General features: G+C 37.0%; 7 protein-coding genes across 7 annotated transcripts; all 7 read right to left on the reverse strand.

The window, feature by feature from the left end:
- Positions 1-7,657: 7,657 nt before the first annotated feature.
- LOC311585476 (olfactory receptor 6C2) lies at positions 7,658-8,596 on the reverse strand (the record flags this gene model as incomplete). The annotated part of the gene is made up of 1 exon (XM_084760693.1): positions 7,658-8,596. The coding sequence occupies one exon, from the start codon at positions 8,594-8,596 to the stop codon at positions 7,658-7,660; it is 939 nt and encodes a 312-aa protein (XP_084616819.1).
- Positions 8,597-25,620: 17,024 nt separating this feature from the next.
- LOC311584221 (olfactory receptor 6C75) lies at positions 25,621-26,589 on the reverse strand (the record flags this gene model as incomplete). Its single annotated transcript, XM_084758320.1, has 1 exon — positions 25,621-26,589. One exon carries the CDS (start codon positions 26,587-26,589, stop codon positions 25,621-25,623), a length of 969 nt encoding a protein of 322 aa, XP_084614446.1.
- Positions 26,590-35,931: 9,342 nt separating this feature from the next.
- Positions 35,932-47,009, reverse strand: LOC311584222 (uncharacterized protein; the record flags this gene model as incomplete). Its single annotated transcript, XM_084758321.1, has 2 exons — positions 35,932-36,933; positions 46,083-47,009. 2 exons carry the CDS (start codon positions 47,007-47,009, stop codon positions 35,932-35,934), a joined length of 1,929 nt encoding a protein of 642 aa, XP_084614447.1.
- A 17,051-nt stretch (positions 47,010-64,060) lies between these two features.
- LOC311584223 (olfactory receptor 6C75-like) lies at positions 64,061-65,029 on the reverse strand (the record flags this gene model as incomplete). The annotated part of the gene is made up of 1 exon (XM_084758322.1): positions 64,061-65,029. The coding sequence occupies one exon, from the start codon at positions 65,027-65,029 to the stop codon at positions 64,061-64,063; it is 969 nt and encodes a 322-aa protein (XP_084614448.1).
- Positions 65,030-74,273: 9,244 nt separating this feature from the next.
- LOC311584224 (uncharacterized protein) lies at positions 74,274-85,332 on the reverse strand (the record flags this gene model as incomplete). The annotated part of the gene is made up of 2 exons (XM_084758323.1): positions 74,274-75,275; positions 84,406-85,332. The coding sequence occupies 2 exons, from the start codon at positions 85,330-85,332 to the stop codon at positions 74,274-74,276; spliced, it is 1,929 nt and encodes a 642-aa protein (XP_084614449.1).
- Positions 85,333-102,373: 17,041 nt separating this feature from the next.
- Positions 102,374-103,342, reverse strand: LOC311584226 (olfactory receptor 6C75-like; the record flags this gene model as incomplete). Its single annotated transcript, XM_084758327.1, has 1 exon — positions 102,374-103,342. The coding sequence occupies one exon, from the start codon at positions 103,340-103,342 to the stop codon at positions 102,374-102,376; it is 969 nt and encodes a 322-aa protein (XP_084614453.1).
- A 9,212-nt stretch (positions 103,343-112,554) lies between these two features.
- On the reverse strand, positions 112,555-127,434 carry LOC311584227 (uncharacterized protein; the record flags this gene model as incomplete). The annotated part of the gene is made up of 5 exons (XM_084758328.1): positions 112,555-113,555; positions 117,365-117,423; positions 117,834-117,947; positions 120,753-120,871; positions 126,511-127,434. The coding sequence occupies 5 exons, from the start codon at positions 127,432-127,434 to the stop codon at positions 112,555-112,557; spliced, it is 2,217 nt and encodes a 738-aa protein (XP_084614454.1).
- Between the last annotated feature and the right edge of the window lie 12,848 nt (positions 127,435-140,282).

A 140,282-nucleotide genomic window follows, 5' to 3' on the forward strand; every position in this document is an offset into this window, starting at 1 on the left:
GAAAAATGAAAAAAAAATCTACAAAATGGAAAATACTTACAGTTGTATAATGCCAAGTGGTCACAGCTGAAAAGCTCAAACCCAAATGTTTGATGTTTTTTTTTAACCAACTTCCACACTTCTCACTGATGTCTACATTTTGTGATATTCATACATGGAAACTTAAAGTGTGTAGCTGGGATTTGGGAAGATAATTGAACTATATACAGTAACAAGATCGTACTATGTGGATAAATAAAAAGAATCTCTGAAGTAGGAGAGGTTTGGTGGGTGTTGTGGTCTTGCTAAAAGCCAAATTCTCCACTGTAATGCAATCTGAAATTCATGGTAAGAAGTTGAGAGATCCTTCAGTCCCTGTGAGCAGCAAAAAGCTCAGTGGTCACCCCAGGCCAATGCACGTCATGTATGAGAGTCTTTATTTTAATATTTATTCATTCATTTGTTCTTATTCAGTAGATGTGTCTCTGGACACAACTTACTATTTAGCAGTAAATCCAAATGTTGTGGAAACTGAACAGGGAATCTGACAAACAGAGCAGGAATTCAGAACCAGAAGTATGGTGTCTTGGAAGTCTTTTAGCTAAGACTCTCAAGAGGATGAGGAGAGGGAGGAGAGAGGGAGCAAAGTAAAAAATGGGAAGAAAGCAGGCACATTGTCAAGATATTTGAGGCAATGCTTATAGCTACGAAGCAATAAAAATCAATGTTTTGTTTGCTATCTAGGTTTGAGGAAATACTTACAGCTATGAAGCAACAAAGCTTAACATTTTTTTGCTTTTTAGGTGAAGCTCTTGTTTGGTGAAGAAAGAAAAAACATAGTATGAGTGAGAATGAAGAACCATCATCTGTGGAAGACAGAGAGCATGCGCCATATGAGTAGAGATTGTTGACAAAGAATATCACTTGGATTCTGAGTTGTGGGACGAACAACAAGTACTTGGTTTCTTCTTTTTTTCTAAAATGCCCCCAAAGAACAAAGTTCTTATCATGGAAATTATGAAATCTGACAAATGCCCATTTGGCTTCCATAACTCTGGGGAAAAGATGATTGTGATCTTACATTTTTACACCATTGTTAGAAAACACTTTACTAAGTATTCTTTTCAGAGGACACATTTCCATTTTATGTTTTTATCTCCCCCTTAAAGCAGACACAAGGGATTCTTCCAGCAAAGCACAACTAACTGTCTCTGGAGAGTGTTGATTGGTGCGCCCTAAAGCTAAGCTGAATAATTAGGTGAATTACAGAAATTATCTTTTGAAACATCCAAGGTTGGAGAAATGTAGACTGCAAATAGTAGTGAAGAAGCTACATCAAATTTGTTGTTTTTTGTTTTCATTTAATCAAAAATTTTAATACAAAATTGCAAAGGTAATATAACTGTAACATGTAATTGTAACAAAGCACAAAATAGCAAGAGAAAATATCCACTGGGACATGAAGCGTGCTATGTAATTATTTAGTTTGATAATAAAAAACATACTGGGTAATTAGGCAAGATACAGTTAGTAGACATATTGTCAAGAACTAAAACAATATTTTTACAAATAACAAGGTTAATATTCAAAATATTTTGTACTGATTATCTAATTTCTGTTAGAGAAATCAAGTTTACTCTTTTTGTAATATAGTCCTCTGATATTTTTCTCTGTAAGACAATATGGGGTCAGCTTTATTGCTGTGAGGCATTCATTTTGTCTTAAATAATTGATTAATTCACTTTATAGTCTGGTCATATTCCCTTGATCCTCTCCTTGTTCCATCCTCCCATCCTCTCCCCTTTCTCCCTTCCCCTTCTATGAGATGGGTACCAACCCACCCTGGCGCAACAACAAGACTGAGTCATTTTCTCCGAAGGAGGCCAGACAAGGCAGCCCAGCTATGGGAAAGGGATCCAAAAGCAGGCAACAGAGTCAGGGACAGCCCTACTATAATTGTTAGGGGACCCCATGAAGAACCAGCTGCACATTGGCTACAAATGTATTGGGGGCCTAGGTCCAGCCCACACATGTTTTTCAGGTTATGATTTCATCTCTGTAAGCCACTATGGGCCCAGGTTAATCAAATCTGTAGGACTTGTTCTGGTGTCCATGACCTCTCTGGCTCCCTCTGTCCTTCCTCCACTCTTCCACAAGACTCCCTTAGTCCCGCCTATTGTTTGGCTGTAGGTCTCTGCATCTGTTTCCATCAGCTGCTGGGTGAAGCCTCCCAGAAGATGGTTATGTTAGACTCCTGTCTAGAAGCACAGCAGAGTGTCATTAATAGCGTCAATGGTTGTCTTTCTCCACTGAGGTGAGTCTCAAGTTGGGCCAGTCATTGGTTGGACATTTCCTCAATCTCTGTTCCGTTTTTATACCTACACTTCTTATAAGCAGGACACATTTGAGGTGGAAGTTTTTATGGGTAGGTTGGTGTTCCCTCCCTTCACTTGAAGTCCTACCTGGCTACAGGAGGTGGCTACTTCAGGCTCTTATACCCTGTTGGTAGAAGTCTCAGGTAAGGTCACCTTCATAGACAACCTTGAGCCTCCCTTGTCCCAGAGATGCTCACTCCCTACTGTCTTCCATTCTCTCTTCTAGTCCTGTCAGCCCCCACTAACCCCACACTTGATCCCCACTCTGGTTCCCCTCCCCATCCCTTCTCTCCGTCTACCTCAGATGCCTAGTTGAAGCATCTGATTGAGATTCAAGCATCATTTCTTGGGCCCTCCTTGTTACTTAGCTTCCTTGGGCCTGTGGATTATAGCATCGTTATCTGGTACGTTATGGATATAGCATGTGTGTCTTTCAGGGCTGGAGTAACCTCACTCAGGACAAACTATTTAGTTCCATACATTTGCCTGCAAATTTCATGATTTTCCTGTTTTTAATTGCTAAGTAGTATTCCATTGTGCAAATGTACCACATTTTCTTCATTCATTGTTTGTTTGAGGGATAGCTAGGTTAAATCTAGTTTCTGATAACTATCAATAAAGCTGCTATGAGGCTACCATGATGAGACTTGATAGCCTATGACCATATAGTGGGGGAGGAGGTCCACCTCAGTCATAGACCTAGGGGAGGGGAATAGGATGAAAGCAAGGGTGGGGAGGAATGGTAGGATACAAGGGATGGGATAACAACTGAGTTGTAATCTGAATAAATTGATAAAATAAAAAAATAAAAAAATAAAAAAATTAAGCTGCCATGAACTTAGTTGAGAAAGTGTCCTTGCAGTATGGTAGAACATCATTTGGGTATATACTCAGGGATAGTATAGTGCTGGAATGATTTCTAAAGTGTTCGTACAAGTTTACACTCCCACAAGCAATGAAGGAGTGTTCCACTTTCTCCACACACCAGCCAGCGTGTGCTGTCACTTAAAAATTTTCATCTTCACATTTCTGATGGCTGTAAGATGGAATCTCAGAGTTGTTTTCATTTGCATTTCCCTCATGACTAAGGATGTTGAGCATTTCTTTGAATGGTTTCTGGGCCGTTCAATATTCCTTTGTTTAGAATTTTCTGTTTAGCTGTGTATGCCGTTTTTTAATTGGGCTATTTGGTTTGTAAGCATTTGCTTTCTTGAGTTCTTTGTATATTTTGGATAATTGCCCTCTGTCATATGTAGAGTTGGTGCAGATCTTTTCCCAATTTGTACACAGCTGTTTCATTCTATATACAGTGTTCTTTGCCTTGCAGAAGCTTTTCAGCTTCCTAAGTTACCATTTATTTATTGTTATCTTAGTGTTTCAGATGTTGTTATTATGTTCAGAAAATTGTTTCCTGTACCACTGCATTCTAGGTGATTCCCCACTTTCTCTTCTATAGATGTAGCATATCTGGCTTCATGCTGAGGTCTTTGATCCACTAGGACTTGAGTTTTGCACAGGGTAATACATATGGATCTATCTGCATTCTTCTACATGTAGACATCCAGGTAGACCAGCACCATTTGTTGAAGATGCTTTCTTTTTTCCACTGTCTGGTTTTGGCTCTTTTGTAAAAATATCAAGCGTGTGTAGGTGTATGGGTTTATTACTAGCTCATTGATTTGATTCCATTGATCAAGCTGTCTGCTTCTGTGCCAATACCATGTAGTTTTTAATTACTATTGGTCTGTAGTACAGCTTGAAATCAGGGATCGCCATACCTGAAATACAAAAAACAAGTTCTTTTATTTTACAAGATAATCTTAGCTATCCTGGTTTTTTAAAATGTTCCATTTGAAGTAGAAGAGCCAATACCAACACTTCTCAACCTTCCACCAAATAGAAAAAGAAGGAACATCGCCAAACCATTCTATGAGGCAAAAGCCACCCTGATACCTAAATAAAGATTCAATGAAGAAAGCGAATTTCAAAACAAGCTCCCTTACCTACATTGATAAGGAAAATACTCAATAGTATACTCACAAAGTAAATCAAAGAACACATCACAAATGACCACGGTCAAGGAGATTTCATCCCAGGGGTGCAGGAATGGTTCAATGAATGAAAAATCTATTGATGTAATCTCCCATATAAAGAAACTGAAAGAAAAAACCATTTCATTAGATGACGAAAGAGCCTTTAACAATATCCAACACCCTTTCATCTTAAAAGTCTTGGAGCTAGGCGGTGGTGGCACATGCATTTAATCCCAGCACTCGGGAGGCAGAGGCAGGTGGATCGCTGTGAGTTCAAGGACTGCCACAGTTACACAGAGAAACCCTGTCTCGAAAAACAAAAACAAAAACAAAAACAAAAACAAAACAAAAACAGAAACCAGAAACAAAACAAAAGCCTTGGGGAGATGAGGGATACAAGGCCCATACCCAAACACAATGAAGGAAAGCTATAGAAAGCAAATAGCCAGCTTCAAATTAAGTGCATAGAAACTTAGAGAAATTGACTAAAATCAGGGACAAGACAAGACTGCCCTCTCTCTCTCCATATCTCTTCCACACAGTGTTTGCTAGAGCAGGTGTGGTGAGGATAGCTATGTCTTCTTGGTTAACTCTTTCTTTGACTAGAATAAAGTGTCTCTCTTATTCTAGATATACAGAGAACTAAAACATACTAAACGTCAAGGAAACTAATAATTCAACTTAAAATCTGATGTTTAATCAGGAAAGATTTTCCCATTATGTAGGTTTCTGCTTTGTTCAAATGATGATGATGTTGCTGTACAGAAGCTTTTAAAATATATTTTATTAATTTATTCATATTACATCTCAATTGTTATCCCATCCCTTGTATCCTCTCATTCTTCCCTCCCTCCCATTTTCCCCTTACTCCCCTCCCCTATGACTGTTCCTGAGGGGGACTTCCTCCACCTGTATATGCTCATAGGGTATCAAGTCTCTTCTTGGTAGCCTGCTGTCCTTCCTCTGAGTGCCACCAGGTCTCCACATCCAGGGGATGTGGTCACATATGAGGCACCAGAGTACGTGTGAAAGTCAGTCCCCACTCTCCACTCAGCTGTGGAGAATGTCCTGTCCATTGGCTAGATCTGGGTAGGGGTTTGAAGTTTACTGAACGTATTGTCCTTGCCTGGTCCCATAGTTTGAGCAAGGAACCCTAGGCCCAGATCTGCCCATCATAATGTTCTTCTTGTAGGTTTCTAGGACCCTCTGGATCCTTCTCTTTCCCCATGCTCCCATGCTTTGTAGAGAAGTTTTTATTACTTCTGTGAGGTCCCATTTCTTAATGGTTGGTTTTAATACCTATGTTATCAGTATCCCGTTCAATGTGATTTTCTTTTCTATAGGATTTCATCTATTTAGCTTTATATTGGTGTCCTTTTCTCATTTGGAACTGAGTTTTGTGAAAGGAGGTAGATATTGATCTATTCAATTCTCCTATATCCAATTTGACAAGCACCATATGTTGAAGATGTTGTGTTTTTCCAGTGTGTATTTTTGGCTTCTTTGTCAAAACTACTTGTCCTGAGGTGTGTGAAATTATGTCTGGACTTTTAATTTGCTTCTATTAATGTGTGTTTCATTGAGTTTTTAGATTGTTTTTGGCAAGATGTCCATTTTCACAATGTTAATTCTACATATCTATGATCATGGAACATACTTCCATCATCTGGTATGGTTTCCTTCTTTGTCTTATAGTTTTTATTATAGAAGTTTTTCATTTGTTTAATTAGGGTTACCCGAAGGCATTTCTTTTTTGGGAGGCTATTGTTAAAGGTGTTGTTTCACTGATTTCTTTTAATCTATTTTTCCTTTGTATATAGGTTAAGTAGTATTTTTATGTCTTAATTTGAATCCTGCTACACTAATGGAAATGTTTATCAGCTGCTTGGCTTCCCTGACTTAGCCTTTCCTTGGGATAATTTATTTTAAAAATGATAATCTTCTACAAAGACCAAGTACTTAGTCTAGCTAAGACTAAGTACTACATTGAATAGGTATGGAGAGAGTGGACAACTTTGTCCTGTTCCCGACTTTAGTAGAAAACCTTGTCTTATTCCTGATTTTGGTGAAAAATAATTTGAGTTTCTATTTTTGTAGATGTTGTTGGCTGTGAGATGACCTATATTACCTATATGACTGTTGCATTCTTCATCATTCCAGGACTGTTATCATGAAGAAATGTTGAAGCTGTCAATGGCTTTTTACGCCTTTAATGAAATAGTCATTTAAATTAGGTTTAAACTCTGCTTATGTGGTAGATTACCTTATTGATTTATGTATGTTGAACTATCCCTGGATTTCTGGCATGAAGTCAACTTGATTATGGTGGATAATCTTTTGAAATTAAAAAAAATTTTAATTAGCAAGTATTTTGTTGAGAATGTTTATAGTTACATGTGTTTTTAAGGAATATAGGTCTAGCATTTGTTTTGTATCTATCTTTGTGTGGTCTTAGTATCAGGGTAAAGAAACTTAATAAAAAGTTTTAGAAAGTATGCTCTCATCTTCTGTTCTGCACAATAATTTTAATAGTATAGTTATTCATTATTCTTCTAAAGTCTTGAAGAATTCTACCCCCAAATGATACATACCTGGGCTTCATTCGGTGGGAATATTTTTAATTCCTACTTCTATTTTTCTTGGGCTTTTGTGTCTGTCAAATTCACTAGAGTTGGAGTTTCAGGTGGTTGTGAAGGACCCAACAGAGGTGCTAGGAAGTGGAATCCATTCCTCTGGAAAAGCCGTGAATTCTTTTGACCAAGGAGCCATCTCTCCAGCCTCAGAAACACTTTTATTTAATATAAAGTTGAAATAAGCACATCTTATTGGTGATATGTCTTTTTTTAAATTGTCAAATCATAGGGGTTATCTTTTCCCACCTATTTTAATAGACCCGAGATGACTTGTTTTCTGTTAACAAATCTCTGCTGATGCTATTTTCTGTTTCTGTTGCTCTGACTTTTGGTTTTGTGATGTTAATTTTCATAACATAACTAGAGGAAGAAAAGTGACTCTATTATGAATGTACTTTTAAATATCATTACTATTATTTTTTCCTAGAGCTATGGAAAAAAAGACCAGACTAGAGTGGAAAATTTCCTAGTTTCTTGCATGTACATTTTATAATGTCAGCATGATTGATGATAATATTACATATAAGTTTAATTTAACATATGAGTTTCATTAGGGTAAGAACTGAGTGAAATGTTAGATGTCATTACAAAGAATAAGTCTGAAAGGAGAAATGGATAACATGTTATATCACAACCTCTATCTCTTTGATATGAGTGCAATCCTCTTTACAGAGTCACCGAGAGCTTGTTTAACTTGCTTGTTCCTTAAGGTATAAATGAAAGGGTTCAACAGAGGTGCAACAGAGGTAGTAAGAACTGAAACTCCTTTATTTATGGCCACTTCATCTTTAGCTGATGGCTTGATGTAGATGAAGATGCAACTTCCATAGGTGATGGAAACCACAATCATGTGGGATGAGCAGGTGGAAAAGGCCTTTTTCCTTTGCTGTGCAGAAGGGAATCTCAGAATTGTTCTGATGATGTACGAGTAGGATAGAATCACACAGATTAGGGTAATAATGAGTGCAAAGACAGCCACAAGTATGACCATCTGTTCTATGACCCATGTGTCTGAGCATGAGATCTTTAGAAGGGGACCTGCATCACAGCTGAAGTGATCAATGGCATTGGAGTCACAGAAGTCAAGTTGGAGGCCCATGCTAAGGGGTGGGACAATAATCATTAAGCCAGACACCCAACATGAGACGACTAGTAAGGTACACACCTTGGTGTTCATGATGGTCATATAATGAAGGGGTTTACAGATGGCCACATAGCGATCGTAGGACATAGCTGCCAAAAGAAAAAATTCAGTTGCTCCAAAGAGAATAACAAAGAATATTTGACTTGCGCAGGCATTATAGGTAATGGTATTGTCTCCACTTGATAAACTGTATAGGAATTTCGGAATACAGACTGTAGTAAAGGAAACCTCCAGGAAAGAAAAATTTCTGAGGAAAAAGTACATGGGTGTTTTAAGATGGGGATCCACCAAGGTGAGGATGATGATAATCAGGTTTCCTGTTACACTGAGCATGTATGTGATGAACAGGAAGATAAAAAGCAGAACTTGAAGTTGTGGGTCATCTGTTAGTCCCAGAAGGATGAAGGTTGTTATCGCTGAGTGGTTCCTCATGGCTGACCTTTGCCAATCAAGATTTCATAAAGTCACAGTTAGTGAAAATCTAGCAAAGGACTGTGGGTATGATTGCAAACAAACCAATTTGATACATCTAGGCTATCCCTATGTTCAAGGCCTTCTCAAACTTTCTTTGAAAATACAAGTGATCTGTTGAGGGAAAAAGAAAACAGGGAGCTCCTTAGAAAGGTGGTGGCAACAAATACAGGAGAAGAAGGTAGGTAGATAAAAAAATAATATGGGTGGTTGAAAATATACAGGGGGAGGTAATCCTCTTCAGGAACAGTCATAGGGGAGGGGAATAAGGGGAAAATGGGAGGGAGAGAAGAATGGGAGGATACAAGGGATGGGATAACCATTGAGATGTAACAAGAATAAATTAATAAAGGAGAAAAAAAAAGAAAAAAAAAGAAAAAAAAGAAAAAAAAAAAAGAAAAATCAACACCAGGATCAAAGTACTATATATTTACCTAAAAAACCTAGAATGGATATAATTCAGTTTATACCTATACATATATAGTTTTATTAAATTTTCTCATGTGGGCTGATAGTGTTCTCCAAGAGTCAAAGACCACATATCAAAAAATTTCAATCCAGACATGCGAAGTCTTCTTTTGAGTTGTTGGCTAGGGCTGTGTAAGGGACTCCCAAAACATAGCTTCTCACTGTTGCCTTTACTACTTCTGGCCCCAGAGATGGAAGATAAGCCCCTATTACTGAATACATTATGAATTTCAGAAACAGGGCTAGACATCCTAAGCTGGAACTGACATAAATTCACCATCTCTGAGGTCTAGCAAGCTTCTAAAGTAAGAGAGCGGCTAATAATCCACCTCATGTATTATGCCTACAAACCACATCAATGATCTGCATGCAACAATAATTCTGGGTGCAGTAGTGGTACACATATCTTGGCAGAGACTAACTACTTTCTAATTGAACTTAAGATCTACTGAACAAGAGGGAGAGTAAAAATGGTGCTGAGATCATAGCTGGCTATTTGGTGTTAGTGAAATCGTGGCATTGGAGGGGAATTTCAACCACTATTTTACTAAGCCAGCATAATTTCAACAACAATCTATAAACACTTGTCTGTGTACTTACAGAGGATGCAGTCTTCACCTCTCCTCAAGGAAACATCTCTTTGGGACAGATGGACACCACTATGGAATACTATAAGCAATCAATATGTAGAGTTGTGGAGCCCAGTTCCAATGAATATATCTACAAAGCACCCCCACACCCAAGGCTCAGGGAGCCTTTAGGAAGAGGGAGTGGAAAGAGTGTAAGAATCAGAGGACCAGGCACTTTTCTGTGAGAATATGTCTACTATTAACACCAGGAGCAACGCAGAATATCTCACCAACATGACTTCCTAGACATGAGCTGAGTAAGGATGAGACCAATGAATAGCCTAAGCTACATGGGAGGAGGCTCATGAGCCTTCATCCCTACACAAAGAACTAAAGACGCCTAGTAAAGCTGTGAGCAGCAGAGGTGATGTTCCTCAAGGAAGAGCACACCAATTGGTTGTCCTGTGTCAGATTCTCAGCTCTAAAAACACACATACAAGTAACATATGGACTCAACAGGTTATATTCAGGAATAGGCATGTACATACAAATGCATATGCATGTTCAATAACACTTGATGAAAGAAGTAGACAGTGATTTGAAGGAGAGTGGAGAGGTGTGAATGGGAGGAATTGGCGGGAGGAAAGGGAAGGGCGAAGATATGGTGTGATTAAAAATATACCTTAAGAAGAAACAACCAATCGCCAAAGGTATTAGTGTCCTGCTATCTCACTCCTATTTAGTTTAGGATTTAACTATCTGTGTTGTGATTTTAATTCTACATCTGTAGTGTTTTTAAGACCCACACAATCTTCATTTTTGCCTAAGTCCAATGCCTGACACAGCCAGTGCTTTAAAGCATAAGTTTCTATAGTTCTTTAAGTTGGTCTCACCTTATTCTCCATTTTCTTGTTGCTTTAGATCTCTATTTTTTTTTTTTTACTATTTTGTTTTGTTATGTTTTTCGATATGAAAAATACTGGAGCACTCCAATATTTTATCGTCAGATCTCTTGATTTAATTTTACATCTTATTAAAGTACTATAATCTCCATGAGTTACTCACTTAGTGAAGTTTAGCATTTACATGATGAATTCCAAAAGTCAGATATCTTCATTTTATGAAGTCTTGCTCACCACGTAATCCACACTCGTTTCTTTGTAAGCTGTTTCCAGGCCTGTCTTGCAGATAGTATTCTGTTCTGTAGAAACTGGATGTTCCACAGACACTCAGTTATCCTGTGTTTAAAGTGAAGGCATCTCTATTTCAGTTGTGAACTTGCCCTGACATTAACTATTTTTTTAAACATAGAGCAATCTCTTTGGCTTAATGTGGATGGTTGTTTATAGAAAGCTCTTTTCTGTCACTTAACTATTTCTTCACAAGACTTTAATTTTGCTAGCATTGACTACAAATTTTTATGTTTCTACATGTTCTTGTTTCTATACTGGATTATGTGGTATTATATATATGCATATGTATTATTTATTATTTTTGACAGACTAATTACTATTAGTTCTTAATGGCTCCCCTGGCATATTAGTTCCTCAACATACACTTTATGTATCCATCTAGAGAATGTAAACACCTTTGTTGGGAATGGTCAAGGCTCACTACTTTGTATTAAACAACCGATAAAGCTGCTTATCTTTGGCAGAGATAATACTCCTCCCAGAGTTCACTAGAGGCCCCACTTTACAGTAAGTGGAAACCATCACAGAAAACCACACCTGTACACAATGTAGATAGTTGCTCATTGCGAAGTCTCACTCCAATAGATACATCTACACTACAGTCCTACATTTTGGCTGAGGGAACCTCATGGAGGAGGGAGTGTGAATATTATGGGAGGAAAATACCAGGAACTCTTCCAAGATTCTTCCTTCTGGGAGCATCTGCATAAATGATACTGGACAATGGTGATATCTTTGGTCATGTTAACATGGAAGAGGGAAACTTTCCGGAGCTCATGCTTACACAGAGGACATCATGCTGCATATTTTGATGATCTTGAAACTGTCAGATACAGAGAACCCAGTTAATTGCATGGGTGGCTAAAACTTAAATTTTATTTTAAACCTTTAACAGTATGTTCAAATATGCCTCATATGTTCCTACTGCAGTGTTAGGAAGATTTGAACTAAGGTTAAATTGAAGGTATTTTTTTAACCTTTTGATAATTTACTTTCCTATCTAAAACCTAGTGCTCTCTGTCATACTGATGCACTAACTACCTTTATTGCTACCATCAGAAAGTAATATTGTTAAATGGACTTCCAATAGAGCATTGTTTTTATTACTTATGCCAGTATTGGAATTTTCACTTATCTGTCCATTTGTTTTCACTATTCACTATCCTTTTCAGTGAGTAATGTTTCTAGAAATAAAAATACTTTAAATAGAGATGAGTAAAGAAACCTAGGGTAGTGACAGAGCAACATTACCCCATCCATGTAGTTCAAAAATAATAGGTTTTGGAAAGTTATTATTATTCAACTCTTTTGCTTATCATCTTATTTTCTCTCATCACTATAAACTACTCATACACCAAAATATTATTACAATCTAAATAATTTATTATCTACCAATTTGTATGGTTAAATTCAAAATCCTAATACAGTAGTGAATCTCTGTCTTCTGCAATGACTGGGAATCAGTTACAGCATTCACTATGGGATAATTGAGAAAGAAAAGCTTAGGTTTTTAGGAAGGTTATTTATTTATTTATTTATTTTTTCTTTCTTGATGAACCTGCAACCACTTAAGAAATTCTGCCTAAAAAAGGCCAAGCCTGGATGCAGGCAGAGTGGACAGCCAGTCTCTGCCAAGACAAGGTAAGCAAGTCCCTAATTATTCCTGCCTCACAAATATTTTGTCAGATATATTGGGCCAGAAGGTGAAGATGATGCTCCAATGTTATAGAGATTTGGGTGACTGCTCAGGCAGCAAACTGCCTCTGTCATCATCTCATTTGGCAAGCAGCTACCCTGCACCTCCTGTCTACTCAGGTAATTAATTTTACTTCTTTTCAAGTCTCTGATGGTGTTGAAGACCAGATAATTTAGTTGTACAGTGAAGCTTAGTTGTTTAGGGGTTAAGAAGTTTTTAGGTCTAGATAGATGTTTTAAGTTGATAATGATGAGATGTGATAGATACTGATTTATATTCACAATTTTAGACCCGTCAAGATAGGAGAGATGTTTTCTTCAAGGCTGTCAAATATAGATAGCCAAAATGTAACATTTAAATAAGTCCTGATTATTTCATGGTTCTTCTTGCTGTAGGCAGTTTTTGTATATATGTGTAATAATACAAATGTATATGTAAAAACAAAAAATTTATTAAAAGGAAGTGTGATAATACTTAAATATGCAGCTATACAGGATAGCTTAGATATTTGAAAATCATAAATATATCCCGACACTTAGATTCCTATCAACTAATGTTATTATAAGTGCAGAGTCTGATTCTTTGTTATCTAACATAGAGAAGTTCACTAAGAATAATAATTCTCAGAATTGTGTTTGAGGATGCAACCCATGAAATGGAAGAAATATTTGCTGAACATATTGAAATGTTGAACATATTGGAAAGAACTAATCTCCAAAATATATTGTGGTCTCACGCAATACACTACTCAAAGACTAAGGAATTCATTTAACCAATAGGAAAAAACCCATGAAAAGATATTTGTCCAAGGAGACATAGAATAGGCCCAACACAGTGTGAGGAGTCCACCATCAGTAATCATGAGAAAAACACACATGTAAGAACCATGATGGGATGTTATTTCATACCTACTAGGACACTATTAATAATCCAAACATCTACTACCTTGTGGATATGCAGAACTTGAGACCTTATACAAAGTTAATGGAAATCAACTACAGGAAATACAAATCTCCTGAAAACTCAAAGTGTAATACAATGTAGCAATACGCTTTCTTGCCAAATAAGCAAGAGTTGTTACAATTATAAAGAAGATACCTGACTTTTGTGTGTATTTGATGTTGACCATCAGCCTCCAGACATGTCTGTTAATAAGTGTGTGTAATTCTGTAATTAGTATTACCAACATATATCACACAGGCATCAATTCCAGAGAATCAGTCAGCACCCCCACATTTTCACTAGGAAATAGAAGGATAATTTTGGGCAGTAATGCAGAAATTAGAACCTAGAATATTTGAAGGATGATGCTCAGGTATCATAAAATATCAATGTATGGGAATCATTTAGGTAAGAGAATGTTTGCTGTTCAACCTTGACATTATCATTATGTCCTCCATCGCTGCATTCTTATACCATAAGGAATTATCTAATTCATACATATGCCTTATAATGGAGACACAAATGAGGGACTAGTATGTTCCTTTTACCTGTATTAAAATCTTCATTTTGTTGATGTCATTTTACTCGTATGGACCTTTTTCAGCAAAAGGAAAGGCTGGACTTCTGATCATGGAATGATATCTACCCCTATTCCTCACCCAGCATTAATTACTTATAGCGGTGGCTATAAATAACATGAATATTTACATACCTGTAAGCACAGTCTCCAGGGCTCTTACTATTTCTTCATTATTGAATCAAGCGATCATGTCCCTGAGGTGATAACAATTAGTTCATTCTACAAATGACGTTTTACTTACTGTAGTCTCAAAAATATTTCTGCAAATAATGTGAGCCTTCTGGGTGTGGAAAAACAAAATTTTCCTTCTTAGGGACACAAGTCTTATAAATCCCATAGGGAATATATGGCACAGCTCAGTTCCTTTTCAAAATATTATCACAAGACTTGAACATTTATGCAGACAGCTTAGGGGATTGTTGCTGACCTGGTAGAAAACTTGTACTGAAATGCTGGCAAAGCAGGCTGACCAATGTCACACATCTATAGCCTGCTGCATGTGTTGACTTAATGGTACATTTCCCAAGGATTTTCAGGAAGTTCAGAAAAAGGAAGTTATTATTTTGGATGAAACTTAGTTCCTGTATGTTTGGTTATATTGATACTCTCTGGCAAACCAATATTTATCATTTTTGAAAATTGCATTTTGCAATTATTAGTTACACTTTATAATTTCATTGTGTGTTTTTTGAAGGCAATTTTTATTTTTATTTATTTTTAATATATATTTTATTGATTTATTCATATTATATCTCAATTGTTATCCCATCCCTTGTATCCTCCCATTCCTCCCTCCCTCCCTCCCATTTCCATTTACTCCCTTTCCCTATAACTGTGCCTGAGGGGGACCTCCTCCCCCTGTATATGCTCATAGGGTATCAAGTCTCTTCTTGGTAGCCTGCTATCCTTCCTCTGAGTGCCACCAGGCCTCCGAAACCAGGGGACGTGGTCAAATATGGGGCACTAGAGTATGTGTGAAAGTCAGACAACACTCTCCACTCAACTGTGGAAAATGTCCTGTCCATTGGCTAGATTTGGGTAGGGGTTTGAAGTTTACTGCATGTATTGTCCTTGGCTAGTGCCATAGTTTGAGCAGGACCACTGGGCCCAGATCTGCCCATCATAATGTTCTTCTTGTAGGTTTCTAGGACCCTCTGGATCCTTCTATTTCCCTATTCTCCCATGCTTCTCTCACCTAGAGTCCCCATAGGATGTCCTCCCCTCTGCCCCACTTTCCTGGTAAGTGAAGACTTTCATGAGACATATCCCTTGGGCTAGTGTCCAGATATAAGTGAGTATATACCAACTGTGCTTGCTGAAAGTACATTTGATTATCTTTTCCTTACCAAGAGCTGGTAGCCACTGAAAAGTTTATATTCTATATAGTTTTGCTTTTTCCAAAGTATTTATTTAACTTGAATAATATGTTGTCTTTCAAGTATGCCATTTTAAAAAATCCATTCACCTATTAATGAGCATTCTTATTGTTTCCAGTTAAGTTAGGTATAAATAAAGCTGTTATAAACCTGGCATTGAGAAGTGGTGCTTTCTCAGGAAATTATGAGTAACTCTACCTCAAGATTCAGATGTGCCACTCCTGAGTAAATATACCAAAAGATGCTGCACCATACAACAAGGACACTTGCTTAACTATGTTCATAGCATCTTTATTCATAATAGCCAGAATGTGGAAACAAACTAGATGTCCCACAACTGAAGAATGGATAAAGAAACCATGGTACATTTACACAGTGGAATACTGAATAGCTATTAAAAACAAGGAAATCATGAAAATTTCAGGCAAATGGATGGAACTAGAAAAGACAATCCAGAAACAGAAAGATACACATGGTATGTACTCACTTATAAGTGGATTTTAGCTGTATAGTACAGGATAAGCAGACCCAATTAAGATTAGTAACAATGAAGTGCCAAAGGAGGATGTTTAAATATCACTCAGAAGGGGAAATTGAATATTCATCAGAGGTGGTTAAAGAGAAGGAACAAGATTGGAGAGGGAACACAGAAAGAAATGAGGATGGAGGTCCGACCTGGGTTGAACAGGCCAGGGCATGGGGCAAGACAGAAGACCTACAGGACAGGGCATGGGGGAAGACAGAAGACCTGCAGAGAGAAGAGAAACTGTGGGTGGAGGCATGTCTGTGACAAACTAGAGGCTTAAGATAAGGCAGACTTCTGGGAAGATATGGGGTGACTAGCTAAGCGTCCTAGTAGCAGGGAACATGGAGATTGAAGAGGACATCCTCTCACTAAACAGGGCTCCTAGTGGAGAGAGGGGAGCTCCAACCCACCCACAAAAACTTCAATAAAAAATTTACTCTGCCTCCAAGATGTTCAGAGATAAAAGTAGAGCAGAGTTTGAGGAAACGGCAAACCAATGACTGGCCCAATGTGAGACCCACCCCATGGGGGAAAGCCAACCTCTGACACTATTAATGATACTCTGCTATGCTGACAGACAGAAGCCTAGCAATCCTGTCCTCTGAGAGGCTACACTCCAGAGCAGATCTAAACAGAGATGCCTTCACTGCCAGAGCCTAGACCAGGGAGTGAGGATTGAGAAATAAAAGAACAGAAATAAGAAACTGAGGCAAGAAATAGTGGGAAACACAGGATAGGCTCAAGAGGGCCTGCAGTCAATACCACACGACCCCTCAACTTTATTCACCAGTTAAATGTATACACATCTCAGGCATGGGAAAAGAAAGCAAAAGGGCGCTCTCAGATAATGCAGACATTCTCACGGGAATAGTGGTGTAATCTCAATAGACTCTCAGCCTTGAGGCCACAGTGTAGTTTTCTGAAAGTCTGAAGACCTTGAGTGTGCACTTGGCAGAACATCTTGCTTAATCACGGTCTCGGCAATCTGTGTGATTCTTATGCTGGAGCAGAGAGCACGGGAGCAACACTTATGGACATAGAACATTTACAAATGGCTCCCAACACTCCACCCACACTTTTCCTCTTTCTGCAGACCCTCTGTTTTCCCCAACTCTCCTCATGTCTGAGCTTCATTAATTATTCAGAATTTTCTGTCTAGAACATCTTATCACATGCAAATAAACTGCTTTTGGAGTGATGAGCATTATCAAAATATGTAGTATAAAAATTTCCCCCTTTTTATTACTTAATAATCAAAATTAAATCATTGCCATATTCAAAATGGGCTTAAACCTGACACACCCATACACAAATATTGTATTTTGATCATATACATATCTCCACCACCCTTCTTTCCACTTGTTTCCACTTTCCGTGGTCTCTTCCTCCTTTTAAACACTCCTGCTTTCATGTCATATATGTGCATGCATATGTATCATATAGTTATGTGAAAATGTATGTATAGTATGTATGCACATTATATATTATATAGTTAAATCTACACACACTAATAATATGTAGTTAAATCTAGATCTGTGGAAAGATCCAGTGTCTTTCTTAGTTCTTAATAACTTTTCTTTCTCCATTTGCTTTATGCTCTTTTCTTTCTCAGCTAATATTATTTTTACATTCCTAAGACATGCACATGCACACACACACACACACACACACACACACACACACACAGTCTAGATACTGTATATAAGACAAAATATATAGTATTTGTCTTTCTGAATCTGACAAATTTTTTTAACAAGATGAGTACTATAATCTTTCACTAATTTTTCTGAAAATTACAGAATTTTGTTTTAAGTTGTGGATGAATAAAATTCCATAGAGTTTTTAAAAATAGTTTCTTCTTCTTATATAATATTTATTTTTCTCATGGAAAATTTTAGTTTTTTTTAAAGTACATTTTCTTAAAAAAAGATGTATTTATTTATTATGTATAGAGTATTTTGCTTGCATGTATGACTGTATGCCAGAAGAAGGCACCAGATCTCATTGTAGATGGTTGTGAGCCACCCTGTGGTTGTTGGGAACTGAAATCAGGACATTTGGAAGATCAGCCAGAGCTCTTACCCTCTGAGCCATCTCTGCAACCCAATTTTAGTGTTTTAAATGAGCATGTATTAATTATGCTTAATAATGTGCTTTATTATGACATTTTTACATTTGACAGTGTATTTCAACCATGCTCATCTACCTGTTAGCACTTATTCCCTTTCATGCCCACCCATCCCTTTCCTCTTCCCACCTAACTCTCCCACTCTCATATCTTTTTAGTTCTGAGATTATAATTATACCACTTCTCCCCTTTCTTCCACCCTTTAAATCTTCCCATATAGCCCCTCTTGCTCTCTTTCAAATTTATGGGCTCATTTGTATTGATTTTTGCTACATATATGTATGTATACTTATATATTCCTACCTATTACCTGATCAATCTGTGTAATGTTACTCAAATGCACTTGTTTTTCCAGGGCTGAAAAAACTAAACAAGAAAAGGAAAAATAAAAATAAATCTTCTAGATCCAATATGGTGGTATCTGATCTGCAAGACAGAGAATAGGGAATGGGCTGGGAGCTACAGAAAGCAAGACCTGGAAGGCCCTAGGTGACAGAGGTCCACACAGCGCAGAGCACAGGTGGGTCTGGCCTCAGACCATGCAACTGGCCCATGGAGAACAGGTGCCCAATCCCAGAGTCTAGACCCGTACCCGCCTGCAAGCTGCATCTGTGCTCTATATCATAGACGTGATATCTGAGACTGAACTGTGGGTGGTGAAGCACCAGAGTCTGGATCTGCTGGCCTGGAGAGAAACCAGGAAATGGGTGGGTCTGACCTCAGAGTTGCCATGCCCTTCCACAGAATGCCCCAGGGGCCGGCGACTAGGCCACTAGGTGGGCACAGGATCCAAAGCTCAGCACAGCCTATCTGGCCTTACCTGCACTCTTTCTCTCTCTATGACTGATTGGTGGGCTACAGAGAAACAACATCAGTGTCTGCTGGGCCAGGACGAGTTGAGAGGATGGAGCTTGGATAGATCTGACATCAGATCAGTTAGCAGAGAGACCCAGGACTCACGTGGGCGCCTGGGTGGCTGTGGACACAATTCTACAGCTACAACTCTGCAGCCATGCTCTTGGGTTGACTGATCTAAGGTAGCGCAGTCTGAACGGGATCAAGCAGAAACCTAGCCAGCCACCATTACCGAGCAGGGACTCCCTTGCTTTCAAGAGGGACTGAACCAGCCTGAGGGGATCAGGCAGAAATCTAGCCAGCTGCCTCAACCCAGGGAGCCAGTCCCACACTCTCTGGAGGAACTGAACTGACTGTCCTGAATGGATTGGACAGAAGCCTAGTCACCAGTTGCCACAATGTGTGTGTGTGTGGGTTCTCATGCCCTAGGGCTTGTCTGAACAGGCCTTAATGGATTGGGAAGAATCCTAGCCAACCACCACAAGTGAGAGGGTGGTATCTATTCTTTTAAGCAGGACCGAACCTAGGCCCAGAAAGCCCCAGTGCCCAAGGGTAAGGTTTATAAAGCTCAGCCAAAGGCAGGATAACCAGTTATACCTACACTACTTTGAACTGACCCTTGGGCTGCAGAGTGCCAGCACCAGCTTCTGCTGACCTAGTGGAGAGTCCAGGGTGCAGAGCAGAGTAACCTGGATCTGAAACCAGATCACCTGCCTGATCAAGGGAAGGGTTCCTTGACCCCCACAGGTGAGGGTTCTCAACCTATAGACACTCACCAATGAACTAATCTCAATGACTAGTGAAGGACACCAGAAACTACCTCCCAACATCAGAAACAGCAAGATGACTAAAGGCCAGCATAAAAACACAAACAACAAAACCCAAAGCAATATGGCATCTCCAGAACCCAGCTATCCCAAAGAATTCAACTCTGGGAACTCAAATACAATTGAAGCACAAGAAAATGACCTCAAATCCTTAGTCATGAAGATAATAATGGAAGAAACAAAATCCATAAACAAATGCACAAAGATGCAGCCAACCACACTGAGGACATTAAAGAGGCTTATAGAGAGGAAATGTAGAAATCGCTGGAAGAAATTCAAGAAAATTCAAACAATCAAATGAAGGAAATCAATAAAACAGTTCAAGGTCTGAAGATGAAATAGAAACAATGACAAAATCACAGACAGAAGAAAGCTAGGAATGAGAGACCTTGGAGAAGAAAGCAGGATATGCAGAGGTAAGCCTCTCTAACAGAATTCAAGAGATGGAGGAAAGATTCTTCGGAGTAGAAGATACAACTGAAGAACTTGAAGCAACTATCAAAGAAAATGTTAAATCTGAAGAATTCCTGACACAAAACATCCAAGAAATCAAGGACATCATGAAAAGATGAAACATGTGGATAATAAGCATTGGGGAAAGAGAAGACACCCAGCTCCAAGGCCCAGAAAATATTTACAACAAAATTGTAGAAGAAAATTTCCCCAGTTTAAAGAAGGATGTGCACACAGATGTTCAAGAGGCCTACACAACACTAAATAGAACAGAATAGAAAAGAAAATTCTTCTGCCACATAATAATCAAAACACAAAATGTACAGAACAAAGGAAAAATATTAAAACAGCAAAGGAAAAAGGCCAAGTAACATATAATGGCAAATGTATAATAATTATGCCTGACTTCTTAGCAGAAACCATAAAAGCCAGAAGGGCCTGGGCAGAGGGCCTGAAAAACCTCTGAGACCACAGATGCCAGGCCAGACTACTATACCCAGCAAGACTTTCAATAACTATTGATGGAGAAAACAAGATATTCCATGACAAAAATAAAATCAAACAGTACCTATGTACAAATCTGGCCCTACAGAAGTTACTAGAAGGGAAACTCCAACCCAAAGTGATAAAAACTACCAAAATAACACAGGAAATAGATAACTTCACTGTAGTAAAATATCACTACACAAATACTCTACTGAAACCAACATCAAAATCAAGGAACTTACCAGTCACTGCTCATTAATATCTCTCAACATCAATGGTCTCAATTCTCCAATAAAAAGAAACAGACTAACTGAATTGATGCGTAAATAAAACCCAACATTCTTCTGCATTCAAGAAACACATCTCAGCCTCAAGGATAGACATTACCTCAGGGTAAAAGGCTGGTAAATGTTATTCCAAGTATATGGGAACAAGAAGCAAGCTGGTGTAGCCATTTTAATATATAATATAATAGACTTTCGACCAAAATAAACAGAAGAGATGAGGAAGGACAGGTCATACTCATCAAATGTAAAGTCAACCAAAATGACATCATAATTCTGAGCATCTATGCCCCCAATACTAGGGCACCTACATCTGTAAAAGAAATATTAACAAAACTTAAACCATACATCGATTCCCACACATTAATGGTGGGAGACTTGAACACCCCATTTTCACCAAAAGATAGGTCAACAAAAGAGAAACTAAACCGAGAAATAATGACACTAACCGATATCATGAGTCAAATGGATCTAACAGATATCTATAGAACTTTTCACCGAAACACAAAAACTTATACCTTCTCAGCACCTCATGCAAACTTCTCCAAAACTGATCATATAGTAGGTCACGAAACGTGCCTCAACAGACAACAAGAATATTGAAATAATACCTTGTATCCTGTAAGATCACCATGGACTAAAGCTGGACTTCAACAACAACAGAAATAACAAAAAGCCCACACACACATGGAAACTATGTGTGTGTGTGTACCCCCTACACACAAGCAATAACGCACCACACAAACACACATTACAGATATTTGTTTTATCAGTAACATTTTCACACAGCAGCAAATTATTAATAGTTAATCTTTGGATACTCAACTGTTATGCATAAGTTCTTGACTTGATGGTTGCACAATAATATGCTCATGAAAGTCACAGCCTGGAGACGCAAACCTAGAAGACAGGTTTAATCAGGAAGAATGCAAAGCACTGTCATCAGCCACCACACCAACAGGACTACAAGCATTACAAACATTACAAAAGATAATAGCACCAGAACCAGATGTAACAAGAATTGGAGCTCTTTGACCAGGAATTTAAAAGTATGATTACCAATTTAATCTATTAAGTGATTGGTATGGCAGTGGCTTTAATAGGAAGAGTGGAGAGCAAGCAAGTATCTGATAACTAGTATAACTAGAGAAATAAAAACTAAAAGAAAGAATCAAATGGAGATCCCAGAAATCAAAAGCAACTAGAAATGAATCATGTCTTTGATGGGCACACTGCTTGATTGGATATGGGAAAAATGAGTCAATAATTCCTAAAGACAGCACAGCGGAAATGAACCAAACGGTATTTTTTTAAACAAAAAGTAATGTTGAATTAACAAAGCAGAGCTTCCAAAATTAATATCCCAAATATTAAAGATTTCAAATTCTTGCATGCCAGAGATGAAAAGAAAAAAAAACTTTTGCAGAAATAATTGCAATTTAAAAAATTTAGTTTATAAGAAAAATTGAAACATGGATTCAAGAAAATTAGAGTATAGCACACACCTAACTAGCTATATTTTAATTACAACTATGAATGTCATATTCAAAAATCAGAAAAACAAAAACAGATGAAATACTGGAAAGTGAAAAGTTAGGCACAAGAATGACAGGTAAACTCAAAGCACACTTTGAAGAGGAAATACATGGGAAAAAATATAAAGTCGAAAAAGGAAGGTCGGGAGAGGATCCAAAATGACACAAAATATGCAGAATATCTGATCTGCAGGAGAGAGACTAGGGACCAGGCTAGGAGCCACAGACCACGAGTCCTGAAGGGCCCTAGGTGAGAGGGGTCCGCAAAGAGCAGAGCACAGGTGGGTCATGCCTCAGGCCACCTAACTGGCCCACGGAGGAGGGGTGCATAGTCCCCAGAGTCTGGACCATTAACTGCCAGTGAGCTGCTGACATGTGTTATATCAGGGACTCTGGAATTTCCTCCTAGCACTGCTTTCAATGTGTCCCATAAATTTGGGTATGTGTGTGTGTGTGTGTGTGTGTGTGTGTGTGTGTGTATGTGTGCAGGCCAAAGGCCAATGTCTGGTGTTCTCCTCTATTGCTTTCTACCTTATGGTTTCTCACTAAACCTGGAAATCACCCATTTCAGGGCTGGTCCTCCCATCCCCACCTCCCTCTGTGAGGCTTCCTGGTGCATACCATCATACCTTGCTTTTAACATAGATATTGTGTGTCCAAACCCAGGTCTTCATGCTTGAATGACAAACACTTTACAAAATGGATCACTTTCCCAGCTTCTAAACACCTTGTCGATATATAATTTTGTTTGTTGTACATATTATATATATGGTGAAAAATGAGATGAAATAAAAAGTAAAATATCACTTTTACTGATGTAATTAATTATTTCAGTCAAAAAATTATTACTTGGGTAGAGAAAATTAGACATTTTTAGGGATACTTGTTAATGCTTGTGCATACTGAAGTGGCAACAGGAATGAAATTATTATACAACCACAAAATCGACTATAGTCACCTTCATGCATATTTGTGTTTTATATATTTCTGTTCTCTGTGAGTGGAGTCACAATGTGCCTTCTAAGTGCATGTGTGCATACATTCTGATAATCTGTAACTTTAAATAATAATTTTTGCATTTAATGTGGAAAATGATAAAAATAGGCTAGTGTCTAAATGTAATTTATAATTTGTAGATGCACAGCACTGTATTCCTTGATTTCATAACAGGGTATTTGGCTGGAAAAATTAAAATCATTAAGCTCTTACTGATAATGGAATATAAATAAAAATCACACACACAAAATTAATCAAAATTTTATCAGTACCCCCAAGCTATGCAGATTATCTGTAAGATTTCTTTTATTCAAAATCACCACAAATATTTAAACAGAACAATAATAGAAAAAAGGAAATACTTCTGTATAAATGGACCCAGGCAGTTTGAACTCATAAAGAACAGCAGTTTGTTGGCAAGTGTTCACCCCTGCCCCAGTTTTCATAAATTGGAGTTGGCGTCTTCAGATTAGCTTTGTTAAGCAATAGGATAAAATTTCCCTTACTCTCTCATTTTCCATTAACCTTCTCTAATCTCAATTTCTCTCCGCCTAGAGTTTATATTCCCTTTCCTTTTCCATATTAAAATAAATGTAATTAAAGTTAAATGTGACTTATTTCATAAGGACTTTTAACACTGCAGTGTAAAATTCAAATATATTGGGCGAGGCATGGGGAGTCTTGTGAAAAAGTTGTGGGAAAGACAGAAAGACCTGGGGATGACAAGAGCTCCATAAGAAGACCAACAAAGCCAAAAAATCTGGGCATATGGGGGCCAGTGGAGACTGATGCGTCAACCAAGGACCATACATGGAAGGATCCAGGCCCCATGTTCAGGTGCAGCAGACAGGCAGCCCAGTCTCCTCATGGGTCCCCTAGAAAGTGGAGCAGGAGCTGTCCTGGACATGAACTCTATGGCCCACTGTTCAATCCCCTTCCCCTAGCGATTGGATCTTGCAAGGCCACAGAGGAACAGGACCCAGGCAGTACCGACAGACATTCATTTTCTAAATCTTTGCAGTATTTTTACACTTCAGAATTTTGTTTTGTGTGTTTGCTTTACTTGCTTTATCTTACAACGTCAACTTACATGGTCTCATCTCTTTAACAACTGCCTCAATAATGGATTTATAATAAAATAAAATATCATGTAGTTTCTTTTTTTTATTTTACTAGTTTAAAATATACCCGAGTGAAGTGCACATCATCCCATGGGAGCACAATGGAAACAATCAGCACTTCAGGTTGTTCTCGTTCATGAGAATAATTATTCATTTAACTCACACAGGAAACTCATCACATTGACTTGTATTCAGATCAAGCTGAAAACCAAGGAGCTAAAAATCTAGTCACTTACCCAGTGTCTAGTCAGACTCATAGCTTCTTCCCAAGACAATTAATCTCCCTAATGAAACACAGGAGTTGAGGGACTCATTAACTACAGGACCAATCTTGGGACACTATTTTCACGTTCTTGGCTACTTTCAAAAGTCATTGTCTTAACTGTAAGTGTGAGGAAGGAAACCTCTGTAAAGGATTCCGTGGAAAGATGAAAGACAGGATTGCACCTTGAGTAGTAGCTAAAGCCTGAGACTCAGGTAACCAGCATTCAGGATTTCCAGATGATCAGAAGAACGTCAGCGTCCCACCAGTCTGCACACAATACCTCCTGCTCAGTTGGTAGCCTGTCATTAGAAATGACAATTGTGCCAGTGGAAAGAATCTTAACCTAAAGTCAGGATAGCAATAGACCCTTAGAGATCATGATTTTACATTAAAAAATATTAGTGGAAATAGAGACATTTTCAGTTGGATAATATGTTTTTAAGAAATATAGTGCCAAATAATAAAATACGTTTCTTACTTTCTATACAACTTTACTTATATTTTCTTTAGAAAAATAAAAATTTAGGGACATCAATATGTTTCATCTTATGCCTCTATTTATTTTCTGTATACATTTTGCTCCATCTTATTAGTAAAGTTTAATACGATGTGTTGGGGAAGAGCCTATGTAGAGAAGGAGAGGTTTTCATTCAGCTCTGTCTTTGGAGACCCATTTTCCTCATGATCATGTTAATTTCTTTGAAGAAGAGAGGATCCTCTGGACCATAGTTTTGAAGGCTTGCTTCACTTGCTGGTTCCTCAGGGTATAGATGAAGGGGTTCAGGAGAGGAGCCACTGAGGTATTGAGCACAGCTACCCCTTTGCTTAAAGTCACCCTCTCCCTTGCAGAAGGCTTGATGTACATGAAGATGCAGCTGCCGTAAGATAGGGAGACAACGATCATGTGGGAGGAGCAGGTGGAGAAGGCCTTTTTCCTTTGATTTGCAGAAGGTATTCTCAGAATTGTCCGGATGATATATGTGTAAGAGAGAATAATTAATGTCAAGGTGACCATGAGCGTTACCACAGCTAACAAAAATGCCATGAGCTCTAGGAAGCGAGTGTTTGAGCAAGAAAGCTGCAACATTGGAGAAGAGTCACAGATGAAGTGGTCAATTATGTTGGAGGCACAGAAGTCCAGCTGCAGAAGAAGGATAATTGGTGGGAAGATGATCAGGAACCCTGCCAACCATGAGCTGAAGACAAGGAGAACGCACACACGGTTGCTCATGATGGTCGTGTAGTGTAGAGGCTTGCAGATGGCCACGTAGCGGTCATAGGACATGGCAGCCAGAAGGTAAAATTCCGTCACTCCCAAGAAAATGAAAAAGAACAGCTGAGCCACACAGCCATTGTAAGAAATGGTTCTATCTCCTGTCACAACAGTAACAAGGAATCTAGGAATGCAGACAGATGTGAACGATATTTCTAAGAGAGAGAAATTGCGAAGGAAGAAGTACATGGGCGTCATCAGATGGGCATCTGAGAGGGTTAGGGTGATAATGATGAGGTTTCCAGTCACACTTAGCATGTAGGTGACAAGGAGAAACGTGAAAATCACAGGCTGCCACTGTGGGTCGTTTGTCAGTCCAAGAAGAATAAACTCCGTTACTGCTGTGGAATTTCTCATAATAGTCTCTGCTTCTAAATGCATTTTCTAAATAGATGAAATATGAAGTCAACTTTGGTAATAAAGAGACAAACTGGCTACCTGGGTCTGGCTTATTTTACTTATAATAATGTCCTTCAGATTCATCTGTGATGGCGTCTATGTTCAGGTGGTCATGTCTCTGTTGTAAATCTGGGTATTATAACACAATGTGCGCATGACCATAAAAAGTATTATATATTATTTATATTTGTAACATAGTCAATGTAATCCTAATATTTTCAAAGAGGGTATATTTTTTTTACTCATATAGGATAAATAAGTTTAGATAACTAATGGGTAGTGTGTATGTTTACTAAAACATACTTAACACTGTTGTTCATTAAAATTTACTAAAAATTTTAGTTTGGGAGATTTTTATGTATTCTTGAAGCAAAAGGAAAAACAGTAAGTAGAGAGTGATAGATAAAATAATTTTCTTTATTGCAGTAATCATTTTACTAACTACTACTCCTATTGCTACCACACACACATATCAACATATTTGTTTGGATCATATATCTAATGAATCAAATACCTGGCTAAACACATGTAAATAATATAAAAATTATATAAGTCTAATTATATAATTACAAAAACAATATAAAAATTATTGTTACCATTGTGGTTTAAAGCTGATTTTGTGGTAAATCAAACAAAATACTTTAAGATATATTATTCTTACTTCACTTCATAATCGAGACCTTAGTTTCTTCATCATATTCTCATATATTTTGCCATAAGTCTATGCCTACTGATTATTACCTGAAACAAGAAAATGCCCAAGTGCTTATTTTCAATATAGATTTTTGTCTACATCTTTAAAACATTTCCCTATTTTATTTTATTTATTTATTTAATCTTCAGACCTTTATACTTTTGGAGATAACTCAGTGGCTCAGAGTTGTGTGTTCCTGGCATTCACACATGGACACATCTGGTGGAGGAAAGACACTTGAGTCTAATTACAGAGTTTATGTTGCAGGTCATTTCTTGTCTGCTACAATGGTTTTCTGGAGAATTCTAATTACTCTGTTATTGGATGTATTTAATCTAGCATATTCCTATCTTGAGTCTACACTGTGACATATAAAGCAATACTTAGACAAAATGAAGTCTTATTTTGTTGGTGAGACAAGTCTTGCTATGCAGTCATTCTGGCTTTGAATTCACAAACTCCTGCCTCAGCCCCATGAACTCTGAGACTGTAGATGTGTACTACAAATCATGGCTCTAATTTTATTTTTGTAAACTGAAAGTGCTCCTCTTACCTGTTCTATTTTTAATCCTGGAAATCACTTTTGTGCAACATTGTTTATTCTCTTTTGTGAATAATAAGTGACACAGTTCAACATTCAAAGTTAGTTTTCAGGAGAGCAAGATTATTTTCTTTCTTCCGTATTTTGCATCCATCATCATTTTTGGTGTAATATAAATTTTATTTTTTACTTGTTCATTCACGGATGAAGTTATTACAAAGCTTCAGGCCACAGTCTCATCTGTTCTCTTCAGTATTTACAAGTGTTACTGTTGTTACTGTTGTGAAGTATGTGGCATTTTCTTAGCTTTAGTCAATTTATTTGCTAGATGAATGAATTTCCCTCAAATTTTTACCTACACGTCTTCTTGGAAATGAGATGGTCTCACTATCCATTTTCTGATATTTGCGGTCACATGTGGCGTAAAGCTCCTTGTCTTCTGGGTTTACATGTTGGACCTAATCTTTGCAATGTACAAAATTCATGTACAAAGCTAAAACAAAGGATACCTGCTTAGTATAGCAAGTGACTTTCCCCCAATTTTGTACAAACTGATCCCATGGCTTCCATATACTAAAATGTATTGCAAGCTGGTAAGATGATAATAACATGAAAAGTAATTTAGCCCTATGACTTAGAATATAGTTTTGCTACAATGTAAAAATTTGGTTGCAGCACTAAATTTTTATTTTATTTATATATCTAATTGAAATTGTGTTGTTTAATTATATATAAAGTACATATTGAATTTGCTTATACAGAATGGAGATACATATTTTAAAAGCAAAATTATATTCCTGAATAAATATACTTACTTTTTGCTAAATATTACTGGTATAGTCACTGTCATTTCTGATGGCTTATTAGTTTGTTTCAGTAAATTTTAGCACTTTCAAAACATTTTGTTATTAATTTTTCCTCTGATATCTTATACTTGTAATTAAATATCCAAAATATCAATAATAAAATAAAACCCTAAGACCTCTCCAATCTTTTAAAAGGCACATATTAACTCATTTATCCTCGTGAATCCAATACAACTAAGAACATATGGTTCTTGGTTATTCTGTCTTTGTACCTAAAGAAATAATACCTTGATATTTTAAAAATAAATTATCATAAAAAGACTGATATACTGTCTTTACTAGCTCGATGAGTGGGGTGATAGATCCATGGCAAGGCAATGCTGTTCAGGTTAGTCCTAATTTTATCTGTTCTATTTAGCATGAACTCCAGGGGATTGGTTAAACGGGTAAACAAAAGACACCACAGTGATTTGATCCTCAGGATACTAAGGAGTAAAATGGTCCAAATTACTTTATGCAGTTTAGAAAAGATTAGGTAAAAATGACCTGAAATCAAAGCAGAAAAATATAATGTTCTTGTGGGGAAACTCGATTTGGTTCTCAGTGTCACATAGTGTTCACACATGTGTAACTCAGTGTCACACAGTGTTCATGCCATCTGTAACTCTAGTTCCGGGGTTCTGACACCTTCTTCTGACTTCCTTTGGCAACAGGAACATATATGGTGCACACATATGCATGCATGCATGCAAAACACCTACACACATAAAATAGACAAACATAAAAAACAGAGATCCAAAGTCTCTAATTAACAACACACTAAACTATGAATGAGCAAGACTTTTCTACTTTGGGGGAAATGACAATTAGTTTTGGTATGATCTGAGGTGCTCATTATTCTGCATGATGAAAGACATCAGACATATCTCTATGGTTTTATATCTTTCAACAAGTTGTGATTATAATCAATGCCATTTGTTCCCTCAAACATTATTTTTTTAAAGCCCATCTCAGCTTGAGTTCAGCCTTTCATACTAGGCATACAGAAATTATAAAGTCAGCTCTCACTTGGAATTTTCTTTCACAAAGCAGAGTGAGAATTAGTTATAGTTTTGGAATCTGTCTTTTCGTCAAGTCAAATGCACATAACATTCTTCCTGCCCACATACCATCTTTCATTAATTTTTTTTTCGATATTGTAACATAAGTATAAAATTTCTCCCTTCTCTTTTACCCTCCCATGTACTCCTCTTTGCTTTCAAATCCTTGGCCTCTTTTTCTTACATTGTTGTTCACACGCACACAGACACACAGACACACACACAGACACACACACACACAGACATACACACACACAGACACACACACAGACACACAGACACACACATAGACAAACACACACAGACATACACACACACAGACACACACAGACACACACACAGACATACACACACACACACAGACACACACACAGACACACACACACACAGACACACACACAGACACACACACACACAGACACACACACACACACCTAAATATATAAATATAACTTTCTCAGTCTACCTAGTGTTATTTGTATGTATATGTTTTAAAGCTGACCATTTGGTTTTGCATAACCAATTGGTATGCTTAATGGATATACTGGATATATTATCTTGCTAATGTATTAATGTAGACGGTCAGTGTCTCACTGCCTAATAGAATGGATGCTTTCATATCAAACAAGTTCATTAGTTGGTCATAGATTCTTAGTATTTTAAGGGAATGTTTCTCAGGGGTACTTTTTATATCAAGTGATATCACAGAGAAAAGAACTCAGTTGTGGTTAAACATAAAATTACATCATATATATTAATGAATGACTTGCGTTGGGGATGATCCTGAAACCACTCTCCAAACTGGTTTCCCATGACAGCTACCACTTATAAATTCAGTGCTATTGCTGTAAGTTTAGGACGTCTTTTGCCCACTGCAATTTAAACCGTCACTACAGATGCCTTACTACTACCTGAGCTAGAAGTTGAAATATCTTATGAGTACACCTGACTCGAAGAATTAAGTAGCATTTACAATTGAAATAGTCTCTGAATATAGATAGACATTATCTGAAGGATTTGGTAAAGCAAACAATGAGCAAATACATAAAATATTTTAAATTTAAGGCTCCAAAGAAAAAATTCAATTTGAATAAATAAGATTTATTATCCCCAGTGCTCACGGGAGAAACCTGGGCTGCTTCCCTTGTGGCAGTACAGAGAGGAATTTGCTCTGTTATCACCGTTAGAGTGCATAAAGCTTTATTGTTCCCGAGAAAATTGAACACAAATGGTTATTTGTGATTAAATTAGAACTAGAATTAACAGTTACACCTTATTAAGCAATCAAGTATATAGATATTTTTGTGAGTGTTTTATAGTAGTGGAGAAAGTTTACTGTCCCTAATTATCAGAGAATGGAACTAACCCATTGTAAGTTTAGGCAAGTTCCCTCAGGTTACACAAAGATTTTTCTCTCTAGGATTCTACAAAGCTACTGAGGAAGTAGCTGAGATGTAGCCTAGGGTGGAAGAGCCGTACATCATAGTAGCGATGACTGAGGAGTGAGGCAGAAATGCCTTGTTAATTAAATTGTTTACTGTAATATATCTCGCCATTGTCTATATCAAAATATTCAAAATTAAGCAAACACCCAAAGTGTTCTATTTAGGGGAACTTGATCATAAGAATTAAAATGATGGCTTAGTGTGTGAAAAGAGAATTATTTGCTGGGTGCGGTGGTGCATGCCTGTATTCCCAGCACCCAGGGAGGCAGAGGCAGGCGGATCTCTGTGAGTTCGAGGCCAGCCTGGTCTACAAAGTGAGTCCAGGACAGCCAAGGCTACACAGAGAAACCTTGTCTTATAAAAAAAAGAGAATTAAAAAAAATAAAAAAGAGAATTATTCAAGTGGAAATTCTGGAATGTATTATCTCCAAAGAAGAGGGCGGTGGGGGTGGGGGGGTCAGGGAGAGAGAGAGAGAGAGAGAGAGAGAGAGAGAGAGAGAGAGAGAGAGAGAGAGAGAGAGAGATTGCAGTTTGTTGAATAAATATTTAAAAGTTCATTCAGTACTGATGAAAGGTTCTTGGAAGTTGATTCCATCAGTTTGATAAATAAAGATTCATAGCAAACAGACATAGGAATAACATTTAATAGAAAATTTAGTTGTACTACACATAGTACAGAGAACTTCTTTTTTTAATGTGTGATAGTTAAACACTTCTTTTTGTAGTGTGTGATATCCTCATAACATGTGAAACACCAGAAAATATGTGCACACTGAGTGCTCAGCCACAGACACACCCCATCTGTGTTGCAAATCCTCCTTGAAAGGCTCAGAGTTAACATGGAAGATTAAATTAAAATGATTAGAAGTGGTAAGAACCAGAGTGTGAGGAAGACTAGATCAAAACTATGTCCTGGACAAGAAAATACATTTATACTAATGCACTCACAGCTGCTGTGGTTGCCTACACAAGATCTGTGCAAGACCAGGCCAAGTAACAATTCCAGCATGGAGGGAATGGAGGGAAAATGTTTTGGAGGGCCTGGAGGAGGAGAGTGACGGGCAAGTGACTTCAAAGTACATTGTATACACATATTAAATTTGAAAGAATAAACAATGTTGTATTTAAAAGGAACTTTCACCGCTGAATTATGTGCAAGAAAGATGTATGTTTGTGTAGAAGTGTAGCAAAAATCTATCAATAATTCTTTTAGAATAGCCAAAACCATTAAGAATGTATCATTTATATAATTCCTGATTATGTCATCGTTCTTCTTGCTATAGGTAGTTTATTGTATATATGTGTAGTAATATAAATGTGTATGTAAAAGTAAAAAAAAAACATTTAATTAAAAAAATTTGACCTAAAAAAGTAAAAAAAAAAAAAAAAGAATAAGTGATTAAAAATATCCTAAAATAGGCTTTCTTATTTTAATTTAGGAACAATGATGAAAGATAAATGGACTCCCAATATATGAATATCTATTACTTTATGAATTTCAAATGAGACTTCAGATTGAAAAGAAATAGAAAATTGTACAAAATAAACTGTAATTCTGTCTTTTGTAACTACACAATGGTAAAGAAATTTAAAACATAATAAAACTACATCTACGGAGAAATGGGTGAAGAAACAGCAACAGTTTTAAGAAAAATATGATAGAAATAAATATTAATTTAAAAATTTTATTGATAATGAGAACAGGGCGAAGGTATTTTGAGACTTCTATTTGTTTGTTAATTTAACAAATACATTTATTGGATTACTTTAAGAAGTCCTTTGGGATATAATAATGAGCACACTGCTTTCTTTGCTTTAAAAATATCACAGCCATTAAATGAGGTCGCTTGAAAACTGAAATTCCAGTACCTTATGAAAATTCCTTCATATGGATGATCATAACTTCACCATCCTAGCCTATTAACTTCGTTACATGTACTTATGAGACAAACTCACTTCCCATTGCTTAGGCTCCAATGGATCAAATGCATTGATAAAAGACAGAAACATGTTTCATTATATAAACAGGGCAAAATGAAAAAAAAAACAAACCAAAAACAAACCTAAGTATCGGGCTACCTGATCTTGGGAATTTCAGCATAAGTGATCCAATGTCACAGAGCTGTAAGACTTAATGAAACAATAAAGAATAGGTAATCAGTATCTGTAAGTGAGATAATGAATCATCAAACATGTAATTTACAGAGATGGCTTATATTGCTGGTTCAGATAAATCCAAACATGATCGAGTTCTCATCACAAGAGAAAGGGAAATATAATAAAATGAAAAGTTGCTACAGTCACGCTGTTACATTTGAGATTATTAGGGAACTGTTAAGGAGAGCCAAGATTCTGTAATTACATGATTTTCTTTGTTGTATAAGATACTTATACAACTTTTTTGGCTCTTGAACATTTAGTTTTCCTGGGATATGTTAATTTGTGAAAATGCCTATGAGCCTACCCTGACATTTTGTATGTGTTCAGTTAACATTTTTATGAAAGAATAAATAATCTCAATAGCATTTAATTCTGAAATCCTAAGATTGCCATGTATAATTTTATTTTGTAAAGTGTCTCCACTCCATGGGAGTTGATCCAATGGCTTGCTTGTTGAATTATCATCCTGATAATTAGAATCACTGTTCAGATACATATTGCCCACGTGCTATAATTTGTTTCCTACTATCCTCTTTGCTTCATCTTTAAAAGCAAAAGAAAACATTTTCACTTAAAATGGATCTCTAAAATTATAGACAGGAAAAATCTTCAATATAGTTTACATAAAAGAGAGAGAGAGAGAGAGAGAGAGAGAGAGAGAGAGAGAGAGAGAGAGAGAGAGAGAGAGAGAGAGAGAGACACTGAGTCATGGTGCTGCCCTGCTCTGCTTTGATTAATAGACTGAATGAATAAAAGCAGCTGTTTCTTAAAAACAAAATCGTTGTTATTCTGGCCTCTCTATTCATTGTCTTATTATTTACCTCACACATTATCTGTTACTTTTCCAACTCTGTGTTTGCAGTTATGTTTACTATGTGTATTGGTAATCATTCATGCACCATAGGACTGACCTGGCTACATATTTTCCAGGTATTGCTTAGTTTATAATGAGTTCAGGACAATGGTTTTATCTGTATTTCATTCTAAGAAACAAAGAGAATCAAAAATTACAGCATATAATGCCATAAGGTGACAAGGTGTAAGGGATTATAACTGAACAGTTTGTGTATTTGGACATCAAGGTTTGTGTTTAACTTAGACATTTCTTTGTATCCCCATTATATTTTCGGTCCACGGAGGTTTAAAACAACTTGCCCATATTTATGGTGTATACCAGGATTCACAGTGCCATCTGGACTGATGGTTTATTTGAGGTAACAAATTTGTTTCAAGCCTGACCTCTACTGAGACATCTGGAGGTCCACAAAGGTATTTATTGCAGCCACAAATTTTCTAAAATTGCTTTAGAAGATCTAATACAATTTAACTTTTAAAGTTGTTGGAATAAAATCAGGAATTCCATAATCAGGGGGATTAATTCATCTGAACAGCCATACATCTTCAGTAAGATCCCATAGGAAGTTTGTTCAATCAGAGTGGAAAAATACTCAGAAAGTTCACACCAACGCCAGATATTAGATGCCGCAGTGCACAAATGATGGGGTTGTCAGAGGTTGGAAGCAATTCTAGGGCGCATCACCATAGAGATCTTGTAAAGTACTGTATCCCTTCCAGAGAGTTCTCATGCCTACTGAACTTCCCCAAATCAGTGGCTCTTGACGTTGTATCAGAGGCTGGAAGCAATCCTGTAGGTGCATAATGGTACAGACCTTGCAAAATACCAGCCCCTCCCAGAAAGCTCACATGCCTACTGAACTTCTGTGGCAGAATGGCTTTTGGCACTTCACATAACTTTACAAATAGAATTGGAAGAATCATGAAAGCCTCAGTCAAACTGAGTAGAAGGCCGATTGGCCAGAGAGGGTTTCCCCAAGTTTATTAACTACAACGAAAATAAATTTATAATGAGATGATGGTAAACTCTAACAATCATTGCATATTTTTATTTCATCCTTCACTCCAGTTCTCTTTATTGTAATTATTAGTATAAAGAGTACTATTCACATGATTACAATATTTTAAAATTTTTAATATTTTTACACAAATTGCCAGTGATTGTGGTCATTTTATCTCATGGAATGCTAAATAGAAACAGATTTCCTGGTAACATTCTCTCATATTACACAGTGAAATCCACATCTTGACACACTTTCTATCATGGTAAATGTACTGTGTCTACACAAAAATAGCATGCTCCTGTACAGACTCATAGCCATTAGCCTAGACTTTCTATACCACCTAAATAAATTTCAATAAAGATTTGAAATATCGGAAAATCATGGAACAGTTTCCCCAAGTTTATTAACGACAATGAGAATAAATTTATAGTGAGAAGATGGTAAACTCCTAAATAACTGAAATCAAGAAAGGTTCTGACATGAAATTCATGACAGGATAAATCTGAAAAGGCTTCATTTTTTAGAAAAAAAAAATACACTCACAGGTAAACACCTAGGTGATAAATGGAAAGGCCAATGTCTGTGAACACACACAGAAATGAGCTGAGAGCATAGTGCTTACTCTTAAATGTGCAATGTCATTCGATACCAAAATTCCAACCCTACCACAGATCACGCTTTTTCTCCCTTAGAAACCATACTTTAGCATTACAATACTTTCATTTTCCAGAGAAAAGCACCACTTTTTGGACGGTGTCCTTAAATGCTTGCTTCACTTGCTGGTTCCTCAGGGTGTAGATAAACGGATTCAGCATGGGAGCGACAGACGTGTTGAGAACAGCCACCCCTTTGGTCAGTGATGCCCTTTCTTTGGCAGAAGGGTTTGCGTACATGAATATGCAGCTACCGTATGAGATGGAGATGACAATCATGTGAGAGGAGCACGTAGAGAACGCCTTTTTCCTCTGGCTGGCAGATGGAAGTCTCAGGATTGTCCGGATGATGAACATGTAGGACAGAATGATTAGGGCCAAAGTGAAGAGCAGGATCACTATTGCAGAGTAAAACCCAATCACTTCCAGGAGCCACGTGTCTGAGCAAGACAACTGCAGGAGGGGGAAGTAGTCACAAGCAAAGTGATCAATGACGTTGGAGCCGCAGTAATCTAACTGGAGAAAAAGAATGACGGGTGGGAATATGTTGAGGAACCCTGCCAGCCAGGCGGAAAACACCAGCAATACGCAGACCTTTCTGCTCATGATGGTTGTGTAGTGCAGCGGTTTGCAGATGGCAACATAGCGATCATAGGACATAGCAGTGAGAAGGTAAAACTCAGTGATGCCCATGAAGATGAAGAAAAACAACTGAGCTGTGCAATTATTGTAGGAAATTGTTTTGTCTCTGGTAACAATTGTGCTTAGAAATCTAGGGATGCAGACAGTCGTAAAGGTTATTTCTAAAACAGAGAAGTTCCTGAGGAAGAAATACATGGGGGTCTGTAGGTGGGGGTCTACCAAAGTGAGAGTGATGATGGTCAGGTTCCCAGTGACACTTAGTATGTACATGATAATTAAAAAGAGGAAGATCACAATCTGAAGCTCAGGGTCATCCGACAGTCCTAATAGAACGAATTCTGAGGGCACTGTGTGGTTTTTCATTGTGGATCTTCTTTTTAAATATACAAAGTATCCTCCGTAACAGAAAATGCATAGAAAAAAATACTAAAAATAGGGCATTGTATTTAGAAAACATTTGTAAAGATGAATATTCTTATGAAATAAACAAAAATTGCCTTTCCTTATTTTCCATCAAAATGACAAATAATATCTGTTGTTTAACCTGCTGACTGAAAAACACATTAGAGCTATAAGTGTAGGTAAAAAATTTCGATGATATTACTTAAATCAATTCCCAATGATTTAAAGATATTTATATCTATTAATATTCAAAAATTATTAAGTTGCCTAATGAAACATGTAAAATAGTGTAACTGATCTTCCCTTTCCTCAACATTGTAAAAATGAGTCTTGAACATGCATAGTCTAAACAAACAGTTGAAAATCTTACATAGGTGATTTAGTCTTACCTTCAGATTTACATTTTGTAAGCCTAAGTACATTGAGGTTTAAGAAACATTTACAAGTTCAGCAGCAATTGACTCCGATGACCCTCTCGCTGGAGAAGCAACCTCCTAACTTGTGGACATGTTCAGGCATTCTCTTCTGGATTTCATACATCAGGGTCTTTGGATAAATTTTCTTATGTAATACAAAGACCAGAAGATAGGAAAGGAAATTAAAAAAAATAATGTCATAGTTTGAGGAGGACCCCAGGGCCCTGACCCACCTGTAGTTTTCCAGGACCCTCTGGATCCTTCTATTTCCTCATTCTCCCAGGCTTCTCACACCTAAAGTCGCAATAGGATGTTCTCCCCTCTGACCCACTTTCCTGGTAGGTAAAGTTTTTCATGGGGACATACCCCTTGGACTAGTGTCTTGATATAAGTGAGTATATACCATTTAACTCTTTTTGCTTCTGGGTGAACTCACTCATTACTATGAGCATATACAGGGGGAGGAGGTCCCCCTCAGTCACAGACATAGGGGAGGGGAGTAGGGGGGAAAGTGAGAGGGAGGGAGGAATAGGAGGATACAAGGGATGGGCTAACAACTGAGATGTAATATGAATAAATTAATTAAATAAAAAATAAAAAAATAAAAAATAATGTCATTGACTAGAAACATTTAATTCACAAAATGTGTAATTCAAATTTTAACACAGTGGTGTTATGCAAACGAACAAGTAGATGGTCTAAGTCACTTATACAGGAAGTAGATATTGTCTCAAATAATTGAAAGTACACTTTAACGACTCTATTTCCATTAGAGTATAACATTAAGCATAGGGTGTATGGGAGAACAATCCAGTGCTTACTGTTGGCTTTCAGCTCCAGACACTAATTAATAGTTACTTCAGTGGTAACATTTATTCAGTTTCAGTGTTAAAAAGGCTATGAACCCACACAAATGCATATGAAATATTTTAAGTTAGTTTTTACTTGGCGCACAATATAATGAATTTCACTATGACAGTTTCATGCTTTTACATTATTTTATACTGCAAAATAAGTAAGTGTGAGATGCTTCTTCATCATCTTTCCTTCTCTTTGGTCCACTTCCTGCACCCTCTCTGCTTTCATCACACACACACACACACACACACACACACACACACACATCTAGATTCTGCAAATGAGAGAAAACGTGATATTTAGCCTTTCCCCCATTACACTATCTCACTCCTTTCCTTTATATACTTGCATAAGAGCTCATTCAGTCTAAACAGTATGTACATCTTACATACAGAAAATATGGTAAATGTTTAAGTTAGTTGGGCTATTTTATAATGTATAAAGATAACAAACTTACTTCTGGTTCCATCTTGAAATTGAAGTCTGAAACACTACTTTCTTAAACAGTCATAATTTCAGAGCCCGCAAGTTGGCTCAGTAACTTATCTGGTTTCACTTGAACTGACGAACAAGACAATTTAACTTTGTTGTGTCTTTCCAGACTGTATTTCTTTTGCATGGAGACTAGTAGTATTTGACTCATGGAATGCTTACTTTCTGTTGCTGGAAACACCTGTCAGATTACAGTGGAGGCATTATTTCCCTTCCTTCCATAGGCAAACGTGGGAAAGTGTGTGCTGATGGAGGACCTCTGCATTTGTTTTTCTTCACAAAGCGCAAAGAACTTGCAAAACATTTCCTCTGCATTTACAGGGGTTTTCTAGATGGAGGTTCTGCAGCACTATAGCTTATACACCCCCCCCCCAAATAAATAACATTTTCTTTAGGCTTAAGAGAATGCTATTTTTTGTTGTTGCAAATGATGGTTTGAATAATCAAACAAGAAAGAGTGTTATCTGGGTATGCTGTCAAAAGGGATCCGGGCTTGGACTTACTTTATGTGTGTCTTTCTGTTAGCCCACGGGAATTGAGTAAACAAGGAGTGCCATGGAGGGACATCATTAAGACACAGATGAATCATCGAAAGGCTCCTTTTTGTTAATACTGACAGGAAGTATGCAGAAATTTCAGGGCAAATGAGGCAGATATATGAACAATGGGCAATAGAAATTTATTTTTCCTTAAAAATACTTTATTTCATTTTAAATAATGTGACTGTCTGAGTTGTATATGCGTATGTGATTGTGGGAGCTTGCAGAGGCCAGAGACATTGGGTTTCCTGGGACTGGAGTGACAGGCGGGGAGCCTTCAGTTGTGAATACTGAGAACTGAACTCAGGTCCCCTGGAAGAACAGTGTATGCTCTTAGCTACTGAGCAATCGATCCACCACAAAGTTTATATATTTGTCTTTTTGATTGCATGAGTTCATACTTTTCTTCTGGATCTGTCTTCAGGAGAGTTGTCATGCTTATAACATTTGAAGTTTGGTAGCTAGGGAAGGTCTTTTGGCTGTGCCACACTGAAATGCTATTTTGAATTCTTGTATGACTTAAATGTATTTTGAAATGGCCAGTGTAGAGAAAATACACATTTTGGCTGTCTCTTAATTCTTAACATTCAGGAAAATCCTTTCAATGTTCTTCATGATAATATCACAGGGAAATTATCTTCAAGTTGCATTTATCACCTGTCTGCTTCCATCCATTGTTTCAGTTAATTTATCAACTTTTTTTTGCATATGCTAGTGTATATATGAGTCCTCTATTTTTGAAAATAATTATGAACTGAAAAAAACACATTTTGAGAAGTTGGTATTTTTGACTTGCATTATACTTCACAATTTCTCTTTATGTTCATTTCAGGTACAAATAATAAAAATGCATAAAGCATGTGTGCATTTAATTTTTTAAGTGTTGGTCACTGAAAGGCTTTAAAACTAAGAGTCACTGACAGTGGAACAAATGGAAAGAAATACACGATAAAAAATCCCTTACTTAAAATGTAAGAGCTGATGTGATGCACTATAAGAATATTTGATTAAAGATATTCATGTAGAGATATTGAAAATTTTTGTTCATACTCATGAAAGTTTTATTTCTTTGCCTTTGTTTTAAATTCTATTTTCAGGTTATTTGTCCACTTTATTCCATAAACCTATTAATGACAATAGATTTAGCAATCATTCTGTGACTAAATTATTTCTAAAAAGAACAAAATGGTATGAGGTCCCATATATTAATATAAGTGGTAATTTACATTCATATGAAAACTTGAAGGAAGAAATGATTACCTTTCCTCCATCATATCTATAATTGTGAGCAGTATAGTTCTTATTAGTTTTCTTCTTATACAAAAAAGGCAAACATCTATAAGACAAAACAGGATTTTTTTTTGGAAAACTATACATTTATACACACACATATTTATAAAAACAAACATATTTCATAAGCAGGTGCTGCTGTGTGGCTATTTTCTTTTAGTGGTGGTGAAATAAGCAATAACATAGGATTGTTAGATATGCATTTTAAACTTTTCATTTATTCTTTGTGAATTTCACATCACATACTCCAATCCCATTCATCTTCGTGTCCCTTTATATAAGCAGGACACATTTGAGGTGGAAGTTTTTATGGGTAGGTTGGTGTTCCCTCCCTTCACTTGAAGTCCTACCTGGCTACAGGAGGTGGCTACTGCAGGCTCTTATACCCTGTTGGTAGAAGTCTCAGGTAAGGTCACCTTCATAGACAACCTTGAGCCTCCCTTGTCCCAGAGATGCTCACTCCCTACTGTCTTCCATTCTCTCTTCTAGTCCTGTCAGCCCCCACTCTCCCCACACTTGATCCCCACTCTGGTTCCCCTCCCCATCCTTTCTCTCCGTCTACCTCAGATGCCTAGTTGAAGCATCTGATTGAGATTCAAGCGTCATTACTTGGGCCCTCCTTGTTACTTAGCTTCCTTGGGCCTGTGGATTATAGCATCGTTATCTGGTACGTTATGGATATAGCATGTGTGTCTTTCAGGGCTGGAGTAACCTCACTCAGGACAAACTATTTAGTTCCATACATTTGCCCGCAAATTTCATGATTTTCCTGTTTTTAATAGCTAAGTAGTATTCCATTGTGCAAATGTACCACATTTTCTTCATTCATTGTTTGTTTGAGGGATAGCTAGGTTAAATCTAGTTTCTGACAACTATCAATAAAGCTGCTATGAGGCTACCATGATGAGACTTGATAGCCTATGACCATATAGTGGGGGAGGATGTCCCCCTCGGTCATAGACCTAGGGGAGGGGAATAGGATGAAAGCGGGGGTGGGGAGGAATGGTAGGATACAAGTGATGGGATAACAACTGAGTTGTAATCTGAATAAATTGATAAAATAAAAAAATAAAAAAATAAAAAAATTAAGCTGCCATGAACCTAGTTGAGAAAGTGTCCTTGCAGTATGGTGGAGCATCGTTTGGGTATATACTCAGGGATAGTATAGTGCTGGAATGATTTCTAAAGTGTTCGTACAAGTTTACACTCCCACAAGCAATGAAGGATTGTTCCACTTTCTCCACACACCAGCCAGCGTGTGCTGTCACTTAAAATTTTCATCTTCACATTTCTGATGTCTGTAAGATGGAATCTCAGCGTTGTTTTCATTTGCATTTCCCTCATGACTAAGGATGTTGAGCATTTCTTTGAATGGTTTCTGGGCCATTCAATATTCCTTTGTTTAGAATTTTCTGTTTAGCTGTGTATGCTGTTTTTTAATTGGGTTATTTGGTTTGTAAGCATTTGCTTTCTTGAGTTCTTTGTATATTTTGGATAATTGCCCGCTGTCATATGTAGAGTTGGTGCAGATCTTTTCCCAATTTGTACACAGCTGTTTCATTCTATTTACAGTGTTCTTTGCCTTGCAGAAGCTTTTCAGCTTCCTAAGTTACCATTTATTTATTGTTATCTTAGTGTCTCAGATGTTGTTATTATGTTCAGAAAATTGTTTCCTGTACCACTGCATTCTAGGTGATTCCCCACTTTCTCTTCTATAGATGTAGCATATCTGGCTTCATGCTGAGGTCTTTGATCCACTAGGACTTGAGTTTTGCACAGCGTAATACATATGGACCTATTTGCATTCTTCTACATGTAGACATCCAGGTAGACCAGCACCATTTGTTGAAGATGCTTTCTTTTTTCCACTGTCTGGTTTTGTCTCCTTTGTAAAAATATCAAGCGTGTGTAGGTGTATGGGTTTATTACTAGCTCATTGATTTGATTCCATTGATCAAGCTGTCTGCTTCTGTGCCAATACCATGTAGTTTTAAATTACTATTGGTCTGTAGTACAGCTTGAAATCAGGGATCGCCATACCTGAAATACAAAAAACAAGTTCTTTTATTTTACAAGATAATCTTAGCTATCCTGGTTTTTTAAAATGTTCCATTTGAAGTAGAAGAGCCAATACCAACACTTCTCAACCTTCCACCAAATAGAAAAAGAAGGAACATTGCCAAACCATTCTATGAGGCAAAAGCCACCCTGATACCTAAATAAAGATTCAATGAAGAAAGCGAACTTCAAAACAAGCTCCCTTACCTACATTGATAAGGAAAATACTCAATAGTATACTCACAAAGTAAATCAAAGAACACATCACAAATGACCACGGTCAAGGAGATTTCATCCCAGGGGTGCAGGAATGGTTCAATGAATGAAAAATCTATTGATGTAATCTCCCATATAAAGAAACTGAAAGAAAAAACCATTTCATTAGATGACGAAAGAGCCTTTAACAATATCCAACACCCTTTCATCTTAAAAGTCTTGGAGCTGGGCGGTGGTGGCACATGCATTTAATCCCAGCACTCGGGAGGCAGAGGCAGGTGGATCGCTGTGAGTTCAAGGACTGCCACAGTTACACAGAGAAACCCTGTCTCGAAAAACAAAAACAAAAACAAAAACAAAAACAAAACAAAAACAGAAACCAGAAACAAAACAAAAGCCTTGGAGAGATGAGGGATACAAGGCCCATACCCAAACACAATGAAGGAAAGCTATAGAAAGCAAATAGCCAGCTTCAAATTAAGTGCATAGAAACTTAGAGAAATTGACTAAAATCAGGGACAAGACAAGACTGCCCTCTCTCTCTCCATATCTCTTCCACACAGTGTTTGCTAGAGCAGGTGTGGTGAGGATAGCTATGTCTTCTTGGTTAACTCTTTCTTTGACTAGAATAAAGTGTCTCTCTTATTCTAGATATACAGAGAACTAAAACATACTAAACATCAAGGAAACTAATAATTCAACTTAAAATCTGATGTTTAATCAGGAAAGATTTTCCCATTATGTAGGTTTCTGCTTTGTTCAAATGATGATGTATGTTGCTGTACAGAAGCTTTTAAAATATATTTTATTAATTTATTCATATTACATCTCAATTGTTATCCCATCCCTTGTATCCTCTCATTCTTCCCTCCCTCCCATTTTCCCCTTACTCCCCTCCCCTATGACTGTGACTGAGGGGGACCTCCTCCACCTGTATATGCTCATAGGGTATCAAGTCTCTTCTTGGTAGCCTGCTGTCCTTCCTCTGAGTGCCACCAGGTCTCCACATCCAGGGGATGTGGTCACATATGAGGCACCAGAGTACGTGTGAAAGTCAGTCCCCACTCTCCACTCAGCTGTGGAGAATGTCCTGTCCATTGGCTAGATCTGGGTAGGGGTTTGAAGTTTACTGAACGTATTGTCCTTGCCTGGTCCCATAGTTTGAGCAGGACCCCTGGGCCCAGATCTGCCCATCATAATGTTCTTCTTGTAGGTTTCTAGGACCCTCTGGATCCTTCTCTTTCCCCATGCTCCCATGCTTTGTAGAGAAGTTTTTATTACTTCTGTGAGGTCCCATTTCTTAATGGTTGGTTTTAATACCTATGTTATCAGTATCCCGTTCAATGTGATTTTCTTTTCTATAGGATTTCATCTATTTAGCTTTATATTGGTTTCCTTTTCTCATTTGGAACTGAGTTTTGTGAAAGGAGGTAGATATTGATCTATTCAATTCTCCTATATCCAGTTTGACAAGCACCATATGTTGAAGATGTTGTGTTTTTCCAGTGTGTATTTTTGGCTTCTTTGTTAAAACTACTTGTCCTGAGGTGTGTGAAATTATGTCTGGACTTTTAATTTGCTTCTATTAATGTGTGTTTCATTGAGTTTTTAGATTGTTTTTGGCAAGATGTCCATTTTCACAATGTTAATTCTACATATCTATGATCATGGAACATACTTCCATCATCTGGTATGGTTTCCTTCTTTGTCTTATAGTTTTTATTATAGAAGTTTTTCATTTGTTTAATTAGGGTTACCCGAAGGCATTTCTTTTTTGGGAGGCTATTGTTAAAGGTGTTGTTTCACTGATTTCTTTTTAATCTATTTTTCCTTTGTATATAGGTTAAGTAGTATTTTTATGTCTTAATTTGAATCCTGCTACACTAATGGAAATGTTTATCAGCTGCTTGGCTTCCCTGACTTAGCCTTTCCTTGGGATAATTTATTTTAAAAATAATAATCTTCTACAAAGACCAAGTACTTAGTCTAGCTAAGACTAAGTACTACATTGAATAGGTATGGAGAGAGTGGACAACTTTGTCCTGTTCCCGACTTTAGTAGAAAACCTTGTCTTATTCCTGATTTTGGTGAAAAATAATTTGAGTTTCTATTTTTGTAGATGTTGTTGGCTGTGAGATGACCTAAATTACCTATATGACTGTTGCATTCTTCATCATTCCAGGACTGTTATCATGAAGAAATGTTGAAGTTGTCAATGGCTTTTTATGCCTTTAATGAAATAGTCATTTAAATTAGGTTTAAACTCTGCTTATGTGGTAGATTACCTTATTGATTTATGTATGTTGAACTATCCCTGGATTTCTGGTATGAAGTCAACTTGATTATGGTGGATAATCTTTTGAATTTAAAAAAAATTTTAATTAGCAAGTATTTTGTTGAGAATGTTTATAGTTACATGTGTTTTTAAGGAATATAGGTCTAGCATTTGTTTTGTATCTATCTTTGTGTGGTCTTAGTATCAGGGTAAAGAAACTTAATAAAAAGTTTTAGAAAGTATGCTCTCATCTTCTGTTCTGCACAATAATTTTAATAGTATAGTTATTCATTATTCTTCTAAAGTCTTGAAGAATTCTACCCCCAAATGATCCATACCTGGGCTTCTTTCGGTGGGAATATTTTTAATTCCTACTTCTATTTTTCTTGGGCTTTTGTGTCTGTCAAATTCACTAGAGTTGGAGTTTCAGGTGGTTGTGAAGGACCCAACAGAGGTGCTAGGAAGTGGAATCCATTCCTCTGGAAAAGCCGTGAATTCTCTTGACCATGGAGCCATCTCTCCAGCCTCAGAAACACTTTCATTTAATATAAAGTTGAAATAAGCACATCTTATTGGTGATATGTCTTTTTTTAAATTGTCAAATCATAGGGGTTATCTTTTCCCACCTATTTTAATTGACCCGAGATGACTTGTTTTCTGTTAGCAAATCTCTGCTGATGCTATTTTCTGTTTCTGTTGCTCTGACTTTTGGTTTTGTGATGTTAATTTTCATAACCTAACTAGAGGAAGAAAAGTGACTCTATTATGAATGTACTTTTAAATATCATTACTATTATTTTTTCCTAGAGCTATGGAAAAAAAGACCAGACTAGAGTGGAAAATTTCCTAGTTTCTTGCATGTACATTTTATAATTTCAGCATGAATGATGATAATATTACATATAAGTTTAATTTAACATATGAGTTTCATTAGGGTAAGAACTGAGTGAAATGTTAGATGTCATTACAAAGAATAAGTCTGAAAGGAGAAATGGATAACATGTTATATCACAACCTCTATCTCTTTGATATGAGTGCAATCCTCTTTACAGAGTCACCGAGAGCTTGTTTAACTTGCTTGTTCCTTAAGGTATAAATGAAAGGGTTCAACAGAGGTGCAACAGAGGTAGTAAGAACTGAAACTCCTTTATTTATGGCCACTTCATCTTTAGCTGATGGCTTGATGTAGATGAAGATGCAACTTCCATAGGTGATGGAAACCACAATCATGTGGGATGAGCAGGTGGAAAAGGCCTTTTTCCTTTGCTGTGCAGAAGGGAATCTCAGAATTGTTCTGATGATGTACGAGTAGGATAGAATCACACAGATTAGGGTAATAATGAGTGCAAAGACAGCCACAAGTATGACCATCTGTTCTATGACCCATGTGTCTGAGCATGAGATCTTTAGAAGGGGACCTGCATCACAGCTGAAGTGATCAATGGCATTGGAGTCACAGAAGTCAAGTTGGAGGCCCATGCTAAGGGGTGGGACAATAATCATTAAGCCAGACACCCAACATGAGACGACTAGTAAGGTACACACCTTGGTGTTCATGATGGTCATATAATGAAGGGGTTTACAGATGGCCACATAGCGATCATAGGACATAGCTGCCAAAAGAAAAAATTCAGTTGCTCCAAAGAGAATAACAAAGAATATTTGACTTGCACAGGCATTATAGGTAATGGTATTGTCTCCACTTGATAAACTGTATAGGAATTTCGGAATACAGACTGTAGTAAAGGAAACCTCCAGGAAAGAAAAATTTCTGAGGAAAAAGTACATGGGTGTTTTAAGATGGGGATCCACCAAGGTGAGGATGATGATAATCAGGTTTCCTGTTACACTGAGCATGTATGTGATGAACAGGAAGATAAAAAGCAGAACTTGAAGTTGTGGGTCATCTGTTAGTCCCAGAAGAATGAAGGTTGTTATCGCTGAGTGGTTCCTCATGGCTGTCCTTTGCCAATCAAGATTTCATAAAGTCACAGTTAGTGAAAATCTAGCAAAGGACTGTGGGTATGATTGCCAACAAACCAATTTGATACATCTAGGCTATCCCTATGTTCAAGGCCTTCTCAAACTTTCTTTGAAAATACAAGTGATCTGTTGAGGGAAAAGGAAAACAGGGAGCTCCTTAGAAAGATGGTGGCAACAAATACAGGAGAAGAATGTAGGTAGATAAAAAAATAATATGGGTGGTTGAAAATATACAGGGGGAGGTAATCCTCCTCAGGAACAATCACAGGGGAGGGGAATAAGGGGAAAATGGGAGGGAGAGAAGAATGGGAGGATACAAGGGATGGGATAACCATTGAGATGTAACAAAAATAAATTAATAAAGGAGAAAAAAAAGAAAAAAAAAGAAAAAAAAAAAGAAAAAAAAAAAAGGAAAATCAACACCAGGATCAAAGTACTATATATTTACCTAAAAAACCTAGAATGGATATAATTCAGTTTATACCTATACATATATAGTTTTATTAAATTTTTTCATGTGGGCTGATAGTGTTCTCCAAGAGTCAAAGACCACATATCAAAAAATTTCAATCCAGACATGTGAAGTCTTCTTTTGAGTTGTTGGCTAGGGCTGTGTAAGGGACTCCCAAAACATAGCTTCTCACTGTTGCCTTTACTACTTCTGGCCCCAGAGATGGAAGATAAGCCCCTATTACTGAATACATTATGAATTTCAGAAACAGGGCTAGACATCCTAAGCTGGAACTGACATAAATTCACCATCTCTGAGGTCTAGCAAGCTTCTAAAGTAAGAGAGCGGCTAATAATCCACCTCATGTATTATGCCTACAAACCACATCAATGATCTGCATGCAACAATAACTCTGGGTGCAGTAGTGGTACACATATCTTGGCAGAGACTAACTACTTTCTAATTGAACTTAAGATCTACTGAACAAGAGGGAGAGTAAAAATGGTGCTGAGATCATAGCTGGCTATTTGGTGTTAGTGAAATCGTGGCATTGGAGGGGAATTTCAACCACTATTTTACTAAGCCAGCATAATTTCAACAACAATCTATAAACCCTTGTCTGTGTACTTACAGAGGATGCAGTCTTCACCTCTCCTCAAGGAAACATCTCTTTGGGACAGATGGAGACCACTATGGAATACTATAACCAATCAATATGTAGAGTTGTGGAGCCCAGTTCCAATGAATATATCTACAAAGCACCCCCACACCAAAGGCTCAGGGAGCCTTTAGGAAGAGGGAGTGGAAAGAGTGTAAGAATCAGAGGACCAGGCACTTTTCTGTGAGATTATGTCTACTATTAACACCAGGGGCAACGCAGAATATCTCAGCAACATGACTTCCTAGACATGAGCTGAGTAAGGATGAGACCAATGAGTAGCCTGAGCTACACGGGAGGAAGCTCATGAGCCTTCATCCCTACATGAAGAACTAAAGACGCCTAGTAAAGCTGTGAGCAGCAGAGGTGATGTTCCTCAAGGAAGAGCACACCAATTGGTTGTCCTGTGTCAGATTCTCAGCTCTAAAAACACACATACAAGTAGCATATGGACTCAACAGGTTATATTCAGGAATAGGCATGTACATACAAATGCATATGCATGTTCAATAACACTTGATGAAAGAAGTAGACAGTGATTTGAAGGAGAGTGGAGAGGTGTGAATGGGAGGAATTGGAGGGAGGAAAGGGAAGGGTGAAGATATGGTGTGATTAAAAATATACCTTAAGAAGAAACAACCAATCGCCAAAGGTATTAGTGTCCTGCTATCTCACTCCTATATAGTTTAGGATTTAACTATCTGTGTTGTGATTTTAATTCTACATCTGTAGTGTTTTTAAGACCCACACAATCTTCATTTTTGCCTAAGTCCAATGCCTGACACAGCCAGTGCTTTAAAGTATAAGTTTCTATAGTTCTTTAAGTTGGTCTCACCGTATTCTCCATTTTCTTGTTGCTTTAGATCTCTATTTTTTTTTTTTTTACTATTTTGTTTTGTTATGTTTTTCGATATGAAAAATACTGGAGCACTCCAATATTTTATCGTCAGATCTCTTGATTTAATTTTACATCTTATTAAAGTACTATAATCTCCATGAGTTACTCACTTAGTGAAGTTTAGCATTTACATGATGAATTCCAAAAATCAGATATCTTCATTTTATGAAGTCTTGCTCACCACGTAATCCACACTCGTTTCTTTGTAAGCTGTTTCCAGGCCTGTCTTGCAGATAGTATTCTGTTCTGTAGAAACTGGATGTTCCACAGACACTCAGTTATCCTATGGTTAAAGTGAAGGCATCTCTATTTCAGTTGTGAACTTGCCCTGACATTAACTATTTTTTTAAACATAGAGCAATCTCTTTGGCTTAATGTGGATGGTTGTTTATAGAAAGCTCTTTTCTGTCACTTAACTATTTCTTCACAAGACTTTAATTTTGCTAGCATTGACTACAAATTTTTATGTTTCTACATGTTCTTGTTTCTATACTGGATTATGTGGTATTATATATATGCATATGTATTATTTATTATTTTTGACAGACTAATTACTATTAGTTCTTAATGGCTCCCCTGGCATATTAGTTCCTCAACATACACTTTATGTATCCATCTAGAGAATGTAAACACCTTTGTTGGGAATGGTCAAGGCTCACTACTTTGTATTAAACAACCGATAAAGCCGCTTATCTTTGGGAGAGATAATACTCCTCCCAGAGTTCACTAGAGGCCCCACTTTACAGTAAGTGGAAACCATCACAGAAAACCACACCTGTACACAATGTAGATAGTTGCTCATTGCGAAGTCTCACTCCAATAGATACATCTACACTACAGTCCTACATTTTGGCTGAGGGAACCTCATGGAGGAGGGAGTGTGAATATTATGGGAGGAAAATACCAGGAACTCTTCCAAGATTCTTCCTTCTGGGAGCATCTGCATAAATGATACTGGACAATGGTGATATCTTTGGTCATGTTAACATGGAAGAGGGAAACTTTCCGGAGCTCATGCTTACACAGAGGACATCATGCTGCATATTTTGATGATCTTGAAACTGTCAGATACAGAGAACACAGTTAATTGCATGGGTGGCTAAAACTTAAATTTTATTTTAAACCTTTAACAGTATGTTCAAATATGCCTCATATGTTCCTACTGCAGTGTTAGGAAGATTTGAACTAAGGTTAAATTGAAGGTATTTTTTTTAACATTTTGATAATTTACTTTCCTATCTAAAACCTAGTGCTCTCTGTCATACTGATGCACTAACTACCTTTATTGCTACCATCAGAAAGTAATATTGTTAAATGGACTTCCAATAGAGCATTGTTCCTATTACTTATGCCAGTATTGGAATTTTCACTTATCTGTCCATTTGTTTTCACTCTTCACTATCCTTTTCAGTGAGTAATGTTTCTAGAAATAAAAATACTTTAAATAGAGATGAGTAAAGAAACCTAGGGTAGTGACAGAGCAACATTACCCCATACATGTAGTTCAAAAATAATAGGTTTTGGAAGGTTATTATTATTCAACTCTTTTGCTTATCATCTTATTTTCTCTCATCACTATAAACTACTCATGCACCAAAATATTATTACAATCTAAATAATTTATTATCTACCAATTTGTATGGTTAAATTCAAAATCCTAATACAGTAGTGAATCTCTGTCTTCTGCAATGACTGGGAATCAGTTACAGCATTCACTATGGGATAATTGAGAAAGAAAAGCTTAGGTTTTTAGGAAGGTTATTTATTTATTTATTTATTTATTTATTTATTTTTTCTTTCTTGATGAACCTGCAACCATTTAAGAAATTCTGCCTAAAAAAGGCCAAGCCTGGATGCAGGCAGAGTGGACAGCCAGTCTCTGCCAAGACAAGGTAAGCAAGTCCCTAATTATTCCTGCCTCACAAATATTTTGTCAGATATATTGGGCCAGAAGGTGAAGATGATGTTCCATTGTTATAGAGATTTGGGTGACTGCTCAGGCAGCAAACTGCCTCTGTTATCATCTCATTTGGCAAGCAGCTACCCTGCACCTCCTGTCTACTCAGGTAATTAATTTTACTTCTTTTCAAGTCTCTGATGGTGTTGAAGACCAGATAATTTAGTTGTACAGTGAAGCTTAGTTGTTTAGGGGTTAAGAAGTTTTTAGGTCTAGATAGATGTTTTAAGTTGATAAGGATGAGATGTGATAGATACTGATTTATATTCACAATTTTAGACCCGTCAAGATAGGAGAGATGTTTTCTTCAAGGCTGTCAAATATAGATAGCCAAAATGTAACATTTAAATAAGTCCTGATTATTTCATGGTTCTTCTTGCTGTAGGCAGTTTTTGTATATATGTGTAATAATACAAATGTATATGTAAAAACAAAAAATTTATAAAAAGGAAGTGTGATAATACTTAAATATGCAGCTATACAGGATAGCTTAGATATTTGAAAATCATAAATATATCCTGACACTTAGATTCTTATCAGCTAATGTTATTATAAGTGCAGAGTCTGATTCTTTGTTATCTAACATAGAGAAGTTCACTAAGAATAATAATTCTCAGAATTGTGTTTGAGGATGCAACCCATGAAATGGAAGAAATATTTGCTGAACATATTGAAATGTCGAACATATTGGAAAGAACTAATCTCCAAAATATATTGTGGTCTCATGCAATACAGTACTCAAAGACTAAGAAATTCATTTAACCAATAGGAAAAAACCCATGAAAAGATATTTGTCCAAGGAGACATAGAATAGGCCCAACACAGTGTGAGGAGTCCACCATCAGTAATCATGAGAAAAACACACATGTAAGAACCATGATGGGATGTTATTTCATACCTACTAGGACACTATTAATAATCCAAACATCTACTACTTTGTGGATATGCAGAACTTGGGACCTTATACAAAGTTAATGGAAATCAACTACAGGAAATACAAATCTCCTGAAAACTCAAAGTGTAATACAATGTAGCAATATGCTCTCTTGCCAAATAAGCAAGAGTTGTTACAATTATAAAGAAGATACCTGACTTTTGTGTGTATTTGATGTTGACCATCAGCCTCCAGACATGTCTGTTAATAAGTGTGTGTAATTCTGTAATTAGTATTACCAACATATATCACACAGGCATCAACTCCAGAGATTCAGTCAGCACCCCCACATTTTCACTAGGAAATAGATGGATAATTTTGGGTAGTAATGCAGAAATTAGAACCTAGAATATTTGAAGTATGATGCTCTGGTATCATAAAATATCAATGTACGGGAATCATTTAGGTAAGAGAATGTTTGCTGTTCAACCTTGACATTATCATTATGTCCTCCATCGCTGCATTCTTATACCATAAGGAATTATCTAGTTCACACATATGCCTTATAATGGAGACACAAATGAAGGACTAGTATGTTCCTTTTACCTGTATTAAAATCTTCATTTTGTTGATGTCATTTTACTCGTATGGACCTTTTTCAGCAAAAGGAAAGGCTGGACTTCTGATCATGGAATGATATCTACCCCTATTCCTCACCCAGCATTAATTACTTATAGTGGTGGCTATAAATAACATGAATATTTACATACCTGTAAGCACAGTCTCCAGGGCTCTTACTATTTCTTCATTATTGAATCAAGCGATCATGTCCCTGAGGTGATAACAATTAGTTCATTCTACAAATGACGTTTTACTTACTGTAGTCTCAAAAATATTTCTGCAAATAATGTGAGCCTTCTGGGTGTGGAAAAACAAAATTTTCCTTCTTAGGGACACAAGTCTTATAAATCCCATAGGGAATATATGGCACAGCTCAGTTTCTTTTCAAAATATTATCACAAGACTTGAACATTTATGCAGACAGCTTAGGGGATTGTTGCTGACCTGGTAGAAAACTTGTACTGAAATGCTGGCAAAGCAGGCTGACCAATGTCACACATCTATAGCCTGCTGCATGTGTTAACTTAATGGTACATTTCCCAAGGGTTTTCAGGAAATTCAGAAAAAGGAAGTTATTATTTTGGATGAAGCTTAGTTCCTGTAGGTTTGGTTATATTGATACTCTCTGGCAAACCAATATTTATCATTTTTGAAAATTGCATTTTGCAATTATTAGTTACACTTTATAATTTCATTGTGTGTTTTTTGAAGGCAATTTTTATTTTTATTTATTTTTTAATATATATTTTATTGATTTATTCATATTACATCTCAATTGTTATCCCATCCCTTGTATCCTCCCATTCCTCCCTCCCTCCCATTTCCATTTACTCCCTTTCCCTATAACTGTGACTGAGGGGGACTTCCTCCCCCTGCATATGCTCATAGGGTATCAAGTCTCTTCTTGGTAGCCTGCTATCCTTCCTCTGAGTGCCACCAGGCCTCCCAAACCAGGGGATGTGGTCAAATATGGGGCACCAGAGTATGTGTGAAAGTCAGACAACACTCTCCACTCAACTGTGGAGAATGTTCTGTCCATTGGCTAGATTTGGGTAGGGGTTTGAAGTTTACTGCATGTATTGTCCTTGGCTAGTGCCATAGTTTGAGCAGGACCACTGGGCCCAGATCTGCCCATCATAATGTTCTTCTTGTAGGTTTCTAGGACCCTCTGGATCCTTCTATTTCCCTATTCTCCCATGCTTCTCTCACCTAGAGTCCCCATACGATGTCCTCCCCTCTGCCCCACTTTCCTGCTAAGTGAAGACTTTCATGAGACATATCCCTTGGGCTAGTGTCCAGATATAAGTGAGTATATACCAACTGTGCTTGCTAAAAGTACATTTGATTATCTTTTCCTTACCAAGAGCTGGTAGCCACCAAAAAGTTTATATTCTATATAGTTTTGCTTTTTCCAAAGTATTTATTTAACTTGAATAATATGTTGTCTTTCAAGTATGCCATTTTAAAAAATCCATTCACCTATTAATGAGCATTCTTATTGTTTCCAGTTAAGTTAGGTATAAATAAAGCTGTTATAAACCTGGCATTGTGAAGTGGTGCTTTCTCAGGAAATTATGACTAACTCTACCTCAAGATTCAGATGTGCCACTCCTGAGTAAATATACCAAAAGATGCTCCACCATACAACAAGGACACTTGGTTAACTATGTTCATAGCATCTTTATTCATAATAGCCAGAATGTGGAAACAAACTAGATGTCCCTCAACTGAAGAATGGATAAAGAAACCATGGTGCATTTACACAGTGGAATACTGAATAGCTATTAAAAACAAGGAAATCATGAAAATTTCAGGCAAATGGATGGAACTAGAAAAGACAATCCAGAAACAGAAAGATACACATGGTATGTACTCACTTATAAGTGGATTTTAGCTGTATAGTACAGGAGAAGCAGACCCAATTAAGATTAGTAACAATGAAGTGCCAAAGGAGGATGTTTAAATATCACTCAGAAGGGGAAATTGAATATTCATCGGAAGTGGTTAAAGAGAAGGAACAAGATTGGAGAGGGAACACAGAAAGAAATGAGGATGGAGGTCCGACCTGGGTTGAACAGGCCAGGGCATGGGGGGAAGACAGAAGACCTACAGGACAGGGCATGGGGGAAGACATAAGACCTGCAGAGAGAAGAGAAACTGTGGGTGGAGGCAAGTCTGTGACAAACTAGAGGCTTAAGATAAGGCAGACTTCTGGGAGGATATGGGTTGACTAGCTAAGCGTCCTAGTAGCAGGGAACATGGAGATTGAAGAGGACATCCTCTCACTAAACAGGGCTCCTAGTGGAGAGAGGGGAGCTCCAACCCACCCACAAAAACTTCAATAAAAAATTTACTCTGCCTCCAAGATGTTCAGAGATAAAAGTAGAGCAGAGTTTGAGGAAACGGCAAACCAATGACTGGCCCAATGTGAGACCCACCCCATGGGGGAAAGCCAACCTCTGACACTATTAATGATACTCTGCTATGCTGACAGACAGAAGCCTAGCAATCCTGTCTTCTGAGAGGCTACACTCCAGAGCAGATCTAAACATAGATGCCTTCACTGCCAGAGCCTAGACCAGGGAATGAGGATTGAGAAATAAAAGAACAGAAATAAGAAACTGAGGCAAGAAATAGTGGGAAACACAGGATAGGCTCAAGAGGGCCTGCAGTCAATACCACACGACCCCTCAACTTTATTCACCAGTTAAATGTATACACATCTCAGGCATGGGAAAAGAAAGCAAAAGGGCGCTCTCAGATAATGCAGACATTCTCACGGGAATAGTGGTGTAATCTCAATCGACTCTCAGCCTTGAGGCCACAGGGTAGTTTTCTGAAAGTCTGAAGACCTTGAGTGTGCACTTGGCAGAACATCTTGCTTAATCACGGTCTCGGCAATCTGTGTGATTCTTATGCTGGAGCAGAGAGCACGGGAGCAACGCTTATGGACATAGAACATTTACAAATGGCTCCCAACACTCCACCCACACTTTTCCTCTTTCTGCAGACCCTCTGTTTTCCCCCAACTCTCCTCATGTCTGAGCTTCATTAATTATTCAGAATTTTCTGTCTAAAACATCTTATCACATGCAAATAAACTGCTTTTGGAGTGATGAACATTATCAAAATATGTAGTATGAAAATTTCATTTTTTTATTACTTAATAATCAAAATTAAATCATTGTCATATTCAAAATGGGCTTAAACCTGACACACCCATACACAAATATTGTATTTTGAGCATATCCATATCTCCACCACCCTTCTTTCCACTTGTTTCCACTTTCCGTGGTCTCTTCCTCCTTTTAAATACTCCTGATTTCATGTCATATATGTGCATGCATATGTATCATATAGTTATGCGAAAATGTATATATAGTATGTATGCACATTATATATTATATAGTTAAAATATACACACACTAATAATATGTAGTTAAATCTAGATCTGAGGAAAGATCCAGTGTCTTTCTTAGTTCTTAATAACTTTTCTTTCTCCATTTGCTTTATGCTCTTTTCTTTCTCAGCTAATATTATTTTTACATTCCTAAGACATGCACATGTACACACACACACACACACACACACACACACACACACACAGTCTAGATACTGTATATAAGACAAAATATATAGTATTTGTCTTTCTGAATCTGACAAATTTTTTTTAACAAGATGAGTACTATAATCTTTCACTATTTTTTCTGAAAATTACAGAATTTTATTTTAAGTTGTGGATGAATAAAATTCCATAGAGTTTTTAAAAATAGTTTCTTCTTCTTATATAATATTTATTTTTCTCATGGAAAATTTTAGTGTTTTTTAAAGTACATTTTCTTAAAAAAAGATGTATTTATTTATTATGTATAGAGTATTTTGCTTGCATGTATGACTGTATGCCAGAAGAAGGCACCAGATCTCATTGTAGATGGTTGTGAGCCACCCTGTGGTTGTTGGGAACTGAAATCAGGACATTTGGAAGATCAGCCAGAGCTCTTACCCTCTGAGCCATCTCTGCAACCCAATTTTAGTGTTTTAAATGAGCATGTATTAATTATGCTTAATAATGTGCTTTATTATGACATTTTTACATTTGACAGTGTATTTCAACCATGCTCATCTACCTGTTAGCACTTATTCCCTTTCATGCCCACCCATCCCTTTCCTCTTCCCACCTAACTCTCCCACTCTCATATCTTTTTAGTTCTGAGATTATAATTATACCACTTCTCCCCTTTCTTCCACCCTTTAAATCTTCCCATATAGCCCCTCTTGCTCTCTTTCAAATTTATGGGCTCATTTGTATTGATTTTTGCTACATATATGTATGTATACTTATATATTCCTACCTATTACCTGATCAATCTGTGTAATGTTACTCAAATGCACTTGTTTTTCCAGGGCTGAAAAAACTAAACAAGAAAAGGAAAAATAAAAACAAATCTTCTAGATCCAATATGGTGGTATCTGATCTGCAAGACAGAGACTAGGGAATGGGCTGGGAGCTACAGAAAGCAAGACCTGGAAGGCCCTAGGTGACAGAGGTCCACACAGCGCAGAGCACAGGTGGGTCTGGCCTCAGACCATGCAACTGGCCCATGGAGAACAGGTGCCCAGTCCTAGAGTCTGGACCCGTATCTACCTGCAAGCTGCATCTGTGCTCTATATCATAGACGTGGTATCTGAGACTGAAATGTGGGTGGTGAAGCACCAGATTCTGAATCTGCTGGCCTGAGGAGGAACCAGGAAATGGGTGGGTCTGACCTCAGAGTTGCCATGCCCTTCCACAGAATGCCCCAGGGGCCGGCGACTAGGCCACTAGGTGGGCACAGGATCCAAAGCTCAGCACAGCCTATCTGGCCTTACCTGCACTCTTTCTCTCTCTATGACTGATTGGTGGGCTACAGAGAAACAGCATCAGTGTCTGCTGGGCCAGGACGAGTTGAGAGGATGGAGCTTGGATAGATCTGACATCAGATCAGTACACAGAGAGACCCAGGACTCACGTGGGCGCCTGGGTGGCTGTGGACACAATTCTACAGCTACAACTCTGCAGCCATGCTCTTGGGTTGATTGATCTAAGGTAGCGCAGTCTGAACGGGATCAAGCAGAAACCTAGCCAGCCACCATTATCGAGCAGGGACTCCCTTGCTTTCAAGAGGGACTGAACCAGCCTGAGGGGATCAGGCAGAAATCTAGCCAGCTGCCTCAACCCAGGGAGCCAGTCCCACACTCTCTGGAGGAACTGAACTGACTGTCCTGAATGGATTGGACAGAAGCCTAGTTACCAGTTGCCACAATGTGTGTGTGTGTGGGTTCTCATGCCCTAGGGCTTGTCTGAACAGGCCTTAATGGATTGGGAAGAATCCTAGCCAACCACCACAAGTGAGAGGGTGGTATCTATTCTTTTAAGCAGGACCGAACCTAGGCCCAGAAAGACCCAGTGCCCAAGGGTAAGGTTTATAAAGCTCAGCCAAAGGCAGGATAACCAGTTATACCTACACTACTTTGAACTGACCCTTGGGCTGCAGAGTGCCAGCACCAGCTTCTGCTGACCTAGTGGAGAGTCCAGGGTGCAGAGCAGAGTAACCTGGATCTGAAACCAGATCACCTGCCTGATCAAGGGAAGGGTTCCTTGACCCCCACAGGTGAGGGTTCTCAACCTATAGACACTCACCAATGAACTAATCTCAATGACTAGTAAAGGACACCAGAAACTACCTCCCAACATCAGAAAGAGCAAGATGACTAAAGGCCAGCATAAAAAACACAAACAACAAAACCCAAAGCAATATGGCGTCTCCAGAACCCAGCTATCCCAAAGAATTCAACTCTGGGAACTCAAATACAATTGAAGCACAAGAAAATGACCTCAAATCCTTAGTCATGAAGATAATAATGGAAGAAACAAAATCCATAAACAAATGCACAAAGATGCAGGCAACCACACTGAGGACATTAAAGAGGCTTATAGAGAGGAAATGTAGAAATCGCTGGAAGAAATTCAAGAAAATTCAAACAATCAAATGAAGGAAATCAATAAAACAGTTCAAGGTCTGAAGATGAAATAGAAACAATGACAAAATCACAGACAGAAGAAAGCTAGGAATGAGAGACCTTGGAGAAGAAAGCAGGATATGCAGAGGTAAGCCTCTCTAACAGAATTCAAGAGATGGAGGAAAGATTCTTTGGAGTAGAAGATACAACTGAAGAACTTGAAGCAACTATCAAAGAAAATGTTAAATCTGAAGAATTCCTGACACAAAACATCCAAGAAATCAAGGATATCATGAAAAGATGAAACATGTGGATAATAAGCATTGGGGAAAGAGAAGACACCCAGCTCCAAGGCCCAGAAAATATTTACAACAAAATTGTAGAAGAAAATTTCCCCAGTTTAAAGAAGGATGTGCACACAGATATTCAAGAGGCCTACACAACACTAAATAGAACAGAATAGAAAAGAAAATTCTTCTGCCACATAATAATCAAAACACAAAATGTACAGAACAAAGGAAAAATATTAAAACAGCAAAGGAAAAAGGCCAAGTAACATATAATGGCAAATGTATAATAATTATGCCTGACTTCTTAGCAGAAACCATAAAAGCCAGAAGGGCCTGGGCAGAGGGCCTGAAAAACCTCTGAGACCACAGATGCCAGACCAGACTACTATACCCAGCAAGACTTTCAATAACTATTGATGGAGAAAACAAGATATTCCATGACAAAAATAAAATCAAACAGTACCTATGTACAAATCTGGCCCTACAGAAGTTACTAGAAGGGAAACTCCAACCCAAAGTGATAAAAATTACCAAAATAACACAGGAAATAGATAACTTCACTGTAGTAAAATATCACTACACAAATACTCTACTGAAACCAACATCAAAATCAAGGAACTTACCAGTCACTGCTCATTAATATCTCTCAACATCAATGGTCTCAATTCTCCAATAAAAAGAAACAGACTAACTGAATTGATGCGTAAATAAAACCCAACATTCTTCTGCATTCAAGAAACACATCTCAGCCTCAATGATAGACATTACCTCAGGGAAAAAGGCTGGTAAATGTTATTCCAAGTATATGGGAACAAGAAGCAAGCTGGTGTAGTCATTTTAATATATAATAGACTTTCGACCAAAATAAACAGAAGAGATGAGGAAGGACAGGTCATACTCATCAAATGTAAAGTCAACCAAAATGACATCATAATTCTGAGCATCTATGCCCCCAATACTAGGGCACCTACATCTGTAAAAGAAATATTAACAAAACTTAAACCATATATCGATTCCCACACATTAATGGTGGGAGACTTGAACACCCCATTTTCACCAAAAGATAGGTCAACAAAAGAGAAACTAAACCGAGAAATAATGACACTAACTGATATCATGAGTCAAATGGATCTAACAGATATCTATAGAACTTTTCACTGAAACACAAAAACTTATACCTTCTCAGCACCTCATGCAAACTTCTCCAAAACTGATCATATAGTAGGTCACGAAACGTGCCTCAACAGACAACAAGAATATTGAAATAATACCTTGTATCCTGTAAGATCACCATGGACTAAAGCTGGACTTCAATAACAACAGAAATAACAAAAAGCCCACACACACATGGAAACTACGTGTGTGTGTGTGTACCCCCTACACACAAGCAATAACGCACCACACAAACACACATTACAGATATTTGTTTTATCAGTAACATTTTCACACAGCAGCAAATTATTAATAGTTAATCTTTGGATACTCAACTGTTATGCATAAGTTCTTGACTTGATGGTTGCACAATAATATGCTCATGAAAGTCACAGCCTGGAGACGCAAACCTAGAAGACAGGTTTAATCAGGAAGAATGCAAAGCACTGTCATCAGCCACCACACCAACAGGACTACAAGCATTACAAACATTACAAAAGATAATAGCACCAGAACCAGATGTAACAAGAATTGGAGCTCTTTGACCAGGAATTTAAAAGTATGATTACCAATTTAATCTATTAAGTGATTGGTATGGCAGTGGCTTTAATAGGAATAGTGGAGAGCAAGCAAGTATCTGATAACTAGTATAACTAGAGAAATAAAAACTAAAAGAAAGAATCAAATGGAGATCCCAGAAATCAAAAGCAACTAGAAATGAATCATGTCTTTGATGGGCACACTGCTTGATTGGATATGGGAAAAATGAGTCAATAATTCCTAAAGACAGCACAGCGGAAATGAACCAAACGGTATTTTTTTAAACAAAAAGTAATGTTGAATTAACAAAGCAGAGCTTCCAAAATTAATATCCCAAATATTAAAGATTTCAAATTCTTGCATGCCAGAGATGAAAAGAAAAAAAAACTTTTGCAGAAATAATTGCAATTTAAAAAATTTAGTTTATAAGAAAAATTGAAACATGGATTCAAGAAAATTAGAGTATAGCACACACCTAACTAGCTATATTTTAATTACAACTATGAATGTCATATTCAAAAATCAGAAAAACAAAAACAGATGAAATACTGGAAAGTGAAAAGTTAGGCACAAGAATGACAGGTAAACTCAAAGCACACTTTGAAGAGGAAATACATGGGAAAAAATATAAAGTCGAAAAAGGAAGGTCGGGAGAGGATCCAAAATGACACAAAATATGCAGAATATCTGATCTGCAGGAGAGAGACTAGGGACCAGGCTAGGAGCCACAGACCACGAGTCCTGAAGGGCCCTAGGTGAGAGGGGTCCGCAAAGTGCAGAGCACAGGTGGGTCATGCCTCAGGCCACCTAACTGGCCCACAGAGGAGGGGTGCACAGTCCCCAGAGTCTGGACCATTAACTGCCAGTGAGCTGCTGACATGTGTTATATCAGGGACTCTGGAATTTTCCTCCTAGCACTGCTTTCAATGTGTCCCATAAATTTGGGTGTGTGTGTGTGTGTGTGTGTGTGTGTGTGTGTGTGTGTGTGTGTGTATGTGTGCAGGCCAAAGGCCAATGTCTGGTGTTCTCCTCTATTGCTTTCTACCTTATGGTTTCTCACTAAACCTGGAAATCACCCATTTCAGGGCTGGTCCTCCCATCCCCACCTCCCTCTGTGAGGCTTCCTGGTGCATACCATCATACCTTGCTTTTAACATAGATATTGTGTGTCCAAACCCAGGTCTTCATGCTTGAATGACAAACACTTTACAAAATGGATCACTTTCCCAGCTTCTAAACACCTTGTCGATATATAATTTTGTTTGTTGTACATATTATATATATGGTGAAAAATGAGATGAAATAAAAAGTAAAATATCACTTTTACTGATGTAATTAATTATTTCAGTCAAAAAATTATTACTTGGGTAGAGAAAATTAGACATTTTTAGGGATACTTGTTAATGCTTGTGCATACTGAAGTGGCAACAGGAATGAAATTATTATACAACCACAAAATCGACTATAGTCACCTTCATGCATATTTGTGTTTTATATATTTCTGTTCTCTGTGAGTGGAGTCACAATGTGTCTTCTAAGTGCATGTGTGCATACATTCTGATAATCTGTAACTTTAAATAATAATTTTTGCATTTAATGTGGAAAATGATAAAAATAGGCTAGTGTCTAAATGTAATTTATAATTTGTAGATGCACAGCACTGTATTCCTTGATTTCATAACAGGGTATTTGGCTGGAAAAATTAAAATCATTAAGCTCTTACTGATAATGGAATATAAATAAAAATCACACACACAAAATTAATCAAAATTTTATCAGTACCCCCAAGCTATGCAGATTATCTGTAAGATTTCTTTTATTCAAAATCACCACAAATATTTAAACAGAACAATAATAGAAAAAAGGAAATACTTCTGTATAAATGGACCCAGGCAGTTTGAACTCATAAAGAACAGCAGTTTGTTGGCAAGTGTTCACCCCTGCCCCAGTTTTCATAAATTGGAGTTGGCGTCTTCAGATTAGCTTTGTTAAGCAATAGGATAAATTTTCCCTTACTCTCTCATTTTCCATTAACCTTCTCTAATCTCAATTTCTCTCCGCCTATAGTTTATATTCCCTTTCCTTTTCCATATTAAAATAAATGTAATTAAAGTTAAATGTGACTTATTTCATAAGGACTTTTAACACTGCAGTGTAAAATTCAAATATATTGGGCGAGGCATGGGGAGTCTTGTGAAAAAGTTGTGGGAAAGACAGAAAGACCTGGGGATGACAAGAGCTCCATAAGAAGACCAACAAAGCCAAAAAATCTGGGCATATGGGGGCCAGTGGAGACTGATGCGTCAACCAAGGACCATACATGGAAGGATCCAGGCCCCATGTTCAGGTGCAGCAGACAGGCAGCCCAGTCTCCTCATGGGTCCCCTAGAAAGTGGAGCAGGAGCTGTCCTGGACATGAACTCTATGGCCCACTGTTCAATCCCCTTCCCCTAGCGATGGGATCTTGCAAGGCCACAGAGGAACAGGACCCAGGCAGTACCGACAGACATTCATTTTCTAAATCTTTGCAGTATTTTTACACTTCAGAATTTTGTTTTGTGTGTTTGCTTTACTTGCTTTATCTTACAACGTCAACTTACATGGTCTCATCTCTTTAACAACTGCCTCAATAATGGATTTATAATAAAATAAAATATCATGTAGTTTCCTTTTTTTTTATTTTACTAGTTTAAAATATACCCGAGTGAAGTGCACATCATCCCATGGGAGCACAATGGAAACAATCAGCACTTCAGGTTGTTCTCGTTCATGAGAATAATTATTCATTTAACTCACACAGGAAACTCATCACATTGACTTGTATTCAGATCAAGCTGAAAACCAAGGAGCTAAAAATCTAGTCACTTACCCAGTGTCTAGTCAGACTCATAGCTTCTTCCCAAGACAATTAATCTCCCTAATGAAACACAGGAGTTGAGGGACTCATTAACTACAGGACCAATCTTGGGACACTATTTTCACGTTCTTGGCTACTTTCAAAAGTCATTGTCTTAACTGTAAGTGTGAGGAAGGAAACCTCTGTAAAGGATTCCGTGGAAAGATGAAAGACAGGATTGCACACTGAGTAGTAGCTAAAGCCTGAGACTCAGGTAACCGGCATTCAGGATTTCCAGATGATCAGAAGAACGTCAGCGTCCCACCAGTCTGCACACAATACCTCCTGCTCAGTTGGTAGCCTGTCATTAGAAATGACAATTGTGCCAGTGGAAAGAATCTTAACCTAAAGTCAGGATAGCAATAGACCCTTAGAGATCATGATTTTACATTAAAAAATATTAGTGGAAATAGAGACATTTTCAGTTGGATAATATGTTTTTAAGAAATATAGTGCCAAATAATAAAATACGTTTCTTACTTTCTATACAACTTTACTTATATTTTCTTTAGAAAAATAAAAATTTAGGGACATCAATATGTTTCATCTTATGCCTCTATTTATTTTCTGTATACATTTTGCTCCATCTTATTAGTAAAGTTTAATACGATGTGTTGGGGAAGAGCCTATGTAGAGAAGGAGAGGTTTTCATTCAGCTCTGTCTTTGGAGACCCATTTTCCTCATGATCATGTTAATTTCTTTGAAGAAGAGAGGATCCTCTGGACCATAGTTTTGAAGGCTTGCTTCACTTGCTGGTTCCTCAGGGTATAGATGAAGGGGTTCAGGAGAGGAGCCACTGAGGTATTGAGCACAGCTACCCCTTTGCTTAAAGTCACCCTCTCCCTTGCAGAAGGCTTGATGTACATGAAGATGCAGCTGCCGTAAGATAGGGAGACAACGATCATGTGGGAGGAGCAGGTGGAGAAGGCCTTTTTCCTTTGATTTGCAGAAGGTATTCTCAGAATTGTCCGGATGATATATGTGTAAGAGAGAATAATTAACGTCAAGGTGACCATGAGCGTTACCACAGCTAACAAAAATGCCATGAGCTCTAGGAAGCGAGTGTTTGAGCAAGAAAGCTGCAACATTGGAGAAGAGTCACAGATGAAGTGGTCAATTATGTTGGAGGCACAGAAGTCCAGCTGCAGAAGAAGGCTAATTGGCGGGAAGATGATCAGGAACCCTGCCAACCATGAGCTGAAGACAAGGAGAACGCACACACGGTTGCTCATGATGGTCGTGTAGTGTAGAGGCTTGCAGATGGCCACGTAGCGGTCATAGGACATGGCAGCCAGAAGGTAAAATTCCGTCACTCCCAAGAAAATGAAAAAGAACAGCTGAGCCACACAGCCATTGTAAGAAATGGTTCTATCTCCTGTCACAACAGTAACAAGGAATCTAGGAATGCAGACAGATGTGAACGATATTTCTAAGAGAGAGAAATTGCGAAGGAAGAAGTACATGGGCGTCATCAGATGGGCATCTGAGAGGGTTAGGGTGATAATGATGAGGTTTCCAGTCACACTTAGCATGTAGGTGACAAGGAGAAACGTGAAAATCACAGGCTGCCACTGTGGGTCGTTTGTCAGTCCAAGAAGAATAAACTCCGTTACTGCTGTGGAATTTCTCATAATAGTCTCTGCTTCTAAATGCATTTTCTAAATAGATGAAATATGAAGTCAACTTTGGTAATAAAGAGACAAACTGGCTACCTGGGTCTGGCTTATTTTACTTATAATAATGTCCTTCAGATTCATCTGTGATGGCGTCTATGTTCAGGTGGTCATGTCTCTGTTGTAAATCTGGGTATTATAACACAATGTGCGCATGACCATAAAAAGTATTATATATTATTTATATTTGTAACATAGTCAATATAATCCTAATATTTTCAAAGAGGGTATATTTTTTTACTCATATAGGATAAATAAGTTTAGATAACTAATGGGTAGTGTGTATGTTTACTAAAACATACTTAACACTGTTGTTCATTAAAATTTACTAAAAATTTTAGTTTGGGAGATTTTTATGTATTCTTGAAGCAAAAGGAAAAACAGTAAGTAGAGAGTGATAGATAAAATAATTTTCTTTATTGCAGTAATCATTTTACTAACTACTACTCCTATTGCTACCACACACACATATCAACATATTTGTTTGGATCATATATCTAATGAATCAAATACCTGGCTAAACACATGTAAATAATATAAAAATTATATAAGTATAATTATATAATTACAAAAACAATATAAAAATTATTGTTACCATTGTGGTTTAAAGCTGATTTTGTGGTAAATCAAACAAAATACTTTAAGATATATTATTCTTACTTCACTTCATAATCGAGACCTTAGTTTCTTCATCATATTCTCATATATTTTGCCATAAGTCTATGCCTACTGATTATTACCTGAAACAAGAAAATGCCCAAGTGCTTATTTTCAATATAGATTTTTGTCTACATCTTTAAAACATTTCCCTATTTTATTTTATTTATTTATTTAATCTTCAAACCTTTATACTTTTGGAGATAACTCAGTGGCTCAGAGTTGTGTGTTCCTGGCATTCACACATGGACACATCTGGTGGAGGAAAGACACTTGAGTCTAATTACAGAGTTTATGTTGCAGGTCATTTCTTGTCTGCTACAATGGTTTTCTGGAGAATTCTAATTACTCTGTTATTGGATGTATTTAATCTAGCATATTCCTATCTTGAGTCTACACTGTGACATATAAAGCAATACTTAGACAAAATGAAGTCTTATTTTGTTGGTGGGACAAGTCTTGCTATGCAGTCATTCTGGCTTTGAATTCACAAACTCCTGCCTCAGCCCCATGAACTCTGAGACTGTAGATGTGTACTACAAATCATGGCTCTAATTTTATTTTTGTAAACTGAAAGTGCTCCTCTTACCAGTTCTATTTTTAATCCTGTAAATCACTTTTGTGCAACATTGTTTATTCTCTTTTGTGAATAATAAGTGACACAGTTCAACATTCAAAGTTAGTTTTCAGGAGAGCAAGATTATTTTCTTTCTTCCGTATTTTGCATCCATCATCATCTTTGGTGTTATATAAATTTTATTTTTAATTGTTCATTCACGGATGAAGTTATTACAAAGCTTCAGGCCACAGTCTCATCTGTTCTCTTCAGTATTTACAAGTGTTACTGTTGTGAAGTATGTGGCATTTTCTTAGCTTTAGTCAATTTATTTGCTAGATGAATGAATTTCCCTCAAATTTTTACCTACACATCTTCTTGGAAATGAGATGGTCTCACTATCCATTTTCTGATATTTGCGGTCACATGTGGCATACAGCTCCTTGTCTTCTGGGTTTACATGTTGGACCTAATCTTTGCAATGTACAAAATTCATGTACAAAGCTAAAACAAAGGATACCTGCTTAGTATAGCAAGTGACTTTCCCCCAATTTTGTACAAACTGATCCCATGGCTTCCATATACTAAAACGTATTGCAAGCTGGTAAGATGATAATAACATGAAAAGTAATTTAGCCCTATGACTTAGAATATAGTTTTGCTACAATGTAAAAATTTGGTTGCAGCACTAAATTTTTATTTTATTTATATATCTAATTGAAATTGTGTTGTTTAATTATATATAAAGTACATATTGAATTTGCTTATACAGAATGGAGATACATATTTTAAAAGCAAAATTATATTCCTGAATAAATATACTTACTTTTTGCTAAATATTACTGGTATAGTCACTGTCATTTCTGATGGCTTATTAGTTTGTTTCAGTGAATTTTAGCACTTTCAAAACGTTTTGTTATTAATTTTTCCTCTGATATCTTATACTTGTAATTAAATATCCAAAATATCAATAGTAAAATAAAATCCTAAGACCTCTCCAATCTTTTAAAAGGCACATATTAACTCATTTATCCCCGTGAATCCAATACAACTAAGAACATATGGTTCTTGGTTATTCTGTCTTTGTACCTAAAGAAATAATACCTTGATATTTTAAAAATAAATTATCATAAAAAGACTGATATACTGTCTTTACTAGCTCGATGAGTGGGGTGATAGATCCATGGCAAGGCAATGCTGTTCAGGTTAGTCCTAATTTTATCTGTTCTATTTAGCATGAACTCCAGGGGATTGGTTAAACGGGTAAACAAAAGACACCACAGTGATTTGATCCTCAGGATACTAAGGAGTAAAATGGTCCAAATTACTTTATGCAGTTTAGAAAAGATTAGGTAAAAATGACCTGAAATCAAAGCAGAAAAATATAATGCTCTTGTGGGGAAACTCGGTTTGGTTCTCAGTGTCACATAGTGTTCACACATCTGTAACTCAGTGTCACACAGTGTTCATACCATCTGTAACTCTAGTTCCGGGGTTCTGACACCTTCTTCTGACTTCCTTTGGCAACAGGAACATATATGGTGCACACATATGCATGCATGCATGCAAAACACCTACACACATAAAATAGACAAACATAAAAAACAGAGATCCAAAGTCTCTAATTAACAACACACTAAACTATGAATGAGCAAGACTTTTCTACTTTGGGGGAAATGACAATTAGTTTTGGTATGATCTGAGGTGCTCATTATTCTGCATGATGAAAGACATCAGACATATCTCTATGGTTTTATATCTTTCAACAAGTTGTGATTATAATCAATGCCATTTGTTCCCTCAAACATTATTTTTTTAAAGCCCATCTCAGCTTGAGTTCAGCCTTTCATACTAGGCATACAGAAATTATAAAGTCAGCTCTCACTTGGAATTTTCTTTCACAAAGCAGAGTGAGAATTAGTTATAGTTTTGGAATCTGTCTTTTCGTCAAGTCAAATGCACATAACATTCTTCCTGCCCACATACCATCTTTCATTAATTTTTTTCGATATTGTAACATAAGTATAAAATTTCTCCCTTCTCTTTTACCCTCCCATGTACTCCTCTTTGCTTTCAAATCCTTGGCCTCTTTTTCTTACATTGTTGTTCACACGCACACACACACAGACACACACACAGACACACACACACACAGACATACACACACACAGACACACACACAGGCACACACACACAGACATACACACACACAGACACACACACAGACACACACACACAGACATACACACACACAGACACAGACACACACACAGACACACACACAGACACACACACACACAGACACACACACAGACACACACACACCTAAATATATAAATATAACTTTCTCATTCTACCTAGTGTTATTTGTATGTATATGTTTTAAAGCTGACCATTTGGTTTTGCATAACCAATTGGTATGCTTAATGGATATACTGGATTTATTATCTTGCTAATGTATTAATGTAGACGGTCAGTGTCTCACTGCCTAATAGAATGGATGCTTTCATATCAAACAAGTTTATTAGTTGGTCATAGATTCTTAGTATTTTAAGGGAATGTTTCTCAGGGATACTTTTTATATCAAGTGATATCACAGAGAAAAGAACTCAGTTGTGGTTAAACATAAAATTACATCATATATATTAATGAATGACTTGCGTTGGGGATGATCCTGAAACCACTCTCCAAACTGGTTTCCCATGACAGCTACCACTTATAAATTCAGTGCTATTGCTGTAAGTTTAGGACGTCTTTTGCCCACTGCAATTTAAACCATCACTACAGATGCCTTACTACTACCTGAGCTAGAAGTTGAAATATCTTATGAGTACACCTGACTCGAAGAATTAAGTAGCATTTACAATTGAAATAGTCTCTGAATATAGATAGACATTATCTGAAGGATTAGGTAAAGCAAACAATGAGCAAATACATAAAATATTTTAAATTTAAGGCTCCAAAGAAAAAATTCAATTTGAATAAATAAGATTTATTATCCCCAGTGCTCACGGGAGAAACCTGGGCTGCTTCCCTTGTGGCAGTACAGAGAGGAATTTGCTCTGTTATCACCGTTAGAGTGCATAAAGCTTTATTGTTCCCGAGAAAATTGAACACAAATGGTTATATGTGATTAAATTAGAACTAGAATTAATAGTTACACCTTATTAAGCAATCAAGTATATAGATATTTTTGTGAGTGTTTTATAGTAGTGGAGAAAGTTTACTGTCCCTAATTATCCGAGAATGGAACTAACCCATTGTAAGTTTAGGCAAGTTCCCTCAGGTTACACAAAGATTTTTCTCTCTAGGATTCTACAAAGCTACTGAGGAAGTAGCTGAGATGTAGCCTAGGGTGGAAGAGCCATACATCATAGTAGCGATGACTGAGGAGTGAGGCAGAAATGCCTTGTTAATTAAATTGTTTACTATAATATATTTCACCATTGTCTATATCAAAATATTCAAAATTAAGCAAACACCCAAAGTGTTCTATTTAGGGGAACTTAATCATAAGAATTAAAATGATGGCTTAGTGTGTGAAAAGAGAATTATTTGCTGGGTGCGGTGGTGCATGCCTGTATTCCCAGCACCCAGGGAGGCAGAGGCAGGCGGATCTCTGTGAGTTCGAGGCCAGCCTGGTCTACAAAGTGAGTCCAGGACAGCCAAGGCTACACAGAGAAACCTTGTCTTATAAAAAAAAGAGAATTAAAAAAAATAAAAAAGAGAATTATTCAAGTGGAAATTCTGGAATGTATTATCTCCAAAGAAGAGGCGGTGGGGGGGGGGGTCAGGGAGAGAGAGAGAGAGAGAGAGAGATTTCCGTTTGTTGAATAAACATTTAAAAGTTCATTCAGTACTGATGAAGGGTTCTTGGAAGTTGATTCCATCAGTTTGATAAGTAAAGATTCATAGCAAACAGACATAGGAATAATATTTAATAGAAAATTTAGTTGTACTACACATAGTACAGAGAACTTCTTTTTTTAAATGTGTGATAGTTAAACACTTCTTTTTGTAGTGTGTGATATCCTCATAACATGTGAAACACCAGAAACTATGTGCACACTGAGTGCTCAGCCACAGACACACCCCATCTGTGTTGCAAACCCTCCTTGAAAGGCTCAGGGTTAACATGGAAGATTAAATTAAAATGGTTAGAAGTGGTAAGAACCAGAGTGTGAGGAAGACTAGATCAAAACTATGTCCTGGACAAGAAAATACATTTATACTAATGCACTCACAGCTGCTGTGGTTGCCTACACAAGACCTGTGCAAGACCAGGCCAAGCAACAATTCCAGCATGGAGGGAATGGAGGGAAAATGTTTTGGAGGGCCTGGAGGAGGAGAGTGACGGGCAAGTGACTTCAAAGTACATTGTATACACATATTAAATTTGAAAGAATAAACAATGTTGTATTTAGAAGGAACTTTCATCGCTGAATTATGTGCAAGAAAGATGTATGTTTGTGTAGAAGTGTAGCAAAAATCTATCAATAATTCTTTTAGAATAGCCAAAACCATTAAGAATGTATCATTTATATAATTCCTGATTATGTCATCGTTCTTCTTGCTATAGGTAGTTTATTGTATATATGTGTAGTAATATAAATGTGTATGTAAAAGTAAAAAAAAACCATTTAATTAAAAAAATTTGACCTAAAAAAGTAAAAAAAAAAAAAAAGAATAAGTGATTAAAAATATCCTAAAATAGGCTTTCTTATTTTAATTTAGGAACAATGATGAAAGATAAATGGACTCCCAATATATGAATATCTATTACTTTATGAATTTCAAATGAGACTTCAGATTGAAAAGAAATAGAAAATTGTACAAAATAAACTGTAATTCTGTCTTTTGTAACCACACAATGGTAAAGAAATTTAAAACATAATAAAACTACTTCTACGGAGAAATGGGTGAAGAAACAGCAACAGTTTTAAGAAAAATATGATAGAAATAAATATTAATTTAAAAAATTTATTGATAATGAGAACAGGGCGAAGGTATTTTGAGACTTCTATTTGTTTGTTAATTTAACAAATACATTTATTGAATTACTTTAAGAAGTCCTTTGGGATATAATAATGAGCACACTGCTTTCTTTGCTTTAAAAATATCACAGCCATTAAATGAGGTCGCTTGAAAACTGAAATTCCAGTACCTTATGAAAATTCCTTCATATGGATGATCATAACTTCACCATCCTAGCCTATTAACTTCATTACATGTACTTATGAGACAAACTCACTTCCCATTGCTTAGGCTCCAATGGATCAAATGCATTGATAAAAGACAGAAACATGTTTCATTATATAAACAGGGCAAAATGAAAAAAAAAAACAAACCAAAAACAAACCTAAGTTTCGGGCTACCTGATCTTGGGAATTTCAGCATAAGTGATCCAATGTCACAGAGCTGTAAGACTTAATGAAACAATAAAGAATAGGTAATCAGTATCTGTGAGATAATGAATCATCAAACCTGTAATTTACAGAGATGGCTTATATTGCTGGTTCAGATAAATCCAAACATGATCGAGTTCTCATCACAAGAGAAAGGGAAATATAATAAAATGAAAAGTTGCTACAGTCACGCTGTTACATTTGAGATTATTAGGGAACTGTTAAGGAGAGCCAAGATTCTGTAATTACATGATTTTCTTTGTTGTATAAGATACTTATACAACTTTTTTGGCTCTTGAACATTTAGTTTTCCTGGGATATGTTAATTTGTGAAAATGCCTATGAGCCTACCCTGACATTTTGTATGTGTTCAGTTAACATTTTTATGAAAGAATAAATAATCTCAATAGCATTTAATTCTGAAATCCTAAGATTGCCATGTATAATTTTATTTTGTAAAGTGTCTCCACTCCATGGGAGTTGATCCAATGGCTTGCTTGTTGAATTATCATCCTGATAATTAGAATCACTGTTCAGATACATATTGCCCACGTGCTATAATTTGTTTCCTACTATCCTCTTTGCTTCATCTTTAAAAGCAAAAGAAAACATTTTCACTTAAAGTGGATCTCTAAAATTATAGACAGGAAAAATCTTCAATATAGTTTACATAAAAGAGAGAGAGAGAGAGAGAGAGAGAGAGAGAGAGAGAGAGAGAGAGAGAGAGACACTGAGTCATGGTGCTGCCCTGCTCTGCTTTGATTAATAGACTGAATGAATAAAAGCAGCTGTTTCTTAAAAACAAAATCGTTGTTATTCTGGCCTCTCTATTCATTGTCTTATTATTTACCTCACACATTATCTGTTACTTTTCCAACTCTGTGATTTGCAGTTATGTTTACTATGTGTATTGGTAATCATTCATGCATCATAGGACTGACCTGGCTACATATTTTCCAGGTATTGCTTAGTTTATAATGAGTTCAGGACAATGGTTTTATCTGTATTTCATTCTAAGAAACAAAGAGAATCAAAAATTACAGCATATAATGCCATAAGGTGACAAGGTGTAAGGGATTATAACTGAACAGTTTGTGTATTTGGACATCAAGGTTTGTGTTTAACTTAGACATTTCTTTGTATCCCCATTATATTTTCGGTCCATGGAGGTTTAAAACAACTTGCCCATATTTATGGTGTATACCAGGATTCATAGTGCCATCTGGACTGATGGTTTATTTGGGGTAACAAATTTGTTTCAAGCCTGACCTCTACTGAGACATCTGGAGGTCCACAAAGGTATTTATTGCAGCCACAAATTTTCTAAAATTGCTTTAGAAGATCTAATACAATTTAACTTTTAAAGTTGTTGGAATAAAATCAGGAATTCCATAATCAGGGGGATTAATTCATCTGAACAGCCATACATCTTCAGTAAGATCCCATAGGAAGTTTGTTCAATCAGAGTGGAAAAATACCCAGAAAGTTCACACCAACGCCAGATATTAGATGCCGCAGTGCACAAATGATGGGGTTGTCAGAGGTTGGAAGCAATTCTAGGGCGCATCACCATAGAGATCTTGTAAAGTACTGTATCCCTTCCAGAGAGTTCTCATGCCTACTGAACTTCCCCAAATCAGTGGCTCTTGACGTTGTGTCAGAGGCTGGAAGCAATCCTGTAGGTGCATAATGGTACAGACCTTGCAAAATACCAGCCCCTCCCAGAAAGCTCACATGCCTACTGAACTTCTGTGGCAGAATGGCTTTTGGCACTTCACATAACTTTACAAATAGAATTGGAAGAATCATGAAAGCCTCAGTCAAACTGAGTAGAAGGCCGATTGGCCAGAGAGGGTTTCCCCAAGTTTATTAACTACAACGAAAATAAATTTATAATGAGATGATGGTAAACTCTAACAATCATTGCATATTTTTATTTCATCCTTCACTCCAGTTCTCTTTATTGTAATTATTAGTATAAAGAGTACTATTCACATGATTACAATATTTTAAAATTTTTAATATTTTTACACAAATTGCCAGTGATTGTGGTCATTTTATCTCATGGAATGCTAAATAGAAACAGATTTCCTGGTAACATTCTCTCATATTACACAGTGAAATCCACATCTTGACACACTTTCTATCATGGTAAATGTACTGTGTCTACACAAAAATAGCATGCTCCTGTACAGACTCATAGCCATTAGCCTAGACTTTCTATACCACCTAAATAAATTTCAATAAAGATTTGAAATATCGGAAAATCATGGAACAGTTTCCCCAAGTTTATTAACGACAATGAGAATAAATTTATAGTGAGAAGATGGTAAACTCCTAAATAACTGAAATCAAGAAAGGTTCTGACATGAAATTCATGACAGGATAAATCTGAAAAGGCTTCATTTTTTAGAAAAAAAAAATACACTCACAGGTAAACACCTAGGTGATAAATGGAAAGGCCAATGTCTGTGAACACACACAGAAATGAGCTGAGAGCATAGTGCTTACTCTTAAATGTGCAATGTCATTCGATACCAAAATTCCAACCCTACCACAGATCACGCTTTTTCTCCCTTAGAAACCATACTTTAGCATTACAATACTTTCATTTTCCAGAGAAAAGCACCACTTTTTGCACGGTGTCCTTAAATGCTTGCTTCACTTGCTGGTTCCTCAGGGTGTAGATAAACGGATTCAGCATGGGAGCGACAGACGTGTTGAGAACAGCCACCCCTTTGGTCAGTGATGCCCTTTCTTTGGCAGAAGGGTTTGCGTACATGAATATGCAGCTACCGTATGAGATGGAGATGACAATCATGTGAGAGGAGCACGTAGAGAACGCCTTTTTCCTCTGGCTGGCAGATGGAAGTCTCAGGATTGTCCGGATGATGAACATGTAGGACAGAATGATTAGTGCCAAAGTGAAGAGCAGGATCACTATTGCAGAGTAAAACCCAATCACTTCCAGGAGCCACGTGTCTGAGCAAGACAACTGCAGGAGGGGGAAGTAGTCACAAGCAAAGTGATCAATGACGTTGGAGCCGCAGTAATCTAACTGGAGAAAAAGAATGACAGGTGGGAATATGTTGAGGAACCCTGCCAGCCAGGCGGAAAACACCAGCAATACGCAGACCTTTCTGCTCATGATGGTTGTGTAGTGCAGCGGTTTGCAGATGGCAACATAGCGATCATAGGACATAGCAGTGAGAAGGTAAAACTCAGTGATGCCCATGAAGATGAAGAAAAACAACTGAGCTGTGCAATTATTGTAGGAAATTGTTTTGTCTCTGGTAACAATTGTGCTTAGAAATCTAGGGATGCAGACAGTCGTAAAGGTTATTTCTAAAACAGAGAAGTTCCTGAGGAAGAAATACATGGGGGTCTGTAGGTGGGGGTCTACCAAAGTGAGAGTGATGATGGTCAGGTTCCCAGTGACACTTAGTATGTACATGATAATTAAAAAGAGGAAGATCACAATCTGAAGCTCAGGGTCATCCGACAGTCCTAATAGAACGAATTCTGAGGGCACTGTGTGGTTTTTCATTGTGGATCTTCTTTTTAAATATACAAAGTATCCTCCGTAACAGAAAATGCATAGAAAAAAATACTAAAAATAGGGCATTGTATTTAGAAAACATTTGTAAAGATGAATATTCTTATGAAATAAACAAAAATTGCCTTTCCTTATTTTCCATCAAAATGACAAATAATATCTGTTGTTTAACCTGCTGACTGAAAAACACATTAGAGCTATAAGTGTAGGTAAAAAATTTCGATGATATTACTTAAATCAATTCCCAATGATTTAAAGATATTTATATCTATTAATATTCAAAAATTATTAAGTTGCCTAATGAAACATGTAAAATAGTGTAACTGATCTTCCCTTTCCTCAACATTGTAAAAATGAGTCTTGAACATGCATAGTCTAAACAAACAGTTGAAAATCTTACATAGGTGATTTAGTCTTACCTTCAGATTTACATTTTGTAAGCCTAAGTACATTGAGGTTTAAGAAACATTTACAAGTTCAGCAGCAATTGACTCCGATGACCCTCTCGCTGGAGAAGCAACCTCCTAACTTGTGGACATGTTCAGGCATTCTCTTCTGGATTTCATACATCAGGGTCTTTGGATAAATTTTCTTATGTAATACAAAGACCAGAAGATAGGAAAGGAAATTAAAAAAAATAATGTCATAGTTTGAGGAGGACCCCAGGGCCCAGACCCACCTGTAGTTTTCCAGGACCCTCTGGATCCTTCTATTTCCTCATTCTCCCAGGCTTCTCACACCTAAAGTCGCAATAGGATGTTCTCCCCTCTGACCCACTTTCCTGGTAGGTAAAGTTTTTCATGGGGACATACCCCTTGGACTAGTGTCTTGATATAAGTGAGTATATACCATTTAACTCTTTTTGCTTCTGGGTGAACTCACTCATTACTATGAGCATATACAGGGGGAGGAGGTCCCCCTCAGTCACAGACATAGGGGAGGGGAGTAGGGGGGAAAGTGAGAGGGAGGGAGGAATAGGAGGATACAAGGGATGGGCTAACAACTGAGATGTAATATGAATAAATTAATTAAATAAAAAATAAAAAAAAATAATGTCATTGACTAGAAACATTTAATTCACAAAATGTGTAATTCAAATTTTAACACAGTGGTGTTATGCAAACGAACAAGTAGATGGTCTAAGTCACTTATACAGGAAGTAGATATTCTCTCAAATAATTGAAAGTACACTTTAACGACTCTATTTCCATCAGAGTATAACATTAAGCATAGGGCGTATGGGAGAACAATCCAGTGCTTACTGTTGGCTTTCAGCTCCAGACACTAATTAATAGTTACTTCAGTGGTAACATTTATTCAGTTTCAGTGTTAAAAAGGCTATGAACCCACACAAATGCATATGAAATATTTTAAGTTAGTTTTTACTTGGCGCACAATATAATGAATTTCACTATGACAGTTTCATGCTTTTACATTATTTTATACTGCAAAATAAGTAAGTGTGAGATGCTTCTTCATCATCTTTCCTTCTCTTTGGTCCACTTCCTGCACCCTCTCTGCTTTCATCACACACACACACACACACACACACACACACACACACACACACACACACATCTAGATTCTGCAAATGAGAGAAAACGTGATATTTAGCCTTTTCCCCATTACACTATCTCACTCCTTTCCTTTATATACTTGCATAAGAGCTCATTCAGTCTAAACAGTATGTACATCTTACATACAGAAAATATGGTAAATGTTTAAGTTAGTTGGGCTATTTTATAATGTATAAAGATAACAAACTTACTTCTGGTTCCATCTTGAAATTGAAGTCTGAAACACTACTTTCTTAAACAGTCATAATTTCAGAGCCTGCAAGTTGGCTCAGTAACTTATCTGGTTTCACTTGAACTGACGAACAAGACAATTTAACTTAGTTGTGTCTTTCCAGACTGTATTTCTTTTGCATGGAGAGTAGTAGTATTTGACTCATGGAATGCTTACTTTCTGTTGCTGGAAACACCTGTCAGATTACAGTGGAGGCATTATTTCCCTTCCTTCCATAGGCAAACGTGGGAAAGTGTGTGCTGATGGAGGACCTCTGCATTTGTTTTTCTTCACAAAGCGCAAAGAACTTGCAAAACATTTCCTCTGCATTTACAGGGGTTTTCTAGATGGAGGTTTTGCAACACTATAGCTTATACACCCCCCCCCAAATAAATAACATTTTCTTTAGGCTTAAGAGAATGCTATTTTTTGTTGTTGCAAATGATGGTTTGAATAATCAAACAAGAAAGAGTGTTATCTGGGTATGCTGTCAAAAGGGATCCGGGCTTGGACTTACTTTATGTGTGTCTTTCTGTTAGCCCACGGGAATTGAGTAAACAAGGAGTGCCATGGAGGGACATCATTAAGACACAGATGAATCATCGAAAGGCTCCTTTTTGTTAATACTGACAGGAAGTATGCAGAAATTTCAGAGCAAATGAGGCAGATATATGAACAATGGGCAATAGAAATTTATTTTTCCTTAAAAATACTTTATTTCATTTTAAATAATGTGACTGTCTGAGTTGTATATGCGTATGTGATTGTGGGAGCTTGCAGAGGCCAGAAACATTGGGTTTCCTGGGACTGGAGTGACAGGCGGGGAGCCTTCAGTTGTGAATACTGAGAACTGAACTCAGGTCCCCTGGAAGAACAGTGTATGCTCTTAGCTACTGAGCAATCGATCCACCACAAAGTTTATATATTTGTCTTTTTGATTGCATGAGTTCATACTTTTCTTCTGGATCTGTCTTCAGGAGAGTTGTCATGCTTATAACATTTGAAGTTTGGTAGCTAGGGAAAGTCTTTTGGCTGTGCCACACTGAAATGCTATTTTGAATTCTTGTATGACTTAAATGTATTTTGAAATGGCCAGTGTAGAGAAAATACACATTTTGGCTGTCTCTTAATTCTTAACATTCAGGAAAATCCTTTCAATGTTCTTCATGATAGTATCACAGGGAAATTATCTTCAAGTTGCATTTATCACCTGTCTGCTTCCATCCACTGTTTCAGTTAATTTATCAATGTTTTTTGCATATACTAGTGTATATATGAGTCCTCTATTTTTGAAAATAATTATGAAATGAAAAAACACATTTTGAAAAGTTGGTATTTTTGACTTGCATTATACTTCACAATTTCTCTTTATGTTCATTTCAGGTACAAATAATAAAAACGCATAAAGCATGTGTGCATTTAATTTTTTAAGTGTTGGTCACTGAAAGGCTTTAAAACTAAGAGTCACTGACAGTGGAACAAATGGAAAGAAATACACGATAAAAAAATCCCTTACTTAAAATGTAAGAGCTGATGTGATGCACTATAAGAATATTTGATTAAAGATATTCATGTAGAGATATTGAAAATTTTTGTTCATACTCATGAAAGTTTTATTTCTTTGCCTTTGTTTTAAATTCTATTTTCAGGTTATTTGTCCACTTTATTCCATAAACCTATTAATGACAATAGATTTAGCAATCATTCTCTGACTAAATTATTTCTAAAAAGAACAAAATGGTATGAGGTCCCATATATTAATATAAGTGGTAATTTACATTCATATGAAAACTTGAAGGAAGAAATGATTACCTTTCCCCCATCATATCTATAATTGTGAGCAGTATAGTTCTTATTAGTTTTCTTCTTATACAAAAAAGGCAAACATCTATAAGACAAAACAGGATTTTTTTTTGGAAAACTATACATTTATACACACACATATTTATAAAAACAAACATGTTTCATAAGCAGGTGCTGCTGTGTGGCTATTTTCTTTTAGTGGTGGTGAAATAAGCAATAACATAGGATTGTTAGATATGCATTTTAAACTTTTCATTTATTCTTTGTGAATTTCACATCACATACTCCAATCCCATTCATCTTCGTGTCCCTTTATATAAGCAGGACACATTTGAGGTGGAAGTTTTTATGTGTAGGTTGGTGTTCCCTCCCTTCACTTGAAGTCCTACCTGGCTACAGGAGGTGGCTACTTCAGGCTCTTATACCCTGTTGGTAGAAGTCTCAGGTAAGGTCACCTTCATAGACAACCTTGAGCCTCCCTTGTCCCAGAGATGCTCACTCCCTACTGTCTTCCATTCTCTCTTCTAGTCCTGTCAGCCCCCACTCTCCCCATACTTGATCCCCACTCTGGTTCCCCTCCCCATCCTTTCTCTCCGTCTACCTCAGATGCCTAGTTGAAGCATCTGATTGAGATTCAAGCATCATTACTTGGGCCCTCCTTGTTACTTAGCTTCCTTGGGCCTGTGGATTACAGCATCGTTATCTGGTACGTTATGGATATAGCATGTGTGTCTTTCAGGGCTTGAGTAACCTCACTCAGGACAAACTATTTAGTTCCATACATTTGCCCGCATATTTCATGATTTTCCTGTTTTTAATAGCTAAGTAGTATTCCATTGTGCAAATGTACCACATTTTCTTCATTCGTTGTTTGTTTGAGGGATAGCTAGGTTAAATCTAGTTTCTGACAACTATCAATAAAGCTGCTATGAGGCTACCATGATGAGACTTGATAGCCTATGACCATATAGTGGGGGAGGAGGTCCCCCTCGGTCATAGACCTAGGGGAGGGGAATAGGATGAAAGCGGGGGTGGGGAGGAATGGTAGGATACAAGTGATGGGATAACAACTGAGTTGTAATCTGAATAAATTGATAAAATAAAAAAATAAAAAAATTAAGCTGCCATGAACCTAGTTGAGAAAGTGTCCTTGCAGTATGGTGGAGCATCGTTTGGGTGTATACTCAGGGATAGTATAGTGCTGGAATGATTTCTAAAGAGGTCGTACAAGTTTACACTCCCACAAGCAATGAAGGATTGTTCCACTTTCTCCACACACCAGCCAGCGTGTGCTGTCACTTAAAATTTTCATCTTCACATTTCTGATGTATGTAAGATGGAATCTCAGAGTTGTTTTCATTTGCATTTCCCTCATGACTAAGGATGTTGAGCATTTCTTTGAATGGTTTCTGGGCCATTCAATATTCCTTTGTTTAGAATTTTCTGTTTAGCTGTGTATGCCGTTTTTTAATTGGGCTATTTGGTTTGTAAGCATTTGCTTTCTTGAGTTCTTTGTATATTTTGGATAATTGCCCGCTGTCATATGTAGAGTTGGTGCAGATCTTTTCCCAATTTGTACACAGCTGTTTCATTCTATTTACAGTGTTCTTTGCCTTGCAGAAGCTTTTCAGCTTCCTAAGTTACCATTTATTTATTGTTATCTTAGTGTCTCAGATGTTGTTATTATGTTCAGAAAATTGTTTCCTGTACCACTGCATTCTAGGTGATTCCCCACTTTCTCTTCTATAGATGTAGCATATCTGGCTTCATGCTGAGGTCTTTGATCCACTAGGACTTGAGTTTTGCACAGGGTAATACATATGGACCTATTTGCATTCTTCTACATGTAGACATCCAGGTAGACCAGCACCATTTGTTGAAGATGCTTTCTTTTTTCCACTGTCTGGTTTTGGCTCCTTTGTAAAAATATCAAGTGTGTGTAGCTGTATGGGTTTATTACTAGCTCATTGATTTGATTCCATTGATCAAGCTGTCTGCTTCTGTGCCAATACCATGTAGTTTTTAATTACTATTGGTCTGTAGTACAGCTTGAAATCAGGGATCGCCATACCTGAAATACAAAAAACAAGTTCTTTTATTTTACAAGATAATCTTAGCTATCCTGGTTTTTTAAAATGTTCCATTTGAAGTAGAAGAGCCAATACCAACACTTCTCAACCTTCCACCAAATAGAAAAAGAAGGAACATCGCCAAACCATTCTATGAGGCAAAAGCCACCCTGATACCTAAATAAAGATTCAATGAAGAAAGCGAATTTCAAAACAAGCTCCCTTACCTACATTGATAAGGAAAATACTCAATAGTATACTCACAAATTAAATCAAAGAACACATCACAAATGACCACGGTCAAGGAGATTTCATCCCAGGGGTGCAGGAATGGTTCAATGAAAAATCTATTGATGTAATCTCCCATATAAAGAAACTGAAAGAAAAAAACATTTCATTAGATGACAAAAGAGCCTTTAACAATATCCAACACCCTTTCATCTTAAAAGTCTTGGAGCTGGGCGGTGGTGGCACATGCATTTAATCCCAGCACTCGGGAGGCAGAGGCAGGTGGATTGCTGTGAGTTCAAAGACTGCCACAGTTACACAGAGAAACCCTGTCTCGAAAAACAAAAACAAAAACAAAACAAAAACAGAAACCAGAAACAAAACAAAAGCCTTGGAGAGATGAGGGATACAAGGCCCATACCCAAACACAATGAAGGAAAGCTATAGAAAGCAAATAGCCAGCTTCAAATTAAGTGGATAGAAACTTAGAGAAATTGACTAAAATCAGGGACAAGACAAGACTGCCTTTTCTCTCTCCATATCTCTTCCACACAGTGTTTGCTAGAGCAGGTGTGGTGAGGATAGCTATGTCTTCTTGGTTAACTCTTTCTTTGACTAGAATAAAGTGTCTCTCTTATTCTAGATATACAGAGAACTAAAACATACTAAACGTCAAGGAAACTAATAATTCAACTTAAAATCTGATTTTTAATCAGGAAAGATTTTCCCATTATGTAGGTTTCTGCTTTGTTCAAATGATGATGTATGTTGCTGTACAGAAACTTTTAAAATATATTTTATTAATTTATTCATATTACATCTAAATTGTTATCCCATCCCTTGTATCCTCTCATTCTTCCCTCCCTCCCATTTTCCCCTTACTCCCCTCCCCTATGACTGTGACTGAGTGGGACTTCCTCCACCTGTATATGCTCATAGGGTATCAAGTCTCTTCTTGGTAGCCTGCTATCCTTCCTCTGAGTGCCACCAGGTCTCCCCATCCAGGGGATGTGGTCACATATGAGGCACCAGAGTTCGTGTGAAAGTCAGTCCCCACTCTCCACTCAGCTGTGGAGAATGTCCTGTCCATTGGCTAGATCTGGGTAGGGGTTTGAAGTTTACTGAACGCATTGTCCTTGCCTGGTCCCATAGTTTGAGCAGGACCCCTGGGCCCAGATCTGCCCATCATAATGTTCTTCTTGTAGGTTTCTAGGACCCTCTGGATCCTTCTCTTTCCCCATGCTCCCATGCTTTGTAGAGAAGTTTTTATTACTTCTGTGAGGTCCCATTTCTTAATGGTTGGTTTTAATACCTATGTTATCAGTATCCCGTTCAATGTGATTTTCTTTTCTATAGGATTTCATCTATTTAGCTTTATATTGGTGTCCTTTTCTCATTTGGAACTGAGTTTTGTGAAAGGAGGTAGATATTGATCTATTCAATTCTCCTATATCCAGTTTGACAAGCACCATATGTTGAAGATGTTGTGTTTTTCCAGTGTGTATTTTTGGCTTCTTTGTTAAAACTACTTGTCCTGAGGTGTGTGAAATTATGTCTGGACTTTTAATTTGCTTCTATTAATGTGTGTTTCGTTGAGTTTTTAGATTGTTTTTGGCAAGATGTCCATTTTCACAATGTTAATTCTACATATCTATGATCATGGAACATACTTCCATCATCTGGTATGGTTTCCTTCTTTGTCTTATAGTTTTTATTATAGAAGTTTTTCATTTGTTTAATTAGGGTTACCCGAAGGCATTTCTTTTTTGGGAGGCTATTGTTAAAGGTGTTGTTTCACTGATTTCTTTTTAATCAATTTTTCCTTTGTATATAGGTTAAGTAGTATTTTTATGTCTTAATTTGAATCCTGCTACACTAATGGAAATGTTTATCAGCTGCTTGGCTTCCCTGACTTAGCCTTTCCTTGGGATAATTTATTTTAAAAATAATAATCTTCTACAAAGACCAAGTACTTAGTCTAGCTAAGACTAAGTACTACATTGAATAGGTATGGAGAGAGTGGACAACTTTGTCCTGTTCCCCACTTTAGTAGAAAACCTTGTCTTATTCCTGATTTTGGTGAAAAATAATTTGAGTTTCTATTTTTGTAGATGTTGTTGGCTGTGAGATGACCTAAATTACCTATATGACTGTTGCATTCTTCATCATTCCAGGACTGTTATCATGAAGAAATGTTGAGTTGTCAATGGCTTTTTATGCCTTTAATGAAATAGTCATTTAAATTAGGTTTAAACTCTGCTTATGTGGTAGATTACCTTATTGATTTATGTATGTTGAACTATCCCTGGATTTCTGGTATGAAGTCAACTTGATTATGGTGGATAATCTTTTGAATTTAAAAAAAATTTTAATTAGCAAGTATTTTGTTGAGAATGTTTATAGTTACATGTGTTTTTAAGGAATATAGGTCTAGCATTTGTTTTGTATCTATCTTTGTGTGGTCTTAGTATCAGGGTAAATAAACTTAATAAAAAGTTTTAGAAAGTATGCTCTCATCTTCTGTTCTGCACAATAATTTTAATAGTATAGTTATTCATTATTCTTCTAAAGTCTTGAAGAATTCTACCCCCAAATGATCCATACCTGGGCTTCTTTTGGTGGGAATATTTTTAATTCCTACTTCTATTTTTCTTGGGCTTTTGTGTCTGTCAAATTCACTAGAGTTGGAGTTTCAGGTGGTTGTGAAGGACCCAACAGAGGTGCTAGGAAGTGGAATCCATTCCTCTGGAAAAGCCGTGAATTCTCTTGACCATGGAGCCATCTCTCCAGCCTCAGAAACACTTTTATTTAATATAAAGTTGAAATAAGCACATCTTATTGGTGATATGTCTTTTTTTTAAATTGTCAAATCATAGGGGTTATCTTTTCCCACCTATTTTAATTGACCCGAGATGACTTGTTTTCTGTTAGCAAATCTCTGCTGATGCTATTTTCTGTTTCTGTTGCTCTGACTTTTGGTTTTGTGATGTTAATTTTCATAACCTAACTAGAGGAAGAAAAGTGACTCTATTATGAACGTACTTTTAAATATCATTACTATTATTTTTTCCTAGAGCTATGGAAAAAAAGACCAGACTAGAGTGGAAAATTTCCTAGTTTCTTGCATGTACATTTTATAATTTCAGCATGAATGATGATAATATTACATATAAGTTTAATTTAACATATGAGTTTCATTAGGGTAAGAACTGAGTGAAATGTTAGATGTCATTACAAAGAATAAGTCTGAAAGGAGAAATGGATAACATGTTATATCACAACCTCTATCTCTTTGATATGAGTGCAATCCTCTTTACAGAGTCACTGAGAGCTTGTTTAACTTGCTTGTTCCTTAAGGTATAAATGAAAGGGTTCAACAGAGGTGCAACAGAGGTAGTAAGAACTGAAACTCCTTTATTTATGGCCACTTCGTCTTTAGCTGATGGCTTGATGTAGATGAAGATGCAACTTCCATAGGTGATGGAAACCACAATCATGTGGGATGAGCAGGTGGAAAAGGCCTTTTTCCTTTGCTGTGCAGAAGGGGATCTCAGAATTGTTCTGATGATGTACGTGTAGGATAGAATCACACAGATTAGGGTAATAATGAGTGCAAAGACAGCCACAAGTATGACCATCTGTTCTATGACCCATGTGTCTGAGCATGAGGTCTTTAGAAGGGGACCTGCATCACAGCTGAAGTGATCAATGGCATTGGAGTCACAGAAGTCAAGTTGGAGGCCCATGCTAAGGGGTGGGACAATAATCATTAAGCCAGACACCCAACATGAGACGACTAGTAAGGTACACACCTTGGTGTTCATGATGGTCATATAATGAAGGGGCTTACAGATGGCCACATAGCGATCATAGGACATAGCTGCCAAAAGAAAAAATTCAGTTGCTCCAAAGAGAATAACAAAGAATATTTGACTTGCGCAGGCATTATAGGTAATGGTATTGTCTCCACTTGATAAACTGTATAGGAATTTCGGAATACAGACTGTAGTAAAGGAAACCTCCAGGAAAGAAAAATTTCTGAGGAAAAAGTACATGGGTGTTTTAAGATGGGGATCCACCAAGGTGAGGATGATGATAATCAGGTTTCCTGTTACACTGAGCATGTATGTGATGAACAGGAAGATAAAAAGCAGAACTTGAAGTTGTGGGTCATCTGTTAGTCCCAGAAGAATGAAGGTTGTTATCGCTGAGTGGTTCCTCATGGCTGTCCTTTGCCAATCAAGATTTCATAAAGTCACAGTTAGTGAAAATCTAGCAAAGGACTGTGGGTATGATTGCCAACAAACCAATTTGATACATCTAGGCTATCCCTATGTTCAAGGCCTTCTCAAACTTTCTTTGAAAATACAAGTGATCTGTTGAGGGAAAAGGAAAACAGGGAGCTCCTTAGAAAGATGGTGGCAACAAATACAGGAGAAGAATGTAGGTAGATAAAAAAATAATATGGGTGGTTGAAAATATACAGGGGGAGGTAATCCTCCTCAGGAACAGTCATAGGGGAGGGGAATAAGGGGAAAATGGGAGGGAGAGAAGAATGGGAGGATACAAGGGATGGGATAACCATTGAGATGTAACAAAAATAAATTAATAAAGGAGAAAAAAAAAAGAAAAAAAAAGAAAAAAAAAAGAAAAAAAAAAGGAAAATCAACACCAGGATCAAAGTACTATATATTTACCTAAAAAACCTAGAATGGATATAATTCAGTTTATACCTATACATATATAGTTTTATTAAATTTTTTCATGTGGGCTGATAGTGTTCTCCAAGAGTCAAAGACCACATATCAAAAAATTTCAATCCAGACATGCAAAGTCTTCTTTTGAGTTGTTGGCTAGGGCTGTGTGAGGGACTCCCAAAACATAGCTTCTCACTGTTGCCTTTACTACTTCTGGCCCCAGAGATGGAAGATAAGCCCCTATTATTGAATACATTATGAATTTCAGAAACAGGGCTAGACATCCTAAGCTGGAACTGACATAAATTCACCATCTCTGAGGTCTAGCAAGCTTCTAAAGTAAGAGAGCGGCTAATAATCCACCTCATGTATTATGCCTACAAACCACATCAATGATCTGCATGCAACAATAACTCTGGGTGCAGTAGTGGTACACATATCTTGGCAGAGACTAACTACTTTCTAATTGAACTTAAGATCTACTGAACAAGAGGGAGAGTAAAAATGGTGCTGAGATCATAGCTGGCTATTTGGTGTTAGTGAAATCGTGGCATTGGAGGGGAATTTCAACCACTATTTTACTAAGCCAGCATAATTTCAACAACAATCTATAAACCCTTGTCTGTGTACTTACAGAGGATGCAGTCTTCACCTCTCCTCAAGGAAACATCTCTTTGGGACAGATGGAGACCACTATGGAATACTATAACCAATCAATATGTAGAGTTGTGGAGCCCAGTTCCAATGAATATATCTACAAAGCACCCCCACACCCAAGGCTCAGGGAGCCTTTAGGAAGAGGGAGTGGAAAGAGTGTAAGAATCAGAGGATCAGGCACTTTTCTGTGAGAATATGTCTACTATTAACACCAGGGGCAACGCAGAATATCTCACCAACATGACTTCCTAGACATGAGCTGAGTAAGGATGAGACCAATGAATAGCCTAAGCTACACGGGAGGAAGCTCATGAGCCTTCATCCCTACACGAAGAACTAAAGACGCCTAGTAAAGCTGTGAGCAGCAGAGGTGATGTTCCTCAAGGAAGAGCACACCAATTGGTTGTCCTGTGTCAGATTCTCAGCTCTAAAAACACACATACAAGTAACATATGGACTCAACAGGTTATATTCAGGAATAGGCATGTACATACAAATGCATATGCATGTTCAATAACACTTGATGAAAGAAGTAGACAGTGATTTGAAGGAGAGTGGAGAGGTGTGAATGGGAGGAATTGGAGGGAGGAAAGGGAAGGGTGAAGATACGGTGTGATTAAAAATATACCTTAAGAAGAAACAACCAATCGCCAAAGGTATTAGTGTCCTGCTATCTCACTCCTGTTTAGTTTAGGATTTAACTATATGTGTTGTGATTTTAATTCTACATCTGTAGTGTTTTTAAGACCCACACAACCTTCATTTTTGCCTAAGTCCAATGCCTGACACAGCCAGTGCTTTAAAGCATAAGTTTCTATAGTTCTTTAAGTTGGTCTTACCTTATTCTCCATTTTCTTGTTGCTTTAGATCTCTATTTTTTTTTTTTTTACTATTTTGTTTTGTTATGTTTTTCGATATGAAAAATACTGGAGCACTCCAATATTTTATCATCAGATCTCTTGATTTAATTTTACATCTTATTAAAGTACTATAATCTCCATGAGTTACTCACTTAGTGAAGTTTAGCATTTACATGATGAATTCCAAAAGTCAGATATCTTCATTTTATGAAGTCTTGCTCACCACGTAATCCACACTCGTTTCTTTGTAAGCTGTTTCCAGGCCTGTCTTGCAGATAGTATTCTGTTCTGTAGAAACTGGATGTTCCACAGACACTCAGTTATCCTGTGGTTAAAGTGAAGGCATCTCTATTTCAGTTGTGAACTTGCCCTGACATTAACTATTTTTTTAAACATAGAGCAATCTCTTTGGCTTAATGTGGATGGTTGTTTATAGAAAGCTCTTTTCTGTCACTTAACTATTTCTTCACAAGACTTTAATTTTGCTAGCATTGACTACAAATTTTTATGTTTCTACATGTTCTTGTTTCTATACTGGATTATGTGGTATTATATATATGCATATGTATTATTTATTATTTTTGACAGACTAATTACTATTAGTTCTTAATGGCTCCCCTGGCATATTAGTTCCTCAACATACACTTTATGTATCCATCTAGAGAATGTAAACACCTTTGTTGGGAATGGTCAAGGCTCACTACTTTGTATTAAACAACCGATAAAGCTGCTTATCTTTGGGAGAGATAATACTCCTCCCAGAGTTCACTAGAGGCCCCACTTTACAGTAAGTGGAAACCATCACAGAAAACCACACCTGTACACAATGTAGATAGTTGCTCATTGCGAAGTCTCACTCCAATAGATACATCTACACTACAGTCCTACATTTTGGCTGAGGGAACCTCATGGAGGAGGGAGTGTGAATATTATGGGAGGAAAATACCAGGAACTCTTCCAAGATTCTTCCTTCTGGGAGCATCTGCATAAATGATACTGGACAATGGTGATATCTTTGGTCATGTTAACATGGAAGAGGGAAACTTTCCGGAGCTCATGCTTACACAGAGGACATCATGCTGCATATTTTGATGATCTTGAAACTGTCAGATACAGAGAACCCAGTTAATTGCATGGGTGGCTAAAACTTAAATTTTATTTTAAACCTTTAACAGTATGTTCAAATATGCCTCATATGTTCCTACTGCAGTGTTAGGAAGATTTGAACTAAGGTTAAATTGAAGGTATTTTTTTAACCTTTTGATAATTTACTTTCCTATCTAAAACCTAGTGCTCTCTGTCATACTGATGCACTAACTACCTTTATTGCTACCATCAGAAAGTAATATTGTTAAATGGACTTCCAATAGAGCATTGTTTTTATTACTTATGCCAGTATTGGAATTTTCACTTATCTGTCCATTTGTTTTCACTATTCACTATCCTTTTCAGTGAGTAATGTTTCTAGAAATAAAAATACTTTAAATAGAGATGAGTAAAGAAACCTAGGGTAGTGACAGAGCAACATTACCCCATACATGTAGTTCAAAAATAATAGGTTTTGGAAAGTTATTATTATTCAACTCTTTTGCTTATCATCTTATTTTCTCTCATCACTATAAACTACTCATACACCAAAATATTATTACAATCTAAATAATTTATTATCTACCAATTTGTATGGTTAAATTCAAAATCCTAATACAGTAGTGAATCTCTGTCTTCTGCAATGACTGGGAATCAGTTACAGCATTCACTATGGGATAATTGAGAAAGAAAAGCTTAGGTTTTTAGGAAGGTTATTTATTTATTTATTTATTTTTTCTTTCTTGATGAACCTGCAACCATTTAGGAAATTCTGCCTAAAAAAGGCCAAGCCTGGATGCAGGCAGAGTGGACAGCCAGTCTCTGCCAAGACAAGGTAAGCAAGTCCCTAATTATTCCTGCCTCACAAATATTTTGTCAGATATATTGGGCCAGAAGGTGAAGATGATGCTCCAATGTTATAGAGATTTGGGTGACTGCTCAGGCAGCAAACTGCCTCTGTCATCATCTCATTTGGCAAGCAGCTACCCTGCACCTCCTGTCTACTCAGGTAATTAATTTTACTTCTTTTCAAGTCTCTGATGGTGTTGAAGACCAGATAATTTAGTTGTACAGTGAAGCTTAGTTGTTTAGGGGTTAAGAAGTTTTTAGGTCTAGATAGATGTTTTAAGTTGATAAGGATGAGATGTGATAGATACTGATTTATATTCACAATTTTAGACCCGTCAAGATAGGAGAGATGTTTTCTTCAAGGCTGTCAAATATAGATAGCCAAAATCTAACATTTAAATAAGTCCTGATTATTTCATGGTTCTTCTTGCTGTAGGCAGTTTTTGTATATATGTGTAATAATACAAATGTATATGTAAAAACAAAAAATTTATTAAAAGGAAGTGTGATAATACTTAAATATGCAGCTATACAGGATAGCTTAGATATTTGAAAATCATAAATATATCCCGACACTTAGATTCCTATCAACTAATGTTATTATAAGTGCAGAGTCTGATTCTTTGTTATCTAACATAGAGAAGTTCACTAAGAATAATAATTCTCAGAATTGTGTTTGAGGATGCAACCCATGAAATGGAAGAAATATTTGCTGAACATATTGAAATGTTGAACATATTGGAAAGAACTAATCTCCAAAATATATTGTGGTCTCACGCAATACACTACTCAAAGACTAAGGAATTCATTTAACCAATAGGAAAAAACCCATGAAAAGATATTTGTCCAAGGAGACATAGAATAGGCCCAACACAGTGTGAGGAGTCCACCATCAGTAATCATGAGAAAAACACACATGTAAGAACCATGATGGGATGTTATTTCATACCTACTAGGACACTATTAATAATCCAAACATCTACTACCTTGTGGATATGCAGAACTTGGGACCTTATACAAAGTTAATGGAAATCAACTACAGGAAATACAAATCTCCTGAAAACTCAAAGTGGAATACAATGTAGCAATACACTTTCTTGCCAAATAAGCAAGAGTTGTTACAATTATAAAGAAGATACCTGACTTTTGTGTGTATTTGATGTTGACCATCAGCCTCCAGACATGTCTGTTAATAAGTGTGTGTAATTCTGTAATTAGTATTACCAACATATATCACACAGGCATCAATTCCAGAGAATCAGTCAGCACCCCCACATTTTCACTAGGAAATAGAAGGATAATTTTGGGCAGTAATGCAGAAATTAGAACCTAGAATATTTGAAGTATGATGCTCAGGTATCATAAAATATCAATGTATGGGAATCATTTAGGTAAGAGAATGTTTGCTGTTCAACCTTGACATTATCATTATGTCCTCCATCGCTGCATTCTTATACCATAAGGAATTATCTAGTTCACACATATGCCTTATAATGGAGACACAAATGAAGGACTAGTATGTTCCTTTTACCTGTATTAAAATCTTCATTTTGTTGATGTCATTTTACTCGTATGGACCTTTTTCAGCAAAAGGAAAGGCTGGACTTCTGATCATGGAATGATATCTACCCCTATTCCTCACCCAGCATTAATTACTTATAGCGGTGGCTATAAATAACATGAATATTTACATACCTGTAAGCACAGTCTCCAGGGCTCTTACTATTTCTTCATTATTGAATCAAGCGATCATGTCCCTGAGGTGATAACAATTAGTTCATTCTACAAATGACGTTTTACTTACTGTAGTCTCAAAAATATTTCTGCAAATAATGTGAGCCTTCTGGGTGTGGAAAAACAAAATTTTCCTTCTTAGGGACACAAGTCTTATAAATCCCATAGGGAATATATGGCACAGCTCAGTTTCTTTTCAAAATATTATCACAAGACTTGAACATTTATGCAGACAGCTTAGGGGATTGTTGCTGACCTGGTAGAAAACTTGTACTGAAATGCTGGCAAAGCAGGCTGACCAATGTCACACATCTATAGCCTGCTGCATGTGTTGACTTAATGGTACATTTCCCAAGGATTTTCAGGAAGTTCAGAAAAAGGAAGTTATTATTTTGGATGAAACTTAGTTCCTGTATGTTTGGTTATATTGATACTCTCTGGCAAACCAATATTTATCATTTTTGAAAATTGCATTTTGCAATTATTAGTTACACTTTATAATTTCATTGTGTGTTTTTTGAAGGCAATTTTTATTTTTATTTATTTTTAATATATATTTTATTGATTTATTCATATTATATCTCAATTGTTATCCCATCCCTTGTATCCTCCCATTCCTCCCTCCCTCCCTCCCATTTCCATTTACTCCCTTTCCCTATAACTGTGCCTGAGGGGGACCTCCTCCCCGTGTATATGCTCATAGGGTATCAAGTCTCTTCTTGGTAGCCTGCTATCCTTCCTCTGAGTGCCACCAGGCCTCCGAAACCAGGGGACGTGGTCAAATATGGGGCACTAGAGTATGTGTGAAAGTCAGACAACACTCTCCACTCAACTGTGGAAAATGTCCTGTCCATTGGCTAGATTTGGGTAGGGGTTTGAAGTTTACTGCATGTATTGTCCTTGGCTAGTGCCATATTTGAGCTGGACCACTGGGCCCAGATCTGCCCATCATAATGTTCTTCTTGTAGGTTTCTAGGACCCTCTGGATCCTTCTATTTCCCTATTCTCCCATGCTTCTCTCACCTAAAGTCCCCATAGGATGTCCTCCCCTCTGCCCCACTTTCCTGGTAAGTGAAGACTTTCATGAGACATATCCCTTGGGCTAGTGTCCAGATATAAGTGAGTATATACCAACTGTGCTTGCTGAAAGTACATTTGATTATCTTTTCCTTACCAAGAGCTGGTAGCCACTGAAAAGTTTATATTCTATATAGTTTTGCTTTTTCCAAAGTATTTATTTAACTTGAATAATATGTTGTCTTTCAAGTATGCCATTTTAAAAAATCCATTCACCTATTAATGAGCATTCTTATTGTTTCCAGTTAAGTTAGGTATAAATAAAGCTGTTATAAACCTGGCTTTGAGAAGTGGTGCTTTCTCAGGATATTATGAGTAACTCTACCTCAAGATTCAGATGTGCCACTCCTGAGTAAATATACCAAAAGATGCTGCACCATACAACAAGGACACTTGCTTAACTATGTTCATAGCATCTTTATTCATAATAGCCAGAATGTGGAAACAAACTAGATGTCCCACAACTGAAGAATGGATAAAGAAACCATGGTACATTTACACAGTGGAATACTGAATAGCTATTAAAAACAAGGAAATCATGAAAATTTCAGGCAAATGGATGGAACTAGAAAAGACAATCCAGAAACAGAAAGATACACATGGTATGTACTCACTTATAAGTGGATTTTAGCCGTATAGTACAGGATAAGCAGACCCAATTAAGATTAGTAACAATGAAGTGCCAAAGGAGGATGTTTAAATATCACTCAGAAGGGGAAATTGAATATTCATCAGAAGTGGTTAAAGAGAAGGAACAAGATTGGAGAGGGAACACAGAAAGAAATGAGGATGGAGGTCCGACCTGGGTTGAACAGGCCAGGGCATGGGGGAAGACAGAAGACCTACAGGACAGGGCATGGGGGAAGACAGAAGACCTGCAGAGAGAAGAGAAACTGTGGGTGGAGGCATGTCTGTGACAAACTAGAGGCTTAAGATAAGGCAGACTTCTGGGAAGATATGGGGTGACTAGCTAAGAGTGCTAGTAGCAGGGAACATGGAGATTGAAGAGGACATCCTCTCACTAAACAGGGCTCCTAGTGGAGAGAGGGGAGCTCCAACCCACCCACAAAAACTTCAATAAAAAATTTACTCTGCCTCTAAGATGTTCAGAGATAAAAGTAGAGCAGAGTTTGAGGAAACGGCAAACCAATGACTGGCCCAATGTGAGACCCACCCCATGGGGGAAAGCCAACCTCTGACACTATTAATGATACTCTGCTATGCTGACAGACAGAAGCCTAGCAATCCTGTCCTCTGAGAGGCTACACTCCAGAGCAGATCTAAACAGAGATGCCTTCACTGCCAGAGCCTAGACCAGGGAGTGAGGATTGAGAAATAAAAGAACAGAAATAAGAAACTGAGGCAATAAATAGTGGGAAACACAGGATAGGCTCAAGAGGGCCTGCAGTCAATACCACACGACCCCTCAACTTTATTCACCAGTTAAATGTATACACATCTCAGGCATGGGAAAAGAAAGCAAAAGGGCGCTCTCAGATAATGCAGACATTCTCACGGGAATAGTGGTGTAATCTCAATCGACTCTCAGCCTTGAGGCCACAGTGTAGTTTTCTGAAAGTCTGAAGACCTTGAGTGTGCACTTGGCAGAACATCTTGCTTAATCACGGTCTCGGCAATCTGTGTGATTCTTATGCTGGAGCAGAGAGCACGGGAGCAACGCTTATGGACATAGAACATTTACAATTGGCTCCCAACACTCCACCCACACTTTTCCTCTTTCTGCAGACCCTCTGTTTTCCCCCAACTCTCCTCATGTCTGAGCTTCATTAATTATTCAGAATTTTCTGTCTAGAACATCTTATCACATGCAAATAAACTGCTTTTGGAGTGATGAGCATTATCAAAATATGTAGTATAAAAATTTCCCCCTTTTTATTACTTAATAATCAAAATTAAATCATTGCCATATTCAAAATGGGCTTAAACCTGACACACCCATACACAAATATTGTATTTTGATCATATCCATATCTCCACCACCCTTCTTTCCACTTGTTTCCACTTTCCGTGGTCTCTTCCTCCTTTTAAATACTCCTGCTTTCATGTCATATATGTGCATGCATATGTATCATATAGTTATGTGAAAATGTATATATAGTATGTATGCACATTATATATTATATAGTTAAATCTACACACACTAATAATATGTAGTTAAATCTAGATCTGTGGAAAGATCCAGTGTCTTTCTTAGTTCTTAATAACTTTTCTTTCTCCATTTGCTTTATGCTCTTTTCTTTCTCAGCTAATATTATTTTTACATTCCTAAGACATGCACATGTACACACACACACACACACACACACACACACACACAGTCTAGATACTGTATATAAGACAAAATATATAGTATTTGTCTTTCTGAATCTGACAAATTTTTTTAACAAGATGAGTACTATAATCTTTCACTAATTTTTCTGAAAATTACAGAATTTTGTTTTAAGTTGTGGATGAATAAAATTCCATAGAGTTTTTAAAAATAGTTTCTTCTTCTTATATAATATTTATTTTTCTCATGGAAAATTTTAGTGTTTTTTAAAGTACATTTTCTTAAAAAAAGATGTATTTATTTATTATGTATAGAGTATTTTGCTTGCATGTATGACTGTATGCCAGAAGAAGGCACCAGATCTCATTGTAGATGGTTGTGAGCCACCCTGTGGTTGTTGGGAACTGAAATCAGGACATTTGGAAGATCAGCCAGAGCTCTTACCCTCTGAGCCATCTCTGCAACCCAATTTTAGTGTTTTAAATGAGCATGTATTAATTATGCTTAATAATGTGCTTTATTATGACATTTTTACATTTGACAGTGTATTTCAACCATGCTCATCTACCTGTTAGCACTTATTCCCTTTCATGCCCACCCATCCCTTTCCTCTTCCCACCTAACTCTCCCACTCTCATATCTTTTTAGTTCTGAGATTATAATTATACCACTTCTCCCCTTTCTTCCACCCTTTAAATCTTCCCATATAGCCCCTCTTGCTCTCTTTCAAATTTATGGGCTCATTTGTATTGATTTTTGCTACATATATGTATGTATACTTATATATTCCTACCTATTACCTGATCAATCTGTGTAATGTTACTCAAATGCACTTGTTTTTCCAGGGCTGAAAAAACTAAACAAGAAAAGGAAAAATAAAAACAAATCTTCTAGATCCAATATGGTGGTATCTGATCTGCAAGACAGAGACTAGGGAATGGGCTGGGAGCTACAGAAAGCAAGACCTGGAAGGCCCTAGGTGACAGAGGTCCACACAGCGCAGAGCACAGGTGGGTCTGGCCTCAGACCATGCAACTGGCCCATGGAGAACAGGTGCCCAATCCCAGAGTCTAGACCCGTACCCGCCTGCAAGCTGCATCTGTGCTCTATATCATAGACGTGATATCTGAGACTGAACTGTGGGTGGTGAAGCACCAGATTCTGAATCTGCTGGCCTGAGGAGGAACCGGGAAATGGGTGGGTCTGACCTCAGAGTTGCCATGCCCTTCCACAGAATGCCCCAGGGGCCGGCGACTAGGCCACTAGGTGGGCACAGGATCCAAAGCTCAGCACAGCCTATCTGGCCTTACCTGCACTCTTTCTCTCTCTATGACTGATTGGTGGGCTACAGAGAAACAACATCAGTGTCTGCTGGGCCAGGACGAGTTGAGAGGATGGAGCTTGGATAGATCTGACATCAGATCAGTACACAGAGAGACCCAGGACTCACGTGGGCGCCTGGGTGGCTGTGGACACAATTCTACAGCTACAACTCTGCAGCCATGCTCTTGGGTTGACTGATCTAAGGTAGCGCAGTCTGAACGGGATCAAGCAGAAACCTAGCCAGCCACCATTACCGAGCAGGGACTCCCTTGCTTTCAAGAGGGACTGAACCAGCCTGAGGGGATCAGGCAGAAATCTAGCCAGCTGCCTCAACCCAGGGAGCCAGTCCCACACTCTCTGGAGGAACTGAACTGACTGTCCTGAATGGATTGGACAGAAGCCTAGTCACCAGTTGCCACAATGTGTGAGTGTGTGGGTTCTCATGCCCTAGGGCTTGTCTGAACAGGCCTTAATGGATTGGGAAGAATCCTAGCCAACCACCACAAGTGAGAGGGTGGTATCTATTCTTTTAAGCAGGACCGAACCTAGGCCCAGAAAGCCCCAGTGCCCAAGGGTAAGGTTTATAAAGCTCAGCCAAAGGCAGGATAACCAGTTATACCTACACTACTTTGAACTGACCCTTGGGCTGCAGAGTGCCAGCACCAGCTTCTGCTGACCTAGTGGAGAGTCCAGGGTGCAGAGCAGAGTAACCTGGATCTGAAACCAGATCACCTGCCTGATCAAGGGAAGGGTTCCTTGACCCCCACAGGTGAGGGTTCTCAACCTATTGACACTCACCAATGAACTAATCTCAATGACTAGTGAAGGACACCAGAAACTACCTCCCAACATCAGAAACAGCAAGATGACTAAAGGCCAGCATAAAAACACAAACAACAAAACCCAAAGCAATATGGCGTCTCCAGAACCCAGCTATCCCAAAGAATTCAACTCTGGGAACTCAAATACAATTGAAGCACAAGAAAATGACCTCAAATCCTTAGTCATGAAGATAATAATGGAAGAAACAAAATCCATAAACAAATGCACAAAGATGCAGCCAACCACACTGAGGACATTAAAGAGGCTTATAGAGAGGAAATGTAGAAATCGCTGGAAGAAATTCAAGAAAATTCAAACAATCAAATGAAGGAAATCAATAAAACAGTTCAAGGTCTGAAGATGAAATAGAAACAATGACAAAATCACAGACAGAAGAAAGCTAGGAATGAGAGACCTTGGAGAAGAAAGCAGGATATGCAGAGGTAAGCCTCTCTAACAGAATTCAAGAGATGGAGGAAAGATTCTTCGGAGTAGAAGATACAACTGAAGAACTTGAAGCAACTATCAAAGAAAATGTTAAATCTGAAGAATTCCTGACACAAAACATCCAAGAAATCAAGGACATCATGAAAAGATGAAACATGTGGATAATAAGCATTGGGGAAAGAGAAGACACCCAGCTCCAAGGCCCAGAAAATATTTACAACAAAATTGTAGAAGAAAATTTCCCCAGTTTAAAGAAGGATGTGCACACAGATATTCAAGAGGCCTACACAACACTAAATAGAACAGAATAGAAAAGAAAATTCTTCTGCCACATAATAATCAAAACACAAAATGTACAGAACAAAGGAAAAATATTAAAACAGCAAAGGAAAAAGGCCAAGTAACATATAATGGCAAATGTATAATAATTATGCCTGACTTCTTAGCAGAAACCATAAAAGCCAGAAGGGCCTGGGCAGAGGGCCTGAAAAACCTCTGAGACCACAGATGCCAGGCCAGACTACTATACCCAGCAAGACTTTCAATAACTATTGATGGAGAAAACAAGATATTCCATGACAAAAATAAAATCAAACAGTACCTATGTACAAATCTGGCCCTACAGAAGTTACTAGAAGGGAAACTCCAACCCAAAGTGATAAAAACTACCAAAATAACACAGGAAATAGATAACTTCACTGTAGTAAAATATCACTACACAAATACTCTACTGAAACCAACATCAAAATCAAGGAACTTACCAGTCACTGCTCATTAATATCTCTCAACATCAATGGTCTCAATTCTCCAATAAAAAGAAACAGACTAACTGAATTGATGCGTAAATAAAACCCAACATTCTTCTGCATTCAAGAAACACATCTCAGCCTCAATGATAGACATTACCTCAGGGTAAAAGGCTGGTAAATGTTATTCCAAGTATATGGGAACAAGAAGCAAGCTGGTGTAGCCATTTTAATATATAATATAATAGACTTTCGACCAAAATAAACAGAAGAGATGAGGAAGGACAGGTCATACTCATCAAATGTAAAGTCAACCAAAATGACATCATAATTCTGAGCATCTATGCCCCCAATACTAGGGCACCTACATCTGTAAAAGAAATATTAACAAAACTTAAACCATACATCGATTCCCACACATTAATGGTGGGAGACTTGAACACCCCATTTTCACCAAAAGATAGGTCAACAAAAGAGAAACTAAACCGAGAAATAATGACACTAACCGATATCATGAGTCAAATGGATCTAACAGATATCTATAGAACTTTTCACCGAAACACAAAAACTTATACCTTCTCAGCACCTCATGCAAACTTCTCCAAAACTGATCATATAGTAGGTCACGAAATGTGCCTCAACAGACAACAAGAATATTGAAATAATACCTTGTATCCTGTAAGATCACCATGGACTAAAGCTGGACTTCAGCAACAACAGAAATAACAAAAAGCCCACACACACATCAAACTACGTGTGTGTGTGTACCCCCTACACACAAGCAATAACGCACCACACAAACACACATTACAGATATTTGTTTTATCAGTAACATTTTCACACAGCAGCAAATTATTAATAGTTAATCTTTGGATACTCAACTGTTATGCATAAGTTCTTGACTTGATGGTTGCACAATAGTATGCTCATGAAAGTCACAGCCTGGAGACGCAAACCTAGAAGACAGGTTTAATCAGGAAGAATGCAAAGCACTGTCATCAGCCACCACACCAACAGGACTACAAGCATTACAAACATTACAAAAAATAATAGCACCAGAACCAGATGTAACAAGAATTGGAGCTCTTTGACCAGGAATTTAAAAGTATGATTACCAATTTAACCTATTAAGTGATTGGTATGGCAGTGGCTTTAATAGGAAGAGTGGAGAGCAAGCAAGTATCTGATAACTAGTATAACTAGAGAAATAAAAACTAAAAGAAAGAATCAAATGGAGATCCCAGAAATCAAAAGCAACTAGAAATGAATCATGTCTTTGATGGGCACACTGCTTGATTGGATATGGGAAAAATGAGTCAATAATTCCTAAAGACAGCACAGCGGAAATGAACCAAACGGTATTTTTTTAAACAAAAAGTAATGTTGAATTAACAAAGCAGAGCTTCCAAAATTAATATCCCAAATATTAAAGATTTCAAATTCTTGCATGCCAGAGATGAAAAGAAAAAAAACTTTTGCAGAAATAATTGCAATTTAAAAAATTTAGTTTATAAGAAAAATTGAAACATGGATTCAAGAAAATTAGAGTATAGCACACACCTAACTAGCTATATTTTAATTACAACTATGAATGTCATATTCAAAAATCAGAAAAACAAAAACAGATGAAATACTGGAAAGTGAAAAGTTAGGCACAAGAATGACAGGTAAACTCAAAGCACACTTTGAAGAGGAAATACATGGGAAAAAATATAAAGTCGAAAAAGGAAGGTCGGGAGAGGATCCAAAATGACACAAAATATGCAGAATATCTGATCTGCAGGAGAGAGACTAGGGACCAGGCTAGGAGCCACAGACCATGAGTCCTGAAGGGCCCTAGGTGAGAGGGGTCCGCAAAGTGCAGAGCACAGGTGGGTCATGCCTCAGGCCACCTAACTGGCCCACAGAGGAGGGGTGCACAGTCCCCAGAGTCTGGACCATTAACTGCCAGTGAGCTGCTGACATGTGTTATATCAGGGACCCTGGAATTTTCCTCCTAGCACTGCTTTCAATGTGTCCCATAAATTTGGGTGTGTGTGTGTGTGTGTGTGTGTGTGTGTGTGTGTGTGTGTGTGTGTGTGTGTGCATGTGTGCAGGCCAAAGGCCAATGTCTGGTGTTCTCCTCTATTGCTTTCTACCTTATGGTTTCTCACTAAACCTGGAAATCACCCATTTCAGGGCTGGTCCTCCCATCTCCACCTCCCTCTGTGAGGCTTCCTGGTGCATACCATCATACCTTGCTTTTAACATAGATATTGTGTGTCAAAAACCCACGTCTTCATGCTTGAATGACAAACACTTTACAAAATGGAACACTTTCCCAGCTTCTAAACACCTTGTCGATATATAATTTTGTTTGTTGTACATATTATATATATGGTGAAAAATGAGATGAAATAAAAAGTAAAATATCACTTTTACTGATGTAATTAATTATTTCAGTCAAAAAATTATTACTTGGGTAGAGAAAATTAGACATTTTTAGGGATACTTGTTAATGCTTGTGCATACTGAAGTGGCAACAGGAATGAAATTATTATACAACCACAAAATCGACTATAGTCACCTTCATGCATATTTGTGTTTTATATATTTCTGTTCTCTGTGAGTGGAGTCACAATGTGTCTTCTAAGTGCATGTGTGCATACATTCTGATAATCTGTAACTTTAAATAATAATTTTTGCATTTAATGTGGAAAATGATAAAAATAGGCTAGTGTCTAAATGTAATTTATAATTTGTAGATGCACAGCACTGTATTCCTTGATTTCATAACAGGGTATTTGGCTGGAAAAATTAAAATCATTAAGCTCTTACTGATAATGGAATATAAATAAAAATCACACACACAAAATTAATCAAAATTTTATCAGTACCCCCAAGCTATGCAGATTATCTGTAAGATTTCTTTTATTCAAAATCACCACAAATATTTAAACAGAACAATAATAGAAAAAAGGAAATACTTCTGTATAAATGGACCCAGGCAGTTTGAACTCATAAAGAACAGCAGTTTGTTGGCAAGTGTTCACCCCTGCCCCAGTTTTCATAAATTGGAGTTGGCGTCTTCAGATTAGCTTTGTTAAGCAATAGGATAAATTTTCCCTTACTCTCTCATTTTCCATTAACCTTCTCTAATCTCAATTTCTCTCCGCCTAGAGTTTATATTCCCTTTCCTTTTCCATATTAAAATAAATGTAATTAAAGTTAAATGTGACTTATTTCATAAGGACTTTTATCACTGCAGTGTAAAATTCAAATATATTGGGCGAGGCATGGGGAGTCTTGTGAAAAAGTTGTGGGAAAGACAGAAAGACCTGGGGATGACAAGAGCTCCATAAGAAGACCAACAAAGCCAAAAAATCTGGGCATATGGGGGCCAGTGGAGACTGATGCGTCAACCAAGGACCATACATGGAAGGATCCAGGCCCCATGTTCAGGTGCAGCAGACAGGCAGCCCAGTCTCCTCATGGGTCCCCTAGAAAGTGGAGCAGGAGCTGTCCTGGACATGAACTCTATGGCCCACTGTTCAATCCCCTTCCCCTAGCGATGGGATCTTGCAAGGCCACAGAGGAACAGGACCCAGGCAGTACCGACAGACATTCATTTTCTAAATCTTTGCAGTATTTTTACACTTCAGAATTTTGTTTTGTGTGTTTGCTTTACTTGCTTTATCTTACAACGTCAACTTACATGGTCTCATCTCTTTAACAACTGCCTCAATAATGGATTTATAATAAAATAAAATATCATGTAGTTTCTTTTTTTTTATTTTACTAGTTTAAAATATACCCGAGTGAAGTGCACATCATCCCATGGGAGCACAATGGAAACAATCAGCACTTCAGGTTGTTCTCGTTCATGAGAATAATTATTCATTTAACTCACACAGGAAACTCATCACATTGACTTGTATTCAGATCAAGCTGAAAACCAAGGAGCTAAGAATCTAGTCACTTACCCAGTGTCTAGTCAGACTCATAGCTTCTTCCCAAGACAATTAATCTCCCTAATGAAACACAGGAGTTGAGGGACTCATTAACTACAGGACCAATCTTGGGACACTATTTTCACGTTCTTGGCTACTTTCAAAAGTCATTGTCTTAACTGTAAGTGTGAGGAAGGAAACCTCTGTAAAGGATTCCGTGGAAAGATGAAAGACAGGATTGCACCTTGAGTAGTAGCTAAAGCCTGAGACTCAGGTAACCAGCATTCAGGATTTCCAGATGATCAGAAGAACGTCAGCGTCCCACCAGTCTGCACACAATACCTCATGCTCAGTTGGTAGCCTGTCATTAGAAATGACAATTGTGCCAGTGGAAAGAATCTTAACCTAAAGTCAGGATAGCAATAGACCCTTAGAGATCATGATTTTACATCAAAAAATATTAGTGGAAATAGAGACATTTTCAGTTGGATAATATGTTTTTAAGAAATATAGTGCCAAATAATAAAATACGTTTCTTACTTTCTATACACCTTTACTTATATTTTCTTTAGAAAAATAAAAATTTAGGGACATCAATATGTTTCATCTTATGCCTCTATTTATTTTCTGTATACATTTTGCTCCATCTTATTAGTAAAGTTTAATACGATGTGTTGGGGAAGAGCCTATGTAGAGAAGGAGAGGTTTTCATTCAGCTCTGTCTTTGGAGACCCATTTTCCTCATGATCATGTTAATTTCTTTGAAGAAGAGAGGATCCTCTGGACCATAGTTTTGAAGGCTTGCTTCACTTGCTGGTTCCTCAGGGTATAGATGAAGGGGTTCAGGAGAGGAGCCACTGAGGTATTGAGCACAGCTACCCCTTTGCTTAAAGTCACCCTCTCCCTTGCAGAAGGCTTGATGTACACGAAGATGCAGCTGCCGCAAGATAGGGAGACAACGATCATGTGGGAGGAGCAGGTGGAGAAGGCCTTTTTCCTTTGATTTGCAGAAGGTATTCTCAGAATTGTCCGGATGATATATGTGTAAGAGAGAATAATTAATGTCAAGGTGACCATGAGCGTTACCACAGCTAACAAAAATGCCATGAGCTCTAGGAAGCGAGTGTTTGAGCAAGAAAGCTGCAACATTGGAGAAGAGTCACAGATGAAGTGGTCAATTATGTTGGAGGCACAGAAGTCCAGCTGCAGAAGAAGGCTAATTGGCGGGAAGATGATCAGGAACCCTGCCAACCATGAGCTGAAGACAAGGAGAACGCACACACGGTTGCTCATGATGGTCGTGTAGTGTAGAGGCTTGCAGATGGCCACGTAGCGGTCATAGGACATGGCAGCCAGAAGGTAAAATTCCGTCACTCCCAAGAAAATGAAAAAGAACAGCTGAGCCACACAGCCATTGTAAGAAATGGTTCTATCTCCTGTCACAACAGTAACAAGGAATCTAGGAATGCAGACAGATGTGAACGATATTTCTAAGAGAGAGAAATTGCGAAGGAAGAAGTACATGGGTGTCATCAGATGGGCATCTGAGAGGGTTAGGGTGATAATGATGAGGTTTCCAGTCACACTTAGCATGTAGGTGACAAGGAGAAACGTGAAAATCACAGGCTGCCACTGTGGGTCGTTTGTCAGTCCAAGAAGAATAAACTCCGTTACTGCTGTGGAATTTCTCATAATAGTCTCTGCTTCTAAATGCATTTTCTAAATAGATGAAATATGAAGTCAACTTTGGTAATAAAGAGACAAACTGGCTACCTGGGTCTGGCTTATTTTACTTATAATAATGTCCTTCAGATTCATCTGTGATGGCGTCTATGTTCAGGTGGTCATGTCTCTGTTGTAAATCTGGGTATTATAACACAATGTGCGCATGACCATAAAAAGTATTATATATTATTTATATTTGTAACATAGTCAATATAATCCTAATATTTTCAAAGAGGGTATATTTTTTTTTTACTCATATAGGATAAATAAGTTTAGATAACTAATGGGTAGTGTGTATGTTTACTAAAACATACTTAACACTGTTGTTCATTAAAATTTACTAAAAATTTTAGTTTGGGAGATTTTTATGTATTCTTGAAGCAAAAGGAAAAACAGTAAGTAGAGAGTGATAGATAAAATAATTTTCTTTATTGCAGTAATCATTTTACTAACTACTACTCCTATTGCTACCACACACACATATCAACATATTTGTTTGGATCATATATCTAATGAATCAAATACCTGGCTAAACACATGTAAATAATATAAAAATTATATAAGTATAATTATATAATTACAAAAACAATATAAAAATTATTGTTACCATTGTGGTTTAAAGCTGATTTTGTGGTAAATCAAACAAAATACTTTAAGATATATTATTCTTACTTCACTTCATAATCGAGACCTTATTTTCTTCATCATATTCTCATATATTTTGACATAAGTCTATGCCTACTGATTATTACCTGAAACAAGAAAATGCCCAAGTGCTTATTTTCAAAATAGATTTTTGTCTACATCTTTAAAACATTTCCCTATTTTATTTTATTTATTTATTTAATCTTCAAACCTTTATACTTTTGGAGATAACTCAGTGGCTCAGAGTTGTGTGTTCCTGGCATTCACACATGGACACATCTGGTGGAGGAAAGACACTTGAGTCTAATTACAGAGTTTATGTTGCAGGTCATTTCTTGTCTGCTACAATGGTTTTCTGGAGAATTCTAATTACTCTGTTATTGGATGTATTTAATCTAGCATATTCCTATCTTGAGTCTACACTGTGACATATAAAGCAATACTTAGACAAAATGAAGTCTTATTTTGTTGGTGAGACAAGTCTTGCTATGCAGTCATTCTGGCTTTGAATTCACAAACTCCTGCCTCAGCCCCATGAACTCTGAGACTGTAGATGTGTACTACAAATCATGGCTCTAATTTTATTTTTGTAAACTGAAAGTGCTCCTCTTACCTGTTCTATTTTTAATCCTGTAAATCACTTTTGTGCAACATTGTTTATTCTCTTTTGTGAATAATAAGTGACACAGTTCAACATTCAAAGTTAGTTTTCAGGAGAGCAAGATTATTTTCTTTCTTCCGTATTTTGCATCCATCATCATTTTTGGTGTAATATAAATTTTATTTTTTACTTGTTCATTCACGGATGAAGTTATTACAAAGCTTCAGGCCACAGTCTCATCTGTTCTCTTCAGTATTTACAAGTGTTACTGTTGTTACTGTTGTGAAGTATGTGGCATTTTCTTAGCTTTAGTCAATTTATTTGCTAGATGAATGAATTTCCCTCAAATTTTTACCTACACGTCTTCTTGGAAATGAGATGGTCTCACTATCCATTTTCTGATATTTGTGGTCACACGTGGCATACAGCTCCTTGTCTTCTGGGTTTACATGTTGGACCCTATTCTTTGCAATGTACAAAATTCATGTACAAAGCTAAAACAAAGGATACCTGCTTAGTATAGCAAGTGACTTTCCCCCAATTTTGTACAAACTGATTCCATGGCTTCCATATACTAAAACGTATTGCAAGCTGGCAAGATGATAATAACATGAAAAGTAATTTAGCCCTATGACTTATAATATAGTTTTGCTACAATGTAAAAATTTGGTTGCAGCACTAAATTTTTATTTTATTTATATATCTAATTGAAATTGTGTTGTTTAATTATATATAAAGTACATATTGAATTTGCTTATACAGAATGGAGACACATATTTTAAAAGCAAAATTATATTCCTGAATAAATATACTTACTTTTTGCTAAATATTACTGGTATAGTCACTGTCATTTCTGATGGCTTATTAGTTTGTTTCAGTGAATTTTAGCACTTTCAAAACGTTTTGTTATTAATTTTTCCTCTGATATCTTATACTTGTAATTAAATATCCAAAATATCAATAGTAAAATAAAATCCTAAGACCTCTCCAATCTTTTAAAAGGCACATATTAACTCATTTATCCTCGTGAATCCAATACAACTAAGAACATATGGTTCCTGGTTATTCTGTCTTTGTACCTAAAGAAATAATACCTTGATATTTTAAAAATAAATTATCATAAAAAGACTAATATACTGTCTTTACTAGCTCGATGAGTGGGGTGATAGATCCATGGCAAGGCAATGCTGTTCAGGTTAGTCCTAATTTTATCTGTTCTATTTAGCATGAACTCCAGGGGATTGGTTAAACGGGTAAACAAAAGACACCACAGTGATTTGATCCTCAGGATACTAAGGAGTAAAATGGTCCAAATTACTTTATGCAGTTTAGAAAAGATTAGGTAAAAATGACCTGAAATCAAAGCAGAAAAATATAATGCTCTTGTGGGGAAACTCGGTTTGGTTCTCAGTGTCACATAGTGTTCACACATCTGTAACTCAGTGTCACATAGTGTTCACACCATCTGTAACTCAGTGTCACACAGTGTTCATGCCATCTGTAACTCTAGTTCCGGGGTTCTGACACCTTCTTCTGACTTCCTTTGGCAACAGGAACATATATGGTGCACACATATGCATGCATGCATGCATGAATGCAAAACACCTACACACATAAAATAGACAAACATAAAAAACAGAGATCCAAAGTCTCTAATTAACAACACACTAAACTATGAATGAGCAAGACTTTTCTACTTTGGGGGAAATGACAATTAGTTTTGGAATGATCCGAGGTGCTCATTATTCTGCATGATGAAAGACATCAGACATATCTCTATGGTTTTATATCTTTCAACAAGTTGTGATTATAATCAATGCCATTTGTTCCCTCAAACATTATTTTTTTAAAGCCCATCTCAGCTTGAGTTCAGCCTTTCATACTAGACATACAGAAATTATAAAGTCAGCTCTCATTTGGAATTTTCTTTCACAAAGCAGAGTGAGAATTAGTTATAGTTTTGGAACCTGTCTTTTCGTCAAGTCAAATGCACATAACATTCTTCCTGCCCACATACCATCTTTCATTAATTTTTTTTCGATATTGTAACATAAGTATAAAATTTCTCCCTTCTCTTTTACCCTCCCATGTACTCCTCTTTGCTTTCAAATCCTTGGCCTCTCTTTCTTACATTGTTGTTCACATGCACACACACACACACACACACACACACACACAGACACACACACAGACACACACAGACACACACACAGACACACACACACACACACCTAAATATATAAATATAACTTTCTCAGTCTACCTAGTGTTATTTGTATGTATATGTTTTAAAGCTGACCATTTGGTTTTGCATAACCAATTGTTATGCTTAATGGATATACTGGATATATTATCTTGTTAATGTATTAATGTAGACGGTCAGTGTCTCACTGCCTAATAGAATGGATGTTTTTATATCAAACAAGTTCATTAGTTGGTCATAGATTCTTAGTATTTTAAGGGAATGTTTCTCAGGGATACTTTTTATATCAAGTGATATCACAGAGAAAAGAACTCAGTTGTGGTTAAACATAAAATTACATCATATATATTAATGAATGACTTGCGTTGGGGATGATCCTGAAACCACTCTCCAAACTGGTTTCCCATGACAGCTACCACTTATAAATTCAGTGCTATTGCTGTAAGTTTAGGACGTCTTTTGCCCACTGCAATTTAAACCATCACTACAGATGCCTTACTACTACCTGAGCTAGAAGTTGAAATATCTTATGAGTACACCTGACTCGAAGAATTAAGTAGCATTTACAATTGAAATAGTCTCTGAATATAGATAGACATTATCTGAAGGATTTGGTAAAGCAAACAATGAGCAAATACATAAAATATTTTAAATTTAAGGCTCCAAAGAAAAAATTCAATTTGAATAAATAAGATTTATTATCCCCAGTGCTCACGGGAGAAACCTGGGCTGCTTCCCTTGTGGCAGTACAGAGAGGAATTTGCTCTGTTATCACCGTTAGAGTGCATAAAGCTTTATTGTTCCCGAGAAAATTGAACACAAATGGTTATATGTGATTAAATTAGAACTAGAATTAACAGTTACACCTTATTAAGCAATCAAGTATATAGATATTTTTGTGAGTGTTTTATAGTAGTGGAGAAAGTTTACTGTCCCTAATTATCAGAGAATGGAACTAACCCATTGTAAGTTTAGGCAAGTTCCCTCAGGTTACACAAAGATTTTTCTCTCTAGGATTCTACAAAGCTACTGAGGAAGTAGCTGAGATGTAGCCTAGGGTGGAAGAGCCGTACATCATAGTAGCGATGACTGAGGAGTGAGGCAGAAATGCCTTGTTAATTAAATTGTTTACTGTAATATATCTCGCCATTGTCTATATCAAAATATTCAAAATTAAGCAAACACCCAAAGTGTTCTATTTAGGGGAACTTGATCATAAGAATTAAAATGATGGCTTAGTGTGTGAAAAGAGAATTATTTGCTGGGTGCGGTGGTGCATGCCTGTATTCCCAGCACCCAGGGAGGCAGAGGCAGGCGGATCTCTGTGAGTTCGAGGCCAGCCTGGTCTACAAAGTGAGTCCAGGACATCCAAGGCTACACAGAGAAACCTTGTCTTATAAAAAAAAGAGAATTAAAAAAAATAAAAAAGAGAATTATTCAAGTGGAAATTCTGGAATGTATTATCTCCAAAGAAGAGGGCGGTGGTGGTGGGGTGGGGAGAGAGAGAGAGAGAGAGAGAGAGAGAGAGAGAGAGAGAGAGAGAGAGAGAGAGAGAGAGAGAGATAGAGAGATAGATTGCAGTTTGTTGAATAAATATTTAAAAGTTCATTCAGTACTGATGAAAGGTTCTTGGAAGTTGATTCCATCAGTTTGATAAATAAAGATTCATAGCAAACAGACATAGGAATAATATTTAATAGAAAATTTAGTTGTACTACACATAGTACAGAGAACTTCTTTTTTAAAATGTGTGATAGTTAAACACTTCTTTTTGTAGTGTGTGATATCCTCATAACATGTGAAACACCAGAAAATATGTGCACACTGAGTGCTCAGCCACAGACACACCCCATCTGTGTTGCAAACCCTCCTTGAAAGGCTCAGGGTTAACATGGAAGATTAAATTAAAATGGTTAGAAGTGGTAAGAACCAGAGTGTGAGGAAGACTAGATCAAAACTATGTCCTGGACAAGAAAATACATTTATACTAATGCACTCACAGCTGCTGTGGTTGCCTACACAAGACCTGTGCAAGACCAGGCCAAGCAACAATTCCAGCATGGGGGGAATGGAGGGAAAATGTTTTGGAGGAGGAGAGTGACGGGCAAGTGACTTCAAAGTACATTGTATACACATATTAAATTTGAAAGAATAAACAATGTTGTATTTAAAAGGAACTTTCATCGCTGAATTATGTGCAAGAAAGATGTATGTTTGTGTAGAAGTGTAGCAAAAATCTATCAATAATTCTTTTAGAATAGCCAAAACCATTAAGAATGTATCATTTATATAATTCCTGATTATGTCATCATTCTTCTTGCTATAGGTAGTTTATTGTATATATGTGTAGTAATATAAATGTATATGTAAAAGCAAAAAAAAACCATTTAATTAAAATAAATTTAAGACCTAAAAAAAGTAAAAAAAAAAAAGAATAAGTGAATAAAAATATTCTAAAATAGGCTTTCTTATTTTAATTTAGGAACAATGATGAAAGATAAATGGACTCCCAATATATGAATACCTATTACTTTATGAATTTCAAATGAGACTTCAGATTGAAAAGAAATAGAAAATTGTACAAAATAAACTGTAATTCTGTCTTTTGTAACTACACAATGGTAAAGAAATTTAAAACATAATAAAACTACATCTATGGAGAAATGGGTGAAGAAACAGCAACAGTTTTAAGAAAAATATGATAGAAATAAATATTAATTTAAAAAATTTATTGATAATGAGAACAGGGCGAAGGTATTTTGAGACTTCTATTTGTTTGTTAATTTAACAAATACATTCATTGAATTACTTTAAGAAGTCCTTTGGGATATAATAATGAGCACACTGCTTTCTTTGCTTTAAAAATATCACAGCCATTAAATGAGGTCGCTTGAAAACTGAAATTCCAGTACCTTATGAAAATTCCTTCATATGGATGATCATAACTTCACCATCCTAGCCTACTAACTTCGTTACATGTACTTATGAGACAAACTCACTTCCCATTGCTTAGGCTCCAATGGATCAAATGCATTGATAAAAGACAGAAACATGTTTCATTATATAAACAGGGCAAAATGAAAAAAAAAAAACCAAAAACAAACCTAAGTTTCGGGCTACCTGATCTTGGGAATTTCAGCATAAGTGATCCAATGTCACAGAGCTGTAAGACTTAATGAAACAATAAAGAATAGGTAATCAGTATCTGTGAGATAATGAATCATCAAACATGTAATTTACAGAGATGGCTTATATTGCTGGTTCAGATAAATCCAAACATGATCGAGTTCTCATCACAAGAGAAAGGGAAATATAATAAAATGAAAAGTTGCTACAGTCACGCTGTTACATTTGAGATTATTAGGGAACTGTTAAGGAGAGCCAAGATTCTGTAATTACATGATTTTCTTTGTTGTATAAGATACTTATACAACTTTTTTGGCTCTTGAACATTTAGTTTTCCTGGGATATGTTAATTTGTGAAAATGCCTATGAGCCTACCCTGACATTTTGTATGTGTTCAGTTAACATTTTTATGAAAGAATAAATAATCTCAATAGCATTTAATTCTGAAATCCTAAGATTGCCATGTATAATTTTATTTTGTAAAGTGTCTCCACTCCATGGGAGTTGATCCAATGGCTTGCTTGTTGAATTATCATCCTGATAATTAGAATCACTGTTCAGATACATATTGCCCACGTGCTATAATTTGTTTCCTACTATCCTCTTTGCTTCATCTTTAAAAGCAAAAGAAAACATTTTCACTTAAAATGGATCTCTAAAATTATAGACAGGAAAAATCTTCAATATAGTTTACATAAAAGAGAGAGAGAGAGAGAGAGAGAGAGAGAGAGAGAGAGGGGGGGGGAGAGACACTGAGTCATGGTGCTGCCCTGCTCTGCTTTGATTAATAGACTGAATGAATAAAAGCAGCTGTTTCTTAAAAACAAAATCGTTGTTATTCTGGCCTCTCTATTCATTGTCTTATTATTTACCTCACACATTATCTGTTACTTTTCCAACTCTGTGATTTGCAGTTATGTTTACTATGTGTATTGGTAATCATTCATGCATCATAGGACTGACCTGGCTACATATTTTCCAGGTATTGCTTAGTTTATAATGAGTTCAGGACAATGGTTTTATCTGTATTTCATTCTAAGAAACAAAGAGAATCAAAAATTACAGCATATAATGCCATAAGGTGACAAGGTGTAAGGGATTATAACTGAACAGTTTGTGTATTTGGACATCAAGGTTTGTGTTTAACTTAGACATTTCTTTGTATCCCCATTGTATTTTCGGTCCACGGAGGTTTAAAACAACTTGCCCATATTTATGGTGTATACCAGGATTCATAGTGCCATCTGGACTGATGGTTTATTTGAGGTAACAAATTTGTTTCAAGCCTGACCTCTACTGAGACATCTGGAGGTCCACAAAGGTATTTATTGCAGCCACAAATTTTCTAAAATTGCTTTAGAAGATCTAATACAATTTAACTTTTAAAGTTGTTGGAATAAAATCAGGAATTCCATAATCAGGGGGATTAATTCATCTGAACAGCCATACATCTTCAGTAAGATCCCATAGGAAGTTTGTTCAATCAGAGTGGAAAAATACTCAGAAAGTTCACACCAACGCCAGATATTAGATGCCGCAGTGCACAAATGATGGGGTTGTCAGAGGTTGGAAGCAATTCTAGGGCGCATCACCATAGAGATCTTGTAAAGTACTGTATCCCTTCCAGAGAGTTCTCATGCCTACTGAACTTCCCCAAATCAGTGGCTCTTGACGTTGTGTCAGAGGCTGGAAGCAATCCTGTAGGTGCATAATGGTACAGACCTTGCAAAATACCAGCCCCTCCCAGAAAGCTCACATGCCTACTGAACTTCTGTGGCAGAATGGCTTTTGGCACTTCACATAACTTTACAAATAGAATTGGAAGAATCATGAAAGCCTCAGTCAAACTGAGTAGAAGGCCGATTGGCCAGAGATGGTTTCCCCAAGTTTATTAACTACAACGAAAATAAATTTATAATGAGAAGATGGTAAACTCTAACAATCATTGCGTATTTTTATTTCATCCTTCACTCCAGTTCTCTTTATTGTAATTATTAGTATAAAGAGTGCTATTCACATGATTACAATATTTTTAAATTTTTAATATTTTTACACAAATTGCCAGTGATTGTGGTCATTTTATCTCATGGAATGCTAAATAGAAACAGATTTCCTGGTAACATTCTCTCATATTACACAGTGAAATCCACATCTTGACACACTTTCTATCATGGTAAATGTACTGTGTCTACACAAAAATAGCATGCTCCTGTACAGACTCATAGCCATTAGCCTAGACTTTCTATACCACCTAAATAATTTCAGTAAAGATTTGAAATATCGGAAAATCATGGAACAGTTTCCCCAAGTTTATTAACGACAATGAAAATAAATTTATAGTGAGAAGATGGTAAACTCCTAAATAACTGAAATCAAGAAAGGTTCTGACATGGAATTCATGACAGGATAAATCTGAAAAGGCTTCATTTTTTAGAAAAAAAACCACACTCACAGGTAAACACCTAGGTGATAAATGGAAAGGCCAATGTCTGTGAACACACACAGAAATGAGCTGAGAGCATAGTGCTTACTCTTAAATGTGCAATGTCATTCGATACCAAAATTCCAACCCTACCACAGATCACGCTTTTTCTCCCTTAGAAACCATACTTTAGCATTACAATACTTTCATTTTCCAGAGAAAAGCACCACTTTTTGGACAGTGTCCTTAAATGCTTGCTTCACTTGCTGGTTCCTCAGGGTGTAGATAAACGGATTCAGCATGGGAGCGACAGACGTGTTGAGAACAGCCACCCCTTTGGTCAGTGATGCCCTTTCTTTGGCAGAAGGGTTTGCGTACATGAATATGCAGCTACCATATGAGATGGAGATGACAATCATGTGAGAGGAGCACGTAGAGAACGCCTTTTTCCTCTGGCTGGCAGATGGAAGTCTCAAGATTGTCCGGATGATGAACATGTAAGACAGAATGATTAGGGCCAAAGTGAAGAGCAGGATCATTATTGCAGAGTAAAACCCAATCACTTCCAGGAGCCACGTGTCTGAGCAAGACAACTGCAGGAGGGGGAAGTAGTCACAAGCAAAGTGATCAATGACGTTGGAGCCGCAGTAATCTAACTGGAGAAAAAGAATGACAGGTGGGAATATGTTGAGGAACCCTGCCAGCCAGGCGGAAAACACCAGCAATACGCAGACCTTTCTGCTCATGATGGTTGTGTAGTGCAGCGGTTTGCAGATGGCAACATAGCGATCATAGGACATAGCAGTGAGAAGGTAAAACTCAGTGATGCCCATGAAGATTAAGAAAAACAACTGAGCTGTGCAATTATTGTAGGAAATTGTTTTGTCTCTGGTAACAATTGTGCTTAGAAATCTAGGGATGCAGACAGTCGTAAAGGTTATTTCTAAAACAGAGAAGTTCCTGAGGAAGAAATACATGGGAGTCTGTAGGTGGGGGTCTACCAAAGTGAGAGTGATGATGGTCAGGTTCCCAGTGACACTTAGTATGTACATGATAATTAAAAAGAGGAAGATCACAATCTGAAGCTCAGGGTCATCCGACAGTCCTAATAGAACGAATTCTGAGGGCACTGTGTGGTTTTTCATTGTGGATCTTCTTTTTAAATATACAAAGTATCCTCCGTAACAGAAAATGCATAGAAAAAATACTAAAAATAGGGCATCGTATTTAGAAAACATGTGTAAAGATGAATACTCTTATGAAATAAAAAAAAATTGCCTCTCCTTATTTTCCATCAAAATGACAAATAATATCTGTTGTTTAACCTGCTGACTGAAAAACACATTAGAGCTATAAGTGTAGCTAAAAAATTTTGATGATATTACTTAAATCAATTCCCAATGATTTAAAGATATTTATATCTATAAATATTAAAAAATTATTAAGTTGCCTAATGAAATATGTAAAATAGTGTAACTGATCTTCCCTTTCCTCAACATTGTAAAAATGAGTCTTGAACATGCATAGTCTAAACAAACAGTTGAAAATCTTACATAGGTGATTTAGTCTTACCTTCAGATTTACATTTTGTAAACCTAAGTACATTGAGGTTTAAGAAACGTTTATAAGTTCATCAGCAATTGGCTCCGATGACCCTCTCGCTGGAGAAGCAACCTCCTAACTTGTGGACATGAAATCTCTTCTGGATTTCATACATCAGGGTCTTTGGATAAATTTTCTTATGTAATACAAAGACCAGAGGATAGGAAAGGAAATTAAAAAAATAATGTCATAGTTTGAGGAGGACCCCAGGGCCCAGACCCACCTGTAGTTTTCCAGGACCCTCTGGATCCTTCTATTTCCTCATTCTCCCAGGCGTCTCACACCTAAAGTCTCAATAGGATGTCGTCCCCTCTGACCCACTTTCCTGGTAGGTAAAGTTTTTCATGGGGACATACCCCTTGGACTAGTGTCTCAATATAAGTGAGTATATACCATTTAACTCTTTTTGCTTCTGGGTGAACTCACTCATTACTATGAGCATATACAGGGGGAGGAAGTCCCCCTCAGTCACAGACATAGGAGAGGGTAGTAGGGGGGGAAGTGGGAGGGAGGGAGGAATGGGAGGATACAAGGGATGGGCTAACAACTGAGATGTAACATGAATAAATTAATTAAATAAAAAAATAAAAAAATAATGTCATTGACTAGAAACATTTAATTCACAAAATGTGTAATTCAAATTTTAACACAATGGTGTTATGCAAACGAACAAGTAGATGGTCTAAGTCACTTATACAGGAAGTAGATATTCTCTCAAATAATTGAAAGTACACATTAACGACTCTATTTCCATCAGAGTATAACATTAAGCATAGGGCGTATGGGAGAACAATCCAGTGCTTACTGTTGGCTTTCAGCTCCAGACACTAATTAATAGGTACTTCAGTGATAACATTTATTCAGTTTCAGTGTTAAAAAGGCTATAAACCCACACAAATGCATATGAAATATTTTAAGTTAGTTTTTACTTGGCGCACAATATAATGAATTTCACTATGACAGTTTCATGCTTTTACATTATTTTATACTGCAAAATAAGTAAGTGTGAGATGCTTCTTCATCATCTTTCCTTCTCTTTGGTCCACTTCCTGCACCCTTTCTGCTTTCATCACACACACACACACACACACACACACACACACACACACACACACACACATCTAGATTCTGCAAATGAGAGAAAACGTGATATTTAGCCTTTTCCCCATTACACTATCTCACTCCTTTCCTTTATATACTTGCATAAAAGCTCATTCAGTCTAAACAGTATGTACATCTTACATACAGAAAATATGGTAAATGCTTAAGTTAGTTGGGCTATTTTATAATGTATAAAGATAACAAACTTACTTCTGGTTTCATCTTGAAATTGAAGTCTGAAACACTACTTTCTTAAATAGTCATAATTTCAGATCCTGTAGGTTGGCTCAGTAACTTATCTGGTTTCACTTTAACTGACGAACAAGACAATTTAACTTAGTTGTGTCTTTCCAGACTGTATTTCTTTTGCATGGAGAGTAGTAGTATTTGACTCATGGAATGCTTACTTTCTGTTGCTGGGAAAACCTGTCAGATTACAGTGGAGGCATTATTTCCCTTCCTTCCATAGGCAAACGTGGGAAAGCATGTGCTGATGGAGGACCTCTCCATTTGTTTTTCTTCACAAAGCGCAAGGAACTTGCAAAACATTTCCTCTGCATTTACAGGGGTTTTCTAGATGGAGGTTTTGCAGCACTATAGCTTATACACCCCCCCAAATAAATAACATTTTCTTTAGGCTTAAGAGAATGCTATTTTTTTTTTGTTGTTGCAAATGATGGTTTGAATAATCAAACAAGGAAGAGTGTTATCTGGGTATGCTGTCAAAAGGGATCCGGGCTTGGACTTACTTAATGTGTATCTTCCTGTTAGCCCATGGGAATTGAGTAAACAAGGAGTGCCATAGAGGGACATCATTAAGACACAGATGAATCATCGAAAGGCTCCTTTTTGTTAATACTGACAGGAAGTATGCAGAAATTTCAGAGCAAATGAGGCAGATATATGAACAATGGGCAATAGGAATTTATTTTTCCTTAAAAATACTTTATTTCATTTTAAATAATGTGACTGTCTGAGTTGTATATGCGTATGTGATTGTGGGAGCTTGCAGAGGCCAGAAACATTGGGTTTCCTGGGACTGGAGTGACAGGCAGGGAGCCTTCAGTTGTGAATACTGAGAACTGAACTCAGGTCCCCTGGAAGAACAGTGTATGCTCTTAGCTACTGAGCAATCGATCCACCACAAAGTTTATATATTTGTCTTTTTGATTGCATGAGTTCATACTTTTCTTCTGGACCTGTCTTCAGGAGAGTTGCCATGCTTATAACATTTGAAGTTTGGTAGCTAGGGAAGGTCTTTTGGCTGTGCCACACTGAGATGCTATTTTGAATTCTTGTATGACTTAAATGTATTTTGAAATGGCCAATGTTGAGAAACTACACATTTTCGCTGTCTCTTAATTCTTAACATTCAGGAAAATCCTTTCAATGTTCTTCATGATAATATCACAGGGAAATTATCTTCAAGTTGCATTTATCACCTGTCTGCTTCCATCCATTGTTTCAGTTAATTTATCAACTTTTTTTGCATATGCTAGTGTATATATGAGTCTTCTATTTTTGAAAATAATTATGAACTGAAAAAAACACATTTTGAAAAGTTGGTATTTTTGACTTGCATTATACTTCACAATTTTCTCTTTATGTTCATTTCAGGTACAAATAATAAAAATGCATAAAACATGTGTGCATTTAATTTTTTAAGTGTTGGTCACTGAAAGGCTTTAAAACTAAGAGTCACTGACAGTGGAACAAATGGAAAGAAATACACGATAAAAAATCCCTTACTTAAAATGTAAGAGCTGATGTGATGCACTATAAGAATATTTGATTAAAGATATTCATGTAGAAATATTGAAAATCTTTGTTCATACTCATGAAAGTTTTATTTCTTTGCCTTTGTTTTAAACTCTATTTTCAGGTTATTTGTCCACTTTATTCCATAAACCTATTAATGACAATAGATTTAGCAATCATTCTCTGACTAAATTATTTCTAAAAAGAACAAAATGGTATGAGGTCCCATATATTAATATAAGTGGTAATTTACATTCATATGAAAACTTGAAGGAAGAAATGATTACCTTTCCCCCATCATATCTATAATTGTGAGCAGTATAGTTCTTATTAGTTTTCTTCTTATACAAAAAAGGCAAACATCTATAAGACAAAACAGGATTTTTAAAAAAAACTATACGCTTATACACACACACACATATTTATAAAAACAAACATATTTCATAAGCAGGTGCTGCTGTGTGGCTATTTTCTTTGAAATAAGCAATAACATAGGATTGTTAGATATGCATTTTAAACTTTTCATTTATTCTTTGTGAATTTCACATCACATACTCCAATCCCATTCATCTTCGTGTCCCTTTATATCTGCTCCCCATCCTTGCAACCTGGCTCTTAAAAGAAAACAAAAAGTAAAAACTAAAACAACAACAACAACAAAATATTTTTGCCATGGAAGATGCAGTGGGTCATGATGTGTCACAGTATACCTTTTTGCTGAAACAGCTTTACTTGAAAATGTTCATTGAAATGAGACATTGGCCTGTCATTAGGCCTCTGGCTTCTGCTACACCATCAACACTGGATCTTCACAGAGACTCCTTTCAGAAATCCTGTTGTTGTCCTGTGTCATGGAGGCCCTGCAGCCTTGGACCTGCAGGACGAGCCCCTTCACATGCTCCAGCAGTTCATAGTTGGGGTAGATGTTGGGTGGACCAACTCAGATCCCTAGATTTGGGTCTGGGTGGACCAACTCAGATCCCTGAATCTGGGTCTGAGTAGAAGCTGAATTAACTGGTCAAACCTCCAGCACTCCTGTGCCACCTGCACCAGGGCCAGCTCTCCAGCGTTGCCCAGGTGAGGGGCAGCGTCAACCTTCATGCTCTTAGGCCCTCTGGACTGGGTCACCACCAGCCTGCTGCAGGGGGACAGGGTGGGGGCAGGAAAGAGGCATAATACATTTTTAAAGACATTAAAATAATGACTTGCTCAGATCCTTCTGTCCCTTTCTCATGGCATTTATATTTTTTTCTTCATTCCTAGCTTCTATTAACTCTTGCTTTTTTCCCATCACCTAATATTCACGTTTAATTTTGGGGGAGGTTATCTGCATCCTGCTTCTATCCATAATCTAATAGGACACTTCTCAGTAATATATCTAGTTATTTGCAGGATACTCAGAGGGTGAACAGGGATCGTGATTATTTATTAAACATATTTTGGGTTCTAATTATTAATCAGAGTTCTCACTTTAAGCTTTCCTAAAGGCAACCAGCATTAACTTTGCTGTTGTCTGAATGGTACCTCATCTTTTTTTTTTTTCACTAAATGAATCTATATGCATCCTTACTTCAATGTCTGGGAAGTGGATATGATCTGGCCAGATTCTCTGCTGGGAGACAGCATGAATGGTCTGTGCTTTGCTCCACACTGAGCCCTTGTCCACGTTCTACCTACCAGGGCCTTATTAACTTGTTCTACCATCTGCTTTCAGCTACCTGGAATTTTTTTTAATTTTTAAAAATTAAAAATTTTTTTACATGTACATTTATATTATTACACATGTACACAATAAACTACCTACAGCAAGAAGAACCTGAAGCAATCAGGAATTATATAAATGTTACATTCATAGTGTTTGGGCTATTTGTATTTGGCGACCTTGAAGTAAACATCTTTCCTATCTTGATGCATCTAAATTTCTTTCTTTCTTTCTTTCTTTCTTTTTTTTTTTTGAGACAGGATTTCTCCGTGTAGCCTTGCTGTCCTGGATTCACTTTGTAGACCAGTATGACCTCAAACTCACAGTGATCTGTCTGCCTCTGCCTCTCGAGTACTGGGATTAAAGGTATGCATTGCCACGCCCAGCCCTAAAATTCTGAATGTAAATCAATATCTGCCATATCTCTATCAACTTAAAACATCTATCTACACCTAAAAACATCTTATCCCCTAGACAGCTAATCTTAACTGTAAAACTTAACCATGTCATTGCTTTTAACAGATGAGTAATCTTCCATTGTGTAAGGGTACCACATTTTCTTTATCCATTCTTCAGTTCAGTGACATCTAGTTTGTTTCTTGTTGGTAGCTATTATGAATAATGCTTCATGAACATCGTTGAGCAAGTGTTCTTGTGGTAGATGGAGTGTCTTGGGTATATACTGGGTCTTGAGGTAGATCAATTCTCAATTTTCTGAGGAATTGCTATATTGATTTCAAAGTAGTGATGGTTAAGGATATTGAACTTAACATTTTTCTCTGTTTAGTTTAATGCCTTATATTTTAATTAGTTTTCCTCCAGATAATAGCTTTTTTTAAAAAATTTTTTTTTTAGTTCTTTGTATATTGCAGTTACTAAATCTATGTCAGATGTATGTGTGGTAAAGATTTTTTTCTTTCCCTTAAATGATAGTGTCCTTTACTATACATACATACATACATACATACATACATACATACATACATATTAGTTTTATGAAGTCTGATAATTCCTATTGCCTCAGTGATTAAGTCTGATGAGGGGTAACTGACATGAACAATCTCATGGAAAAATCACCCAGAAACGCATTACTGTAAAAGTTTAGGCCAGTAAATAAAAGGCCCGGTTGGTTACCTTTTTAATAGTTGTTAGTCAGAGAGGTTACATAGATCACGCAAACACTGCAGCTTACTGTTACTTCTCTTGTTTAGCTGAAACACCACATACTTGCATCATACAACATGGAGAAACAAAACTGGTCATTGTTGGACCTCCCCACACCTCCCCTGGCCGAATCTATTAGCACTCTGAGGCCTTGAGGATAAAACCGAGCCTAGCTCGGTTTTCAGGAAGTCTCTGAGGGGTACTTCCGCTTAGAAATGACTCAGCATGGTCCATCTGGGCACATCCTGGTTCGAGCCCCGCCTACCAACAGCCAGGTAACACAAACTGATTGGTCTCACACCTTATGCCCCGCCCACTCCCTATACTCTATATAAGAGAAACCCGCCATAGTAAAGTTGAGACCTTGCTTCAGTGAGACTCTCGACTCAGTGCAGCTTTCCTCCGGGAGTCAACATTTACCATCCTGCTAAACTCCAGGTCGGCGTAAGAGACCAGGTAGGCCTGACATGTGAGGACTTGTGAGCTTCCCCAGAAAGTGAGTTTTCATAGTCTAAAGGTGCTAATGCATGCTACTGGTGGAGAAAAGCAGTCACCAATTTTTTTCAGCTCTGAACCCTGAAAGATATAAACAGGGTGATTTTCCAAGGTGTGCTCACTGGTCTAGGAGTGCCATGAATGTCATCGTTCTGTGTTAGATTTAAGGTCGGCTCTCTGTGATGGAACCCATCTATGGCACCATTACTGGAGCCAAAAATCTGCCATAGGGAAGTCATAAGGCCTAGGGGAGAACCTACTTCCATCATTCTGATAAGTGGACATAACGTGATTTTTCATGACTTTATTGTATACCTACGTAAATTAGTGTGCCTCTCAGCACGCGTTAGAGAAGTTTCTTCTTGCAGTAGATGGCAGTTACCATGAAGACCCTGCAGAGAATAGAAGCCAGCAGACATCTCAGCCCTCAATAGGATATCCACATCACAATCTGCCCTCCAAAGGCTCAGGGATCATTGTGGAAAAGGGGGCAGAAAAGATTGTAAGGGACAGAGATGGTGAATGGCTCCAGCAAAACGTTGTTTTCAAGATATGACAGGGAAGTTGCACATATAAACTTACAGTGGCAGTGACAGCATTCCGAAGATCTGTGTAATCTCAAGCCAGCAAAATGACAGCTTGGTTTGGAGATATGGGCACAACGTCCCAACATTAGCTGAGAAGGTATTGACAATTGACGGCTGTTGGGAGAGGGAGTAAGTTTTCTTTAAGGGTATGATTCCTGGTAGATTTACTACATTACAGGGGATGCCCTTCCATCCAGTATTCGGAGAGCATATTTGGGTATTATGAAGTGAAAATGGAAAAGAGAAGATGAAATTGGGTGAGTGGGGAGATGAGCATGGTCCTGAGAGGAGTTGGAGAAAGGAAGTCAACATAATCAAAACACAAAATATGTAATTTAAGATGTAAAAATATCTTTTATTTGCCTCATGCAATTGTCACCTCTGAGGCCTACTGCCTTAGCATGCTAACCTAGGACTAGTCCCGAAAGCTTCTAGCCTCCATACACTCTAACCTAAGCCTAGAATGTTCTCAGCCTCTGAAACTTACCACTGAATAAGCTCACCCTTACTTATTCTGAGCTCTGGGCTGCCTGATTCAACTCAGCTGTTTTGGCTCAAACGCCTCTCTAAGCTGACTGATTCAAACTGGCTTCTCTCAGCTGGTGAATGAATGGCTGTGCTTGGCCTCAAACTAACTCTAGCAATCTCTTCTAATCTGGCTCCTTCGTATTCTCTGGCTAGTCTGTCTTCACCTGTGTCTAGTTCTCTCTACAACCTGTCTCTATAAAACTCTTTCCATAAAACTGCCCCCTTTCTCTCTCTGAGCTTCCCTCAAGTTGCCTCTTTCCTCTCTGTTTTTGTGAGAGTTGGGTATATTCTATTCTGTCAAATCTTTCTTCCATTCATCACTTTGCCTGTCCCTCAATTATATACCAATTTCAAACTTGGTTGCTTCTGTCTACCAACTAAGTTTACCTTCATTGTTTTGGACTAAAGGTATGTATTAAGAGCATGTGTGTATTCCAGCTAGAGTGGCCATTTGCAAAGTCCCTCTATAGAAATAATTAAAAATATATTATTTCTGGGGTATGAACAATTTTCATGTTTTCATACAGTTGATTTAAGTATAGTTGCTTTGATTTCCATTTTATTAAAATGCGATGGAAGAGCTATTTTCTTCACTCAGAGAAGTCCAGATCCTTCCACGACTTGCTTTAAAAAAAACCTTCATTTGAAATTTGTTATTAACTCCTCATTTCAGTCAGTAATTATGTTCCTAAAAGAATGATTTATAATAAGAGGTCAAATAAGAATTAAATCAAGTCTCTTCTTGGTAGCATGAACATATACAGGGGGAGGAGGTCACCCCCAGTCACAGTCATAGGGGAGTGGGGTAAGGGGAAAATGGGAGGGAGGGAGGAATGGCAGGATACAAGGGATGGGATAACAATTGAGATGTAATATGAATAAATTAATAAAATATATTTAAAAAAGAAATCAATTGTAACAGAGTTTCAGTTTTCTGAAAAAAATGCCTTTTAAATATGTTTTAGTTAAATATTATTTTAAAATGCTTTCTTCTAAGTTTTGAAATATATAGTGCATATCTTTGTCTATAATTATTCTGTTTCCTGTGGCACACCAGAATTTGTTTCTATTTAACTGCAGCCTAATGTTTACTAATCAACCTTACTCTATCTCTTTTCTTCCCCTTTCCCTCTCCTATTAATTCAAGTTCATGCAAGAGCACATCCATGTCTGGGTCTCTGTGCTTTATTTTATTTAACATGATGACGTGTAATTCCTTCCATGTTACTATATGAGTTGTGTGGGTTCCTTTCTCTTGGAGCTGGGCTGGGAATCTGGTCACAGAGTTTTCTTCAGCCTTTTGGAGGCTAGCTGAGGAAGGCTCTGTCCAGAGGACTGGTCATGAGGAAGGCCTCCTCGTCAGTGAGGGGGTTTTCACGTCGTATCCTCTAGCTTGAGGGATCTCAGGGAGGCCACACGCTTAGCCCACGGGGTTGAGACAGTGGGAGTCCATTCCCTTCCCATGCAGGAGAAGGGAGCCTCAGACTTGCCTACCATCCTTGGTTAAAATAAAGGCAGTCAAGAGTTGAACAGCTAGATTTTAATTCACTAAGCTTAATGATAAAAGAAAGACAAAGACTGGGAGCTATGGAGGGAGAACCAGGGGAGTGAGAGCCCCCACCCCAGACCTCTAGGCTTTTTAAACCAAGGGTATCTGAATTGCAGGACACTTTCAGTGGTGTGTGCATGTGTGTGTGTGTGTGTGTGTGTGTGTGTGTGTGTGTGTGTGAGCTTGTCTCCAGGGCAGCTTTGATATGTATTTCTTCAAAGAGCCAGCTTTTGATACCGTTTGGCCTGAGGTCTGTGCTCTTTGCTTTGAAAGTGTCCCTGCAAGGCCAGAAGGGGGTACACTCACCTATTTCCAAGCACAAAGTCTACTGGGAGGGAGCATCTCCTCCATCCACAGACAAAGGCCAACAGAGTTGGGTTCATCATTTTTCATGTGGTTAATATTCCACATACATGCCATATTGTTTTTCAGTTGGTAGTGGACCTTCTTCCTTTTTATTGGCTATTTAGCATGCTGATTTCATTTTATATTTACCTAATAGATGACCTGCTGGATCATACGGCAGTTCTATTTTTAATTTTTTAAAGGAAAATTCATATAGAATGGCTATGCCATTTTAAATTTCTACCAACAATATTCATAGGTTGCAAGGGTTCCTTTAAAAAAAATCTCCTCCAACATTTGATTTAAAAATATTTTTGCTAATATCTGTTGTTACTGGAATATGAAAATGTTTTCTTGTGGTTTTGAGTTGCATTTCTGTGTTGTTAAGCTCACAATAAAAGAATAAAAAAACTTGAGTATTAGCCTTGAAAAGCTAGTGTGTCTAAATTTTCTTACATTTTTACTTAGGACATATTGAAATTTAAGTCTCAGACACTTAGATCTTTATGTGGACTTAGTATATTGTATTTATGTATGTATGTAACAACAATTAAAGATAAAAATGCTATGAATTTGAGAGGGAGAGAGGGAGTTAGAGAGGGAAGGAGGGAGGAAGAGAGAGAGACGGGGAGGGAGGGAGAAGGTGCATAAAAGGGATTGGAGGAGAAAAGGCAAAGGGAAATGGTGTAATTATAACAAAACTATTTTGAAATTAAATGTTTTGCATATTTAGCAAAAATATATTATCTCACTTATAATTTGTTTTGTAATTATAAATATGAATTCACAAGTGGACAATATTTGAATAGACACTGAAAAACACACAAACAGTAAAAATTCTTCCTCCCCTTTTAAAGATTTGCATACTCCAAATATGAAACCAGAGGGAAAACTCAGATTCTTGATTAGAGTGGTTGTATTTACATTGTAGTCCACCTTTAAAAGCACCAAATGTGTCATATCACTGTGTGACATAGTATTGATAAACAACAGTAAAACATAGTCAAACTGCTACATGATTTTTCTCCCATAAAGTATTTCTTAAACAGTTCCATTTCACATAAGACGCAGTCAGTACTTAGACAATTTTAGATACTAGGGCTGTGTCTGCCCATCTGAGGCTGTGTGATATGTATATTTCCTCTTTCCCTTTCTCTCTTAAGGCTGCTTTCTATTTCTGCATAAGAAATAAGAAAAACATGTTACTCGCTTCTTGGTATAACTTAGACATTATTGACAGTATTAAGTAGTGTATTTTTTTTAGGTTTCAATATTATTTGAATTTGAACAACATACTGTGCTACTATTTATAAAATCGCATGTGATCAGACATATTTTGTACACTTACATTTTTTCTTTTAGAGCTATATTAGGACAGGACAAATCTTTTCTTTTACTGAATCATTTCTTTATTTAGTAGGCACATTTTTGAACAAATGAATAGATGAAGGGAATAGGTAAAGGCATTTGAAAATATTTAAATAAAAATGTTGTACTACTTAGAGTGCAAAATGACTCTGAAACATGAAATTCCCCTGATATATGTCATTTACTGGTAGTAGAATGTTTTGACATTTGTATCTTGGCAGACAGTTAAGATTTAAAAGCCAAAAATTCCTTTCAAAAACATTAAAATTGGTATAAATGATTTTTATTCATTTTTTACATTTAAGTTTTTATGTTATGGTGCTCTACACATTTAAAGATAAAGCATATGAGACATAGCATTTTCTAATCTGCATTAGTTGGGAGAATATGAAGGAAAAAGTGAACTAACTTTCTCACAGCATAACTATTAGTCAGCAACAGTCACCTCCAGGCAGAAGATGTGCCATTGAATTGATGCCCAGATGGCTGAAATGTGTAGAGGGAATTCCCAAATTTACTTTTGTGTTTTAAAGAAACAGCTTGTATAATTTACAGAGAAAACAAGTATGGCACATTTAAATTTTATCAAGTATAATCTTGCATTTAAGATGAAGTATTTCCTGGACGTGGTGGCACATACCTATAATCCAAGCACTCTGGAGGCAGAGGCAGGTGGATCACTGTGAGTTCGAGGCTAGCCTGGTCTATAGAGTGAGTCCAGGACAGCCAAGGCCACACAGAGAGACCCCATGACAGAAAAAATATGACAAAGTGTAATAGAGCATATTGCTCGTAGGGAATGGGTAAACAGAACATACAGAATCTCAAAATGCTACCAAAAATGGAAAAATATGATATGTAGCTTTACTCTTGAAGTATTTTATGACAGAATATATATAGTTTATGGACATATAAACATAGTCAAACTCCTATAAAGTATTTCTTATTTTTCTTTTTTTCCAAGATATATATTATTTTATTAATTTGTTCTTGTTACATCTCAATGGTTATCCCATCTCTTGTATCCTCCCATTCTTCCCTCCCTCCCATTCTCCCCTTATTCCCCTCCCCTATGACTGTTCCTGAGGGGGATTTCCTCCCCCTGTATATGCTCATAGGGTATCAAGTCTCTTCTTGGTAACCTGCTGTCCTTCCTCTGAGTGCCACCAGGTCTCCCCCTCCAGGGGACATGGTCAAATATGAGGCACCAGAGTACGTCTTAATAATACATAACATTTCCAGAAAATTTTGTAGAAGAAATAAATTTTATTATTTTTATTAGATATCTGGGAACTCCCTAGAACATATTTTGATCACATCCATCCTCCTTTGCACAATTCTTCCCAGAGTTGCCCGTTTCCTTCTCCCTCAGCTTTATGTGTTTGTTATTTTTTGACCGCCAAGGCCAGTTTGTGTTGCTCAGTGGCCGTTCACTGCAGTATGATCACCTTATCCAGGTCTACACCCTGAAGGGAAGCCAGCCCTCTCTTTCCTGGCACCTAGGAATTACCAAGAGCTCCTAGACTACTGGTAGACCTTTGTGCCCGATTTTCCTCTTGGTGCTGGAATTTCATCTGGCTTGGGTTTTCATATATATATAATTGATTGTAGAAATAATAGGAATAGACTATGAAACTATAAAATTTCCTGTAATGTAGCACACAAAGAAACTATCAGAGAACAAAGGTACTTAATACAGATATTTAATAAGTACAAGATTATAATTGATTAAATCTTAATAGAGTTCCTTATTTTTTCAACATACACGTTCCCTTTCTTTTTCTTTTTTTTGTGTAGACATCTCATTTTATTTTATTTTGTTTTGTTTTTTATTTATTTTTATTTTTTACATATACTTTATGTTATTATACATATATACAATAAACTACCTACAGCAAGAGGAACCATGATGCAATCAGGAATTGTATACATTTTTAACATACTTTTAATTTCATTTACTTACAGAAAATACTAGTTTGTGTACTGCACCTTTGAATGCTTGCTTTACTTGCTGGTTCCTTAGGGTGTAGATGAAGGGGTTTAACATCGGGACTACAGAGGTGTTGAGAATTGCCACTCCTTTGGTCAAAGAGGCCTTTTCTTTTGCAGAGGGATTGGCATACATGAAAATGCAGCTTCCGTAAGAGAGGGAGATGACGATCATGTGAGAGGAACAGGTGGAGAAGGCCTTTTTCCTCTGGCTGGCAGATGGGATTCTTAGTATAGTCCTGATAATGTACATGTAAGATAAAATCACCAAAGCCAAAGTGAACAGGAGAGTAACCAGAGCAACATAGAAACCAATAACTTCTAGGAACCAAGTATCTGAGCAAGACAGTTGTAAGAGGGGGAAAAAGTCACATGCAAAATGGTCAATGACGTTGGAGGCACAGTAATCCTGCTGGAGCAAAAGCATAAGGGGCGGGAAGACCGTGAGGAAACCACCCATCCAGGCACACAGCACACACACGGTGCAGAGTCTCCTGCTCATGATGGTGGCGTAGTGCAGGGGCTTGCAGATGGCAACATAGCGGTCGTAGGACATGGCGGTTAGAATGTAAAATTCACACACTCCCATGAAGATGAAGAAAAAGAGTTGGGCAGCACAGTTGTTGTAGGAAATTGTCTTGTCCTGGGTGACAATAGACCCCAGGAATCTAGGGATGCACACACTCGTGAACGAGACTTCCAAGAAAGCAAAGTTCCGCAGGAAGAAGTACATCGGTGTTTGTAGATGGGAGTCTACAAAAGTCAAGACGATGATGGTCAGGTTTCCAGTCACACTTAATATATATGTGATTAACAAAAAGAGGAAAATCACAATCTGAAGGTCAGGGTCATCAGAAAGGCCTAAGAGGATGAATTCTGTAATCTCTGTGTGATTCATATCCTTTCTTTCCTTCTCTTCTATTTCTTCATTAAAGATAGGGTAAAAATATGTAAAGGAATTGAAAGACATGACTTATAAATAATATCGTTCTAACTAATACAGTTCTAAATATCTCCCATAGCTCATGATAATTAGATTTGAGCTATCACCATGGTATTGTTTCAGTACATGTTTACAAGTGCAGGTTATTTAAAAGTTTCTTAACTATAACAGGAAATATTAGGAAATATTTTTATTCTAAGTCATATCATTATGAGATGAAATATAAAGTAAGTAGTTTTTGCTACATCCCTAATTGGGACAAAACATTGCTAACATTTATTTAAGCAACATGAAACATGAATTTTCCTGTTTAAATTAATGTATACACTAGAGTGAGCTTCCCTCTAAAAACACAAGTGTTTTTCTTGTGCTGTTTAAGGTAACAACAGCCTTTAACCAATGATTCTTCTTAGAAAACAAAATATTTAAAAGCTGTTACCCATGTTTAAGTAATTAAATTAATTTTAATAGCAATATTGTGTACTAATTGTAAAGAATAAAATAAAATTATATGTTGTATGATTAAGATAGGATTTGTAATTATATTATTTAACAAATAGGGACCATATGCTTTAGGTATTGACTTATGTTTTAATCAACATTCATAATACTTGATTCTGTCTACAAAGTTAGAAATGCATGTACTGTACAAAGAAAAATTTCTTTTTGAGATTTAAGAGACATGTACTGTTTGCTTTCATTTTTCTCTAAAATACAAATCAGAGGATTTGTTACTTGCCTTAGGTCTTAGCGGCTCTGTCTCTTGAATTGTCCTACAGTGTGCTTTCCAGTTGATCATACTGTGGTATTTACAAAGCTTCGTGGAAAGATAATTTATTTTCCTGCTCTCCTGACTGATATTAAGGTCGCTCATTGCATAGGTCCATTCATCCACAAGGATAACTAGAGATACATCGAAAACTGGTCCCACTCATCGTCCGCTATCTAGTTAGCTATCAGCTGTTCAGACACAAGAGTGAGGCTGTGGTTTCTTCAGATTTGGTCTGTTAAATCCTGAAAAATGTTGCCTCTTTGGTCTATAAAGGCAGAGTTTTGCTCTGAAGAGCAGAGTGTAGAGGTATGGCTACTCTGCTGGACACGTGTAGCTCTCATGCTAATCATGCTTTATTCAGCTTTATTTTATGATGAATGAACAGAAATACTCAAAACAAAAACAGAGTATTAAAACCCCTCAGGATGGGGACATAATCCAGGTGTCTGTAATTTTAAGTAGCGGCTCAGAAAGTACTATTTAAAGAGAGAGCAGAGAAGCATGTGACAACATGCTACTATGACTACAAGTGCTTAAAATAGGACCCTGCCCCTGACAGCGTTTTTACTTATGTAACAAATATTCCAAGTGTGTTTGTTTTGACTTCAAAAGACTTGAGCCCTTGGGAACGAAACAAAGTCCAGGCCGTAGCTCTGCTGTCTTGTAGACCATGGGGGCGGGGATGCTAGAACTTAACCATTCAATATTTCAGCAACCTCTAACCCTGCTTCCTAGTGGGTCTCCCCTGAGAATGTGTTCAGTGTTGTATCCCAGAGAGCCTACAATGTTGTCATCTCCTAAATACCCACTCCCATTAATTACAATTACTTCACATTTTATCCTTGTCTAATAATTCATGAGCAATAAACAATAGCTGCGAATGTGTTTTCTTGAAAACCTAGAACCCTTAAAAGACTGATAATTATATTTTTTAAAAGTAATTTTTCAACACATTTGGTGACTTATTTTTAGTTTTTTTTTTTTACGTGTCAGAGTATCATTTAGATGTTAGAATATATACATTGTGTTCACAATGAAATAAAATTTAATTCACATTAATATATAAAACTTAATCATCATTACAAGCTTTAATATTTAATTTCAAAATTTATACTTATTGTACATGTTAGTCTTTATTATGCTTTAAACAACCTATTGAAAATTCTAACAAGAAATATGGAATACTAAGATTTTATTTATGTAAAATTCTGGTTAGTGAATTATACTAATTATTCTTTTCCAAAAAGTTTGTTTCTCAAATATTTGACAATAAAAATGTAATCAGATAATAAATATCTGTATTTATTATTTAATAACTAAAATGTATGTTGTAAAATAAAATAAAATAAATATATATTTTTATAAAGTAACTAATCTTTTATTTAATGAAAAAGTGAGGTAGTATACATGATAAAAATTATTTAGTATTGTCCAGCTTTTTGAAACATGAGTGACAACATCTGTATACCCTTAAGGTATGTAACATGATACTTTGATATGCATATACCTGTGTATCCAGTGATAAGTTATTCATACAGAACTGTATTATGGGTGAGATGCAAACTTGAGAATTCCTTTAGTGTTATAGAATATGAGGTAATGAGGCATATTGACAGGTGTGACTCTGCATCACAAGGAATGAGATATCTTTATCAGTTTTATTCTTTGGAAATAATTCCTTGAAAATGTTACCTTTTAAACCATAAAATACCAGCTAATAAAAAATATTTCATCATTAATAATAGGAGGGTGGTTTGTACTGGTGCCTCAAACTGTACTCTTGTCATGTTCTGTAGGATAGATTTAGATTTAGAGGCTCATTTCAGGTTGTGTTTGTTTTACTTTTCAAGAAGAGTTCAGAAAATAAAACTTCTCTTTCATTTCATTTGCGTTCAACAAAATGCAAACTCACTGTATTCAATATGTGATGATCCAAACGTGCATAACTAAAAACGGTTGGCCTGGCTGAAAGTGTTTTGGTTCCCGCCTTTTTGCCTTCATGTACTGTTGTCAATTTCATCTACCTTGTTTCTGCTGCTGCTGCTGCTGGTGGTGGTGGTAGTGGTGGTGCTTGCATCATCCCTTGCTGACACCGGAACTAGGTTCTTTAGCCTTCCAACATGGACTGAAGGTAATGACTCTGGATTAGGACTGCTGGAGCACCCAGCCCTGTAGTCTGAGCAGCTGCAAGCTTCAGTATTCCATGTGAGGACAGCCATTGTTGGGCTACAAAGACTATCTTGTGAAAGCAAATCTAGTAAGTCTTATTTTCGTATAAACAAAAAGTAGCTCAAAAAGTGAGTTTTACTTTTCCAACAGAGAAATATGTTTAGGCATTATATGCATAGTCCTTAAAACCCAGTGGTTTAATCTGTCAGCTCATCACATGGGTCAGAAACGGTGGGGAGTTTGTCAATCGCTTTCTTTGCTGTCACGGTTCCAGCCCTCTGCTCAGATTTCAAGTTGGGTGTCCAGCATGTTTTACTTCATTGCCAACGCATGTACTTGCAGTTCCTATTTGCTTTATGTGGCGTTAGTTTTAGATAGAAATAGTTCACACATAATTTATATGAACATCTCTACTTTAGTATGGCTTTGTGACATTTTTGGGATGTCACAATTTCATGTTTTAGTTGTACATTGACATATGAAATACACATCATGGTTGCATTTTACATTTTTCTTGTGGCCATCTAAAACAGGCAAGAACCCATTTCTAAAAATTCTATCTTTCTACACTTAGATTTGTGGTATAAATTTTATCGTGTACTGTGTTTTGATCATAATTTAACATAGATTACTTTATGTACATTAAATATACGGTAGATAGTATATACATGTACTTACTTAATAGTATATCTTTTAATCTTTTGTGGGCCTGGGTGGTGCACAAAATTTTTAGTTAACTAATATTTTGATTTATGCACATGTTTATGTGCATATGTATGTGTGTGCACATGTGTGCACATGCCAGTGGGTGTGGGAAGATGCCTCTAGAATGCCTGGAGCTGGAGTTATAGGCAGCTGTGAGGCATTTAGAACCTGAGCTCTGGTCTTTGGCAAAACTGTGTTCACTCTTAACCACTTAAACATCTCTCCAGCCTCAGTAATTTTTAAAAATGATTTATTTATTTTAAAACTTTTGTATGAGTATATATTGTATGTTGAACCTTACCATCTCTTTTCTTAGCTCCATCTTTTTTGTTAATCTTCTTTACCTCTTAGATAATTTTATTTATTTATTTTATTAATTTTAACATATACATTTATATTATTACACATGAATAAAATAAACTACATACAGCAGGAAGAACCATGGGACAATCAGGAGCTATATAAATGTTACATTCATAGTGATTTGGCTATTTGTATCAGGCAAACTTGAAGAAAGCATCTTTCCTATCTTGTCGGGTATAAATTTCTGAATGAAAATCAGTATCTATCACATCTTGTCTCAATTAACTTAAAATATCTATCTTAATTTATAACATCTTAAACTCTAACCAACTAAGCTTAATTCTAAGACTAAACTATCTGGTCTTCCTCTCTAGGTGATTTTATTTCTATTTTCAATATATATATGTATATACGAATTTACATATATGTATAAAATCTAGGAACCACAAATAAACAAAAATATATGGCATTTGTTGCTCTGAAACTGTCTTGGCTCAGTTAACATACTAGGCTAGAGTAGCATCTATTGTCTTACAAACAGTATAATTTCATTAAATGAGATCTCATGAAACTAAAAAAAGGCCCTTGGACATCAGAAGCAGCAGCTAAGTGAGTGAACAGGAAGTCTCCAGAATGGCAAAAAACAAAACAAAACAAAAACAAAACAATGAAAACAAACAAATAAAACAAACATGAAACCAAATGTCTGCTAGTTAAAAAACAAGAAATAAAGCAGGATCCAGGTGCAGTGGCGCATACCTGTGATGCCAGCACTTGGGAGGCAGAGGTAGGAGGACCTCTGAGTTCGAGGCCAGACTGGTCTATAGAGTAAGTCCAGGACAGCCAAGGCTACACACAGTAACCAACCCTGTCTCGAAAAACCAAAATAAAATAAAAAATAAAAAGAGAGAAGGCAAGAAAGCAGCCGAATTAACAAATGGGTTAATAAGTCAGAAGGTGCTATCCAGGTTGCTGTGGAGAGCTGCCACTGGTAGTTATATTCATCTACAGGCCCCATGTGCAGCATTACAGGTTGGCCAGGTAAGGTATGTGCATTGTTGAAACTTTGGCAACCCGGGGGTGGGGTTTGGGGGTGGGCTGGGTCTGGGAGTGGGAGGGGTTTGGTGGTGGGTGGGGTTGGGGGTGGGTGGGGTTTGGGGGTGGGTGGGGTCTGGGGTGGGTGGGGTTTGGGGGTGGGGGCTTGCAACTGGCCTTTCTTGACTCCAGATAACTCTTCCCTTTACCTTTCAGAACTCATTCCTACAGGATCTTCTCAAGTAAAATAGCCAGTGTTATTACTTACTCTAATCTATGTAGATTTCCCATGTAAAAGTTTAATTATGCTGAGTATTATAAAAATTAGAAGGAAACAGTCTTAAAAAAGAGTTCCTTTGCCTTAGCCATTTATCAGGTGTGTGTGCAGCTATATTCACATACAAGCCTGTGTAAAAATGAACACATGCATATACCATAAGCACATATACATATAAACACACACAAATAAGATTACAAATATGCTCTCACATAGCTTCTATTTTAATAATTGTATTTATTATGTTATTTTAAAACAACACACTTTAATTATTTTCATTAAAAATAAAGCTGAATGATATTGCTACAAAGATACCTCATTTTGAATCTAAACCATTTAATTGTCTATGCCATTTCCTCATGTAAGAATATGCATTTTTTTTTCTTCTGGTACACAAGTTAATAACATAAGATGATTTTAAGCACGAGATAAATTAATATATGTGAAGCCTTTGGAAATAGACTTAACATTCAATAAATTACATAGGTGTATTTCAAAAGAGAAAATGTTCCCTGACCACTGAGCTGAAGACCTTTTATTTGTGGATGGTGTCCAATGTAAGAGGCCATGTGTTAGATAAGCAGTATTTAAAATGCTTAATATCCATAGTGTGTGTGAGAGCAACAAATGTGGTATTCAGATTAGAGTGGGGGTCCCTTGTTGAATATTGATTTTTTTTTTTAGCTTTGTTCTTATGCCTTGTGTACAAGATACGACCGCTAATAGATTTTATTGGCCTTTTCCACATTGCTGTTATCAGACACCCCCCTCACACAGACATCCTGTTTCCTCTTACGGCAAGCTTCTAAAGTCGAGTTTGATTGTTGTATTTGGAAGTCTCGATAGCATATTGCAGTACATCAATACTGAAATGTTGTCACCCACTGGTAGTTCGTTTATCTTCGGTTACTGAGTTTTTTTTTTCGGAGAATGTTTATGAAACTAGTAGATTATGTGTGGATTCAAACACACAAACACATACGCACACATCATATATGTGCACTGTATGCTTAACATTGTGTGTAGCACATTACAATGACGCCCCGTCAATTCTTTATTTCCACTGTAGTCGGAGTAATACTGACTGAGTACATGCCACAAACCCTTCTATTTGTCCTTCACCACCGTCCACGATCAGACTCTGCTGAAATACATTGATTCCTCCACGACAGCGAATCCTGGCAAGAGCTTCGGCACACTCTAGTGCAGCTGTGCGGGCTGTTTTAGTTGCATCGTTAGATAGCTCTTGGCTCAGTTGGCTACTTGGTTTACGGCACCTACCTGGTGCAGGCTGGGACCTGCTTTGCTGCGTGTGACCATTATGAGTCACTCTGTTTTCTGCTCCACTTCATCCTGGGTCGTTGTCAGCTGTATCTTTGTTTTAAGAAACATACTTCCCCAAGTCTTACTTTTAAAATATCATTATGTACTTGGACCAATTCTCTATATTGCACAAATGCAAAACAAAGGAACCTTCATTTTTTTTTTGACAAAGCATTTAGTTTTTTCTTTTTTTACACATACATTTATATTATTACACATATATACAATAAATTACATACAGCAAGAAGAACCACAAAACAATCAGGAATTATATAAATGTTACATTTATAGTGTTTTGGTGAAACCATAACAAAACATGAATTTTAAGCTGCTTTCTTCATATTTCCCCCACAATGTATCCTTTGGTTCATTTTATTCGTGATTTAGTAACGTCACTCGTAAAATCATTTAGTTTTTTTTATTGAAAACATGAATTTTGAAAAACATCCCGAATTCATAGGAATCTTCTCATTAGATTTATAGGGTTTAGCTTTAATCTCAAGCCCCAAACTCCTGTAATGTAGTGATATTGAGAACTCATGTTTAAAACTATGTTATTATTAGTCTATAATGAAAAAAATCAATGCATTGCATTTTAACCTTATTTCATGCTTATCTGTGTCTACTTTTCTATTTATATTTTATGGTAATTTTGTGATTTTATTATAGTAGTAATTCTTATTTCTTGTGTTTTGTTACTGATGAAATCCTTTTGTGAAAGACCATATAGAGTTTGTGAGTAAAGCTGTGAGTTTTGTCTTGTTTATGTGAACTTGACAAAAATGAATATTTTGATAGCCAGTTTTCAAAGACCAGAAAACATTAAAAAAAAAACCCTCTGGAAAAAAGTGATCCAATATGCAGAATAGTGGTGGTGTGCTATACTTTTATTATAAAAACTCCATGGTTTTTTATTCATGTACTGATATAAATAAAGCCTGATAATTATAGTTTTTAGAGAATTGAGCTTCAACATTATGTAAAGTGCCTCCAATTCCAGGAGTTTGTAAATACTCTGGAGATGTCTCTGTGTAGACTATCTACTCTGAATATGTCTCTGTGTAGACTATCTACTCTGAAGATGTCTCTGTGTAGACTATCTACTCTGAAGATGTCTCTGTGTAGTCTATCATGAGGCAGTGAAGCCATTACTTAAGCTTTGCTTCCTTAGTGCAGGTCTGTATTTTATTCTGGAAGAGCATGGCTCGACTGTCACTCTCATTTGTTTTCAACAATCTCACCCAAGTTACTTCTAGTTTGACCTTCAAATAATCTATCTAGTGCTGAGCTTTAAGTAAAATGCTCATATAACAGCTTCAGGACTTACATTCTGGAGACATCCTCATCTTTTGCCTTTCCAAAATAAAACAACTATCAGTAACAACCCTTCAAGTGAACTAGGTAAAACATGAAATATTTATTTTATGGCCAAAGATAAGATTTGAAGGGTCATAGATTTTTTTTAAAATTAAAGACAGAGATGAAAAATTCTAAAAAGTTCTTTTTTACTTCCTTTTTGTATGATCTTTTTTCATATGAGCAAGGTATTCCTTAACATTAATAACTTTACAAGAATAGTATTTTCAACCTTTTCCATAGTTACTTGCTTTTTAGTCAATTAAACCTCATCAGAAGCTTAAACTACTGTACCAACCTAGGAGACAATGCATGCAGTAAGCCTAGAACCCCTACTCAGATCTAGCCAATGGACAGCACATTCTCCCCAGTTGTGTGGAGAGTGGCAACTGGTTCTGACATGAACTCTGGTGCCCCCAATTTGACCACTTGCCCTTGGTGGGGAGGCTGGTGGCACTCACAGGAAGGGTAAGCAGGCTACCAGGATGAGACTTGATAGGCTCTGGTCATATGGTGGGGGAGGAGCTCTCCTTCTGTCACAGACCTATGGGAGTGTAATAGAGTGAAAGAGGGAGGGAGGGAGGGGGGAATGGGAAGATACAAGTGAAGGGGTAACAGTTGAGATGTAATCTGAATAAATTACCTAAATAAATAAAAAATTAAGTAATTAGAAGAGCCGGGCATGGTGGCACTCACTTGGCCTATAATACCAGCACTCAAGGAGGCAGAGGTAGGAAGATCTCTGAGTTTGAGGCCAGCCTGGTCTACAAAATGAGTCCAGGACAGCCAAGGCTACACAGAGAAACCCTGTCTCGAAAAAAAATCTTGAACCTTATCTCAACAAATGTAATTCATCCATTCCATCTTTTTCTTTCTATTTTATTCATTTGAAGCAGTGTTAAAATCTGAAGATAAAACATATGAAACAACAGTGATTATTTCCTCAGGGTGTGGGAAATAGCTCCATTCATAATTTCATTAAAACATGTCTGTCAGTGTTCAAGTATCCCAAGGTTTGGGACATGACACAAAATTTCTATCATCCTGAATGAAACAAAGACTCCTCATCAGAGACCTGCTGAGTGTTTAGAAGATTTATTTTATTAGAATTTGCTTTTACTATTTTGACAATTATTGTACATAACTTTTAAAGAAATAATATTAGTCTTATATTATTTCAGAAATGATCAGTTGCTGATCATTTCAGGCAAGTTCAGTTGTGATCATTAACACTACAGTTAATAAAAATAAATTAAGGAAAGATAGAGACCATATTATATATCACATTTAACAACAAGTTAATATATAGGAGCAGTCATTGCACTGGTGGTTTATGGCAAGTGTCTATTCAAAACCTCATTCTTTCAGTTCATTAGCCAGCTTCTATAATTAAATGCAGATAAAAAATAACAAATTGGTTATATTGAAACATTATTTGCTATTTAGGGTGTTGGATAATCAATTTGATTTCACAAAAAGTATGTGGGTTTTGTCATTTTAGAGAGCCAGAAAAAAGCAGAAATAACTGTTGAAGAGACTTGTAATAGTGGATAGACAGCTTAATTCCCTTACTGCTCACTTTCTCTGTTTACCATGGAGTTGTAATTACAAAAGATATTTTAAAATTATTTTATTAAGTAAATAATTGTTCTCCATAAATGTGTGGTGGCTTGCAGGCTCCAAGAATAACTGCACTAATTACTTCCTTTTTATTTCACTTGAAATAAATTCTCAGCCTTGTGAGGGTTCATAGCACGTGTGATTTGTTGAAAGTATTATTTTTCTAGTTAGTATATATGTTTAAATTTTTTTGATTAATTTTTTATTGTATTTTTTAAGTCAGAGGTCCCTTAACCGGATCTGTTTATTTTATTGGTCAAGAAAAAGGAGGACAACCAGTTGGTGCAGGAGGGGTCATTTCCACAGAGTCACTGTTGAGCTGAGAAACTGACAATATGGAGAGGGGGTGCAGAAGGAGAGTACGGGAGGTCTTAAAAAGATACAGCCACTCCTACCCAACCACAAACTTGGTACCCGGGGGTACTCGCGGTTTGTTTTAATTAAAGAGGAATAAAAGACCAAAAGTAGTTGATGGAGAGAGGTGGATGGTCCAGGCATCAGGAGACACACTTGGCAATTGGGATGAAATGATTACCCTCCGTCTGTGTGGGTACTCTCAGCCCCTCTGGTCTGTTCGGAAGAGGCAGCCTGTGAAATCCAAGAACAACCCTGGGACTCCTATGTAGTTCAGGCAGGGGACCTGTGGAAGACTGAAAGGCTAACCCTCTGAGGAGATGATGGAGTGGTCCAGTTTCACTGCTTGGGTGCGCTGATGCTTGCTTGACCCTCCCCTCACTTCCTTGTAATTCAAGCTTGAGTGCTGTCAGCTTCTTCTTGATGGCGTCTTTGGAGCTGGCATGTTGTCATTTTTGCTCTTAAGGATTGTATCCTCAGGGGCCCAGAAGATCAACACTAGGTCCTTTTGTCTTGCTCTGCCTGGTCTCAAGCTGTGTACCCCAGGTGTGTGTGTGTGTGTGTGTGTGTGTGTGTGTGTGTGTGTGTGTGTGTGTGTGTGTGTGTGTGTATTTGGCCCTGATCCATCAGCCCAGGGAACTTTATTATAGTATCACAGTGTTTTTATTCTTGCTATCCTTGTTCCCTGGAAATAATGATTCACGAGACTCAATTATTATTTTACAAATACCTCAGCCATATAGACAGGCTTTTCTCTAACTAGTTCATAACTTATAATAATCCGTTATACTAATTTACATTCTACCACATGGCTGGTTACCTGAGCTCAGGCACCATGCTCCTATTCTCTCAGCATCTTGCCAGGGAATCTTGCATGCTTGTCTCTTTCCCAGAATCCCTTCTGCCTGCCAGATGTCCCACCTATTCCCTGCCTCAGCCATATGCCTTATGTTTTTAATTGACAGGTAGACAGGTATTGCATCCATAAAACACACAAGAGATTCCTTTTACAGAACATAGTGGGGTCCTCTTGCCTTCCCCCTTTATGACAATTTTTGTATAAACTCAGGCTGAAAAGCACTACCTTCTGTCACTTTCTCACTTCCTCTGTGCTGACTACTTGAGCACCATAATGCTGATGACGCCATCAGAGACAATCTACACCTGAGGCCATGTTTTCAGGAGCAGAAGAGAGAAAAAGAGAGCCACGGAAGAACTGAGCCATCTTAGCTGCTGCTGGAATCCAGCCAAACTGAAAATTTTAATCTTATTCGGCCTTAGAAAAAAATGTCTGGTTATTAACAATTGAAGCGTTATGATTCAGAGAGACTTCTGATATACATTAATTCACATAGATAGCATAGCTAGCAATGGCCAAATATAATCTCTGATAACCCTTAAACACAGTTCTGCATAACCTGTAACTCAATGAAACAGACATAAATAATAACTCCTGCTTTTTAGTTAACAGAAAGGGACACATTTAAAATTGTTTGGCATATCTCTACATGTATTTTATCTACTCTCTCTGCAGCCTGCTTAGGGACTAATTTAAAGCGTTGAAATTGCCATAAAGTGAATGCACACAAAATACAAGGAATATAAAACATAATACACCTTTGTATCAAAATTAGAGCTAAAAATCCTCAGAAACAGTGGCCAAAGAGATTGAGGAGTAAACAATGACAACCTTGTACTGCCAAGTGCAAATATGTTTTACCACAGGCATTATTTTGGAGCCAGAGGCAACAAAAATCCATAATCTGGGCGGGGGGGGGAAGCTGGAGAGATGGCTCAGAGGCTGAGAGCACGGGCTGTTCTTCCAGTGGTCCCAAGTTCCATTCCTAGCAAACACACGGTGGCTCACAACCATCTATGATAAGATTTGGTGCCCTCTCCTCACCTGCAGGCACACATGCAGACAGAACACTGTATACACAATAGTAAATGAATCTATAAAGATCCATAATCTGAATTAACACCCAAGATTCCACTGTAGTTTTTGACTTAGGAAGCTTTCTACAGTGTACTAAAAACCCAGTGTTTCCATTCCTGTTAGGTTTCCTTCCATTAAGAAGATTTTTTTTCCTACCGCTCATATTTCCTGTTACTCCACCGCGATGATGGTTTATGAGCTTTCTTGTTTTGATTGCTTGCAGTTTATGTGCCTGGAGAAATATGAGATATTAATATCTACCTTTAAGAGACCATAGTTAATGTAGACACACTCAAATTAGGTAGTATTGCTGAAAAAATAAATAAAATGGTATAACTCTTTAGTAAAAGCTATCAAAATATAAAAATAGAGAAAACAGATTTTGTTTCATTTTAAAATTGGGCTATCATAATGTGCATCATCTTTCTGAAAATTATGTTACCCTTTATCAAGGATAAATATAGTCACTGAGATAATGTCTCATTACTCAACCTTCCTGAGCATCTATGTACTCAGTTATATTTATAATAAGCACCATGGAAGAATTTCCAGGGAGCAATGAAGATTAAATAAGATTTGGAATAAAACATGCTCAATCAAAAGATGACATAGTATAAGTGCTTTATAAAAGCATTTGTATCATATAATAAATTCTCATCAGAGTTCTAGGTTAGGTCCAAATAATTATGACTACTCTTTTATAAATTCTAAGACCAAATACAGATGAGCACAGACAACATAAAACATATACTTTCAGAATTACTAGAAAATAGAGACTATTATGAACTTGAAATGAATTTTAATTAGAAAAATAAAAACATTATATAAGTGGAAACATCAGTTATTTCTTTAAAATATTTATTTCATGAAACCTTACTATAGTTTTATGCTAGTATCAGAGAAAATTCACTGTAAGTTATCAAGATAGTTTTTAGTCTTATAAATCAAAAGAG

This window comes from Acomys minous (genome assembly GCF_964271855.1).
Source record: "Acomys minous genome assembly, chromosome: 15".
NCBI lineage: Eukaryota > Metazoa > Chordata > Mammalia > Rodentia > Muridae > Acomys > Acomys minous.